Raw genomic sequence first — 144179 nt, 5'->3', positions numbered from 1 at the left:
TGTGCGTCTCTTAGCCCATAATGTACACATTATCCTATGTATTACAGTGGCATTTAGGAGGTAAAGGTACCCCTGAGACCAATAGTAGCACCTCCTCCTTCTGCAGCACGATGCTGTGAAAAACATTTTCCTCATGAACATTAAATAAGCCTTCGTACCAAAAACACCAATCATCAAATGACTGTCTGTTTGTTTACTTGGTTTTATGGACTTGCTCTCACTGGCAATAAAAAGCTTCTACAGCTTAATACAGACAGATATTCTCATGTCACAGTGGATATTTTCAATGTGTCATTTGTATGGAAAGTATTCACTGAGCTTTCTAACACACAGAGGAAGAAGTGGTGACACTGAACTTTATTTCCCCCTATTTAGCATTTATAAGCAGTATTTAAACTTATGCAAATAAGTTATAATGAATGTAATTGTCAACTATAACTCTTGTGTGCACCCATAACTGGATGCTGGTATATGATAAACAGATAATGAACAACAATGTAATATATTACAGTTATAATAATATAGATAATACACAATGTATATAAAAGTATTCATGAGAAGTTATTAGAGTTGACAACTATGCATATATCTGCTTGTGTGTAGTATGTTATAAACCATTTATGTTAGTTTATGTACTGCTTATGAATACTAAAGGCGGGCCTAAAGAAGGTTTTGGTGAAGAGGGTTATTTGAAGGTCTTGTTGGTCTAAGGAGCATTCTTTAAAGTTGTGAAAATCATTGAAAATAATTTGATTTGGTGCTAGTGAAAACCTGCATGAAGTCAGCAGATGACAACTTGATTCTACCATAAAAGTCTATGTTTTCTATCAAACATTCAACCCTTTGAAGCTTGAAAGGTGTCTGTCAAACATGTCATCATTGCCTTCTGAAAGCTAAAGCCCTATGACCTAAGAATAATAAGTTCACAAGATAGGCTCTTAAGTCTGCCCCAAATGGGGACTGAAACATGCTTTTCTTGCTGTAATCATTCCTCCTGTTCATACTGACCATTAGAAGACTCCATCATAATACACTTACAATGGAAGTGATGGAGGCCAAAGCTTCAGTCTAGTCTTTTTAGTACAAAGAGTCCCTCTTTGTGTCTCGATGGACATAGTTTTCCTCTTCAGCTGCAGGATCATAACAAAAATTGGGAATTTGGCACATTTTGGCATAAAACAATAACCTTTTACATTTTTGTAGAGAGGGAGGACTGTGGATTTTGTCCCCTATCACTTAACTGAAACTGCATTATGAAGGGATGTGCTAATGGACTGTATGAACAAGAGAAATGATTACAGCAAGACATTACATTACAATTGGGTATCTGACTGTTAATTTAATACAGGCTTGAAACATGTTAAACCCCTCCTATAATGCAGGTGTTGTTAGGAGACAGTAATATCTAGTGTCAAGATATGTTCCACAGCCCATAAATACCAACACCAAACTCCTCCATACTTCTACTTCCACCTTTGCTTTCTAAAGACACAAGATAGATGCAACAAGTCGCTTCAAGTGTCTCTTCTCAAAAGTTCATAGCCTGCTCATATGTTACAACTAGAGCCCGACCAATAAGAGATTTTTTTAAGGGCCAATGCTGATACCGATGTTAGGGGGTAAAACAATCTTGATATCAATACATCGGCTGATATATACTTACAGAGTATATACAGTACATGAACATATTTTTTACAATTGTCCATCAAATGTGGTTATCATTTGTGACAAAGATATGTAATGGATATATTTTACAGTTTAGGAATAAAAAGTGACATCAGTAAAAAAAAAAAAAAAGAATAAACTTCACTAAATTCAATAATTATCAATAACTATGAACAAAAAACAGTAAAAAAAAAAAAACAACAAACTTGAATTAAGAAAAAGAATCATATTAAGAATTATTTTAAAAATAGACAGATATCTGCCAACATATATGCTAATACCGATATATCTGTGATGGACCAATATCGGTCAATAATATCGGTGGACCAATATTTCTGTCATGGCTCTAGTTAAAACATTATAATGCATTTCAATGGTGAGCCGGTTTTGTGTCAAAAAATACAACAAAAATCTTCACAATAAATTTCCTGGAGCATAATCCACTATTGTGCTGTTCATTCATACACTCCTTCTATTCAGAACACTGACATTTGGCTGGATACATTTTTTTTTTATTTGGATCTCCAGCTGTCAAGACATGTTCTCTATATGTGTTTATCTCTGTCTCTGTTCCCCTGTTTCAATTAGACTGAGGCAAGTGTCTTCATGATTTGTCCTCTCTGTTTGATGTGCAGTAAGCTTGCAGTTCAGATTTGGATGTTTGGGCTTCTTTTGAGGAGAACATACTCTGTGGAAGTAAGCCCCTTTTATAGATTTATGTGTTTGGTGGTAAGAAACAGATAAAGGTGCACATATAAAGCACAAATAGCATATTGATACCTTCTTTGTCTGCCTCTGTTCCTTCTCAATGTGATGTGAGCTGGTGAAGCACAGAGATTCTACAAAGAGCTGTCAACAGGGTGTCCAGACTATAATAATATCTTACAGACTGTTTCTCTGCTGCAGACTTTTTTATCTTTTCAGTGCGAGGCCCACACACACACACACACACACACACACACACACAGTCACATAAAGCCCTCCTTTCTGTAAGGGCACATTAAAAGGTCTTGTCTCTGTGATCAATACAGGTCAGCGTTAGTCATTGGATGTGATCATCCATGGGTTCCCTCAGGAGGAAACTAAACCGCTTCACTTCTCCCCTGGACAGAGAACATGGATCCATGTATTGCTGCTGATGTCAGGAGAAGCCAGGCAGCACAAAGAAACATGAAAAAATAAATCTGACAGGGGGGAAGCATAAGGCACAGAAGGCTTTTAAGTGACATAAAACATTGTCTAAAAGTGAAATTCAGGTTCCCCTCCGGTATCCAAGACGTCTCCTAACGATCACTAGTTTTATTCCACCATTGGGTCAACCCTTTTAGGGGATATTTAAAAGACCATTTGTATGGCCCTTTTCATAAAAATTGATTTTTTAAAATGAACTAAATACGAGGCAGAATGTTGCTCAACTTAAACAGCAGCATTTGTTTTACTGAGGTTACAGTGAAGTGGATCTTCTACTGTTTTTGTTGTGTCAAATTAGAGTAGAAATACTTTTGAAGCAACAATTCACCCAAATCATTTTACAACATTTATTTGTGACACGTTTAAAAAAGGCAGTTACAAGTTCAGCACTTCAAATACATGTAAATCACAGGTCAATAAAGTACTTTTCATCAAGTATATACGTACAGTTTTGAAGTACTTGTACTTCATATTTGAACTGTATGCTACTTTAACCTCTACTCCACTAAATATTACACTTTTTACTCCACTACATTGCCTCTACAGACTGAAGACATACAAAATATATGATATATATCTCATATCTCATTCAACATGGTGAATTGTTACAGTTTAACCCTCATATACTGTTCATATTCTACACCCTCATAGTAGGTTTGGTGTAAGAATCTCCTCATAAAAAGTGTCTATACCAAATGTTGAAGCACAGATGTTTAAAAAGCATCAATAGTTGATCTGACTGATCAATAAATGTGATTAAACTTTGATTCATGTTTCAGAGAGCAGAGATAATGTATTTTTGAGCTTTTACACCACTCAGCTCCTATCACACAATATCATGTCCTATTTGACCTAAGACATGAAAATATAACATAGACATAATGATGGAAATGTATTTTATTGAAACTGAAAATTAAAGGAGCTTTATGGAACTGTGGAGTTTATTATGGAGCCACCAGAAATCATCATAACTGCTATCTTATTAAAACATTTATTTATTTAACAAAAAGACTTGTCAATAGTTACGGGTCAAATTTGACCCAGAACAGCCCCAATGAACAAACATTTATAGCATTTATACAAAACATTTTGAAATATTTTCATTTTTGTGCATTTTGGGCCACTTTAGGAAAAGTCATTAACTTTCAGAGTAAAAGACATTTGGGGTGTTTTTACAGCTGTCAAATGTCAAAACAGGTCAAATTTGACCCACAATATACAAAGAACTTTAACTTTGGATACTTTTTAAACATTTTGAATGCAGGCTTTTACTTGCTACATTTACTCCAGAAAAGGATGTGAGAAACAGTGAGAAATCACTGTTTTTTAAATCTTATAACAAGAAGGAAGAACCAACACTAGCCAATTGAAATAAATGGGTGATAACAGCCTCCTGAACCTACCAGTAGGCTCTATAGGCTGCTAATAGCCCATATATGTGGGACAGATATGTGAGGATAACACCTATTGAATATTCAATTCAATATTCAGCCATCATTGCAACAATGTTAACTTATCTCATCTCAAAACATTAGTTATGTAATTAATTCCATCTGAAGAAAAACAGATTGTTATTTTAGGAAAGTTAGTTAATTTGCACCAAAATATAAACTTTTAAGACAAATTGCAGCTTTTATCCCAAATCCAATCTGAGTGCCCCACCCTCCCAGATAGTGTCAATACTTTGAATATGAACTCAATAAACAGTTCCATCTATTAAAACTTCATAGGCAGAATCGGGCGCTTTTGAACTGGGGTCCCCAAGTACTCCAAAACATGGGTGTGTTTAAAAAGCATGAGTTAAACAGAAACATAAAGAGATGATATGAAGTCATTAATAACACACTGATTGAGAAACTCGTGAAAGATTGGAATGACAGAATAAAGAACCTAGGAGATATGACAAAGTGATACCATTTTAGAGTTTCCTACTAGACTGAGACAAACAAATGTCTGAGATTGAGATGAAAAAGAAAGAGTGGCTTCAGATGACTCAAGGTATACGTCTACAGTCCTCAGGGAGAAAGAAAACTGTACATCCTTACATCCATCTCGTCTTTCCATCAGTCCATTTGACTCAATCAATCCTGACAGCCGGCCTCTCCTTTCCCTTTCATCTCCCACTCTCTCTTTCTTTTTTTTCCCTCCCCCTTTAAAGCCGTCAGCATCCATCTCATTCGTTACGGCTCTATTATGCAGAGCTGCCTCAATAAAATAACAAACGCATGAATAAATCATACCCAACCCCAATCTCTCTGATTCATAGAGTTTGGATAATTATTCAGTTTTTCATGAGAGTGTACTCATTGATTCGATGTGACCCTAAACAGTTTCCAAGGTTATGGGATGGGGAAATTGATCGTCGGCGAGCGATGATGGAGAGAGGAACGAACTTGCCGAGCAGCGGAGGAAACGGGGGAATATCCAAATATTCAAATCTCTCTCCTTCTCTCCTCTCTTTCTCTCGCTCCTCAAATATCCGTGACCAAATGGATTTATAATTGGAAGTCAGGGGGCCCAGAAATACTCCTCACCTTCTTTCTGAGTCATCTAGATATTAGTTCTGGTGAGTTACAGGGTTGATATGAGCACATGGGGAGAAGATGAGGGAAAGAAAAAGTCATTAGGAGGAGCTCGTTGCTGGTATTTGTAAGGGACTTTCTCCCTCCTCTCATTTTTTTTCTCTCTCTCTCTCTTTTCTTTTTTCCTCACTCGTAATTTCACTTTTTCTCATGCACACACAGACACATTCAGTCGTCCATAGTTTCCTCTCCTCCAACAATGTTTCTCATTATAGTCTGTCCCAACACATTTGTCATATTGTGCAGTCACCCATGATGATGGCATAGGGTACGGGGGCACTCTGTGTGTGTACGTGTGTGTGTGTGCGTGTTCAATGGGTTGCAGCGGTGACTTGGCTTTTCAGAACACCCCTGTGATTCCTTACACATATGTCCACACACACACACACACACACACACACACACACACACACACACACACACACACTCACACTGACAGGGAGTCAGAAAGGTCTATTTGCTACAGAGTCCTTATTTCTTCCTGGTGGGAGTTGAGAGTCCCCCATTGTCTGAATTGAGTAGGACATGTCTCTGGATCTATGAATCCTATTATGAAGGGAGTGAAAAGAAGGGAAGAGGGGGGGGGTGGAGGAAGATGGGAAGATGGACTTTAAATGCAATAATGAAATGCTGAGTCTGTCCTCACTAAAAGGACAATAAGCATAGGTCATGTGTTATAATGTTCTCATGTCCTCATCCTGTCTCCTACCTACAGTTGGTTTCTTTGAAATTTAACTAAATTGTTTACCCAATTACATTGCCTTGGTAAACTTCATTGCTACCTGGATTATGTTCACAGGCCATCCATCCATCCATCCATCCATTTGACCCATTTTGACTTTCGTAAGCAGTAAAAACATCTTAAATGACATTCTGTTTGCCAGAAATTACTTTTACTAAAGTGGCTGAGAATAAACAGAAATGGAAACAAAAGTTGTGCAGCTGGTATAAATATTTGTACATATTATTCAAAGGGAATTTTAATATCACTGAAAGTAGTCAAATCAAGGTGAACAGAGGTTATGTGGAATCTTGAAAGAGTAAAAATAAAGATTGCTTAATCTCTGTTTGTATTTTATCATTTGGACAGTGAGGACTGAGTTCAAAAGGGACATGGAGAACCTCCTGAGCTCCCAACATATTACATTTACATATATATACACATATATATACACATTTACCAGAGTTCCCAGCCAGGTGGGCGTCTGCAACTCTAAACAAGCCTACACAGTAACAAATTACACCCGCAATTAGCAGGGAATCAATATAGTGGTTGCCTAACATAGTCCTGTCTGCAGAAGAAGACAGCTTTTATAGGACTATAAAAAGAACCTGATGGCCTATTTCATTTTGGCTGATTAGCTCTCCCTGAGATCATAATATAGTGTGTGATTGTGAGTGTTCTTTCTCCATGAACAAATAGTGCCAGACCTAAAGAAAACACACTCTCTGCTCTCTGAAAGATTATTGAAGGATTAATCAGCCATGTATTAATAATTTTAGACATCTATGACTGCAAAATACATCTGTGGTTGAAAAGTTACCGCCTCCATACTATAAAGGTCAGAATGTGAACATTACTGTATGTAAAGGTTAATACAAACACAGTAGAACAGCATGTCTGGAAAAGCTCCAATAATCCGACTCCATGCGAGTCGAGGAGGTGGATGAACAAGCAAGCCAACTGTCTATCAACACCCACACGGCTGACATCAAAACTACAATAAGCCTTAAAATGATCACCAGCACACTTATTAAAGGGGCCAAATTTAGAGATGAGACCATAATGATTCGCCTAATGCCTAAACTTATGACTTTACTTGACTGTGAATCCAACCAAAGTCATAACTTGTGGTGGATTGCTGGGAGGTTTCGGCTGGGGAAAGGCTTATAATATAAAAAATGTTAACATTCACCTTCCAGATGTTATTTAACTTCAGTCATGGGCTTTGTGATGCACCTTCAATGCAGAATTATGTCTTCTATGGACAGATTTCAAAGAATAAAAGTTTCATTCTGATAACCTCATGTCTGTCAGATCAGACCATTATTAGATAGGGTTGGGGTTGGGGTTAGGATTAGGGTTGGGGTTAGGATTAGGATTGTGTATAGTGAATGGAGGAAAACTCGAGTTATTTTTGGATTCTGTTGACTTATGCAAGAATGACATAGAAATGTCATCATGATGGACTCAAAACAGGAATAAGAGATGACAGACATGCTAACACTGAGGCAGTTCAATGCTGAGATTATGGCTCTTTGCTTTTCTGTAGTTGTGTCTTTTTCTTTGGTTTTTGACTGTTGTGTGCTTTTGTCTTCAGTGAAAGCTTGTGTGTGCTGTGTGTGTGAATGACAGAGAGAGAAAGGTCCTATATGTTATCTTTGATGATTCTATAGTAGCACAAGTTAAAGAAACAAAATGAAACAACCCAGATGCTTTACAGACACTGTGCAGACTCTGACACAGACACAGCCATAAAGAATAGATAAGTCAAAGTGATTATATTTTATACCAATGCTTTATCTCTGAGATCAGACAGAAATGTGGAGCATGAGGCCACATAAGACCTACTGTAGATGTGTGAACACTGACACTGGAGATGTAGTGTAACAACTAAAGTGAATGATTTAAGGAAAATATTATACTTTTGCAAAATTCTGGCACTGTTTGGTCAATTCAGTGATAAAGATGTTTTTGCTTTTTGGTTATTTTTCGGTATATTCGGTTATAATTACACATTGAGGAAATTGTAATATTTGTGGTAATAACTAAAAGCTATCATTAAACAGACTTAAGTGTATTCCACTAATTTAGCATTGCACTCAATTTACTTTTGAATTAGAGATATTATCTATTTTATTCCCAGGGGGTGTGTCCCACAGACGGACATGCCACCACATTCTGGCTCCAAATGAAGCCACACAAGCAAGAGGGCTGCTCCCGGAAAGAAGATCGTTTGGCTTCACTTTTGTATAGCAGCCAGAAGTAAGATATTCAAGGTCCATATTTATATACAGTCAGTTGTGGATATTTATTTGTGTTATGCTAGTTGCAGCTAATATACCCTCAAGCAGAGATGAGGAGGTTACAGAGGTCTTGTGGACACTTCTTTCTAATTCCACACTGCAGATTTTTTCTCCCCCTTTTCTAATCTGTAGTCTTCAGCCCTAACTTGCACTGCCTCAAGTGACATCCCTTAAGACAGTTTATGAGACTGTCTTCCCAAGAAACCACACCATTTCAGACCCTCAAAAATGTGGAATTTGAGTGACAGATGCCATCTAACAGGCATAGTATTAATGACCTGGAACAGTGGTGTAGTCAACAAATTTCTACCTTCAGGGTAGATAAGCCTTTACTACTGGAGACTGTCATTTATGTTCCGTTTCCAGCCATGAGTATCACATTTCCAAACACAAGTCAGTCCACTAAACAGAAAACCAAAACTTAAATACTAACAGAACTAACAAGGGAAGTGGGAACAGGTGAGGAGACATAAGTGTAGGCTGGGAGTGATTGGCTGGGAAGACATGAGGAGCAGGGCTAACGAAGCAGATGTAGGCAGGTGTGGAGAGAACAACGGGCTGGGGAGGTCAAGAACATGGACGGGAAACAAAGACCAAACCCAGAAAACACCAACACAACCCAAATATAAAGAAGCAAAACCAAAAATGCACCACAAAGAAAACAAAACCTCAAGCATGAGTCCATGACAGACAGTAGCAATGTATTTGGTCATTAAACAATTAAACAGACAGTTCTCCTTTAAACGTCACTTCAACAGAAAAAAACTCCCAAAACAAACAAACAGTCACATATTTTTATGAATTTGAATTTCCATATCCGACAGGAAAAATGTGATTCAGAGGGGTTTACATTTGAATATATTTTCATTACATTAAGTGATACTGAAAACATCCTTGGTTGGGTAATCTGATGTATTTCTCCACAGATATACACAAAGTGAACTTTCTTTCAGTTTGGTGTTTGTCTGGTGTCTGCTGAGGTAAACATTTATCCGTTTATCCACCTTCATGTCTGGAATGAAACCTCTGTGCAGCATGCATTGCTACGGTCAAACACACACACACACACACACACACACACACACACACACACACACACACACACACACACAAATGGACATGTGTACACAGAGCTCCCAGTGGGCTAAGTGTCAGGAAATGAGATCTGGATCAGAAGGGGAGGAAGTTATTTCTAAAATAAGAAAAACAAATCAGCACCACTGAAACAATCTGGCCTCTGTGTGTGTGTGTGTGTGTGTGTGTGTGTGTGTGTGTGTGTGTGTGTGTGTGTGTGTGTGTGTGTGTGTGTGTGGAAGGAACGAGTGTAAATTAAATGATCTGCACACTTTGCTTACTTTAATTGCTTTCTACCAAGGAAGTATGCTATTCTCATGACAGAGGGTGAGAGCGATGGACAAAAATGACAAAGACAAAGACGAATGAAGGGAAAATTCACTGAGACATAGTAGTGAACATGCCTGTAAATTAAGGCTTATTATTCTGGGAGCGCTTCAGTTGAGGTGCTTTCATCACTTTCAAGTGACTGAACCATTTCTCAGGGTGGAAAAGACCTAAATAGCATGTGATGATGTGAATGATGCAACTCTACCATCAGAGTTCCTATCAATAATAATAATTCCTTGTTTAAAGGTTTTTAAAGGTCTTATGAACCAGATCTGCTGATAAAAATACCAATTCAAGCACTACATATGATTATTACAGCTATTCAAACAAATATTACATGTTTAAATAGAACTGTGTCTGATAGATTGACATCTGTGCACATGCTGATGCAGTTCAGTATGACAACATGTGTTCTGACGCAAGTTTCCACGGAGCTAAATGTCACGGCTGAAGAGAAACATGTTTTACAAATGTGTGACACAAAGATGATGAAGCCAGTTGAAATATGCTGTGTATAAAAGCAGACAGGAGGCTTTTTCAGGTAGTCTGTTACCACTATCCCAAATATGTAAAATATGTCTGCACACACTTTGTGTTCCTCTGCTGTTAACAAGGGAATTTTGGGAAAATCAGTCTGATCAGTTATTAAAAGATGTGTTTATTTTAGGGATTTGTCATTCCATGAGAATTTCCTGAAACTATAATTATATTATAGGTAATAATTCTGGGAAATGTTCCTTAATGAATACTAATTTGTTCATAATTTATGATTGAAAACTTTCAGTAGACTCTAGTTTACACTTTTAGAATTAACCACAAATTCACTAATTGTGTGTTGTCTGTATTTCTCCTATAATTAGAAGCTAATTACATAGTTATTTTAGATTGATATTTGTTGTTTACATCATTATTTTTGTACTGTGTGAAATTTGCCATTAACATATCAAAATTCTGTTTCAGTTGTCAACATGAAGTAAAAGACTTTGTTCCTCAGCAACAAGCGAGCTTTACACTGCATGTGACAGCAGCACAAAAAGCATGTCATTTTCTCCTGTTTGTCAAATAACAGTTACGGTTGTATATTTAAGATATAAAACTTCAGTTAAAGTTGTGGTTAAGGTAGACATTTAAACAACACTGTGGTTAAGGTCTGGTTGAATTCTGGAACAAATATTACTTAGGTTTAACATGCTATTTGTTATTTTCAGTTGGTCCAAATTCTAAAAGTATTCAGTTGGGTTGAGATCTGGTGACTATGAAGGGCATAGTATATGATTCACATCATTTTAATACTCATCAAACCAGTGATCCCTCATGTCCTTTGGATGGGGGCAGTGTTTGGGTAATATACTAGTGTCAGCCACTTGGTGGCGCTGTTCAGGCAGCAAGTGATTTTTGAAAATAGGAAAATAAGAATGGGTCGAAATGGATAATGGAAATGGATAGAAGGGGAATTGCGAAAAATTAAGAAAAATTAAGAAAGGATGAAGTGCGATGACTTGCTCGAGCTGTCCTCGAACCTGACTAAAGTTATGAGGAAAACCCAGAAAGTATTGAGCTGCTGTATTCCTCACACACACCCACGTTGCTTACATTACCATGTCATTTGTCCTCCTCAGACTTTGTGTACTATCAGGATGATTATTTCTTTACCCTGTGTAAGAAGTGAACATTATTTATTCAAAAAGTGTAGCTCGTGGCTCTTTCTGTGAGTTTTGTGGGCGGACTGTTTTATCTTCAGCTGAGACATCACAGTTGGACAGAAATATTCTGCTATTCTGATATTCTCAGTTATGTGGCTTTCAGGTGCACATAAATACCCTCACCTGAGTAACATCTTATTACCAGGAGGCGCTTCTCCTCGTGCTTGTAAACATTTATACAATCCCTATAAGGTTTTAATGCAGAATTGAATGGTTTGGAGAAAGTGAATCTATTCTTCAAAATGTTTTACAGATGCTGTGAATTTGCCAACAAGGTCAGAGCGACCAAGAGGGGTTGATGACATACACGAGAAAGAAAGAACCAGGTGAGGAGATAAAGAGAGACAAAGATAACAGACTTACCTTTTCAACCTTTACAGACAGTTACACTGTCAGCACTCCCTCTTCAGCGACAGTCTGAGAACAGCAACCCCGACGGGAAGGTGACATTTACCTTTTTTCTGGCCTACAAAGAGCCCTTGACTTCTCAATAGGCACCGACCCACACACACAAACTGCACATTATGGCTCCTGACAGGTTCAATGTTTCCATTAAGCACTGAATTTGTGCCAATTTGAATGTCTCTGAAGAGCAGACCAGCTCTTTTCACAAGCGAGGCTGAGAGTGTGCAGGTGTAGAGATAAGATGAAATTTTGAGATGAATGCTTGGTTGCATAAGTGTTCTGAACACATGTATTGAATTTTTTTAAAAAAAAGGATGACAACATACATTGAGATATCAAGGTAGAAAATGTGAAAGCGAATGGTTTAATCAGGGATGAAAACTTAAGAACGTATGCCATGTTTGCACTATGTTGGATAAATGGAAGGAACAGAAGGATTCTCATATTAAGGATATCTGTTAATAGGCTATAAGGTGAAACAATACCACTTTCAGATCAAGGACCAGGGTTGAACCAGGGTTAGTTATCCATGGTTCGACCCTTCTTTGGGAAATTCACAACAAGTCAGTCAAGCCTGGATTTTTGGTCAGGGCAATTCAGACAGAACCTGACTGACAGCCCAGGTCAGATGCAGTTGCACTGGATTTGCTAAAGCGCTGTCTCCAAAAAAGCTATTGCAGGGATTGTAACACGGCCAGTCCATGCATCCAACACCACTCCTGTTTTTATAGTGATCATGGACCTTGACATTTTGTGTCTTCAAGGCCTTGAGTTTCTTGGTATTTGTTTTTGGGAATGGTGAACGCCTTTCTCATTTAGCAGCGGGGTAATGTTAACATATATACGGTATTGTCCCTGACCGTCCCAGTCATGTCCCTCTGAACCTCCTTCACCACACATGGCAAAGATCTCCCATACCGCCATATCTCGATGGATTTTCATGCTTGATAAATTGACGTTCACATTCACAGTCATATTTGAAAATATTCCTGCTTGACAACGCAACTTTTGCTTAAATGCAATGGTCGCCTGTAATTGCCTCACTATCGTGTGCCTCTATTTGTGGCCAATGAGATTAATTTGTCTCGCCCACAGTTGTTAGCAAACCAGGTGCGCCATTCACATTGAAATCGACCCTGGTCCGACCCACCTCTTGACCAGGGTCGCCAAGGAGGTTCAGTCAACCAGGATTGACCCTTTCAGACACGAAATCAACCACAGAATAACCCTGGTTAGAGCTTGGTCTGGGAGGGATATAAGAACATTTGGGTAGAAAGTTATTTTTATACCCACACCTGGTAACTACTTTGTAAAAGTGTTTTTGCATAGACAACACCTTGTGAGACAGGTGGATTAGCAAAGATCACGACATCACAATACCTTGCAAGAATCCTTCTTGTCAGGTCTCACATCATGCTCCGCTGTCCGATCAACAAATCAGCATCATGAATCAAGTGGCCTCGCAAGTTAAGACGGTGATAGGTGGTGATAGACAGATGGTTCATTCCATCACAGTCAGTTGAGGTTCATTCCATCACCTGTCAAGTTTTTTTGCCAAGTGTCTGCTCTTTTCCAAACATGGTTCTGTGTAACAAAACATCTGGTACATCTAAGACAACATTCTCTGGGACTTTGTGTTAAAAGTTTTCTGCAAAATGTCCTGCAGTTTCATTTAAATATACTTATTCTTCTGTCCCATAGACCTCCGCTGTTGTCCCAAAACCTTTAAAAACATGTCAATGAGCCACACGATTGCACTAAGTGACATGCTCGATGCATCGGCTTGGAACTGAATGCTACAAACAGGGAAGTCATAAAGTAATGAGAAACAGTCAAACACAGTGTTGGTTTTGGTCTTTCCTTGGAATTTGTTGATAGTAAGAAAATATAGAATAATGCCAGCCTTATCTTTTACTTTACGCTTCATGTGGTCTCCTTTTATTTGAGCCATTATTACTGCTATAAGTGACACTATTTATTGTCTAACTGATTAAAGCCAATAAGTGGTTCAAATCAATATCACGGTAATCATAAAAAGTATAACTATATACACATGTGTGTGTGTGCACATGTATGTTAGAGTAGTTGAGCTCTACAAATGAAAAGCACTCCCATGACTAAAAAACTTTATTTTGGCATATTTCCTGCAAAGTGGAAGAAAATGTATATATCTATTGCAGGTAACACACTCATCTGTCACACAGGGGTGCCAAAGAAGAAACACACTTCACCTCTGACACATGCACACAAACCAACACACACACACACACACACGCAGGAAACTCATCTTAAATCTCCTCATCTTTTGTCAGTTTCAATTTCACCGTACATCTCCTGCACTGCTGAGCAGAAGAAAGAAAGAGAGAGAACTGCAGCTCAATGAAAGAACAAAGAAAAGTGTCACTGTTAAGCCCGACTGAAACCTTCCAAATTGAATAGAGGTCTCCCAAATTTCTTTTTACCTCAAACAGGAGCCTCCTTTTCTGCCTCCATTTCCTGTGGGAGCAGTCTGTCTCAGGTAACTTATTCTTCAAGGTGTGAGGGGTTTACTGCTTTATGGAAGTGAATACAACTTCTTAATCTGTTCCATCACAGCCTTAGATTACCATGTCACTACTTGATTAAGGTTTAGAAATGATTGTGGATATAAGAAGACTTATTGGTGAGAGACAAATGGGGGCAAAAACACAGTCAGTAGAAAACAGGATGCCAACAACAGTTTCCCAAATCAAAGTCCCTGAGTAGTCTAACAATGTCACACTACTTGTGCCTTTGTTCCTTACAGAAAGAGTCATAATCCACATGGCCCCTACAGGTCCCTTTCAGGGAAATGAGACAATCAAAAGTCATTTTAAGTATTTGAACAAACAAAAAAGGTTTTGCACCCCAATGCTCCCTTAACGCCTCAAATCAGTGTAAGCTATAATTTACCCATGTTCCCTATTGGAAGACATTACAAATTACCAATGCTCCCTAACATGTGTTTTTTCTATCTTGCCATTGGTTTTATTTTATAACTTTAATTATATAACTCTTACACTTCTTTTTCACTGTCTTTTTATTGTCTGTTGTTTGTTGTTTTATTACTTTTCATTCTTACATTGAGCTGCTGGACCCCTACATTTTCCATTGGGATCAATAAAGTGGCTATCTATCTATCTATCTATCTATCTATCTATCCATCTATCCATCTATCTATCTATCTATCTATCTATCTATCTATCTATCTATCTATCTATCTATCTATCTATCTATCTATCTATCTATCTGCCTTATACACAGAGCTGAAGTTAATTGGATGAACCTTAGTGCTTATGAGGTATTTTTATGTATTTCTTAAGAACCGCTCATTCAAATAACTTCACACATCCACATTGCACTTCCTTGATTCCTTGACAATTTACCTGCTACGTATGAAGGAGACAAGACGAACGGTTCTTGAGACATGCGAAGGACATACATACATACATACAGAGATTCCTTGCTTTATCTAAAGAGATACTACTAAATTGTTTTTCCTATTATGTTGCGTTAGCAGACTGCTGGATTATATTCACAGGCAACATTTTATCTAATGAATTCAGCGTTACATTTATATATTGCTCTGAGGTTGAAGAGAGGATCTCAGGGTGGACAGCAGATGTACAAGATGCAGGACTCTGACACCAGAGACCTGAGTTCACATGTTGGGTCACACATGTGTTTAGGCTTAGACAACAAAACTACGAGGTTAAGATTAGTGAAAGATTGTGGTTTTGCTTAAATGTTAAATAAAAATGTCAAGTCATTTCAAACTTTTTCCTGTGTTACACCAAGGCCATGATCTTCTCCTAACCTCACCAATTACTACCAGTGTCTAAACACAACCATAAAAAGTTTAATATTGCTGCAGTTACAGCCACCAATCTGCTGCAGATGGCTCCAGCTACAACCATCTGCAAAAGCACATGTTTTGGTGGGGGAAAAAGAACTACATTATATTTAGTATCTACAATTTTGCAACTTGCCGAATACATTTTAATTAACATTATGTTGAGAGAAAACGTGATTCGGCCAGCAAAACATGTACACTGTTGCAATTTAGTGGCATATGAATGTAATTTCTAGGAGACAGGGTTGGTCGTTTTACGCTGACCATCTGCTGTTTGGATGGGAAATGGACTGCACTTATTAGTGCTTTACCACTTTACGAAACACAGCACTTTACAAGTTGCCTCATTTACACACACACACAGTCAGACAACATTGGTTGCCATGCAAGGCCATTGGGATAATTTTGGGTTCAGTGTCTTGTTCATTGACACTTGCACATGTGGAGTTGGGGATTTGACCACCACCCCTGTGGTCAATGGATGAGCTGCTCCTCCGATCTAGCACATAAAACTCTAAGAGGTTAATTTTGTGTTTGTGCACTTTTTAATTCTGATGCACATTTTGACTATTTCTGTTTTGAACTACATTTTATGGAAACATAAACTACTTAGTAATTGACTACTTTTCTTAACACCAACCCCAACACTGCACCATTTTATCTCTAAAGTTAGCTATGAAATTATATTACAATTACATTACAATAACCTGACATGCCAGACAGTTTGTTACACAAAACCATCTGACAAGACGTCCATGGAAACTGTCGGGAAAACAATGGGCACTTTCAAAAAGTACGTGGCAGGTGATTGGATGAAAAATGTGTCTATCACCATTTTACATTGCGAGGCAGCTGGATTCACAAGATAAAGAAATCACGTGAGAATTCTTGTAGAATGCTGATTGGTCCAAATATAATTTGCATAAGTTGAAGCCCAACAAGATGGATTCGCCAGTCCAGCTGCCTTGCGAGGTAAATACAACAGTAAATCCAGAGACTTTGCCCTTAATGAGCTGCCTCTCCTGCTTTACCTCCACTCCCCTCCTTACAACCTTTGTTCATTTATTTTCATTTGTGTTTTTCCCCACTTTAATTTTTCATCTGTGATCCCAGGACAACTGAATGGGGAACAATCTCAGATGTACAGCACGATACCAGGCAGCCAATTATTCCGGCCGCCTTTCATGCATTCATACATTCATACATACTTGTAGAAGATGTGAAATTCTTTTTATTCTGTGTTATGGTCAATTGAAGCTCCAAATGATGTTCATTAACATCAGTAAAGCAGCATTAGGATGGTAATGATTATGAAGGTGATATTCACTCTTGCTAACAAAAGCTGATGACATATTGGTATTCAAACAAGGCACCAGGAGCTTTAGTTTTGATTGAAGTGCTGTGACTACATACACACACACATACACACATACACACACACTCAAGATACATGGTGGGTGACAACTAAAAGCAACAGGGGAATTTAATCAGTTTTTAAATTGAAAAGAATTGGACTGTCATCACAGTATAATTTGGATTGTAAACTGTGTCTTTTCGGTGCCCCTTGGTGTGTGTGTTTATGTATGGGTGTGTGTTTCTGACACTGATGAGACAGGTTCCTCTCCAGTGTTGTCCCACAGCTTTCAATTTGAGGGTCATTTGTTTGCATTATCCAGTTTATGACAGGCGGGGAGGGAGAATGCCACTGTTGTATCGGATTCTAATTATTTAGCAGCTGTAAAACACTTGTCGCTGCCTCTCCTGTTTGCCCCCAACTCATTTGTCTGCTGTCGTCTTTTTTTTTCTTGTTTTCGTCCTCCTTTCCTCCTCGTGCTTTTAAAATCTTGATGTCACCTGTATTTACTGGTAGTAGTGCCTTGTAAAGGAATACTCCAGACATTTTTGGGGAAATTTGTGTATTTTCAATGAATACCAGGGAATTAGGTGAGAATATCAGTGGGTTATGAGTGCAAAAATGAGGTCGCTCTGTGTGACATGTTTAGCTCAGCTTTGCTTTAAAAGTGACTTAAAGGCCAATTCATGCTGGTTGGGTACTCATCTGCCCATCAGCCCAAAATTTGAGGCAAGAGTCCACATGCAAATGGACATGGGACATCAAAACCATGAATTAGCCCCAACAGCAGTTAACAGCACACCATGACATCACTTCTGGGTGTAGTCACAGGTGCAACAGAGCACCCTTCTGACTTGAAAGTGTAACACTAGGTACATACCTAATCCCTTTTACATTACATCCACAGCATTTTGAAGCAGCTGCAGGTGAGATAAAGATGATACTAATACATACATAAAAAATAGAATTGTCAATGCAGGAGGAGATAAAAGCATGTACTACTGTGTCCACATCCTTAACAGATGAACAGTTTTAAACCAGAATCAAGGATAATGTGGAGATTTACTGCATGGTAATTAACATTCAATTGTAGGGTCCTTCCCTCTGAACCACCATGTGAAGTGACATCTATCCCTGATGATGGTAACAAAGCTGGATCACCTGTCAGTCAGCATTAACAGCTCTGTGGTGACTTCTGACGGACTTTGTATCTGTACATACACTCACAGAGCACTTTATTAGGTACACCTGTGCAATCTAATTCTTAAAATCGACTTTTACGAAGCTCAAACTGTTTCAGTTTATGTCAGAAAGGTGATAATTCTACTTTATGTTTATCATTGAGCTCTTAGTGAGTGGTGAACTGGACTGTATACTGAAAAGTGTTCCTAATATTGTGCTGCCCCAGTTCCTTTGTAAGTATTCCAGGCACATCCAATGAGGAGGACACACTGGGGCAGACCCAGAACACACTGGAAGAATTATACATCCCATCTGGTATCTGGGAACACCTTGGTATTCTCCAGGGAGTGCTGAAGAATGACAGGGTAGAAGGATGTCAGGGTGACTCTGCTTAGCCTGCTGCCACCAATGAGATTACGCTTCTGGGTCAAGCTCAGCCACCTTGCTGCATCCTAAGGACACACACAGAGTCAGTTTATGCCACGCAAACATACACGCCCAACGGAAACGACGGAATCGACAGTCTCCGCCACGGATGCCACCCTCTCCCCTTCGCACCATCCCTGTCTCTCTTGTTCCCCCTTTTCAGAAATTAATCAGGCGACGTGTACTTGGGAAATGAGGTGACATTTTCCTATAATGAGAGCGATGGGTGGAAGCCAAGGAATCACTGCGTTTCCAAGGCCCGCCATCGACAGAGATTGACATTTTCCATTACAGAGTCAAAATGTACATGTGTGGCTCCATCTGAGTTGCTGAGTTGCTGTGTTTGTGTGTGTCTGTGAGTGTGTGTGTGTGTAGTTTAAGGTTGGTTTTGGCAGCAGACGGCAAGGAGGTCATCCATCTTGTTAGAACCATATCCAGAAGTCTATGTGTGTGTACATTATGCGTATATATGCGCTGTGGTGTTTGTGCATGTGTGTGGCGCCTGTGTATGCCTGGGTGCAGAAAGTGTGTGTGTGTGTGTGTGTGTGTGTGTGTGTGTGTGGAGAGAGAGTGGTGGTAAGGTGAAAAAGCATGATTTATGGAAGGGAGTGGTGCTGGAAAGCTCTAGGTACAGCGACGCCTGTAAATCCTGATAAAAAACCTGGATAGAAGCAATTTAATACCATCAATCTTCCTACCTAGGGGCTGTGATATATTGGCAGGTAGAAAGGAGTCTGTGTGTGTGTGTGTGTGTGCGTGTGTGTGCGTGTGTGTGTGTGTGTGTGTGTGTGTGTGTGTGTGTGTGTGTGTGTGTGTGTGTGTGTGTGCGTGTGTGTGTGTGTAGGAATTAAAGAGGTAAGCTAAACCCATTCCTCTGGTAGACAAACCTGCTTTGAAGAATTAGTTCAAATGTAAGCTGGTGGCTATTTTTTGGATGTTCACATGACTACACAGCGGACACAACAACGGTAATTTTGGAATACTCTACTGTTTAAATGTAAAGTTTCTTAAATGGAACGTTTAAAAAAGGCAACTAGCTACTCACCACCAGCATGCATTCTATCCCTGAAAAGTCTCATTTTTACGTCCACTAATTTGTCTGCAATATTCACTTTTTATGTAACATTTTGTGGAACAGAAAAATGCTGCCTGTTAACAGAATCCAGGCAACAAATTGAATGTATTGCTTTCAAGACACAGAAATCCTGTGTCTCTGTGCATCAATCAAATTCAGTTAGATTTATGGAGTCAGAAAGTCAACACGAATGAAGCTCTGACAAATGTCACAATTCAAGATATTGTATCATATTCAAATGTCATCAGAGTTCATTCAGGTTACTCTGTAGGTTCACATCACTGAACACAATTTCAATCCAATTAACTTAATTTGTTTTGAATAAAATTGTGGAATGGAGCTTGGTCAATTTGGACCATGAAGTAACCAGTTAAGATGCTTTGATCTGGATCAGTGTTTAAAAAAAAACAAAAAAAAACAAAGACAGAGATGTAGACTAACCAACATCTCCATAATGAAACAAAAACAGAATTGTGGAAAAAACTAAAGGGACCATATACAGTGGTGTGATGCATTTATTGAAAGGTTGGACCAATTGATTGGGGTCAGCTTGTGCATTTGGGGACAAAAGTCGAGTCCCTAAGTGGTAAAATGCAGATTTTTGGGTCAATAGTTGAAGTTAATGTAAAGGTTAAGTTTAGGTAAGAAGTGATTATGGTTAGTCTGCAGAAAATGAATGTAACTCTGTGTGTGTGTGTGTGTGTGTGTGTGTGTGTGTGTGTGTGTGTGTGTGTGTGTGTGTGTGTGTGTGTGTGTGTGAGAGTGTTCTAAAATATGCTAATGAGCTGGCTTGTATGTAAATGAGTTTTATGACATCACAGTACAATGCATGACATCATAGAATCTTGGAACTTTCAGTAAGCAGATGACAGATTGTTCATTCCAGTTATTGAAGCACAGAAGACAGTCAGGTTTGTGTTCAGTAGCAGTGAGTTAAAAGCTAAAAAGACTAACTTTAGAGAGTTAAACATCTATCTTGAGACTTCAGCAGCAGCTATCAGTAGTAAGTATTTCTTTCTTTCTTTCTTTATGTAAAATAATCAGAAAATAATGATATTAATGATAAATAACGTAAATAACTGAACAAATGTAATTACGCTCAAATCAAATGTAATACTTTAACTCCTACGATTTCAGACATTTTTAGACTTTCAATATCAAAAACTAAACTTCAAACATTTTCAGACTTTTTAAGGTTTCATCCTTTCAAATTGTCTCATGTAACTTTTACAGTCTTTCATTTTTAACTGCTGCTTAAAACAGTAATAATGATCCTGATTGTAAATTCTTCCATCCTTCCATCAGTCTCAGTGAAAATGAACGCAGTAACAGAGTTCAGCGATAGCGGTCTGCTCCAGGCTTCGTATGCTTTAAAGTTCATTCAGAGGCAGCTAGTGGACCTCTCAATGCTTTGTGAGTCCACCGTCCAGAGACAACTGATCTGTCCTCAGTTCTTCATCCAGCTCCAGGACAAGCTTGAGAAAGTCCTCCATGAAGTAGGTGTTTCAATTTCAACCATGTTTCTTTTTTCCAAACTGATTTTAAGAAACACACACACCCCTTTGTTTATAGTGTATACTTTATTGTGTTTAGTTGACTCATTTATAACTTTTGTGTGTTTGATTTAGACCCGCTCAGTGTGTTGCCCTCCACCCAGAAGACCAGAGGAGGGTGACTTTGAGATCATCAAGCAGTTCAGCAGTGGCAGCTTTGGGTGAGTAAGACTTCTTTACATTCTAACAGACTGTTTGGACTCCACACAGAGTTCAGTCCAAACACAGAGAAACATCATACATGTTTTAGTTTCTTGTTAAATCAGAGCTGATGTTCAGTAGTAGAAGCTGATCATGTTTCCTTTTCCTTCTTGTGCAGATCTGTGAACCTTGTGCGCCACAGAGCAACCAGGAAAGCATTTGCTATGAAAATCATCAACTGGAGGAACCTGAAGAGAGAGCAAGACATTAGGCAGGTGTTGGTGGAGAGAGCCATCCTCTCTTACACAGAAAACGAGTACATTGTCTCAATGTTTTGCGCGTTTGAGACCAACAGAGACCTCCGTATAGTGATGGAGTATGTAGCAGGTAAGAAGGTTGTTTGTTTAGACAGGGATAGAACAGATAAATGAGCTTTAAACTGACTTTCCTCTATTATCTATGGAGCCCATCCATGCTACCCACCCAACACACACTGAGAACATGTCTCCTGTCCTTCTAGGTGGGGATTGTGCCTCCTTGCTGGAGGAACGGAAGCGCTTTTCCACAAAGATGAGCCGGATCTACGTAGCAGAGACCACCATGGCCCTAGAATATCTCCACAGCTATGGGATCATTCACAGAGACCTGAAACCTGCAAAGTGAGTCATCAATCTGTCCCATCAATCTGACATGTAGAGTTAGAGTTTGGTATGTAATCTAACATGAGACATGCTTCTGCTTTTCTCTGTTATAGCATGTTGATCACTTCAACCGGCCACATCAAGGTGGCTGATTTTGGCCTCTCAAAGATAGGTCGACTCAACATAGCGCAAGATGTTGAGCAAGCACCAATTATGAGGATCGTGCAGGAAATCACGGACGAAGAAGTAAGTCTTTGATTTTTCTCTTCTGTGCTATTTGAGCTGAAACCTGGATCCTTGTTCTAATCATTTTGTGTTTCCTCCCTTCAGACAGCGGGCACTCCTTGTTATATGGCCCCAGAGGCCATACTAGAGGTGGGGTACGGGAAACCTGTGGACTGGTGGGCCCTAGGGATCATCCTGTATGAGTTTCTGGTGGGTGAAACTCCATTTGACGGGACTGACGTTGATGACCTTTGTGACCACGTGGTTCAAGGTAAGAATCTTTACTTCAGTTCATCTCTTTCTGGCTCAGTGACAAATAAGGGTTGTCAAGATGTTCAAAAATGTCTTCAACATAGTTTTAAAAGCAGCATCAGATTTGTTCAAATGTACATTTAATATTTTTGTTGGTTTTATGTCATTTGAAATGACATTTGCACATTTTTTACCAAAAGTAAGACTGAATGCTCCTGAAAATGAGACATATTCAATATTTGATCCACCTACAGTGTATTTCAGTGGACTTATACTAATAATTACTTCATTTAAAAAAAGTAAATGGTTCCTGATTGACATGATACCTCCGATTAAATGTAATATTTAGAACAATTGTATTCCATTACCTTTATTTAATATAAAAAGGTATCATGTTAGATCATGCCTAAAAGAATGTGTGCAAGTTATTCATGTTTATTTTCACATTTTAGCCACTTTAAATTTGACTAAACCACATGGAAGGTGGAAAGGTCATTGACCCTTCTATATTTAAGTCATGCTAGCAGATCTAAATGAATCTTTCTTTATTTTAAAAAATGATCAAAAATGTACATTATCCTACTTTGTGATTTTCATGAAAATCTAGCAACATGTGGTTGAAATTCTTTTTTCTTTTACTTTAAACTTGTTTTAAGATTCAGTGTTTTTGTTGTTGTTGTTTTTTATGATGAAGTTAAACTTTTAATTCTGTTATTGGATTACTGATATGTGCTTTTTGTTTTTTCTCAGATGACATCATCTGGCCGGAGGGGGAAGCAGCCCAAGGAACTGTTGCACAGGACCTAATCAGCCTTCTCCTGGAGAAAAATGCCAAAAGATGTCTGGGGACAGGTTAGTGTCACATTCACTAATGATGAAGACGTGGATAGAGACAGGATGGGAGCTCATTCATAATTTTGTTTGTCTCACTTATTCTCCAGGAGGATCCGGAGAGGTGAAAGCTCACCCGTTTTTTAAAGGTGTCTACTGGAGATTCCTCATGGATGAAGAGCCTCCATTCATCCCCCAGCTGAGGACTGAGGAGGACACCAGTCATTTTAATTGTAAGTGCCAACACACACACACACACACACACACACACACACACACACACACACACACTATTTTCTCTTTTCTTTAACTTAATGCATGATGGTTGTTGCTGTGGTTTCTACAGCCAGCATAGCCCAGCAGTGCCAGGAGGACCGGGAGAACCAGGAGAACCAGGAGAACCAGGATAACCAGGGTGACAAGGAGAACCAAGAGAACCAGGAGAACCAGGAGAACCAGGGTGACCAGGAGAACCAGGTGAACCAGGAACCAACCGTAAAGCTGCCGTACCTCTGCTCAGTGGCCCACCGATTCACTGAGGTACACTTTTTAAATCCAACTGCTGTTTGACATTGTAAATCCATTTCTCACTATCAAATACAAACAAGAAAATCATCATTTTGACGCTTTTCTTTTGAAACTGCAGGTTTACGGCAGCCCGGAACATCTGTCGGCTCCAATCCCCTTCAACCAGATCGTTGTAACAAGACTGGTGGAGGAGTACGAGGAGGAAGAGGACGATGACGAGTTTAACTATGAAGGTAAGTTTAGTGATTATTATTATGAACAGGAGCCAGATGACGGCTTTGGGGACCAAGAGTCCAGTGAGGAGAAGGAGGACCACAGACCACCGAGGAGGAGGAGCGAGAGAAAGAAGTGGAGGATGAAGAAAAGAAGGCGGTGTATGTGGAAGAAGAGGACTTGCCTGAAGAGGAGGAGAGGACCAAATAGAAGACAGAGAAGAACATTAGACACTGTTCGATCACCATCCCTTCATCGTGTCCCACAAAAGATTGACACTGGTCTCCTTGAAAATAGAGACATAAAGGAACAGAGGCCAGATGTTGAAGAGAAAGACTTGACTTCTTCTCTTCCTCCTCCTGCTGCTGCCAACAACAACATGTGTGGGGAAGTTTTTAGGAGGTGTATGAGAACTTTAAGACGCGTCATGTGCTGTCCTGTGAGGAGGAGGAGGAGAGTGTAGAGTAGGTCGTGGACAAGCAAGAGGAGGAAGAGGAAGAGGAGGAGGAGGAGTGTGTGGAGGAGGTCGGAGACGAGCAGCAACAACAGCTCGCTCAAAGAGGCCGAGAGACAATGAGGAGGAGGAGGAGGAGAAGTTGCAGTTTTTGTATGTTGTCTTTACTTTTTCTAGTTTATTTTTCTGTTTCTATGGAAACATATTGCTGCCACGCCAGAAAAAGAAAAACAGATCAGCATTAAAGAGATGAATATTATATTGTTATAATAATACTGATAATGATAATAATAATGATAATAATATGTATAATAATAATGATTTACTGATACTGATTTTTCTTTTTCTGGCGTGGCAGCAATATACTTCCATAGCTTGCTTTGTCTTGTCTGTTCATTATCTTATTTTCCTTTTTCTTTACTGTCCTTGCAACTTTAAAAAAATAAAATAAAAAAATAAAAAAACACTGGTTGTAGATCAGCTTTGTGAACTGAAATAAAGCACACAACAAAACTATATCAGTGATGTAAAGCTGGGGGGGGGCAGCTATGTAATAACATAACTTTCATATAACAGTTGAATAAAATGTGAAGAGTTTGTGAATGTGTCCTCATCACTGTGTAGAGACCTCCATGATCATCTACAGCATGTGTCTAATAAAACTACAGACACAAAACACTTATTACAAGACTGAGAACTCACACACTCTTTGATTGAAATAATAAGTTCATCTACAGAAACATGTGTCAGTTGAATGCTAGTATGTACAGAACAGAAGTATTTTCAGGAAAGTGTGTGATAATATCTAAACATGATTCATAGAGAAAAGAAGATGTGATACTGACCCCTGAAGACATTAATGACATTAAAACATATGATTTCCCTCCACTCCATATTTCCTCCAGTTAAATGAAGTTTACAGTCTTCACTGTACTGTAGGACATTTTCATCACATCACAAAGTAACATAACATGTCAATTATTCAACATAAAATCTAATATTACATCTATCATATTTTATCTCATAACTTTAAAAAAAATCTGTGGGTCTATCACAGCACTGTGTTTCCACGGAGCATCAAAATCTACACAAAATAACAATAACAACAACAACAATAATAATAAAGCATTCATACAAAGGATGAAGTATTCAAAGTTTATTTTTAAGGCACATTCTGGCCACTAACGGGTTTTGGCGCTGTAACCGCCTCAACTCCGTCTCTCTTCCTCAACTCATTTAGTGTCAGTGACTGGAGAAGATGAACTCTAGTTCATATAAGAACAGAGAAACGGTAAATAAATACAACTAAGGTTCCATCTATCTAACCACAGCTTGTGTCACCTCTCAGATTTGCAGTTCTCCAGTAAATGCTAAACACTTCAGCAGCATCTCAAGTAAGAAGATGTACTGGTTGGGCTGTTTTTGGGAACTTGTTCATGCAATGAAAAGCAATTCAAATTACTTTATCACTCATCATCAAGTCAGTCTACCAAATAATCAGTGAATTCATTCACTCCTAATGTTTCTGCTTATGGCATCAGGGTGTTTATTGAATGCTGATAGAAGGTTTCCATTTTTTCACACAGGAGGATGTGTGTTATATTATGCAGACACTTTGATATGATGAGTCATATCATATATCACATATCATAATCAATCAACATACACTTCTAGTAATAACTAATTATTTAAAGATATAATGTGTACAAATTGGCCAGAACTTTAGTTTAAAACATTCCCGAATTAACTAAAATCAGAATGTGAAAAAATAAGAGATATTTGATATAGTCCACATGTCAATGTGTCCTTGGGCAAGATACTTAAACCCAGGGGGAAAGGTGCCAGACGAGGTACCAAATGAGAGGGTCCCCTCCTTGCAACTTTGCGTTGCTGGGGGGAAGGCTCTGACTGTTGTTTGTGCATATGCACCAAAGAGCAGTTCGGAACACCCAGCCTTCTTGGACTCGCTGGGAGGTGCCCTGGAAGGGCTATGGCCCGGTGAGTCCATAGTTCTGCTGGGAGACTTCAATACTCACATGGGCAATGATGGAGGGAGGGATGATTCCCAGGTATGATTGATGGGGAGGTTGAGGACATAGAGTCTAAGTGGACCATATTCAAGACCTCAGTTGCGGAGGCGGTGTCTCACAGTTGCAGCCTGAAGGACGTTGGGGCGACAACCGGAGAACCCATTGGTGGACATCAGCAATAAAGGAGGCTGTCAAGCCTTTAGGGCCAGGCTCGCCCAGGGGTCTCCAGAATCAGCAAATAGGTACTGGATGGCCAAGAAGGTGGCTGAAGCAAAAACCAGGGTGTGGGAGGAGTACTGTGAGACCATGGAGAGGGACTATCAGATGGCCTCGAAGAGGTTCTGGCAAACCGTCAGGTAACTCAGGAGGGGGAAACGGGGCTTAGCCCAGGATGTTTTTGGCAGGGGTGGGGAACTGCTGACCTCGACTGGGGGTATTGTTGGGCAGTGGAAGGAACACTTCAAAGAACTCCTAAACACAGCCACGTCCTCTGTGGAGGAGGCACAGCTGGATGATCCGGGTAATTGATTATTAATTGTTTATTAAGTTTTGATGTTTTTTCAGGCAAGAAACTTACCATGTAGACTCCTAATATGTCATCAGTATATCCAAATAATGCCAATTTGGAAAGATGCACAAAGAGAGCAGCCAGCTTCAGACAGGGAGACATCAGCTGGTCATATCAGCTGATCTGATGTACCAGCTCTGTGAAAGCTGATGTGAGCCATTTGGCATTGGTAGTAAGCTTGAGCCAAAGAAATGTGTTGAAACATATCAATAAATTAGGTCCCTATTGCCTGCTGGATTAATGTGCTGTAGAAATGCATATAGTCAATGAAAAAATAATGCTGGTTGGCAGAAAAAGTGCTGTTTTACCGTTAGTGAGTTCTGTAACATTATATGATGAACACCTTCCCTGGGGCCCTGTGTGTAAATATTTAGTTGTTACTTAGAGTTATGTTGTAACTAATCTCTGTGGTGCAACCATTTTTTGATCTGTGCAGCTCTTTTGTAATTTACCGCTGGCTCTAATGGCTCTATAGCATTTTGACATGTTGACAACACCATAGCCATAGATTCACTGTTAACAGTAAGCTTTACACTATATACAGTGAGTGATAATGGTGATGGGGTGGCCTGTGTATGTGGGGACAGGGTGATATGTTGCCCCATATTTGTTTGGATTACATGGCCTATTCTTCCACATTATACCTTTAAAATGTATCATCAGAGCCCTGAGACTGTGGTACTGAGATCCAAATACCTGTAATTTACCAACATTGTTTATTATTTGTTTTTTTAACCACTGATATAGGTCTATCTGGATTACCAGGACATAATCTTAATGTACATGTGTAGATATGTCAATTTGATCAGGATCACTGAGTATTATGGCCACTGTTGAAGTAACATATGACATTATGAGAATAAAGCAGTTTGATACAATTAGAAGTTACTTATTTCTTGAAATTAAAACTTTATTCTCAAAACATTGTAATTTTCTCTAAATATAACAACTTTATCAATGAAATCCCTTTCCTTCACCCCAAGCATGATCCTAATACTCACCGTGTTAGTATTTAGTAGCTTGATAAGCTTTGACTGCCATTTGATTACTGAGTTAGGTGTTACTTTAAACATTTTTTTAAAAAACGTAATATTTTATTGAGGTTATTTGACTGAGAACAGAGCAAACAGCATTTATTCATTCTAAACATTCACCAGGGAATTATTTTTGTTTTGGGGTGCCCAGAAATGTATGAAAGAATTTAAAGCTGTTCAAGAAATCATTTACATGTTATGTTTAATTGCTCAATTTTGTCCCAAACTAGTTACTGTGGATCCTCCCTGGTCTGCTCCGACAGTGTTTTGTGTGAAGATGAGGCTGCATCGACAGCGTTATCTCTCTATGTGAAAGACTTGACTGGAGAGGCCTTGAGAAATGATTTAATTTACCCCTACAGGCACTAAATCACACCCAGTAACAACATCTACTTCACAAACACACACACACACACACACACACACACACACAATCAAGTATCCCTGCTAGTAAACAGACATAAACATGCACAGACACACACATTGTCAAGGCAGTACATCAAACCATGAGCCTGTCCACACTGCTGTACCGCTGATTTGGAAAATTCACACCTCTCGTCTTCTCTCTCTCACAACAGATTTCTACCAGTTATACTCATCAAGTGACACCATCGAGCTGGACAAGAGTGTTCTAACACAAATATGATGCTGCAGCTTGTGATTCAAGAGACAGCACAGTTTCGTAATAGCACCCAACACCTCCCCCCAAATACTCATTTCCTCCCAGCTCACTGTTGATGTTCTGGAAGTCAGTGTAGTTCACAGCTGTTCACAGTTTCACATCAACAGTGAGCAGGTAAGAACATTAGGTATGCTATTTGGGGCAAATGACCAAATTGTTGCCTTAATGTCATATCAACGTTACTATAAGGTTACTACCAGTCCAGTACCTTCAATCACATTATTATTTGTCCTGCCCTGATTGCCCAGCTAGTCTATTTTTCCAGAGAAATCTACAAACACTGATATAGTTCCAACACTTTTTTTGATATCTTTACATTCTGATATCCAAATATCTTGTACTTCATTCATGAATGTCAATTCTGCTGTTCCACTACTGGAGCACGCGGTAGCAGTCCATGATATGAGCGAATTGGCGGGATTTTGTCATGACTCATGAGGAGTGGCACAAGTTTAAAAAAAAATTCTATCTATTATTTGCACGTCAAGTCAGTCACTGTATACCAGGGAATTGGCAAATTGGCACCCCCCTCTGATGGGATTGAACTGAACTAACAAACATGAAATATAATTTCACCATAATAATGTGTGCAACAAAACTGTGCTACAAGTTCAGTTATTAGTTATTTTGATCATTTGAGATAACTTTGGGTCCTGTCCTGTAATTAGCTAACAGAATTTGCAATGCTGTTAAGTAGTTTCAAAGACGAACATTTGCTAATTACTAAAGCTCTATTTTGTGACAAAGGTATACTAGCTTAACAAGTCATAACTGAAAGTGTGCCATGCAAAGAAGTAGGCAGTAACCGAGGAGCTAATTGTTCCTCCCTGAAAGTTAGATTAATAGCGTGTAATGTTCAATTCATGGATGTTGTGTATCAGAGATTCAGAGTTATATTGTACTCTGTCTTTTGGTCAATTTCAGGGGCACCTCTAAAATATTTTGCCATCTACCTCCTCAGCCACACAGGCCTCTTCTGGAATGGTCTCAGTGTCTCCTTGCACACATTTTGACCAGACAATTGTGATTTTATGTGATTTTAATATTTCTGATCATTTCTGAGTAGGCCTATGTGTTAGTTCCACTGTTATGTGCTTTGAGTAATGTGCCAATATGCTGTCCGATAGAAATGCCTGGAGCTGAACCCCCACTGAGTCACACTGCTGAGCATGAGCCTCTGTCAACCGACCCTGCTAATTGGCCCTCACCTCTGACTGACAGGATTCGGACAGAGTTGGTTCACAGAGGACCAAGTAAGGTACCACCTGACTTCCAGAGGAATGAGAGTGATGGGAGAAGTTGCCACCACCAATATTTCAAGAAGACATTAATTAGTGGTGAAAAGATGGCTAGAAGTTGGTTGATATATTCAAAGAAGAACAACAGCCTTTTTTGCTTCTGCTGCAAATTGTTTTCAAAGAGGATCATTCATTTGACACATGACAATAGCACAGAACACCTCAATTGCATGAAAGCATGGAAGGAACTGGCAGTGAGGTTAAAAAGTGGGGAAAGTATTGATAAGCAGGAGATGGCACTTCTGGAGGCTGAGAGGGGGAGATGGAGAGCAGTGCTGACTCGTGTCACTGCTATTGTGAAGTCACTGGCCGTTCGGAATTTGGCTTTGAGGGGACACACTGAAACACTGTTCTCACCGTCTAATGGGAATTTTCTTAAAGAGGTCGAACTTGGCCAGGTTTGATTCCATTGTGAAAGATCACCTTTGCCGTGTCCAAAGAGGAACAGCCAGTCACACAAGCTACCTAGGCCATCATGTGCAAAATGAACTGATTGATTTGTTGAGTAGCAAAATCATTTCTGCTATAGTGAATGACATCAAGCAGGCAACGATTTTCTCCATAATTCTGGACTGCACTCCTGATATAAGCCACACAGAACAGCTGTCAATTGTGATTAGAGTAGTGTCACTGGTGGACAAGCCCAATATCAGGGAACACTTTATGGGATTTTTGGAGGCAGAGGAGTCCACAGGCCAGCACCTGGCATCCCTGATATTGAACAGACAGTCATGTGACAACGGGGACAACACGAGAGGGAAAAATAAGGGAGAGAACAATTCAAGAGCTCTATGTGGGGGCACACACATTGAATTTGGTGGTGTGTGATGCTGCTAAGGGATCTGTTGATGCTAAAAGTTATTTTTGGTATCCTTCATTTTGTTTTCAGCCTCCACCCAAATATGGACCATACTGAAGAAACATGTCAGCATCACCTTGAAGATGTGGTCAGAAACAAGATCAAGAGTGTCGAGAGGTACTAGGGAGCTGCTGTGAGAGAGGCTTTAATCGAGGTGAGAGACCACACCAAGGACCCTGCTATAAAGGCCCAGTCTTTGTGTGAGGAGGTGGGTTCTTACCGCTTCAACATTTGCACTGTTGTTTGGCATCCTATCTGCAATACAGCATGTCAGCAAACTCGTGCAGTCTCCCACCATGCATGTGGACTTAGCTGTGAGTCTTTTGAAAAAGACAGAGCGAGGTCTCAATGACAACTCAATGACTGGGAGAGAAATTCGGGGTGTTGACACATTTCCCAACCCTTTCAAATGAGGAGCTGGCAGAGCAATGCAAGGCACAGGGCAAAACACTGCACTTCCAGGGGCACTTTGATTTGGATAGTACAGAGCTTGTGCAGGAAATTAAGAACTTCCCCAACCTGCCACCAAAGACCATGAGCCTCCTTGAGCTTATTACATCCATGCATGAGAAGGATCTATCGGAGATCTACCCTTACTTATGGACTGCTCTCAGTCACTGTGGCTCTAGCAGAGAGGAGCTTTTCAAAGCAAACCTGAGTCCCAGTCACTGACACAAGTCCCAGAAATATATATAATATCTAACTGGCCATGGCATCATTAGTATCAATCATGAAATAGGGGAGCGGATTTCATTCATATGATGACATCATTGGGGGGGGGGGGGGGGGGGGGGGGGGGGGGGGGGGGGGGGGGGGCTCACCCAGAGCGTCATTCAAGCTAAAACCGCCACTGAGAGCATAAAAAATAAAGTCTTGTCTGTTAAGAAGTTTTCTGTTGATCCATCATTTCATGAGCATGTGCGCTGTTCTCCAATAGTTTGTGTTTTATGTTGTTTCTACACTGGTTCCCTATTTTATGGTTCTTTAACTTTAAAATCCTCTGGATAATAGTCATAATCCAACTACTGTAGCTTCCTACAACCCCAGATGACAATGACTTGATAAAAGTCAGCTGTGTTCTCCAGTAAATGGCACTTGTTGCAAAACTCTTACCAGGATGTGCCAACAATACTCCAATGTAGTGGTTCACAAGCCCATTATTATGGTCATTATGGTTGACTCTGGAACACTGTAGTCGAGTGTGACACTATGAAGAGAGGGGATCTGTCAAATTACACCCAAATGTCATGGATGTGGTCAACCTTCCAACTCTGCAGTCATACAACATTCTTGAATTGTTCAGTTATGCAAATTCACGTCTAACTATTGGAATCTATTCAAGCTGTACCATCTGTTTTTTATATGATGTTAACACAACTTGATCACTGCATTATGTAACACAGCTGTTTTAAAACAACATCCAGGTGTGCATATGAACATTGAAAGAGGTTTTCCTCGCTGTAATGATTCCTCCTGTTCATACTGACTATTAAAATATCTCCTTCAAATGGTCTTTCAATGTAAAGTGATGGAGGACAAAATACACAGTGTGTCCACACAGTCATTTCAAAGTAGATATAAAGATATTAAGCTTCAGCGGTCTGAGTTAGTCATATCAAGTGGATATCTGACACATTTACAGTCTTTTTAGAATCAAATATGCTCTTTGTGTTTCAGAGAGTGTTTCCATGTTGAGTTATGATGGAAGAATAGTAACAAACAGAGGGACTTTCGCACTAAAAGACTAACATTGATCCCCAGCGGGTGGATTTTGTCCCCCATCACTTATATTGTAAGTGCTTATAAAGACATTATGGGGGATTATGAACAGGAGGAATGATCATGGTAAGAAAAACCTACAGTATTTCAATATTATTCTGGTCTCCTAACTCTTGTTTTAAGATAGATTTATAGACTAATTAACTGACATGACTTTTGGGGATTTCAGGTTTCAGTATAAATTGAAAAATGTGTGGTTAGCCAACCATTCACTTACTTAAATATGGGTGTCTTTGACAAAACTAGTCTGATTTTGTGGAATTTACAAGCCGTGCTACATTTCATTTGATTTTTGGCACTTTTCTCTGGTATTTAGGGCCACACATTGATTAGTATAATGTACATGTACATCATTTATATTTTTAATCAGCTTTTTAATGTCTACTTATTCGTATCTCATTATCATGCAGTATTCAACTCATATGTTATGTTTTCCTGGCATTTTTTAAAGTATAATTTTGTTATAATTGTATGTATACCTTTCCCCAGCACATAAACAGACACTTCATCCCTTCCTTGACAGCATATAGAGCTGAAGAGAAGGTCCTGTGTAGGAGAATAAAGTGTCAGCTGGAAATGTCTGGTGATGGGCATCGGCTATCCAAATGACATCAGTCCAACATCCCGCCAACTTTAAGCCCAGCGTCCACACACCTCATGACAGATAGATTAAGATTTTGACAGCTTTAAGCCTTCAAAGCTCATGCCTCGACACATTCTTCTTTGAACTTTTACTTTGCTGCTCTCTCTCTTGACCAGCACTCGCTCTCTCGCTGAGAATGACAGACCTGTTCGTCACAACAGACCGACTGTCAGACAGACACAACGTTTCTTTTTCCAAACTAACCTTCCCTGCCTGTCAGTCTTTCCACACAGACACTCGGGACTGAGGTGACCAATTAAAAATGATTCCTGCTAATGTCTGCATATGTTTATAGCCTCTATCAGAATAGAAATGATTTGGCTTTTCAATAGAAATGCAGGAATCATGTTTTAAGGTTAAATAAAGCACTAATAGCATGCTACTTCATTGTAATGTAACACCTTCAATTATGGCGGTATACAGCTTTGCTATGCATTTATATACATTAAAATGTTGCTGATGGGATTAAAGCTATTATTATTTTTCAGCATCATGAATAACGAGTGTAGTGTAGTAGAATATTAGCTAAATGCATTGAGAATAAATACCCATTGGACAAAATCAACATTTATAGCCAGGGTCAATGACAATTAAAGCCACTATATGTATCATTTCCATGCAATAATCTCAGTGCTTTTCCTGCACAAAAAAATAAAAGCAGTCACATCTCCCAAAACCAGATGGTAATGATACATTGGCCAGTGGTTTGACATAAACAGTAGTAGCAGGATTTCACTTCTTTTTCTCATTCTTTACTGAGTATGGAAACTTGTCAAATACATTTGTACGCTTGAGTCAGAATCTGGCTACACAATAGACAGCTGTCTGTTGGCATGTGCGAACAGTCTGATGTCATCATGAGGAGGAAGTAGAGGGGGCATTGCCAACAAAGCATTCAGAGCAGGTTGAAGTCCTGGCTTCACCTCAAGTTTTGGAAATGTGACTATGTTTAATTTAGACATCCATCATCGTCATATAAAAATAACAGAAAACTAGACTTTGGTAGCTTGTACATATCACAACCTCTTGACTACTACTAGACTGTAAGTCAAGAAGTTGTGATATGTAGCACAACAAGCTAGTGAAGCTTTGTAAATGAATGCGCAATTTCATCTGCTGAACTACTCTCTGGAGTCTGAAAACATGATTACTGTTATTAGCTTTTGAAGTCATTTCTGAACATACTAGCGTGACCAAACTCTTAATGAATAATTATTTAATAAAGGACAGAGGCCTACAGCACAGAGGAATAGCATATATCAGCCTTCACTTGTAAGTAGATCAATTCGCTGTTGGTTTCAATAAAATATAAAAACAATCACCTGCCATCTCCTGTAAGTAACTATTAAATTCCAAATTGAGATAATGAAGCGTTGGGAATTCACCATTGCTCTAACTCTGGTTGGAGTCACCATAGCAACAGCTGCTGAGTCTTATGGGTACCTCAATATTTAGTGCCATTACTAACAATAAAAAAATGTGATTTCACGAGAAAGTTGGAATAGGATGACTATAACTTAAACCTTTAGTACAAGTTTATTTAATTATCCAGAAGACATTGATGTTGCTGTGATGAGAAACCGTAATTATCCTCAAAAAGTAAAACTTTCAAATTCCAATTTACAGTGGGAAAAATATGTCTCTAGCCACTATCTTTTACCTTACAACTTAACACACCCTTATCCTGATGTGTGGGGGTGGGGGAGGGGTTATCTTTATGAACAAGCATCCTGTTGTTTCTACTATTATAAAGGTTTTCTTGTGAGTTTCTCCTTGTCTTTAAGGGTTTCAGCAGGGTGAGGAAACCTCTCCTCTTCTCTCCTCTGCAGTAGGGAGGGCAGGCGGCTTTGTGATAACCTTGCCCTGTCATTGCGTTCTTAGAACAAATCTGCTCTTATCAGGATCTTGTAGCAGGCAGCAAATGCAATTTCCCAGCTCCCCCGGCGGGTGCCTGCCTCAAATCCTCCACGGGCAATCTGCCTGTGTGATCTGACGTCTTTAAGAGGGACTTGAACCGAGGCGGCATTAGCCCATCTGACAACTAGCTCTGCCTCTGACAAAGTGTCAGCCTCACAGTGCGCTCCCTCAGTCTTTCTCTTTGGTTTTCACACTGATTGCTTTCTGTCTCTTTCATCCTTTCTGTGTATTAGCATCTCTCCCTTTTTCCTCTCTTACTGTCTTCCCTTCTTGGTGGTGCCACTTGTCAGTTCTCAGGCCACAGATCACAGGAACGCATTAGCGACTCCTCTTGTCCATCATGCCCCCCCCCCCCCCCCCTCCCTCTTTGCATGCCACTTCTCTATTCTCACAAAGTCCCATTCTTCCACATGTAGCAGATGTGTTCAGACAGGCTGCTGCTGAGGTGAGGGTGTGTGCGTGTGTGTGTGTGTGTGTGTGTTTGTCTGCCTGGGTTTGGGTTTTGTGTCTGAGTTATGTTTCATGCTGTGAGCCTTATTCTTCAAATAAACTACCTCTACACTTTATGTCGGGGCAATGAAGCAAAAACGGGCACTGTCATCATTTTTGTTCTTGATTGTACCAATTTATTCTGTGATTGGTCTCCCAACAGTCTAACTTACAGACCTGCTAAAGAGAAAAGAGCTATTAAATTACATCTTAGAGACCTTAAAGCTAATTGCTATACTAAATTATAACATGAATAAGACTTATGTTGACGTAAAACTACACAGTGAGGCTGCATGAATCACATCAAAAGCTTCTATTTTGTTGCCATCTTTGTTGCTTAGTGTGCATCTGATTGTGTTTCTTTGATTTTCACTCGGGTTGGGTGGATGATGCACTTCCCTTTGTGTATTTCAACAGGCTGGCTATGCTAACTTTTATGTATGTAATTAAAAGTTGGGCAGAGTTAGAGCCAATGTTGTTTTTTATGAGAATGATAGAAAGGTTAATGTTGTCATGGCTTTTGTAAGATTTTATGATATTATTCTATTCGTCCTGTGGGGAAAATCAATGTACCAAATTTAATGACAATTAAATAGTTGAGACATTTCACTCTGAACTAAAAATATCTGTTGGCACTAGAGGAAAAAACAGAGGATTAACAAAGAGTAGAATCTGTAGCCTGGAAACCATGGATACATGTACCAAATTTCATAGATATCCATCCAATAGTTTTCAAGAAATTCCACTGTTGGTCATAGTTTCCAGACCAAATTACAATGCCACCTCCACCATCACATTGGTACGATGGCTAAAAACATATAAGATGCTACAGTACATGTGTGCAAGATGATTTATTCCCAGGGCAGCCTCAAAATATACATCATTTCACAGAGTTTAACTTTGTGAGCATATCTCTGTTTTGTATCCATGCATTTATATCTATACCTTTCATGGAGGAAAAAAAAACTGATGAAGTCCACAGGAATAAAGCAAACCCGTCATCTCTCAACTCTCTGGTCCTGGCAATAGCATCACCGCAGGAGCCCGACAGGAGCCAGATGAAAGCTGGTGTGACTGAGAGTCACACAGCCCTCAGAGAGATCATGTGGTGCCATTGATGAGATGCCGCTCCATCACTTTACTCCCTTGGTGGTAACGTGTTGTTCTCTGATATGGAACCAAGAAAGAAAACTAGAGAATGAATCTAAATATTTTATAGAAGGGTTTCCAGCACATCCTCAACCTACCCCGAAATATTTCTTTAAGTGGTTGTGCTGTACGTTGTTAGAGGAAACAAATCATAGCTTCAGGTAATTAATAATAGGAACTAAGCATTTCTACAATCTACAGTCATCTACAGATATAAGTGATGAAATTTATTAAAGAAATGGGAAATGTGTTTTAGTTACTTTCTTCCGAGAACTGGATGAAAGATCAATGCCACTCAGGGCTCAAAGGTCCAGTGTGTAGTCTGTTAGTGGCATCTAGCGGAATGGACTTGGCTGAAATGGTTACCTTAGAATGAGCCCTTTATATCTACTTAGGGAGCAGTTCTTCTTTCAAGGAGCCTACATGATGCACTGCCATGTTTCTACAAACCAAACACTGGCTCCGGAGAGGGTCTTTCACATTAATTCGTGGCCACCATAGGTTATCTTACACACTTGGAAGGGGAGGTTGAAGAGAGGGGTATTCAGTTAGTTGCAATCTGTAACCTCACTGCTAGATGCCACTAAATGTTACACACTTTATCTGTAAATATGGAGCTACACCAAGTGGGTAGCTCCAAGTCTGAAAAGTGAAGGCAATGTGGAAGTGCCTTAAACCTGCATTGTCTCAAATGGTCAGTACAGGGCGACTCCACTGGCTCCAAAAAGAAGTCTGTTTGTAAGTAGTCTTGGGGAAATTACCCTACTTTTACCTCAGTAAGCATTTTCCCATTTAGTTTATGTTCTCAATTGCTAGTTTCAAGTCTTCTCCAATTCAGCATGATGTTCATTTAGTCAATTACGCCCTCATTTAGAGTAAAATAGACGATAAAGCACTGTTTGCTTTAGGGCTGCCTTGTGATTGACAAGACCTTACCATGGCAGTGTATGAGGTGCTGTAGTTGTAGGGCCATGTAGGGCTCCTCCTCTGCTCCACACTCTGGTCCAAATATGATCACTTCTTGTCACGTTTGGCTCCAAAAAAACAAGATGGTGACAGTCAAAATGCCAAAAATGAAAAAGAATAGACATATCTACATTTTATTTTTTGCTTCTCCCAGGTTTTCTCCAAGTAATTAGCTCATTTATATGTTTTATATGTGAACAGCCAACTCAGTATTTGTGCATCATCCATACAGTAAAGTACAGACAAAATCAATATCTACTTTCATCTTCAAAACACAGTATTTCATAGTTCCCAGTAAAAAGGACACTAGACAACATCATGTAGACAGCACATTAAATAAATGTGCTGTTCGTCTTCTGGATTAACAAACCCTCCATTTCCAACAGTAAGTGGTATAATACCAGATCTCAGCTGGGCATATAGAGATCTTTGCTTTTTAGTCAAATTATATACAACATAATTACCATTACCATATTCATTTTTTATCATTCTAAATAACAGTTTTCATCCTAAAATGCTGTTTTGGTTGAGTCAGAATATCATTAGCCTGCTGTGAATTACTTTGAGCAAACACAGATTCACTGAACAAATATATATATATATCTATTTCTTTAAATGTTGGAATATTATGACTTATTTTATAACATGTTTTATGTTGGATTTTGATACAAGCACGTTCTGCACTGATGTGGTTAGTCCTGATTAAAGGGATGATACATTCTCATCTATGACTGATTAGAAATAATATTTCAGAAAGACATGATTTCATACAAATTGACTAACAGGTGAATGTGGTAGAAGTGGTGGAAGAAGTATTCAGATCCTTAACTTATATAAGTTAAGCTGTCAAATAAATAGAGTAGAGTAGAAAGTACAATATTTCCCTCTGAAATATAGAAGAGTACCTCAAACTTTTCTGAGGTTTTGAGGCTTTGGACTCAAAAAGCAAAACTCTGAAATGAAGTATAACAGAAACAGTTTATTGCAGAGTTGGGGGAGGGAGGTTACAATTTCGTGGAGAAAAGGGGTCCAGGTCTGGTGGAGCTGGGCAGACTGAGGAGGCTGGAAGGCTGGGGGCAGGATGGCACTGGGGCTGGGGCTGGGCAGACACAACAAAACCAGGGATGCAGGTGGACCTGGGGCACAGAGGAACACAGGTACAAATTGGAAAGCCTGTGCATGACACAAACTTGAGAGAAACGGAAAACTTGGCCAAAGTGCTGCAGACTGAACAATCTGACAAAGACTGAAGAGGATAGGCGGGGTATACTGCAGAGGAGCTTGATTAGTGGATTGGTTGTTGGTGTGCAGGTTGACTGACGGCAGAATGGCAGCACATTGATTGATAGTCAGGAGAATGCAGCACCACACCCAGACAGAGAACAAACTAGGGACCAACAATAATACAAGCGGGAGGGGGTAGAACTACTAGGATTGCAGGTGAGAGACCCCCGGACCATAACAGTACAGAGATAGATTTATCTGACGACAATAACATTACATGCAGGAGGGCATGCACTCAGTACTGACATACAATCAAATTACTGAGGATAAAAACACAATTCAGCTAAAAGCTTATTTCCATTGTGGTCCGCTAAGGGGAAAGGTAATATGGCACATATTCAATTCAGGTTAAAACAAAGACAAAACTAGAAGAATCATACAAAAAGCAAAACAAACTCATAATTGGCTTTCCATTAACCATTTCACATAACACCATCATAATTTCTATCAGCCATTGCCATCAGAGGAGGAAAAAGGTCAATTAGAGGGACAATCTAACATTATGGAGTAACTGAAAGAGCTCATTACTAGTTTTTGCTATTCTTCTAACACTTGATACAGTTTTAGAAGAGTATGTGCCTGCAAGTACTGTATGGAGCCAATTGAAGAAAAATGTGTAGGACTAATTGGGACAGATACGTACAGATCTGCTTGGCTGCTTGCTTTTAAATGATTAAAAGTGTCCATTTCAGTGGCTGTCGTGACAGAATGTGAACCTCCTGTGGTGAAACAAGCTGGTAATGGGGAAAGGACCAAATTATTAAAATTTGTTGAACATCCAGCGTGTTCTACTGGCATATCTTTGACAGCAAATTTTGACAGGTGCATATCGCAGGCAGATGTGTGCACTCCACTAAGCACCATTTTATGTTGTTAATATCATATTCAGAGTTTTTTATGACAATTGCGCAAATTAAAACCTCTCCAGTGCATTCCTTTTGTTTGTTTTGTGCTGTGTGTCAAGTGTCAAGTTTCTGTTAATCACGCTACATTACAGTTGTTACATACTGAAGTGTAACTTATAGTGAGATTTTTGTTTAATTAAAGTGAGTGGTTTTTGTCACCTACTGTTTACATCAACAATGATTTCAGTCTCAACATTGGAGAGAAAATGGACTAGAAGTATTTAAAAAGCATAAAAAAAACTTAAATCTGAAAATCTATTAATCCATGTTGAGGAAAATCATAATATATGATCAAAATCTCCAGCTTTTGTAAAATCATTACCTTTCTCACACACACAAACCTTTTTATTATGTACAGACAAAATCAATATCCACTTCTTGTGGGATTTTTGAGTTGGTTTCGTCTATATAACAAAACGAAGAGTCTACAGCCAATCTAGTGGCTCTTTGATGTACTAATCTCAATGCTTTAATGTCAGAAATGCTCCAATGGCTATTCTAACATACCGACATTTAGCAGAAGTAATATTTAGTAATATTACTAGTATAGTAATAATACCATGGTCACCAAACTATGATCTTTCCCGAAATGTAACCAAGTGGTTGCAGTCATTCTGTGTCATTGTGCATGGTCAAACAACATACTTGGTCATTGTATTTGGAGGACTTGTTGAATTCAATTTTCAGGGCAAAAATGAAATTGTGGCTCTAGATGAAAAGTTAAGGATCATCATGGTGAGTGCTATATATTCTGAGGTTGCCAGTTGTCAAAATGTTTCGGTCTGGACTAGAGCGATGGACCAATTGATCAACCCACTGACAGTCCCATAGAGCCACAACATTGTTAAGACACATTTTACCTCTACACAGCTTTTAGAGAGCTGTTATATGAAATAAGATGTCACAAATCTGACAAATCCAACAAGAAAAGTCAACTTTTTCTGGTGACTTATGAGGGCAAAAAGTGACCTTTTAAAGTAGATTCTTTACTGGTCTACAACGTACGGATAAAACAGTCTAACAAACATGAAACTGTACAATATATTCACAAGCTGTTCTGCACTGTCCTCTTAAGGAGCTCTCCTGATGGAAGCAAAGTTAACGATCAATTCAGTCATAATTATAGAAGTTATTTTGGCCCCAGAGAGCACTCGCAATGTGGAGAGAGAGAGGAAGTTTGCCCATCCTGTCATTTTAATTAGATCCAGATTTACCTTTCACAATCTTAAAAGGCCCCACGGAGGACTACAGAAGTTCATTTGGCTTTTTGTTCTGTTTCTGAACCACCACAACAAGGTAACCGACAGGATGTTGGCTGGGAAGTACAGCTCAGACCTGAGGTTTCATACTACCGCTATTACGTCATGCCTGTAACCTTCCAGGTGCTGTTGTGGATTTAACTCCAAACACAAATGTCATATTAGAGTGTGTTTGAATTCTTCAGTATATACACTAGATAAGAGATGGTTGTACTATTTCTTTTTTCAGTAATGATTAAAATGTCATGTTACTGGAGAACATAGCAAGGCCGAGAAAGGTCAACAATGTCAGCTTATTGTCGCTGTCAGCAAAACTCTTTTTGCTGATTTATAAAGATCAGCAGAAGCAATTTCCTCTCTGTGACTAACAACCCTTAAATAAATAAAATATTCCTCTAATAGAAAGATTAGAAAAAAACATAATCAACCACATCGTACTTCCCACTCCCAGCTGCTGCTATTTTCCCCAAAAGCCTAAGCCGGAATTAGCCAGGATTTATATTTTATTCTGTTAAATGAACATTTTTAATTGGTTAACTGCGGAGTCTAGAAGTCAAAGGATAGCTTTTACATGTGTTTGTGATATGTGATATGATGTTCAGGATGTATCTCAGGTGAAATTGAAAATAATCAAATTACCTGCAATTCCAATTGTGACCACTAGGCCAAAATAACAGCACGGTTGTTTCTTTCTGCTCTCATCCTCATTATGAGATCTCATTTGTAATTTTACCTGCCTTTGTTTTGTTGTATAGTTTTATAAAGGGTTGTGATTGATTGTCTGTGTTGCTGAATGTATGTATTATGTATGTATGTATGTATGTATGTATGTCTCTACTGACAATAAAGGCATCTTATTTGTACAACAGTGACAGAAAACTCACTTGTGTGTTTTTTCATGTCAATATCTATCATAAAAATTGATACTGTCTTGTCTTACAGATAGTCATAAAGTTGGAGGTAGTACTCAAATGATACACAAATCAATACACAAAAAGATGAAATGAACAAACAAGTTATACTATGTTGATCACAGAGTTTTAGAGTTGCTCATAGGAAGATTTCATTTTTTTTAAAGAGCTATCAAATAAATGTTCTGTAGTACAAAGAGAAAAATGACTTCTGAAATGTAGTGGAGTGGAAGAATAATTATCTCCTTGAAATATGGTTTGTCTGTTCTTGCTTTCCTACATTGAGAAGGTTTTTACTCATCAAATGGTTTTTATTTTGTTCTCTTTTAAAAAGTAATTATTTTATTATTTGTGTATTTTGCTGCCTTGTGAAGCACTCTGTAATTGTAATTTTGAAAAGTGCTCTATAAATAAAGTTTACTATAAAGTATCAAGGATAAAAATGGAAAAACTCAAGTACAAGTACCTCAAGTGTAATACCTCAGTAAATGTATTTTCCACCACTGGAAAACAGCTTGCCAAACTTTTTCTTCCCATTTCTAATCATACAGTTATAAAGATGTACCGCGCGCAATACTCAACAAATTCTGTAGTCTTCCTCCAAACACTAATAAAATAAAAAAAACATACTAAAATATAAAAAGTAGCGGAAAACAGACAGATGTGTTTACCTGGACCTGTTCCATTTTTCTGTGAATAAAAAAAAAGTTATGTTCCAAAAATCTTGATTTAAGTAACAAACCTTGATCTACAAAGGATGTTCCACTACAAACACATTTTGCTCACTCGCTTGCTCACTCCCACACAAACACACACACAAACACACACACACACACACACTCACGCTACTTCAATTAGATTCTATTGGATTTTATTAAATCTTCCTTGAGCTTTCACTTCATGGCAGCATCTATCAGAGGATTATTATTTATCTTGCTGTCAAGAACTGGCAGCTTGTAGAATCCCACAGAGACACAGAGGAATATTTGTGTGTTTGTATGTAGAAGCACTCCGGTGTGCAGATGTTTGTATGTGTTTGTATGTGTGTGTATGTTGGAGTTGAAAGAATGGGAAATCATATTAATTGCAGACATTAGCAGAGTATATTAGATCCCTGCATGTCTGCATTGTGTAAATATAGTTAGAAATGTAAATGTTTTCATTCACCACTAATCACTGATCTTAGAGGAATAGACAGAAAGAAATAGAAAATAGAACATTAACTGGTTAAAGCCAACAGTGTAATTATATCACTTAACATTTGCTCTAAGTATCTCATTTGTGGCGACAGTTGGATCCTTTTAAATATGTTTAAATATGCAAATAACCATATGACACCCCAGATGCTGTTGACAGAATGTATGTTAATATTCCTGCTAATTTTAGTACTTTGAGGTGAGGTAAAAAAACTGTGAAAAAGCTCATTCATATAAGTCAAGCCAATTCCACAGAGTCACCATGTAATACACTCTCCAGAATCTGCCAAAAAATAATGTAATTTTTATCTGTGTGTTTGATGTGGAAATATATATGTTATTTCCTATTTGAAGATTACGTTTGAATCAGAATTAGAATTAGAAACAGGTTTATTGCTAAGCAGTTTTTATATATATATAAGACATTTGCCTGGGTGTTAAAGATAACTGCCCTTTCATGCTGCAACATAACCTCCCACTTCACCAGTATACGCACAACTATAATTGCTGCTCACACCGTCTAAAACTATGCATTACATGAAATAACAGTCGTCTTATGAAACATTTTGATGCTACCTTATGTCAACAAATGGTCCCGACTGACCCACCATTTGTCAGGATTAAATAACATGTGGTTACGCTGGGGCTTGAAGCACATAACGATGCTGGGACTTCAAGTATGCCTGAGAAAAATAACAGGTAAAATTATATATAATATTTTTGAAGAAAAAAAAAACACACTAAAGCTGAGTGTTTTGAGACACTTTCTCTTTCAGCTGTCTACCGTCCAGACCTTTTAGAGGTATTTTAGGCTGTAATGTGCAATTTGTTTCAAACTGCTGGAAAAATGTTGAATTCTTCTGTCACTTACGGATGATATTTGATTCCAGTTTCTGAGGTCTGAAAAGTCTCACACCTATCAAGATGGGCTCTCGGAGCACCTTTTTTCTTCTTTAAACTTGTCAATAAAGAAGGACATGAGTGGTTTCAGGATGAGAACACTTAGAGCAAAGATGATTTTTGTGATAAGAATCCTCAAATATAGTCAGACTTCAGCCTCTTTATGTAGGAACCCTTTCAATGTGTAGTAATTAGGATCTCCTGAACTCTCCTGAGGCGTCTTTGGCAGTCCCAGGTTCAACTTTGAGTGCTGCTCCCCCTACTGTATGTAAATGCCTCCGCCTCCAGCACAGTGCTGATAAACGGGATCTGCTGGAGCAAATGAGCTAAATCCATCAAGCAACCATTACCTAAGGTTAACTGCTAAAACATTATACACCAGGGTCCCTTTTCTTTCAATCAATTCCCTACATATGGACCTTCCACAAACCCCTCTGGGGCATAACACCAGGCCAGTGTGTACTCAGTCACACTTATGAGTGCACACACAGACAGAAAGTAAAAGACTAACACAGACCAGACTGGAAATAACAAAACTAAACACGAGCTAGTGCACCTCCGGTCATAAAACAGTAACTGTTGTTGGTGTTGTTGTTTCCCAGCGGCTGCCACAGGTCAGAAGGCAGCTGATGAGAGTGCTGTTCTCCTTTAATTGTGTGTATGTGCGTGCGTGAGCGTGTGCGTGTGCTCCCCTTCAATAGAGCTTGTCATAATGTAGCAGATAAAGTGCTGATCCGGCTGTGGCTGACACTATTATACACTACCACCAGGGAGACGGATATGGATGGAGAGAAACAGAAAGCAGGAGGAGGGGATGCATGGATGGATGGATGGATGGATGGATGGATGGACGGACTTGAGCGTATAAGCAATTTACCATGGCAACTTTGGATGAACCTATAATTTGTCAGAGACTGAGTGAGTATGAGAGAAAGGGCAATATGGATGGAAAGTGGTGGATTTGGTGGCAGCAGTCTCTTACTCAGCAGCATGAGCCACAAAACATGATGAAGAATGCTGCTGTGATAGGATGTGTGTGTGCAAGTGTGTGTGCGAGTGTGTGTGTGCACATTAACAGTCTGCCATGAACTGAGAGGCTTACAGCGAGACAAGTCTGACACCTAGAGGCTGCTCATATTTACTGTTCTCTTACTGCACTAAGAGAAAACTACAGTACTCTCTATAAACTATATTAATATACTGTATGTCTAGTTCTGTGTGTTGCACCATTGCATTGAACCCATCTGTTATTTCTGGTCTTCTTATGCCAATTACCATACTATTACCACTGCACTACCTTTAGTCCCACTGCTACTACTGATAGGAAGGGGGGTCCAAACTTTTGACTGGTACTGCATACTTGAGGAGGAATAATGGTTCAACAAACAGTAGATAAATGAAGTCAATATTTGGTGTGACCACCCTTTGCCGTAGTTAAAACAGCAGCAGTTCTCTTCGGGAGACCCGCTCACAGTTTTTCAGGTACTTGGCAGGTCCAATGTTCCTACATCTTGAAGAAGTTGCCATGGTTCTTCTGTGGATGTCTGTGTCCTAGCTGTTTCTGTCTCTTCATGTAATCAAAGACTGACTCCATGTTCTTGAGATCAGGACTCTGTGGTGGCTGAACTATCTGTTGAAGGACTCCTGGTTCTTCTTGTTGCTACTGATAGTTCTTCATGACTCTTGTTGTATGTTTGGGGTTGTTGTCATGCTGTAGAGTACATTTGAGACCAATCATATGCTTCCATGATGGTGTTGCATAATGGACAAGGATCAAAACATCTTAAGTGCCTAAAACCGTTGCACAGTACTGTAGTTAGTTACTGTAGGTAATGTGTGATGCAAATATAAGTGTCCAGCCCACATGGACTTACAAGACGACACAATACCGTCAAACATAGAACTAACAGTCTTACACTATATTGCAACTAAATAACTTTGTCTTCTGTACCAGACTGTACAAATAACATCAACTATTAATCAGCACAAAAGGTTCCTGGAACACATAATCATTCATCCAGAAAATAAATGACTACAGTGTAGCCTTTAAAACATTATATAATAAGCAATAAAACATAAAATGGACTGCATCTTCTGTCTCACCTAAATCAAATAGCAAACAAAGTGTACTTTACAGGAAGACCAGTAAACTGGGCAGTTTATATAGCTAATGGTAATTTGCCTGGAGTGTAAATGAGGCATCACTGTTATTCATTGAGGAATCCAGTATTGAATAATGACAATAAAACTGAATCTTGACACTTAAGATTGATTATCGGTCAGTTATTTCAGTTTGGGAACACAACAAGCAAACACATGACTTAGAATATTAGTTCCTGTACTTAGGTCCAGATCCTTCAAGACATCCAAAATATAAGTGTTAGGTTTCCTTTTTTCTCCTTAAGACATTGGACACTTTCACTTTGTCAGACCTTTACAAAAATCCTGTTAATAAAACTGTGCAAGTAACTGCTCACAACTCAGACATGCAACATGTCACAAAGGGTCACAAGTATTGTTTTATTTCACAGGGTCATGGCCAAAACATCTGAAAACCACTGATGCAGAGACCACCATATTGTACCCATTATGAGAAACGTTCTTGAACTCTAGATTCCATAAAACCATTGTTTCAACTGACTTTCAATGACTATATTTCAATGTATTACTTTCTTTATACTTACATATAGTCAACTAGATATTGAGACAATGGTTAAATGGAGACTAGATCTTTTTTTAATATATTATTTTACAATATTTGGCTTGATGGTTTCCCTAAATATCAGGTTTATTTAGGGATGAGAGTCAATCTCCCAGACTATCTCTGTCTGAAGTGGATTTAAATCTCATTCCAAGACCATCAGGACCAGTGTGAAGTATGTGAATTGATACCTCAGCTGATCAGTTCCAACACCAGCACAGAGAAATACTAAGAAAGTCTCAACCTAAAGAGACAAACTGTCAACTTAAAACTTTGAAATCTCTATTTTTCTCTCAGTAAACACAGCATGATTAAAACTGACCATTTTAAGTTGTTCATAAAAAAATTATCAAAGACTTTCTGTCAGCTGCTGGAGTCACAAGAGGTCTAACTATCAAGCATTTGATATTAGAAGATGACGGAATGAATTTTAATCAGATTGTACATCTTGACCCAAAAAAAGAGACACCATCTGGGATGTGCTTTGTATTTCAAAATGCTTTATTAACATGCTCTTGTACTTCATCAGCCTGTACATTCAGTACTAAAAGGCCTCACCCAACATACACACTTAAACATGGTTATAATGATAAATGCAAACACACACACACACACACACACACACACACACACACACACACACACACACACACACACACACACACACATACACACACATACACACACATACAAAGACACATTAGGTGTAATATAAAAGCTATTATTTTTGGGGAGGAAAAGAAACAGTTCAACCACAAAAACACTCACACTGACAATTTGCACTTTGGATGGTGTGTGTGTTGACATGCAGATTGTAGTTATCTATGATGCAGAGCTGCTTTGTTATTGGTTGAGTTGACCTCAGTGAGAGAAGCCTGAAGAACTAACCAAAAAACAGATGTTGTCCCACTGATGGAGCTCCAATGTGTCAAACTACTGCAAAACAAATGTTTTAAAGCTCAAAGAAGTGGAGTGTTTTTAATGCATCCTGTAATGCTCCAATTCAAACTTGTCATTGGTTGTGACAGACGCTAGCTAATCCCATGTGAATGCTGCCTTGTGACTGAAACTGGAGCTACGATATGTTCCTGTAGTGAAAATGAAGGTACAGTCCAGTTGAAATGGGATTTTTCTCACAGAACTTTCAGTCTGATGAGTCCATGAGGTGAAACTCAACCAATGAGGTTTCTGCTTTCAAAGCAGCTCTGCCTGTATTTGTAAAAGAACTACAATCTGATGTTGACACCGGACTGGATTTCAAGGTAACAGGATTGCACTGCTAGTTAACTACCAAATAAATAGCTTCAAAATAAGGATTCTTTACTATTCTAGTCTTAGATTGGAAACTTTGTTAAAAAAAAAAAAAGAAGAAATACACACTTCTGAACAACGCGTCAGCTAAGTGGGTAATCCTGAGTCATCAAATCACCCGTTGGCCTGTTACTCCTTGAGCTCCTTGGCTTGTTATACTATGCTATACCTATCATCAGAGCTTCTGTGTTCAAGTTACTGCTCATATTTTCCTTTATTCCTTTGTAACAAAAATGATATTAAATGTCTGCTGCTTCTGTGAATATAAATAAACTAACTAAATAACTGCATATTAAACAACTTCATGATGTCCTGACTTGAAAATGATCTTCAACCTTGACAAAGAATAAGCGTTGTATATTCCTTTGGTATAGCTGGTAGTGATTCAGTCAAACTAACTAATTTCATCAGGAGTTTGGCAATAATGAGTCATTGGCATTTGACTTGTAGCATTATCTCCACTGTGTAAACAAAGATGAATGCACTGCTTGTCCGTGTAGCTCGGAGTGTTGGCAAAAGGGGCCTTAAGAAAGGTCCGCAATCAAAGTTGGCTTCAACCCAAAAACTCAACCTGGCAAAACTACTTTAGAAGTAGGCCTTGGAATCGTGGCAGGTTCAACTCAAATATATAAAGTTTTTAGTTCACACAGAACAATAGAAAATCTTCTTCTTCTTTTTTTACCAAAAGCTAAAATATGCAACTTCCCAAATTTTTCATCCACCCATTTTTAGCAACTTTTGTTCCACAAAAACACACAAACATACACAGAGAAAAGTGAAGACAGTGATTCAAAAGAGTTATAGGTTATAGGTCCACACCACATTGCATGAAGGAATTCATTAAAGTGCTGAAAAAAACCATAGCGTGAGTAAGAAACACTAACAGCAAACAACAAACAGAGACAGACTGAGGCTGATATGAAAGCGCAGAGTTAAAATAACAAAGAAAAGCCACACTGAGTGTTAGAGGATTCAAATCAAATAAGTTCATGGAGAGAATGGCCGCTATCCTGAGTGGTGTTGGCACATTCGTAACAGAAAGTCAGTAACGCACAATGAGACAAAGAGATAAGCGGATACACCTTCAAAAAGGCCTTACTCATCATCAGGCTTCATTTAGGCAGTAGAAAAAGGGTTTGAATAAAAGTGTATTCAAAAAAGAGAAAAGGCATTTGGAGAGGAAAGGAAGAAATGATAGAAAAAGAAAGTAAAAAGAGGTTGTCTGCAGATGGCACCTCTTCTGTTGCTTATAGAAAGCAGGTTCGGACTGCCTCTGTGAGGCCGACTCGTACTGTACCACGCTGAGGCGAGCGGAGAAATCGTCTTGTTTTTGCATACGCAGGTACAAACATTCCACTCTTCTCACTTCCTCTTTTGGCAAACGAGATTGGCGAATTAGAGTCGGGCGACGGCGGCTTTTTGAGTCGGGAGTTTTCCTCCTACAAAAACACAGATTTGATTTTTAGGCCTTTATAGAACAAAAACACCATTTATTCCTGTTTGTAATATTAAGGCTCCAACTGGCAGCTTGTGTCTTACCTAGAGTGTCTTCCAATGAGTTCACCATCACCTGGTTGACCTTTAAAGTCGCCTGCTCCGCTCTGAAGTGAGAACATTGAAATGAATGGCTATTTTCAGAGCAAAACAAGTCTCTGCTCACACTCACTGCAGAGTCATAGCTCATGCAGGCAATATTTCTCTGATTTAAAGCAGTTCCAACATAATTCAGAGTACGACAGACACCATTTCTTGAAATATGTTGCAGCTCCTTTCACCTCTGTTGTATTGGGGGTGTGAGTAGAGTTCACAAAGTTCTCTCTTTGGGTTTAGTGTTGTTATAATTTGCACAGGTAACTTCGTAGTTGATATGCAATTGAAGGGTTGTTTTTGGGAGACTTTACCTGATTCAAGGGTTTTAATATAGAGGTTATTATATAATGTAAATCCCTTTGAGGCAAATTTGTGATTTGGAATTTTGGCTAAATAAATATAACTAAATTAATTAAACTGACTTGAGTGGATACAAATGTACAATAAGGCTACAACTCCCCCATCATGTCCAATACACCAATTTCTCAACTAAAAGGGAAAAAATGGAACAAAAGGAGCTTAAACTGTCATATCACTCAGAAATAAGAAAAAAGAAATAAGGTATAAAAAAGTCCAGTGATAAAGTGAATATGACCACTACATGATCTCACTGACTAAAGTCATTAAATAAGCTAATACAAATAAAAAAACATCTACATCACCACCCCCGCTTCACATACTGTGTAATACGTGTGTTGTTCTATTATTCAAGGTTCTGGTAGTTTCCAGAGAATTCATTTCCTCATTGATATGCTGCAGAACTATTATTGGAGTGTTGTGTTCTCAGTTGTTGCTTCAGGCTATCAAATCAACCAGGAACACAAGGATGATCTAAGCAAACATTACCCTTTGATTTTCCGTACAGCGCCCAGTCTCAGCAAAGCTGCCAGTGAGTTCTTCTGAAGGTCAGAGGATAGTACCTCAGTGTATCTCAGTCTGCCTGAAAACACACACACACACACACACACACACAAAACAGAAAATCAGTGTATTTTGTGGAAGGTTGAGGTTAAAAAAGAACCCACACAAAGAAAACAATTTGACAAAGACAGAAAACCTGCGAGCAGATGTTTGATGATGAACTTCCGGACTGCAGGGACAAACTGTTTTTCTGTCAGAGCTTCAGTGGCCTCTTCACACAGGAACCGACACACCACCTGGACACAACACACACACACACACACACACACACACACACACACACACACACACACACACACACACACACACACACACATATATTAAGGTCAAAGACATATTGGCGACATCCTCTATACATCTGATATTAAGAGTTCCTTTGCTTAAACATCCACTTCTTAATGAAAAAAGGCTTGATGTTTGAATGCACTTTTACTCCTGTTTAGTGTGTTAATGAGTCTTAAGTTACATTAAACGGGACCTGAAATTACATGTAAGACCAATTAAAAATTACATCTGTAAAACTGAAAAATACTGTTTGGTGCTGCAGATGAAGAAACTTGTTACATTGTGAGAAAAAAACTGAAAAAAAACTAAGACTTCACATTTAAGCCTTTAAAAAAATCTATAAAGACTCAAAAATGTCCTACATATTTGATGAAAACATTCAAACAATGCCTGATAAAGTTTAATACATTTCAGAAACTTACCTAAAGCATGCAAATACTTTTTCTTTATTTTATTCATTACCCTTCACCTGACCCAAATAAATGATGTACATAACAAGCCTTCTCTATACAAAACCAACACTACTCCCGTTCACAAAGCTACACTGTGTGTCTCTTTCTCACCTGGTATCCTTGTAGAAAGGGGTCTAGCATACTGGTGAGGAAGGTCAGGGTTCTATGGCCTCTTTCTGTTACAACCACTTCCTGCTGGGTGACTTGCAGAGCTCCAGTCTTTACCAGCAGGAAACAGGCCTCCTCAAAATCCTATAAGACATATGATGAGTGAAAAATGAAAAGTCTAAAAGGGTCATTCTGTACTATTTATTTCAAGTATAACAGTATAGAAATGTTTTTACTCACCTCTACTGTAGCTCCAGGACAGAGGATGAATTCATTGGAGAACATGTTTCTCAGGAAGCTGAAACTGTTATAGATGTCCTCTGCAAAACACACAATGATTTACATGCAGGAGAAGCAGCACATTTAAAAAAAACAAAAAAACAAAAAAAGAAATCCACCTGTACCACCTGTGCCTTGAGTTGTCATATCGTGGAGCAGCTATCTGCTACACATCAAGTGTTAAAATATAAAAGAGGCTTATACAAGTCAGGTTAGGATTTTTTTTTTTATGTTATGTTTTTTAACAAGGAAACGGATCTACAGTGAGATCCGAAATGAAATAGTTTTGGTTGTCATTGTCTCTCTGATGTGAGGGTTATTTGTATTTATTATTTGGTAATTGATTTGGTGTGTTATTCACTCTTCTAGGATAACATTTAGTTTAGTTTGTCATGCTGAATGTTTGTGCTTCTTTGTGTTTTCTTTCTCTTCTAACATCTTGGAACCATGTTGGAAATAAGTGTTTTCATTTTCACGTTATCCCTTGGATTCATTTGTCTCTGTCTAATTATCTATAAATTAAAAAAAAAATCAACCAATCACATAGCTTTCTGTTATAAATATGCTAAACTATTAAAGAGTGGAAATAGGTGTGATCAGACAGCACAAAACTCCTTTAAAGTGATTTATATCTATTGTATGTTGTGGAATTGTCCATCCATCCATCCTGACACCCTTTTACACAAATCTATACATAGAAAGCTACTTGTTATAGAGTAGCTAAGAAAGGTTGAAAATATCTTTATTCAGGTACATGTTCCACAAAAATGACATCTCAATGATTGTTCCTTTTACTTGATAACAGATGCATCAAATTTATTTGACCTTAGTTATATTTATTTTTATCCTTCACCAACCGTTTGTTTTTTGATCTGTTTTTGACATGTAACATATTAGATGTTGTTTGTGTGATGGTGGACGAGGTTAAGCTGCAAATGAATTGTCCTCTTTGGGATCAATAGTTCCCAAAAATTCTCTGAATCTGAATCAACAAAAGAAATTTAGTTTACATTACTTTTCCCCTGTATTTCTTTGTTATATCACATTTCAACACACAGAGAGGAAGCTGGGAGTCTCTCACTTACGTTTATTGTTGGAGGAGGCAGCATGGATGGCTGAGGCCAGCAGGGCCGGTCGGAGGAAGACGTGCAGCGCTTGGTTCCTGTAGGAGGCGCAGGAGAGCACGACGACCGCCTGGTTCAAGAGATGCTCTTCTGGAGTAACAGTGCTGTGAGGCTCCTCCGGCTTCGCTTGTCCTCCTGCTACAAGATGAGGTTTTAAAAGTAGGTGAAGGCAAAACATAGAGAGAGATTATTTGCCAGATATATTTCTTTCAGAAGTTACAGACTGTCTGGTGGATGTCTGGTTCTAAGTGCACCTACATATTATAAAGAGCAAAAAAAGTGGCTCAATAGAAGGGTGTGGATGCAAATTGCTAGCCTTTCATCCACACAGAGGATCTTTTCTTTCATTTTTTGCCTTAAATCAGACAGTCTCAAGAGAGCCATTTTTGTACACCAGCTCAACTTTGTGACACATTTCCAACTAAGAACTCTTTCTTATCACATCTGAAGTGTATTACTGACTTAATTTACACATTTAACATCCTGCAAGTGAAAGTAAGATACCTAAAATACACACTGTAACCAGGAATGAAGAAGAAAGAAAGAAAGATAGAAAGAAGGAAGAAAAAGAAATCAATAAAAAGAGAAACAAATGAATGAATAAACAGCAAACCTTGTTCCAATGCCAGCTGGACTCTTCCCTCAGAGATCCTCACTAGACCTTGATGCAGGGAGAGACTGGAGGCAACCACCTCTGATGGAGGCATGTGGTCTGAAAGAGAAAGTTAAAAAACTGTATTGATAAAAAGGGAGGAGCGGGAAAGAGAGAAAGGATGTGATGTCCTGCCATAATAAGCTTGGGACCCAATATGCAACTGTATCTATCAAGATGGTCTTAATGTGAATATAATCAGATAATCTACTTTATAGTTTTATGGATAAAGTCTCAAATAAAATCACAGCATCAGTTTCATCTAGATTACTTAATGTCACTTCAGCTCCCACCAATAAGCTCTTTTCAACCCCCCCGCATCTGAACTTCCAACAAAAGGCCTCTTTGTTCATTAGCTTGCTCGAGCACAGAGTCAACAGTATCATTGTGACAACACTGCATCAGCCTGAGAGGGAGGAAACCCGCTTCATACTGTACCGGGCCAGTGGAGGAAGGCTCCGTACTGCCTGGAAAGCTCCCGGAGCCACACAGCGCTTTCAGTCAGCTCGTCCAGTGTGATCCCCCGTTTCTGCCCCTCCGCCTGGTTCTGGTGGTGGTTCTGGAGCAGCAGGGAGGCCAGAAGGACCCACGGCTTCAGGACCATGTTCTCTTCCTGGGCCCTCACCAACCTGTAGGCAGAGTCATTCACAAAGCTGTGGATATCCTCGCCGGGCTTTCTGGGAATGTGTCTGGAAAAGAGGCAAACTAAGAGTCAGGCCATGTTTTTATAATTGCAGAAAAAATGGTATACCTAATATATGTAAATGTCATATTAAAAAAAATACAATCTTTATTTTAAAAGAAAGATTTTGTAGATTTGTATAATAGGACATCCACATATTATTCAAACATTACTTTAACCTACGTATACTCAGTTATGCATGAATTCAAAGTGAACAAACACTAGGAAGCTAAAAGGTTACACAAAAATCTCCCCTAAGGACTCCAGACAAGATCAACTGAATTACATTTGATAAGATTAATGAGGGCTGGAAAATATGCTACAAAATAATGTTTTTGAAGAAATTAAATATCAGACCCAGTTCATAGAAATACAGAGCATAAAGTTTAGTTTAGTTTCAGATACAGACAACCAGAAACAGGACACACATCTTTATAAGAAGAGGCAGCTGGGTGAAATCCAGTTCATATATGAGTAGGTTCAGAACAAGGATGACAGATGACAGATTTACTGACAGGTCTCGAGTAAACGTCATAATGTTGCCACATTTTTCAGGTGTTTACTCTTGATAGATCAATCCTGACTAGATAAAGTCAAGATATCAAATATATATGAATGTCAGCTGTAGGTAAGGAATGTGTGTGGAGCTTGAAAATGATCATAATACACAATGAAAGCTGAAACATAATAGTTAAAAGACAGAGATTTAGCTAGTTGATGCCTGCTCAGCCTTATTCTCCTGAAAAGAGATAACAGCTTCACTGATGAAGAACATTCAAGAACTATTAATGTAGTAAGAATGATGAAACAGCAGTAATCACACTGGATGCTGAGCATTCCTTTCGTTTTTATATAGATAGTTTAATGCTTGAACATCATACCTTGGTTTCAGGTTGAACTGACAGCGGTTAACTCTGCCCTGAGCTAAACTTCTGACGGACACAGGCTGACCGAAGTACACGTGGATACTGCCGTAGTCTTCACTGAGGACCTTTCTGGCTTTAAACAGACCCTGCAAGGGAGAGATGAAGATGTAGTGATGAGCCATGAAGATCAGGTGTGCCATAATATTCACCTTCTGTTAGCAGCTCTCCTGTTAGTTCATTTACACCTTTTTTTAGCATACTGTAATATTAACATGTTTAATCTGTGAGGTGAGCAAACAACAGACTGAAGTTGGTTTCCCAATTTTACAGTGGTGTAAAAAAAGACATCGGTGACAAACAATTAGTCACATGAGCCACTTTAAAACTCTCCTGTATGCATCACTCAGAGTCATTGTTTCATTTTTACACTGCTTTGTAATTCCTTCCAAATCCGATGTTTAAGTGACTCACTGAAGTTGACTCCTTGGGTTTGGGCACTCCCAGCAGCTCCCTGGCGTAGAGCGACTCCTCCAGGATCCTCTCATAGCTGATACTGACTGGAACCAAGTTAACATCGTACACCTCCCCTTTGAGGAATGGATCCATCACTATGTTCAGCAGACCTGGATGAAGACACAAAGACAGAATAATATTGCTTATAGAATAAAAAAGGGGAAAATGGATTTTACCACTAATAAAAATTTACAAAACTATATTGAAACATGCTGGAAAATATAATTTATGATCACTGCTTTTTATGACATATACAGTATGTTTTAAGAAGACAGAAAAACAAGGTATCTATTCAAACATCCAACAGGAAATATTGAACAGATGACGTGCAGATTATGAATTCTAGTTTTCCATTATTCTTGCTTTTTCATGTGACTTACCTAACTTTGGGGTCAAAGACTTGCATGTTCGGCTTCTGGTCCCCTCTAGGAAGAATTCAACTGGTGCATATCCGTTCTGGAGTTAAAAAAAGGAGTATACACTTAAATCTGACAGTATTTACTCTTTCCAAGGTTGTGCATTCATAAGCTGTAAATTGTATGGACGGTGTTTACTCTGGCTGGGCTCTGTGTACCGAAAACAGTAAGAACAAATGTCCTTTAACTTTAAACACAAAAGTCTGTGAGAATAAATAACAGTATCTTCACCTTGAGCATGGTCTTAACGTACTCGGAGAAAACAGCCCAGTACAGTTTGTCTCCTCCAAATGATCGCCGGATAAAGAAAGCTCCAGACATGCGCAGCATCTCCCCGACGAATTTCATCCCCATGAAGTCTACAAGGAAATACTGACTGTGAGTTTATGTGCAAATACTTTGAAACACCTACAAATATAAATCAATCTCCATAAAGTAGAATTAACGTCTCTTGGCAGGATGAGTACATGTGTATGAACTTGTACACTTTTCCCATGCTTACCCATGCCGGCAGCAATGACAGGCAGGGCCAGGTCGTAGGTGTACAGGAGGTATGACATCAGCAGGAAGTCCATGTAACTACGGTGACTTGGCAGCAGAACGACTGGGTGTTCCTGAATGGCCTGCTGGAGCTGACAACAATGCAAAAGACACATATTAGCTGTGTCCTTGTCAGTGTAAAGTGTTTCTAACTTTTCACTGACAGCCTGTGTTTACACTCACTCTCTGGATGCCCTCTTCATTGACACAGATGCTCCTGAATAAAGTTTTAAAGACTTTGCTGAGTGTGAAGGCGAAGAAACGAACGGTGCTGAGTTGCAGACGCTGAGCCATCTCCTCCAAGATGGCAGACGCCTCCTCCTGGAGTTCATCGACAGCTTTGCCCATCTCTTTGGAAACCTTGGACAATCAAAATAACAATTTCCAGTTCAGTTTTCATGAGCTGAAAACCTCCCTTTGCTGAGTAACTGCTAAAGCACATACATGTACTTAAGAACGGTACTACTATGGTGATATATTCCTACGAGTTACAAAATGAACAGCATTAACTACCTCAAATACTACATATGTATGAATTAAAAAACGAATATTTACAGAGAATAATAGAGTTTACAGTATAGCTTGCACAGAGCTTTTGACATAAGTACATGTATACAAACGTAAAAATAAAGCTTAAAAATAGGAATCATCTTCACTAGTCTGCCTTCTATTGAGTGTTATCTTTGCACCACTTCACACACTGACCAGTTTTCCTTAGAAGAACATCTGTCCTGTATAACCGGTATAACCAGATCAATGCAAGATTTGGGACTGATATTGAAATTTGATGAGCTGATATTTACATGTACATTATATATTTATATGATATTAATCTTCTTTGCACAATCCCTCACATAAATCAACATGTTTTTATAAAGTTCCAATATATTTTTCTTTGCTTTGTGACCAAGAAATGTTTGTTTTACAGTTGAAAAATAGTCAAATAAAAAGCAAAATAAGCTTATACTATTCTATTAGATGTTTACATGAGTTTATTATTTTGTTCTAATCAAGTTTATATAATGTAAAATGATGTAATTCTATTTAACTTGTAATACTTTTGAGGTGTGTATTTTGTATGATAGGCTATTGTTGTGTCCTTTAACACACTCATTTCAATTGTGATTATTGGTCACGTGACCTATGCGTCTTTATCACACCTATTTCACCATTTCTATTTGTTGTCATTCATCAGCCTAAATATCCTCCAATACCGATATATCTGCAACAAGCTGATCTGCTGATATACTGGCCTGGCTCCAATCAGCTGTGACTCACCTGATTGATGACATAATGTATCTGTTCAGACTGAAGCACCATATTCTTCAGCTGGTCGGCTTTACAGGGAGCCAGTCCTTTGTAAACCACAGGTGTGTAACATCTGAGGGCGTATCTGAGATCACTGGAGTTCCTCCTTTCCTCCAACATGTCTTCAAAATCATCTCTTTTCTTCAGCATAGGATCTCTATGCTGGATAAAAATAAAACAAACGCACTGTGTTAGAGACAGGTATTGTTTCTAGAATAGAAGTGTGTCTTAAAACAAAATTTAGGTGTGCGTATGGTATGAACAGTGAAACAGGTTTTCCTTCTCAGCTACAGAGACTCGCACTGACGCTACATACATGTTGCTTAACATTGTTGGCATGTAGTATAATATGTAGTAATAGCTAAGTAATTCAATTAACTGCTTCAATAATGTCCGTAACATTTTCACCTACAGTACAAGATATTGTGTGTCGAAGCTCTGTTCTTATATATATGCAAACACACACACACACATATATATGAACGTGTTATTCACTTGTTTGAATGAAATGTCAAATGTCAAAGAGTGAGAGCTAAGTTAGCTTAGCTTTCCGGCTAAAATACATACCGAACAAACAGCGCTGGACGTCATATTCCGTCACTTTTCACACACACATACACGCTGCTTGCAGAGACGTTATACGTGCATGTAGGTGTTTACGGCCCTGCTTCTTGGTTTAAACACGTTTGTAGTTGATGACAGAATCAGAACAACTTCTCATGGGCGTGTTACTATTAGCTTTCCGTGTATTGGTGAGTCCACGCAAAACCTACGGTGGCCGTGAAGGACCACCCCCACGTGCTTTCACCGTTTGTTTTCATTCATGCTGTCGACTTGCTATCAGTAAGTGAGCTTTAGCGAGTTAGCATCTGTTTTTGTGCTCTTTTTTTTTGCTAACCTGCTTGTACAGTTGCGTTAAAATGAGCTCCAAAGCTAACGGAGAAGAAGACGACGACTGTCTGTTTCTTGAACATGTTCTGGACAAACTGTATGACTTTGGTAAGTGGAGTGAACAAGCTAGCCGGCTAGCTTACAGGCCGTCAGAAACCTACTATATCTTACTTCTTCTTATTATTTCCTACTTGTTTTACCTCAGTGAAATGAATAAATACATAATGTAGAGTCAAGTCGGTGCAGCAGGGGTAAAAATCTATTATATGCATGTTTTATTAATGCAGGGTGAATGAATAAACCTCTGCCATACAGTTTTATTAACTATTAGTTATCATGATGGTATAGACTCTATACCATCATGATAACTAATAGTTAATACACTCTACACTGTATACTATAGAGTGACATACAGACATGCTGTATAACCCACAACAACAACAATGTGTGTGTGTTGTTTCAGTTGCAGGCTTTTGTCCACCCGTTAAGAAATACATACTATCTTAATAAATGATTTAATATAAAGTAATAACTGACCTGTCCAAGTTCAGGTCTTGTACATTAGTGGTCTGTACTCAGTGATCTGTTTATTTACAGTTAAATAAGTTATTATTGGTGAATATTGTCATGTAATTAGTTCAAATAAATAAACATAAATGTTTAATTACAGATGCAGATGTTGAACTTTACTGCCCATCTCCTCTATGCTTCATATATCACATTTCATCATGCTTTTGTATGGCTTCAGTAGCTTGTGTGGTTAATTTTCATATTTTTTTGCATTTCTATTAATGTATTTACGTATTTATTTAATTCCATACATTGTTTTTTTTAACCTAACAGTCTTTTGTTGGTTTTCAGCTTTGTTATAAGTAGTTGTTCATTCATTTTTTTCACTATTTATTGCTTTCAGGATTGCAGTAATAAAGTGATGAAGTTGTATTGAACTGAATAGAATCTAACAGCCAGCAGTTATTTATGCTAGGAGTCATAGCAAATTGATACTACATGCTTTTAAAATGAATCATGAATGAATCAGATTTGATGCTTTCTGTAACTGTGTTGTTGACTGATGGTGCAGGTAACAGACCAGCAACCAAGAAGAAGTCGAAGAAGGGAAAACGAAAGAGATGTGAGGAAGAGGAGGAAGAAGACGTTCCTTCGGCTGACAACGAAGACAACTCAGCAGATCCTTTCAGTGTCACACACCGTCAGAAACTATCAAAATCAAACAACAACACTACTCCACAGCAAACAGGTCAGGTCACACCATCCTGTAGTCCAGCACAGTGTTCTCTATGTCTCTTTTTCTAACTTGTTAATGATGTCATGTCTTACTCATGTTTAGCCGTCCAGCAGAAGAGTCAGGTGGAGGTGGTGACCTTTCAGGACCCCTCAAAGAAACAGAAGACCAAGCAGACACCAGCACCTGATAAAATATCTGTAAGTCTATCATTGTTTTTAACTTTTTGTGTATGAATCAAAGCACAGCTGAGGCTCACAAGGTCCAGCTCTGACTTGTTTTCCTCTGATGCCACCTGCAGTTCAGTAATACATTTATGTGCCTTTTGATCTAAGAATATAAGCTACGGACACATTACAGATTGTTGTATTCTAGGATGTTATATCAGATTAGACCACATGTGTCTGTACTCCCCTGCTCTTAATGCTGTTAAAAACATTATTTACAGATGATTTCCTCCTCAGATTCTGCTTGTTGATCACACCCCATTTCATTTATCCTGTTTTCTTGCCTTGTTCACATTATCTCCTGTTCATTCAGGTTGTGAAAAATGAAAAAAAAAAAAAAAGTAAGTTAGTTCAGGACACAAACTCAACTTCACAAAGCTGCAGTGAGTTCAGTCAGTCTTGGTATTGTCATAAATATTCATACTGTAATGAGGCTGTGAGGCTTATAGAGCTGCTTTCTGTCAGAAGCTTAGTGGAAGATTTGCTCCAATCTGAGTCATAAAAAACAAATCAGAAACAACAAATCAATAAACAAATTAGAAGCTCCGAGAGCTCACTTTTACTTGTTTGACATGTCCTTATTGGATTGCCTTTTCATAAAAATCTAATTAGACAGGAACCAATGTGACAGCTGAGGTAACTCAGTTTTTTTAGGCTTTTAGCAGATTTCTTTTTTTTCCTACTCAAACTTCTATCAGCTGCATGAAAATGTAAATTTAACATCTCTGTATTGAACCTAAAAAATTCAGTATCTAGCTGCACTGTGAAATCCTTCAGCTTTTACCAGCTTATGGTCAGATTTAGTAATGGATCTACTGATATTTTATACAGCACAGAGGAAATTAGTTTCATTGCACAAAGAGAAAGTATATTTCCTCACAGCATAAAGGAGGAGAAACTGATCATTTCTGTGATCAAGGAAGAGACGATGATGAGATGTAGATATGACAACATCCTATAGGTGGCATGAAGCAACAGGGCTAAAGGGGAAAGTAGATTTGACATTATAATGGACGCCAGCACATGCAGTTAGAGTACTGTGAGGCAGCTACTAAAATCATCTCATATAGGATTAATCACTCTTTACAGCAGCTTTACTTTAAGGAGCTGAATCACAGTTAATATCACAAGTCAGCTGTGTGAACTAATGCAGCACCTTCTTATTAAAAGTAGCTTGTTTTCTTCCTAGAAGTTAGTTTTTAATTTACTATTTGTACACTCACGGTTAACCTTCTCTGTCTATGCTCATCTACTCACTTTATTCTCCTTCTTCTCTTGTGTTTGTTGCTTGTGTGCGTGTGATGTCATCACTTCCAGCCCCTTCAGACAACAGAGAAGAAGCAAAGTGACCAGCTAGAAGAACTCAATTTGGAAAAGGTGACTATTTTTATCCCACTTTTTTAAAATATATTTTTTCTTGTAGCGTTTATACTGATGTGGCTCAAGAGCTGATTTACTAAATTGAAACATCTGCTTTAATTGAAGATTTAAGTCAAAGGCAAAATTGTGGCCTCACTATGTGAATGTAGTTATGATTTCTGCATGTTTTAAAATGATATTACGTTTATTTGTATGTGTGTGTGTGTGTGCTGTATTAGGCTCGTCTGGAGGTGCATCGGTTTGGAATCACTGGCTATAAAAAGGAGCAGCAGCGTGTTTTTGAACAGGACAGAGCCGTCATGCTGGGAGCCAGAGTAAACACAACTTTCCTCCTATTTCCTCTGAAACTGGAAAACCTCATGACTTTATTACTGTTAGTGTTTTTCCAAATTGCTTGACATATTTTCTTCTCTCCTGATCAGCCTCCTAAGAAGGAGTATTTAAACTACAAGATGCTACAGCAGCAGGTCAAAGAGAAGAAGCAGAAAGCAAAGGAGGAAGTTCAACCGGTAAGACCTGCACCTCCAGTTAGTCTGACATGTTAAACAGGAAACTGGTTGCCACACTTTTACATATAAGTGGACGTATATATATCACTAGATTGTTAGCTATACTTATGGAGATGACAACCTCAGACCTGTGGTTATTATCTGTTGAATAATACATGAATGAATAAAATGGTAATTAAATGAAATGTATGAAATTCAGATTCTAAGCATGTGTCCTTGCTCTGTAGGAGCTGAAGAAGAAAAAGAAGAAGCAGAATAATCAAAGGTGGGTGGACTATAAACATTTCTCTCATTACACATCTTCAAGGATCACAGAGCAGCAGCAGGGCGGCGTCAAGTGAGAGTCAAAGGCTCAGACTTCCACCCTGGCAAACATTTTCTCTCCCTAAGTGTCCTTGAAGCTGTGTAGTATATAATTATGTTAAATAAGTAGTAGTCTAAATCATCAGAATCTGTGGATAGAAACACAGCAGCAGTAATTTGCTTCTTTTCCATCTTTCTTCATATTTGGCATCGTTTGAGCTTTTCAGAGAGTAAAAAGCTCACACTGACAGATGTTCACACAGCCTGTCTGGTTACGTCTCAGCCATTTGAAAAAGCTGCATTTCCATATGTCGCACATCTCAAAGCAGGGACAAGACGAAGAAGGCGTCCTCCGGTCTGGGCTCGGCCTCGGGTCAGGTGGGGCGCTTCAAGAACGGCGTGCTGATCCTCAGCTCCAAGGAGATCCAGAAAATCAAAGGCAAAAGGAGAAGTAAATAGGTGTGTGTTCTTCTTCTACAAATGACTGAAGAGGGATTAAAAGATGAGGAGTTCTGCTTATTAGTAGGGCCTGACCAATACTGGAGTTTTGGGGCCAGTGCCAATACTGATGTTTTCGATATATTGGCCGATAATATTATATGTCATAAACTTTTTTTTTTTTTGCAGTGATCACTCAAATGTGGTGATCAAACGCTTGTGACTAGCTCTGTCACAGTAACTACTTTTGTTGGATGTATTGTGTCAGAAATGATCGTGATAAACAATATTATAATTTGAAGATCATTTTATACCACTGATATAATAATAATATAATAGCATAATAATAGCAAAACGAATCAATAGCAAGCAAAGTGATGTATAAAATGACATCAGTGCACTGAAACAGTGGGGAATTTAATCATTATAATTAGCTATGAAAAAAAATATTGGCACATATCTGACAACGTATTCACTGATACCAATATATCTGTTATAGCTCAATATCGGCCAATAATATCAGCTGGCCGATATATCAGTTGGCTTTTAGGCTAATGAGACTAGTGCAAGTTAAGGATTAAGGGGAGTGCATATGGTCTCTGAGCTCTGTGTGTGTGTGTTTGCAGGTGACTGATTAAATCTTTAGGCTGGGGAGAATATCAGCAGACCAGAACTCCATCAGTGACTCTGCAGCCAAACACATGAGGAGGAAATGGACACGACCTGATGATGAAAAGCAGTTCTGAGGACATGTCACCACTCTGCTGTAAATTATGAGACAGTGTTACAGCTCAAAGACTGCTGAGTCAGGAATCCAATCGATCAATCCTCAGACTGGACCCTGATTTTGCTGCAGCAGGCAGGACATTAAATGCACAGAACCGGAGCCTCTGTCCAATCATATTCCATCACAGTTAATTTATTTTGTTTTATAAACGACCCAAAAAAAAAGAAAAAAGAAGAAGACAGTTTCAGTTTCTGGTGTTTTTTTTAACACTGTAAAGGCTTTTAAAATGAACGCAGTTACAATGCATTTTTCCTCATATACAAACCATGTAGTCGTACAAAACATTTACAAGTTGGCAGGAAGGGACGGGGATCAAGGGGGATGTCAAGGAGACAGACGATGGTAATTATTACAAAAAAAACTGACATTTTCATGAAGAAACACACACACAAACACCGCACGGTCTCGCCCTTTAAAAAAAAAAAACGCTATTTACATCACCTCTCAGAAGCATCGAGAAGCCAAACTCTAGATCTTAACATCGTAAGTCTTCACAGAAACCAGATCTATCCGTTTCGTTAAAGGGAAAAACATAAAAAGTGGACGATTGAATGATGATAATGGCGAAACAAAGACCCGTGTGATCTGGCAGTGTGCGGCTGGGTGAGGTCACAAATTCTCACACAGTTTTCTCTGAAGCAGCTTTTTGTATTATATATATATTTCTATATATTTAAGAAAAAGAGCATGAGGAAATATGAAGCTTATCTGCAGCACGTCACACATGTTTGAAGCTAAAAGTGTCACATTGAGGAGATTGTGTTTTTTTTTACCTGCAACCCTTTTCAATCAACCATATACAGTATATGTACACATATATATAATCAGTAGCCATTCCACTTTTATACTTGAAATTGAAAGAGGGTGATATAGAAAATAAAATAAATATATTATTAAATATATTCATACTTAATACAGTAAATAAATGACTTTTTTTGTCCCTGTGCTGTTTTTTATTTAGTTTTTTAGAAGTAGCTAGCCGCGTTGACATGCTTTTTTCCCCCAGCACCATATCTCCAAGTTAAATATCTCACATTCATGGGTGGGTGGGTGAGTGTGGGGGTAAAGGGTCATGCCATAAAAGCACTCTTACAATAGCGCATCTACACAGGAGTGAGTACAATGTGAATCATGTAAAATAACGTGCTATGATGGTTCCTATCAGCCACATTAAGCGTTGGTTTGAAGAATTTGGCCTGACCCCATTTTACCTGACTGGCTTCCCAAACCTCTGCTGCAATACTCTGAGGCAAAACTGCCTAGAGACATGTAACCACTCCCCCCCCCCCCTAATCCTTCCCAAAAAATCATCCAGACTTGCAGAAGAACATGATAGATGTCTCACTTTCCTCCAGGGTTCCAAATCTCATACCCGGGTTATATGAAAGTCTACCTTGGGGCACATTTCTCTCCTCTGGTGTATGGAGGTTAGCAGTCAGGATAAGCCTAGCATGATGCAAATGTTACCCTTAGGCGGTAGCTGGCAGTCTGGGGGAATGTTGAAAGTAAGTCCCCTATGGCAGATAGTCAGATGTTTGGTTTCTGGGTCAAGGGAGTTGGGAGTGGGAGTTGGGAGCAGGGGTGGGGAGGGGGGTGAACCAGTTCAAATCCTGACATTTACACTAATGCTGCGGTCATGTCACGAGGTGAAAGGTTGGAAATATGCCACTGGAAAGCATTGCTCAGGTCAACAAGGTCGTAAATACCATTAGAGTGTAGTGTTTTCCCTCCAGTGGGTCACCTCTCTGACCTGTAGTCCAGCACAGAGGATGTTACACAGCAGGTACATTATATATGGGTGCAGTAGAGATTTCAACTTTAATCAAATGACTTATTATGGGCTTATTTTCTTGATCTAATGTCAGCACTGTAATGAAATACTTTCTCACTCATTCTCTCACCTTCACACTGGGCAGCAGACCTGGTAAGACAGAGGTGTCCAAACTATACCATAAAGGTTCATGTGGCTGCAGGTTTTCATTCCAACCAAGCAGCAGGAGCTCACCAGGCTTGACTCATTTAATCAGCTGATCTCAGTCTTTAGACAGTTGATTGGTTGGAAGAAAAACCTGCAGGCACATTATAGCCCTTTATGGAAGAATTTGGACACTGATGTAAACTAAAGAGTAAGATCAAACCTCTTACCAGAGGCATGTCCAGACTATTCCATAAAGGGCTGTGTGCCTGCAGGTCTTTCTTCCAACCAATCAAGAGCACACATGATTTGACCAATCATCTGTCTGAAGACTGAGATCAGTTGATTAGAAGAGGCAAGTCTGAAAACCTGCAGCCACATGGCCCTTTATGGAATAGCTTGGATATGACTGGGCATTGCATGTGCATTTAACCTTATTTTAAGACATGGGATGATTAGATTTATGGTGTAAATTTAGTCTTGTATTTGTCTCTTTCAGACTTGGAGACCCATGTGTGGGTTTTTTTTGTGCCTCCATTTATAGTTGCACCAGTACAATTCCTGATTAATTGAAATATGCTTTTAAGAGTGATGTTTCATGGCCTTCCTTCCCATGCATCCTGATCAATGCCCATGATGAACCTCCTACTTTACACTAACAATGACCCCTGTTCTATTCAAGTGTCTCGGTAAGTAAGCCATCACAGTGAGTGTAACATCAGAATGTCTTCTATGAAAAACATCTATGCTGACCAGGTGAAACCAAACGGAGAACCTGAATCACAGCTTCTTCACAACCTCATACCAGCTTCCCCACATAATCTGAACGCAGCATTCACTACAGAAAACCAGGTGAGTCGGTCAGGCTTGTTGTAGACTCGCTCTGTGGCGTAACACACCATCTGTTTGCTTATTCTAGGACGGACATGTCTTGAACCTGTCATTCTGGATTAAAAATTACATATATAACCCCATCTCCAGCTCCCAAAAAGGTTCAATCAATATTCTTGAGTAGAATTTCTCCATTCATTAAAGAAAGAACCCAAATTTGGAAGCAGAACAGAACTGAAAGATATCATACCACTCTAGTTCTTTACAGTTAAGTAAATCATTTTAAAATAAGCATTAACGAATGTATAATATTTCTGTTATATTATTGAAAATAGACCTTTCTAATTTTTAGTAAGAAATACCTGCTTCACCTGGCATATGTAAAGTTTGTGTTGAAGTGGATATTAGAAGAATAAGGGTGTGATACAGTAAGTCTTATCAACATATATAAAGTAAAAACATGTAAAACAAAAGAAAAAGACTGTTTTATGTCCCTGATTGACTGTTGGAATATCATGAGATAGATAAATGACACCTTATCAGACAAAAATGTTAAAGGTATGAAAACACATATGACCAATATGTCACAACAGAATCACTTTCCAAATGCATGAATCCTGTCATGCCTCCATCTCACCAGCAGAGGGCGAGCTGTCGTAGCGGTTGGCTTTTAACGTCACTCGTTGCAATGAACAATGATACAGTCGACTATTTACAATACAGCTTTCAGATATCTTGTAAACTTGTTTGACGCGTGTAATCCATGCTTAATATCACACACCATTATCACAAGTCCACTATTTACAGTTGGTGGATTACCATACACACATACACACACATACATACATGACCCTGAACATTTGTATGGCAGGTCTTTCTACACTTCTAATCACTTCTCTCTCTCTCACACATTATAGGGAATAGAAATATGTCAATATCGTAATAAAGATTAAATAACCTTAAATTCATTTAAAAACTCTCCATTCTCTGCTGCATTGAGTTAAGTGGCTTTGATAAAATATACATGGGTAACGCCTGTTTTAAACATTGTTAAATCCTTAGTCACAGTGGTCTGGTTGGATTTTGGAGCTACTGTCCTCTACAGGCTGCCGTACCCGACCTGCCTGAGTGGACGTCGGCGAAACGTAGCTTTACCTGATGTGACTTTCTCAAGATCATTAAAGGTACCTGCTAAAGATTCTACAGAGAGACTGGAAGATGAAGACACAATCAAATGACCACGAGACAACCGCTTTTAGAAAGAAAGGTTAGGCTCGGGGTCCATGTTTTTAACATTCCTCCCTCAGGGTGAAAACTTGAGTCGCCTCTTCCAGGCCTCTGTAGATCTATCACGTCACTCAACAATGAAACAGAACCTGGCTTTGAGCTCGCTGTGCGTGTGTAAACCTTTGACAACAGCACCAAAGCCATCTTTAGGCCACTTTTGTATGACGCAGAGAGTTTGATGGCTGTCAGATATTCCTACCTTACAGACAGGAAGTCAGTTCTCTATTAAAAACTGAGAGGGAGGGCAGAAAGTGGGGTGGGGTGAAAAAGAAACAGAAAACAGAGAGGGGAAGTGCTGTTGGAGCTGCAACTGAGATAAAAGTTGAGCTTTTTGAATATTTCATGAGCGAAACAACCCGTGGTGCCATTTTAACTCCTAAAAAATAAGACTGGTTCCATCTGTTGTTTTTTTTTATCTGTACACACACCTGAGAGAGAAGCAGAGCAACACAGAGCATCGCTGAGTCATTTCTCCCTCCCTGTTTTTTCTTTTTTTCCCGCCTTCTGAAAGCACCCTATAACTATGAACTTCTAACAAAGACTGTAGTGATGTTTTCTGATTGTATATCTTAACATTAAACAGATCAGGTATCAGTTAGCACAACGAAAAGCAAAAGATAACTTGAGTCTTGAGTCACTGTTGATAGTGTGAGAGCCTCTAGGAGACATTTTAGGCCATTTTGTCCTTTTTTTTGTTTTTCACAACAGTACAAAGCTGGAATAATAACATAAGTGCTGTTATTATTCTAGTGTTCATATGGCAAAGACTGGGATATGAAAAAAAAGTATGGCAATCCGCAGTAACTCTGTAGTGACGTCCACAAGCTTCAATCCATATATTTATAGCCAATCATAACTCAGATTTATTCCTTCATGGCAAATGATGGAGCAGGGTTTCACACACTTCCCAAAGTGTATCCAAGACAAAGGGGTCGGGAGAGGGGCGAATCCCATCTGACAGGATTTAAAAAGATCCACGTGGGAGTGAAGTGAGGCTGCATATGACACTGTAGGTTTTGTATCCGGGGACGGGGACCGGGGGGGGGGGCACGCTCATCTTCTACTGTTTGATATTCTTTGGCACCTCCAGGCCCGTCAGTAAAGTCACCTGCAGTGGGTGGAAAAAAAAGAGGGAACACAATGAGATCGTTGCTACTGAGGATGAGGACAGACTATGACGAGATGTGACATCATCTTTATTGAGGCTATGTAGTAAAAACACAGCTGGATCTGGAGATGACATACACACACACACACACACACATATTTGACATCTAGTATGATTTAAGGCATGTTTGACCATCAACTGAGATCACAGTTTCACTGCCAGCTGGGTTGACACATACTCACTTAACACCTTGGATGTGGAACATATTTGGAGTTGTACACAAATAACTTAAGACTACATCAGACATTAAGGTCATTTCAATAAACAGTGAAGCCTTTAAATTAGCATATAATGAATAATAACATATCTTCAGTGTCACATTAATCACACAGCGAGAGTCTTACTTGCTAGTTTCTAAAGCTAATGCTAATCTACCTGAACATACACATGGGGCTCCACACTGTATAGATCTTACCAAGGGGGACCAGGCCTTCTCTGTCCAGGCCCCTCAGTTATAGTATCTCACATTTCATCTTTTAAATCACTTCTTAAAACTCATCTTCATATAGTTTTACTGACTGTATTCCTCATCCTTTTTATGTTTTTAATACTATATTTTATCTCTATTTCATTTCTTTCAACTACTGTTAATTTTACTCTTTTATGATTTGAAATTTTATAATCTTAACTGCCTGAACCTTTATCAGAACTATCAATTTTGCTCTTTCTGTTTAACTTGACTTTATGGAAAGCACATTGTTTTGAAATGTGCTATTTATATAAAGTTATTATTATTATTATTATTATTATTAATATCAATTATATTATATCATGCACCATACTGAGTGTAAAACTCTGTAAGAAAATGATGTTTTTTGTCTACATAATTAAACATAACTTGACTAGTTATCAGGTTCTAATGTAAGATGACTTAGTCCAGATGTGTCAGCAGTGGTACAACAATGTAGCAGCTGTAACAATATTTCTACATTTATGGTTTAAGTTACTCATTCAAATATTCATTTTTTGTGGGAGAAAACAAAAAGAAAAAATTATGATTGCTGACATGTCTGTGGTTGTAAAAATTAAATGAATTGCTATTTTGAGTGAAAACTGAGAAGTCATGAATGCAACTTGTGGTTTCATTCAAGAGTTTTGAGTTTTCAACAATAGTAGTTGCTATTATTATGATAGTTGTTTTGTGCTGCTGTAGTAGCAGGCTAAAAATCTAAATGCTACAAGGATATACAAGACTGGTTGCTCCATTTTCTGCTGCTGAATGTGGACTCTGATGTCAATGTAAAGTCCCACCAGCTTCTTGACACACACACACACACACACACACACACACACACACACACACACACACACACACACACACACACACACACACACACACACACACACACACACTGACCTGTACGTTTCTGTTGAGGCTAACTGCAGGCATGAAAACCCCTTCCAGGTTCTCAAAGGCAGTTGGTCCGTGCTGTTCCTTGTTGATGAAGAAAGTCACTGTGTGTTTGGTCAGATCCAGCAGCACGCCTACGGTCGAGCCCTTAGTGATGCCTCCCTCCGCCCTGCATGCACGCACACACACACACAGATAAATAAAAAAAAGGTCAATCTGGGGCATATGTTAAGTGAAAATGAGAGAAAATGTATGCAGTATCTAACCAAATGTGAATTTTAATTGAGAATTTAAAATGTGTCCTCTCTGATAAATGATAAACTTCCAGCTAAACTGATTTGACTCGGTGCATGAAGATGAAAAAATTTCACTTTCATCTTTGTTCTGAGTGACTCAGTTCAAATAGCAGTTACTGACTGTGTAAAACAACAGCATAAAGCCCCAAAATTCAATCAACATGATAAATCTAACAGGCAGCTTGTATTCATAAGTAGACTAAAACACCACATCTGCTCCAGATGTTTCAAAGCTTGTTTTATTCTACAGATGAACACAAAACGACATTCAATTCCCGTTTATAGTGATATACATTTTTATATAGTCCTAGTTCATAGTTCAGTCTTTGGCCATATTTGTCATTCCAAGCATATTCAGGACACACTTAAGCTTGAGAATTCATAATGCATCTGTTCAGTGGAGTCTATGCAGTAGAGGGTGAAAGAAATGAACCTTACAGAATATAAAAATGAGATACTTTCCTTCTGAAATTACATTTTAAATGTAAAATCTGTGAAAAGCTAAGGAGTGAAACCACATTTCTACATGCAAAACAGCCACATTTCTCTGAGCTGTCGACACATTACGCCTGCCTCATGCCTGGACTGAGCCAGAGTCAGCACTTTGAGGTGGAGACAGATGAAGAAAATCAATATGTGGCACGTAAAAAAAAAAGAGCGCAGGCATGGGATGATTATTGACATGAAAGTAAATGGCACTGTGATATATGTATATACCTGTAGTCTGGCTGGACCGCGATAAGAGAAGACAGGCAGTTTTAAATATTCCTGTGAAGTGTCGCCTTTTCTCTTGTGAAGAATAGACACTTTTCTTCAGAATAAATGTTTAATGAGAGTTTGATAGCTTCCTCGTGACACTGAGAGAAATGGTGCAGAGACGTGTTTTTGATGTCTTGTGCAGCCCGCAGTCTTCTTCTACTGCTCCCCGGTGTGTTTGTTAGTGGGTTATTGTATGAGCCCCGCGGTTCCCTCTGTCATCCTGTGTATATATCATTATCCTGTGTATGTGTGTGTGTTTGTGTGCGTTTGTGTGCATTTGCTCGGTTGTCGGGTGGGATTTAACAGCAGAAGACGTAATGATGAATGGATGAAGAGGAGAGCTGCCTCCTGCTGTTCTTGTTGACGTACGGATGTTGTTCATGAATTCAAATGATAGTTGCGTCTTTCTAATGAGGCATACTTTATTTAGAGTTTACAGGTTGTAACTAATTAATGGTTCATACATGATTTAAACAAGAAGATCTTATTACGTAATCACATGACACACTGTCATTTCATCACAATATCAGTTGTCGCCACTTTAAACAAATGGAGGCACTATGAATAACTATTTTAATAATCGGTAGTACACCCTGTGACCTGTAACCATGAACCTCTCTACTAGAATTTTGGACCATTTTTCTTTTGCAAACTGTTCCAGGTGTTTCACATTGAAAGCTCCCAGCTGCTGTTTTCAGAGCTCTGCACAGGTGTCCTCTGGGATTCACATCTGGACTCATTGTTGGCCATTTCAGAACCCTCCAGTGCTTTGTCTTTAACCATTTCTGAGTGCTTTTTGATGTGTGTTTTGGGTAATGGTCCTGCTGGAAGACCTCTGACCTCTGGTAGAGTCGCTGCTTTCTGACACTGGGTACTAAATTGCACCCCCAAAATTCTTTAGTAGTCATCAGATTTCATGATGCCATTTACACAACACATCCAAAGCAGCTATGGCTCAGGTGGTAGAGCTGCTGTCCTCCAATTGGAAGATTGGCGGTTCGATTCCCGGCTCCTCCAGTTCACATCTCGATGTGACCTTGGGCAAGACACTTAACCCCAAATTGCTCCCCTTGCTGCACCAAAGATGTGTGAATGAGCATGAATGGCTAAATTCCCCCTGATGAGCAGGTTGGCACCCTGAGCACTGATGGCTCCTGTATGAATGTGTGTGAATGAGATGTAATGTAAAGCGCTTTGAGTGGTCTTATATATATATAGCTATATAAGTACAGTCCATTTGCCAGAAGCAGCAAAGAAACCCCAAAATATCTGTGAACCTCCACCATATTTGACTGAAGGGACCATGTTCTTTTCCTCGAAGGCCTCATTTTGTTTTCTCTAAACAGTACCATGATGTACTCATCTGTCCACACTACGTTCTACCAGAAGGTCATCGTCATGTAAGTTTTGGCAAACTCCAGTCTGGTTGTTTTATGCCTTTGTGTCAGCAGTGGTCTCCTACCGTAGTGTTAAGTGCAGGGGTGCCAATATTTTTGGCCATGACTGTATAAGAGAATTATGGCAAAAATGTCCCAGTGGTGTAACCATAAAAATGTTCTACCAAATAATTCAACTTAACATTGAACACTCCTGGAAGAAGATACTGCAAAACCGTGGAGTAAATATACTTTGTTTTATCTTTTTTACATCGGAGTCCTGTATAGAAGTTTTTTCCTGCTCAAGTGAATGTGCACAAGTCAAGCTAAAGAAACTGATGATCTTCACCTTCCACAGTCACTGAGCCATACACGTACCTGTTGGTGTGGGAGTTGTTGTGCATGAACCAGGAGCGGTTGTTGTCCACGTACATGGCCCAGGCCTTGTCATCCTTCCCCAGCATCATGTCTTTCATGGTGTTGATCCTCGCTATGCCGAACGCTGGGTCCGGGTGGTTGTCATAGCGATCGATGCTGACCTCCCAGTAGTGGACGCCCTGAGATTTAAAAGAGTCAGTATAGGAGTAGAGACTAGTAGAAGCCTGATCCTACTGTAAAATAATAATCACTAGTTTGTCACCTTAGAGAAAGCAGCAGTCCCCAGCACCACGCGGTCATCGTAGCTGTTACAGGACACTGTCTGGTTTTCATTGGTCAGGACGATGTCGCGGTGGGCTGAGGTGGGGTCAAAGGTGAACCAAGCCACTGTAGGAAAGATACAACAACAGTCATTCATGATGCTACAATAAGAAACTGATTGGATGAGTGGAACTTTGAGGTTGAACACTGTGGATTTTTTCCCCTTAAAATCACATTAGATTTGTTCACTTTCTCATTATATCATCAAAAGTTTATATTATAACAGCATCTCTTTCTTACTATCATGTTATAATAAATATATTTTCTTGTTAATATACTACTAATTTAGTTTGTATAAGATTAGACTTTCATACTATTAAAACAAGAATATCAAGTCAAAGCCTCAAGAATCTGAGCAGCTTTTGTCCATGTGCTATTTTAATTTAATTCAAGTTATGATGCAAAAAAAAAGTAAATATAAAGTTTTATTTGATACATTTTGATAAACATGTCACAGATCAGCTACAGTTGAATTAATATAATTTGGCATTTTCCAGTGTTGTATTTTGAACATATTGATATTGAAAATAAAATAAAGTACCATCTTGATCAATTATAATAAGCTTTTAATTCAATTCTTATTTCTTGTAATGTAATCTCATAGAAACATCTAATTACAGCTGCAACGATTGGTCAACTTGATTAGCTGATCCATAGAAAATTAATCAGCAACTATTTTGATCACTGAATATTGATTTTTGCCATTTTTATGCTGGCTGTAGCTTCTCATTATTGAGGATTTGAAGCTTTTGTGTGTCATACTTGATGTAAACTCAATATCTTTAGATTTTAGACTGAAAACAAGACAACTGGAGATGTCATCATGAGACATTATAACAGACATTTATCACTATTTTTGGCATTTTATCGACAAAACAATGAATAGAGAAAATAACCAATAAATGAATTGATAATGAAAAGTATTGTTAGTTGCAGAACAATATCTGAGTTATTTGTTGTATTTAGTATAATTCACATTTTATATTTAGACAGTTTAGTTATGGAGTATGGAAATCAGTGTCTGAGAATATTACAATACAATGGGGAGTCTGGCAGTCCAGAATGTGAGTGAGCTTTACTGCAGGGTTAACACACACACACACACACACACACACACACACACACACACACACACACACACACAGCCGCAGTCTTTGTCGCCACCTCTTTTTTTTCTGGTCAAGCCAACAACAGTCACATCCCATCATTTCCTTTTTCTACTGTAGCTGCAAGAAGCCTCGCAGTCACAGAGAGAGAGGCAGGAGGAAGAGAAAGATGAGTGAGGGATGAGACAGAAAAGAAAGAGAAGAAGAAAGGGAGAGTAGGCAGGAAGCAAGATGACAGAAAGACAGAGAAAGAGGGTGGGAGGGTTATGAGTCACAAAACAGGCTATTGTTACTGTGGCTGTGAGAGACTGTGCGTGTGTGCATGCGTGCGTGCGTGCGTGCGTGCGTGCGTGCGTGCGTGCGTGTGGATCCACCTACCCCTTCTCCCTCTGTCTTTTCTTCTCCACTCCTCACCTTTCCTTCTTTCTTTCCTTTCCTTCCCTTTCTTTCCTGTCCACTCTTCTGCTTTTGCTTTTCTGTTCTTCTCCTTTCCTTTCCCTTTCTTTAACTTCATTCCCTTTCTTTATTCCTTTCCATTTGATCCCAACATCTGCTTTTGTCTCTTATTCACCCCTTTCCCTTTCCTTTCCTTTTTCTTACCATTTTCTCCTTTCCCTTATTACTACACCTTCCTCTTCCCTGCTCTCTTTTTCATTCTTCACCTCGCTACTCCTTTCATCCTTTATCCTGGAATATTAAGTTATTAAACGTGTCTAATTCTCTTCCCTTTAAGAAAATCCCCACTCTCATCTTCTTAGAAAACGTATAAAACTCAGCTTTACAGAATTTAAATAATTTCAACTTTATTAACATAAAATAGAATCAGTTTAACGAAAATCACACACACACACACACACACACACACACACATATACACGCTCCACCTACCATCAGAGGTCTTGAGCACCACCGTCTTGCTATATGGCCCCACACCAACAGCATTGTAGGCTTTCACTCTGGCGTTGTAAGAGCTGTTAAAGTGGAGGCCATCCACTGTACACACTGTTTCCTTCCCCACATAAACCTCCTGGTAACACACACACACACACACACACACACACACATATGCTTGTCAGTAATATCATTTTAGCAAATACAAATACAGATCAAGTAATCATGTTTGATGACACACATATTACATTTTACTACACACACAAATACACACACACACAAACTACCATCTGGCTTTTTTCAGAGTTGAGCAGCATATGGATTATTAATAATGAAAAGAGAGTCACAGAAAAGCTTGTATGACAGAATTTACTGCATTTTGGATCAGATTACAGTCATATTAGTGTTAAGCTTAGTTCTCTGTATGTATGACTGTGTGCGTGTGTGTGTGTGTGTGTGTGTGTGTGTGTGTTACACTAACCCTGTACTGGCCTCCGTTGCCATCATCCAGCTCCAGGATGTATCCCTCCATGAGGTTGCTTTGGGGAGCGATTACCCTCCAGGCCAGGGTGGCGCTGTTGTTCCTGGTGCAGCATTTCTCCAACTGCAGGAGCGGAGCCGGTGGCACAGAGGGTCCAGACTCCACTGTGGGGTTGGAGGGGAAAGAGATGAATCAATTTAATGTAATGATTTTTTTTTTACTGGAGAACAGTCCAATGGGGATATCGGGATGAAGAAGAATTGTAGAAAGAGGGATGAGAGAGATGAGGGGGGGGGGGGGGGGGGGGGGGGAAGACAGACGGGGCAATGTTGTCTGCTGGCTGGTTGCCTTTAAACACACTGAAGGGAGAGAAACAGGAGCTTTAATGTGGATGTAGTGGGACATAAAAAGAGCCTTAAGGTGAAGGTTCATTCAGTGGACAGGGCAACAGCTGGGAATCAGTGGAGGCTTAAACTAGGACACGTGAGGACATTATACCCACATTAAAGGGAGCAGTGCTTGTGGTGCATTGGGTTAAACCAATATGAGCAATATATATTTCAACTGAAGCTTCTGGAAACCATTATTTGAACACTATCTGACTAATTTGTTGTATTTAGTATAGATTATGTTCTTAGTAAAACCTCTCAGTTTAACCCATCATGAGACACTAACTCTCCATCAAACACCAGACTGATGATATATTTTTTTAAATGACTTAATAGCTTAAAGCTGTCTTAAGACTGTGCGACAACAGCAGTAGTGTAGGTTTATTGCATGACACACTGTGCTAGACGCCTGTGGTAAAATCTTAGTCACAATCTGTGCCAGATTGTATAATAGGCTATAAATCTGAGGCTGTCAGTTGGTGTGCTAAATGGGTGGTAAATCATAGCACTACCATGTAAACAGAAAGAAGGATATGAAGTCAGAGGTATGCCATCAGCCCCCATCATCCATCTGCACCACTCTGATGTGTTAAAAATTCTCTGAAGTCACACAAACTATTGTTACACCTCCATCGTCGTGTATACCAAGGTTAAGGAAAAAGTTCACTTATGAAATGTCAATTCTGTGTCATTTCATGCCTTATTATGATTGGTTTCATTGTAGAGATGGGTCATAGCAAAAATGACATTGTAAGAAGTTGGTCTTAAATTTCTGGGACTGCCAGAATTTTGCATCAGGCTGTCTTTGGTCGCCAAGGTTCAAAATCAGAGCACCACAGTAAGATTCCGTTGTTTTGGACTGTTGACCAAAGATTTTACCCAATTTCTCTCACAATTGTAAATGTTCATCTCAGACACTCTAAATCACACAGTGTAAAGGGCCTTTAGGGAGAGCATACTCCCTGAGGGCATATCCCTTACAAGGGCAGGACCCAGCATCATAGCAAAGGCTTGTATATTTGTCTAACACTTGTGGTGGTAAAACACATACTAACACATTGTACTCCCAAAGGAGCTGAAACAGACACACAAACCACAAAATAGGGTAAAAAATAACCAGTGAACACAGAAGTGGAGATTTTGGTTAACACAGTTCTCAGGGTGATAAAGTCACATCATGTTTTTATAAGCCGGGACTTAAGTGATCTTTCTAAAACAAGAAAAGTGGAGACACAGGGGGAAGGCAGCAGTCAGGACAGAGGGAACCGTGTTGTAGGATTTATGAGTCAATATCAACACCAATATGTATATTCTATAACATTTACAGCATTTATAGCTGAAGTAGTTCTTTGAATCATGGACATATAGATATTCTCTCATATGTTATATTTACTTCCTGTAGTTGCATTACAATACAACACAACAATAAGATATTTTCTTTGGTTAAACAATTGAAAATCTCATTGACTGAATCGCAAAATGATTATGTAGTCTCCATAAAACTCATTTTAAAAGTCAGTAGACTAGCAAGGAAACAGAAAACTACTTCATGCTACAAATTTCATTAACTCTGGATGTTTTGGAAACGTTGCGTTCCAGTGAAGGCCGCGCTAGTCTATACAGGCGGCATTCATTGGAGAGGAGCTGGAAAAACAGAAACCATGCAGAGGAAGGAGACCAGATAGACGCTGTGGGACAAAAAGACCAGTGAGTTTCCAACCAGAGTGGCCATGAAGGCTACCAGGACTGAGGGTGGAGGAGGAACGAGGGACAAAATAAATTCAAGGTAGGAAAACAAGAGGTTTACTGTGGAAAGTAATGTCTCTTAAATACCTCCTGGTCTCTCTGTCTCCATCTCAGCCTCACCACTGTCTGCTGCCTGCATTTGTTTCAATAATGGTATCTCCTGCACATCTGGAAATACGACGTCGGTTCGGGAGTTTTAATACAATAGCACATGTACAGAAGATGGCAAACAAAGCAGCTGGTAATGACAGAAAGTCGTGCTATGTAATAACCAAACACAATTTTTTTTAAGTATTTCTAAAAGGATTAAGTTTCATGGTCAGTCATATGCATATAATATGTAAATCTCACAACTTTCACCATATAATATTTATTTGTAGGTGAGGCTATAAATATTATATAAGAGATAAATATTTTAGAAGACATGCATATTTTACAAAGTATCAATATAAAATACAGCGTCATCAGCATATTAAGAGGTTTTAGGGTTTTTCGCCACATAGTCAATAATGATTCGAAAACCCTTCAACCACATATCTATTTCAGAGCACAAAGATGCAGGTTTGGTATGCTTAGTGCTCTTTATAAGTATGAGATGGCATGGGGCTCCTCAGTAGCCTAGAAGTTTAGACGCTGACCATGAAACAAAGTGTCCTCATTTCAAGTCTGGCCTGCAATCTTTGGTTTCATACCATACCATACCCCATCTCCTCTCATTTTCTGTCATCTATCTACTGTCAAGTCACTAACAAAGGCACAAAAAGCCCCCAAAATAACTTGGAATAAGTATGGGACGGCATCTCGGCTTGATTTGCATATATGAATTAGTCATTATGAGAAAAAAAAACACTCTGACCTCAAGTAAGTAGGACAAAAACAGAATTTAACAATCACATTTGAAACATTTTTGTCATTAGAGTAGTTATTTAACAACCTGGGAATCTTTTCATTTTGGTTTTTGGTCTTTTTTATGTTTCGTTTGGAAATTGTTCTTATCCTACAGCTGAATTTTGTTAATTGCAACCTCACTCATCACATAGTATGAAAAAGAAAGGACACATTTTTTCCACTTAGCTCTGCAGCATGGAAATATTAGAATGGAATAGCATCAATAATGTAAACACATGCATTCAGTGCAATTAAGAGAAGATGAATCAGATGCATCATGCTGGAATAAAGGTTTTTAACTTTCCTGTATTTTTCATGCAGTTTCATGTAATGCAGTGAGTAAGCACTTAATTACATCAAGTACTTACTCAGAAACATCTAACACTGAGCAGTATATTCAGCTCAGATGGCAAAAAAAGAACTTATAATGATGGAGAATAATTTCATGGGCAATTCTAAACCAAAAAAAACTCCTACAGTGTGTCATTGCTCAGGATGTCAAAGCTTAAGTTCAAAGATGCTGGTCTATCTTTAAACTCTATCGCTTTGTTCTGGCTGAGGCAGTGAGATGTGAAGGAGGGGAAACGTACAGATGGGTTTCATGTCACCGGCCTTAAAAGAACAAAGGGGGGACGATCAAAGCCTCTCCCCGATTTGCTTGACTGGAGCTCAAATTAGAGAAAGCCTCATTCAAATACAACTCCGGGTAATGTCTCCACCTGGGACGTTACCAGCAGATCTGGGTCATATTTTTATTAACTACCTTTAAATTTGTCTCACTCTTGAGGAATTCCTTGTTGGAGTTAAACATTTCTTTAGATTTAAACAACTGACATGAACTGGCCCCAATAGGACAGCGTAGGAAATTATAAGCTTATTATAAACTCATTAAGGGTGCATAATTACTATAATTACACCATATGATAATTATTAGTTACACAGCACCACAATGAATGTCATTTTCATTATCTGATGGTTATGTTGCGTAAGCTTTTGGCAGGTTTGTAATAACTGTAATGGATGACATTATAAACTGAATAATGGAGAATAATAAAAAAAATGTAGACAAGGGACTGTGTTGACTCTCTATCTGCAAAGGAAAGAGCTTCATCTTTTCTGCTTAAGTGGAGCAATATAGAAATAAAATATGCACACTGCTGATTACATATTTAATGTACAAGAACAATACATCTGGGTAATCTGTGTGACTGCACTGGAATGAATATAAAGGCAGCTGAGTTTATTCATGCACGCCAACCGGTTGCCGGGTAGCATCAGCCAATGAATAGCTAATTAGCTGTGTACATTGTTGTGCATCTTGACGAAAAATGTTGTTTATTGTTTAGCAAATATAGGGCTCATCAGGGGATATCTTTGGGCTTCAGATCAAGGATGTTGTGTATGTTGATTTATTTATAGAGATCATTTAAAGTGGAACTCCACAGATTTTGCCCATTGAGTTCAGTTTACTGGTCATAAGGTCTACTGCACAGCCTTGGATAACCTTTGAAAAAACTACAACTAATGATGTCAGGTTGGGCTTTGAGGCATTAGATTTTTAATAGCAAGCCTGTGTTACAAACTGGGGCATGGAGTTTGATAGACATGGGCGAGCACCAATCAGGGAGGGTCAAAATGCTGCATTTGAATGGGAAGAATACTCCAAGATGGTTCCTCCTGATGCTAGTCTTGTAGTCATATCATGTATCTTAAATTAACTAATTTTCCACTGTTATATATTCATTAACAAGTAAAATCAGATAAACAAGCTACTTAAAATGCCATTTTGAAAACAATTCATTGACGCTTATGAAGTCCTTCTAAACAAATAAGAGATATCATTACTGAGTGAAATATACATTTATGACCTGATTTTTCCCCAATTTATTTGTTCATAATTACAGTTGTAAAGATATGAAGAAGAACGTGAACACAGCATGATGAGACATGAATTGGGAAATCTAATGTTTGTGGCGTTTGACCCATAGTAGACAATAAAAGTCAGGTTATATCAGCCTCTGTTGCTTCTTTCTTCTAAGTCTTCAGCTTTATAAAAGTGCAATAGTCAAACAATGGAATACTCCTTTAAAACACCAAATGTTAACCACAGTGCTAATGCCGAGGTCTTAAAAACACAATGAGATAATGAAAAAAATAGAGTGCAAATTATTATAAGAGGCTTATAAGAGAAAAACATGAAATAATCTTTATTTATTCCAAAATGTAGCTGTAAGATGAGTCTTATAAAGGGATTTTAAAACATTTAAGTGTGGGTTTTTGTGTGTTTACCTTTGCCCTGGCAGAAGTCCAGCTGCAGGATGGTCTGGAGCAGCGAGTCGGTGTTGAGGGTGAGGTCAAACTCGGGGCCGACCTTCGGCTCAAGGGCCCCTTTCACCCACTGGTCTTGAGATGACGTCACCCGCTTGATCAAGGCATCTGAGATCTACACACACACACACACACACACACACACACACACACACACACAAACAAACAAACAAAGGTAAAGATAGACACATGTAGAACATAATCAAATGTGTATACAATGAAGAACGATAAGCACAAGACACACACAGGAAATGAGAGCATCTGCATTGAATATCTACAATCAAATATGCTTGCATGCTCTGATACCCTCAGTGCATACAGAGCAGCTTCTCTGTTATGGGGATGTGTTCCATTAGCCTGGCTTCATTACATTGTGTGTGACAAGTGAAATGAGGCACACATTAGTGCAGTTCAAATATTTAAGGATATGAATTAGACCCCTCAACTGCTGGTAGGAACTACACCGCCTCGAGAAAGAAGGAAAAAAGCTAAGTGAATATATTAAACTACACTAAAGTGCAAATAAAGAAATGTGATCACTATCTTCTGCTGAGCTGCAGGTTTGTAAATTCATCCTCCAGCAGTAAAATGTAGATTCTTTCCATTTAGCTTTTTGTCCCCACTTAAAATGATTTTGAATTCATAAATGCTCTTGAACTTACATGTAACGGGAATATCCACCTATCCTCTAGTTAGCAGTTAGCTGCTGGTAACCATAAAGCACTACATAATCAATACATCATAAAATATTCAGATCACATGGAGGCGAGAGGGTGTGTGTGTGTGTGTGTGTGTGTGTGTGTGTGTGTGTGTGTGTGTGTGTGTGTGTGTGTGTGTGTGTGTGTGTGTGTGTGTGCGTGTCCCACAGGAGTGTCTTTGATCTCTATTTCATCTCTCCCTTCCTTTTCACCTTACTCCATGTCTCTCTTGCTACCGTATCTCTCTCCAGGAAGAGAAATCTTTCATCTCATATCATTCAATAGAAATCGAGAGTTGAATTGACTGAATCCAATAGCCATAAATGCAGCTACTGTAAGGGGTTGGAGAGTTTAAAAGCCCAAATGCTCATCTGACTATCACCTCCACACTGATGCACTACTGAACTTCTTTAAAAGTGTATTTTACTTGATTTTATATATTGCATTTATCCTACTTTTACTATCTACTATTTGTTTTACAATGTTTTAAATATTGCTACAGTATTTGTATTTTCCATCTTATATTACATTAATGTTTCTTTTTCTTTCCTCTTTCTTTTTTTGTTCTTTTTAAAATATTGCTCTATGCTCCTTTGACGTCTTTTTGATGTGAAGCACTGTATTTTGTTGAAAAGCACTTTGAGCTGCATTTCTTTTATTAAAAGTGATTATTATCTTTTGTTCTTTAAATATTTTTTTCTCTTCTTCTGACCTCATTAAAACTGCATATGTAGAAAAGTTATGAAGTGGTAGCCTTCACTTTGCCACAAACTGGAATTTGAAGATGCCTGAATGATCATAAAACATTAGGAAATACATTTTGTTCACAGTAGCATCATTCACAGACAAAGACATGTATATTATTCTATATTATGATGTTCCTCTAGATTTTTTGTAGGGGTTCCTTATTTGGATTGAGGGTAGATTGATTTATTTAAGAAGACATTGACAATGTATATTAATCAAAAACATTAACATGTAAATACGCAAGATTATAACCAGTGGCTAGAAAGGGAAAATACAGAATGTGAGTGCAGAGGATGCTGTATAGCTGCACAGATTGTAAAGCCCCCTGAGGCAAATTTGTGATGTTGGACAAAACAAATAATATTGACTGGGAGTGACTTGCCTCGTGTTTAGGGTCAATTATACCCCAGAGATGTATAAAAATCCAACAAATTTAAATAAACGTATTAGGGGTTTGGGAGGGGCAGTGATGTATAAAAAGTAGTGTCAAACCAATTACAGGAAATCTTTTGTATTAAATCATATTTTACAGTTGAGTTCTCTCAAACCCCTAACACACATAATGTGTTCTTTTCTTTACCAAAATATGAGAGCAGTTCAAGCTATTCAGAGAAAGTTAAGACAACTTGTGTCACAATGCTAAGTATGTCTTTGAGCTATCAAACAGGGTGTAGATCAGAACTAAATGAATGAAACTACAGTTCTACTTCTTTCTTCTAAGCAGGTGCACATTTGACCTTTCTCAGTTTGACCCCAACATGCACGGATCAATGACTATTGATCAGCTGATCGAGCATCTGAGCCAGCTGATAACTTGTACGGTCATTTAAAAATAGATCAGCTGCAGTGTTAGTGGAGAAAATCAGTCACATCCTGTGTTGTGTGGGGGGCACATGGCAGGCGTACTGTATATATATATATATATATATATATATAAATAAATATATCTACAGTAGGATTTTTATTCTCACATCAGTGATGAAGTCTTCAGACTGTGCAGTGTTTATACCTTCAGAAACATCAAAGGCTCCCTGCAAAGCTGGTTTCTACCTTTAAGCAGCTCAAAGGAACAAAGTTCCAGACTTCCCTATTCCTTTCAACTTTCACATTTACACTTTTGGTTGTAAATACTTCAGAAAAATGTTGATTTAAGTTGATTTTTTTTTAAAGTGAGACCCCATGCTGTGTTTGTCTTGTGTATGATCTTAGAAACATAAGTCATAACTGTGTCAGTTTTTAAGTGTGCTGGTGTTATTTTGTTTTCATGAAGAGACAAAATAATAATGATGTTCTACTTATAACAATATATTATAACAATAACAGGATAAATGAATGTAATCTCTAAAGGGACAGTGTTCAACAATAGAACAGTGCCAGTCTTATACTTTAATATCTTGCGTGCAGCTTTCCATACCTGCAAGCAGAGGAAGAAACTCATGCATGACCACCTCTGACCACCTCTGACCACCTCAGGTCTTTTTCCTTTACCCAGTTATCATGTGAAGACTAGACTAGACACTAGGAGGCATATACACAGTGAGGCTCTCTTAAAGGGTCAGGATGCTTCTGTGACTGTCAAACACTGTCTGAAGGTTTGGCTATTCCAAACACTTAATAAACTTTACTTATACAGCACTTTTTAAAAACAGTACATGGTCAAAACATTTAAGTTCTACAATGAGGCAGTATAATCACACAATGACAATGAAGTTAAATAAAACCAAAATACTTCTGGTATAAGATAAGATTTTAAAATAAAAATACACACATTGACACAGTCACATAAACACACACAGAGGGTCTCCTACCTGGAGGAAGCCGCTGGGATCGTTCTCCTTGAGGACCTCCAGACAGTACTCCATCATGCCGGTGGTCTGACGTAGCTTCATGGTGCAGTGGGTGATCTGGTCGCGTACCACCTGGCAGACACACAAACAGCAAGTCACATTAGTTTTTATTAAAAGTAGTATTACAGAGCAGGGCTTCTGTATTGTTTTGTCATTACATTTGTAGATAAGATGAATTATTTAAACTAGGTCACAAGAACTGTCAAACAAGCTGTTTTAATATATTTGTGCAAGATGTGAATTTTCCTGCTATTCCCTGACTTCAGAGCATGTATTCATTTCCCATATGTAACAGCCAGTTATATATGGGCTGCTGCACAGAGTTTGCAACGGATAAGCAATGAAAACAGGAAGTAAATCCAAAGGGGAAGAAGCTAGAGAGCTATAAACCAGAACAGTTCAAACACTTTGGTTAGGATTGCTCAAGAGTTTAGTTTAAGATAAGTTAAGTTACACCAAGTTAAGGTACATTATGTTACGTTACCTTAAGTTACGTTATGTTACGTTATGTTACGTTACGTTATTTTAGGTTACCATAAGTTACGTTACCTTAAGTTACGTTACATTAAGTAACATTATGTTAAGTTACATTAAGTAATGCTACATTAAGTTACATTGTTACATGAAGTTACGTTAAGTTACATTATGTTATGTTACGTTATGTTAAGTTACAATAAGTTACGCTATGTTAAATTATGTTGAGTTACGTTAGGCTAAGTTACATTAAATTAGATTACGTTAAGTTAAGTTATGTTACGTTACGTTGTGTTAAGTACACTTATTAGGGATTACATTATGTTACAATGCATTTAGGAAAGCTTATCCTTCTAGAAATGTCTTATGTGTCCATGCTGATTACCAAAACAACAACAAAGGACAGTACAATTGAAGACATCAAACAGTATAGTGGTCTATAATATCATGGAGTGTAATACCCCACCACCACATACACAAAAATCAAAATCAACTACTACAACACACAACTTTCATATCACAATCATTTGTTGAACATAACTAAACTGGTATGAAAGGTTTCCGAGCAACCCACAAAGATGGTGGCCTGTACCTCCATCCTGATGGTAACAGCTCATATTCACCATAGATGAACAATGTATAGCTGGAAATGGGCTTATTAGAAAAGCAGCTCAGACTGGCAGCTACTCTAGATTGCACAGAGCTTGGTGATTGTTAGAAGAGAGTAATCAGGGAAAAGGGAACAGGTGCGTAGGTAAGTGTGGAGACCAGGTGACTGGAACTGGCAGGAAAAGAGTAGAGGCGAACTGCAGGTGGGCTGAAGGATGAAAGGAACAATAGGTGGGACAGGTGCTGGCAGGCAAAATACGACAGTAGAAAAGGTAGAAAAATTAAGAAGCGGCTGACAGCATGATATCTTCATTTCACAGATGGGTCACATCTGTCAAGAGTCCCATAATCATCTGAGCATCAATGGAAAGAATAGAAGGAAAAAGTGAAAGATTTAGTAGAGGCGAGTATTTTACAGAGAAATCAGCCTTGTATAGACTTTTTTCTTACGCTCTAGCTCTTTCAGCATCTCACACACACACACACACACACACACACACACACACACACACACACACACACACACACACACACACACTCATCACATGCTATCTGCTGGCTGAACTCCCAGCAGAAGGAAAGTGAGATTTGAACGGGTGTCAGAGCCAGACATTGAGGGCTAATTGAAACTCAGCAAAGTGTCTCCATCTTTTTAGCCATTATTTATGTTTAATAATATCTGCACTACTGTACATTTCAACTAATGAGTGATCTCTAATTATCTGCTCATACTACAGCTGATCAGTATGTATATAATATGTACACGATCAAGACAAATACATCAACTTTTTAGAGGTTAAGCAGGAGATTAGACAGAAAACGTCCTGCTATGTTGGCGAATCCAGGACAATTAATTATACCGTTAACCAATGGCTGCTGAGTTTAATCAGGAAGTTAATTAGATGGAGCCTTGGTAATTAGTCGCCCCTCGTTTAATTGATGGTTAATGGGATTAAGGTTAATTATTCACCTGTCAACCGCTGTCTCAACTCAAATATGAAGACCATGAAGAGTCGATTGAAAGAGGACCGAAACAATCCTCAATCTGAGCTGAAGAGTTGGAGTTTGTTAATTTTCTTTTTCTTTTTCTTTTTTCTTTTTTGCTTTAATTGCTTATACTATTTGAGCATTTAATGAGTTTGTCTTCCTACATGAATTATGTTTAGAAGAAATATCAAAAGTCAGTAAAAGGCAAATAAAAGGAAAGATTTGATAGAATTGTATTGCTATGTACCATCACATAGCTGGAATTCACCTATACAGCAAAATATACACACACAGGATGCACACACACACACACACACACACTCACTCAATTAATTAACCAGGACCAAATTTGCTTTTCGATTCCACTTGACAAACTCGACTCTTATCTCCCGTGTAAACAACGTGGAGCATAAGGCGTGAAGCCCGAGTAAATCTCAAGATTTATTTCAATTTCTTTCTGTCGTGCCAAGATGTGCCGTCGGCTCCCTCCCACACGTTCCTGCCGGCCTGGTTGAAGGGATTTTTTTTTTCAATATGTTCCACATGCATCTGAAATGAGTTTGAGGGTATGGATATGGAAACATGTTAATGCAAGCCCAGATCGGAGTTTTGTCACCTAACTGAATATGTATCCGGCAACATGACTCACAGCCTCACTCATCACACTCCAGAACCACAGTTTGGCTCGAGATGCAAGATCGTTTGATGCTGAAAATGACAGTTTCACATTAGTGTTCTATAATGGAGAAAAGCTCTATATATGAGTTTTTTTATTTAGTAGTGCAGAGGGGTAATAAAATATTCTATTTATAAACCCTTCAAGAAGTTGAATTTGATATGTAACAACATACAGTATTGCTTTGAAACATGTTGTTTAAGATACAATTCATGTCTTAATCAAACCCCTCGGTTTACAGTTTAAAGGCTAAACTTAAGTCAAATTTAAAGGGGACCTATCATGAACATTTACAGGTTTTATTCTGGAGCTCTACTGGAATATTTCTGCATGATTTACAGTTTTGAAAAGTCCTAATTTATCTCATACTGGCTCTTTATTCAGACCCTCAGTTCAGCCTCTGTCTGAAACAGTCCATTTAGCTCCTGTCTCTTTAAGGGCCCCCTCCTGGTGAACCCACTTTGTTTAATCAATCAATAAATCAATCAATTCCTATTTATATAGCGCCAAATCACAACACAAATTGTCAAAGCACATATCACACATAGCAGGTCTAGACCGTACTCTGTAATTTTATTTACAGTGTTCTGATTGAACAGCTCCAGGAAGCTACCTCTCTGCTATGTAAAATAACAGTAGTACATTTCACTTCTTCTCCTCGTTCTTTACTTGAAACAGAAACTTTTCAAATATATCCATACATGGATAAGGCTGAAGCCCTTTCTGAAGACTTTTGACTTTCAGGGAGCACTTTTAAGTATGTTCCCCTCAAGTTTTAAAACTTTGACCATGTTTACTATAGACAGCCAACATTGTAGCATAAAACCACAAAAATAGCATTAAATGGGCCCAAAAAAGATACTGGACATCATAAACCTATCAGGTTAGATTTAAAAAAAATATTTTGGCTTTTAAATTCAATTTACGAGATCGGATGACCCCTAATCTCATCCAAAAACAGACTCAGACACACTCATCTGTACAAGCGGCAGAAGTGAATACTAATCCAATGCTCCCAGGATAGAAAATGACCAATGAATGACCTGGGGAATACAAATATTTCACCCACAGCCAGCTGCTGGATTACAGCTAAGACTATGTGTGTGTGTGTGTGTGTGTGTGTGTGTTTGTGTGTGTGTGTGTGTGTGTGTGTGTGTGTGTGTGTGTGTGTGTGTGTGTGCGTGTGTGCGTGTGTGCGTGTGTGTGTGTTCTTGACTATCTATCTTTTTGGGGACAAAGTTATGAGCCTGTAGAGTGAGGACAATATTGAAAGTGAGAAATGTTGCCAGTTCGGCACTTCTTGTTGTTTGAGGGTTAAGATTTAGCTTTAAAGTTATTCTGTCTGTCTTTAAATTAGGGTTATAGATGAATCTGCTGATTATTTTCTCAATTTAAGTTGAGTTCAAAATGATTTCTTGGATGCCATGGTGATGTCTTGATTTGTCTGATCAACTGTCCAAATTCCAAAGAACTTTAGTTTACCATCATGTATGACACAAAAAACCTCCAGTCCTCACATTTGAGAAGCCGTAATGAGCAATTCTTTGTCATTTCTGCATTTTAAAAAATGACTAACACAAGAATCAATTATCACAATAGTTGTAATTTTCTGTCGACTAATTGTTGCAAGTCTAATGTAATCAAATGAGCTCTAAAATTCTAGTTTAAATATTCTGAACCAACTGAACGTTTTCAGTTTTAGATATTGACTGTGTCACTGTAAAACTACACAATACACAGTTTCACACAAATGGACAAACTAACATACTGAGTATCTTTGGCTGTTCTTTGAAAGACGAAATCAAAATATGTTGCTTTTAAGGGATTAAGCTTTGGTGAATTTTCGAAACATCTGCCTTTCTTGGTGTAGACACAGTCTTTAGATTCTTTTTTTTCTGTCCTTTGATTTTGTGTGTGGTCCGAGCTATATCTACCAAAGCAGATTAAAAAGGCTTGTAAGTGCGTCAGACAAAAATGGAAAGGGCAAAAGGTGATTTCATAGTCGGAAAACATGACAATCCACTGAAATAGATCATATTTTACTGCTTGATAGTTGCATTTGTGAATCAAAAAAGCATTATTCTGTCTTGGAACAGCAGTTACAACTTACACTTTGCCCTTAGTTGTCCAAAAACAAACATAAACTGTGTCCAGACCGATAATACATTTATGGAAAGGCTGTATTGTGTTTTTTCTTGATAAGGTGTAAAGATTCCTTCATTTAGAAACAATATATGAGCTTTAGCACCTTGAATAAAAAGATATGTCCAATTAAAGGTGAAGTGTGTAGAACCGAACAGACTTGACTTGGTTGCAGTGTGAAATCTCACCACTAGATGCCACTAAATCCGACACACTGGTCGTTTAAGAGATTATGTACAAATTATAAATGATTATCTTAAAACACCTACTTGAGAATAACTTGTGTCCTATTTATATGACCTTGTCATGGAAAATGAGCTATCTGGTAATACTTTGTCATACACGTGTCTCAAAGATGACAGCGCATCCTCATATCTGTTGATGTTCTGGACTTAAATGTGCTCAGGATAAGAGGATGCCCGCCGGACACTTAATCTTGTTGTTTGACGTTTGCTGACAAATATCAGTGGGGTGCTGGAAGAAGGCGATGATTCAGGATGAAGCCGGAGAGAGAGAGTGAGTGAGTGAGTGAGAGAGAGAGAGAGAGAGAGAGAGAGAGAGAGAGAGAGAGAGAGAGAGAGAGAGAGAGAGAGAGAGAGAGAGTAACTGACAGATCACAGAGTGTTCAGAGCTCTCTGTGCCAGGCGTGGCTACCACTATAAGTGTTTGGCTGTATTTGGGGCTCTTTGTCCAACACACTGAGTCCGTGTGCATTTGTGTGTGATTCCAGAATAAACTCCGAAAGACAATCCCTCTCTTTCTGTGTGAAATCCGCTTAAACAGAAACTTCCATGACAACCTCCTGCTAAGAGAGAGAGAGCTTTAGACTGAAATGGGAAGAAGAAATCTGTACCACTATCCCTCATAAATACACACAATCTAAAACAATAGACACTCTTTATTTAATTCAAGATACAACACAGACTCCACTACACTAGAATAAAATTACACAAAAACTATCCAGATGTTTCTCCCACATGTGACAGATGCCAATTCAATGACGCAACCTTAAGCCACAGTTTTTTCACATGTTCTGAGATTCAACACTTTCTATCTATCTAATATTACCTCTAAGGACTTACTGTATCATCCTCTACGCATCTGGAAAAGAAAGACAGTAAATCCTTCTACATAGGAATAAAACTGATGTCCTAAACATTAAGATTGACTGGGTGACTTAAAGAGGACATTTTTTGCTTTTTCTTTCGTTTATATGCTGTCATGATGTCAGATTTATACACTTAACATGGTCAAAGTTCCACAACTTGAGGTTAATGTATATAGAAATGCTCTCTGTAAGTCAAAGTCCAAGGCTGCTCTGAATGAATTCTTCTTTTTTTCTGTCTTGCTGACAGGTTGACATCAAATCGTCATGCATGCCCAATAAACGACTCTCTTCAATAGCATTGGTTGCTAAGGTTGTTGCTAAGGTTTATCCATGTATTTATGTTGTCCATTCTCATATTTCAAATTGGATTCCAGCTAAAACGCGTACAGATGTATTTGAGAAGTTGACATTTTGAGTAAAGACACCGTCCAAGAGCTGGCCAATCAGAATAGAGGGGGGGGGGGCACCTTAAAGAAACAGGAGCTAAAACGGCCTGTTTCAGACAGAGGCTGAACTGAAGGGCAGTTTAGAATTTAAGTCACACAGACATTGAGCACCATTTCAAGTGATTTCCAGTCAACTGTCTTAAACTTTGAAGAACCTGTTTTTGTTTATGGAGTTTAAACAGTTTTTGATGTTATTTCTTATGCAGAGTTCAACCAAGCTGCAACATACAGACTACATTTCAGGTAGGATTTCAGGAAGCCCTAATACGGAGATACAGGAAATACACACATCCTGTCCTGACACAACATTTTTAAGCACCTTTAATTGTTGTAAGTCAGCTCACGAATTCTGCTTTTGAGGTCGAGCCTTCAAGATGCTGCTTTTTTACTTTTATCTCCATGTGAAAGTGAGCCAGCAGAATGTGAGCCAGCAGTTAAATCATTAAATCGGTTAGAGATACGCAGCAAATTAATATTTATTCATGTAAAAAATAATATTGTTTTGCTTATTAGTCGTCTATAAGCAGTTATTCTTCACGGCTTCGTCGCAGCCTGCAGCTCTTTGCCCTCTGGCTAAATCTCAGCCTGCAGATAATGACAACAGCTGTCCTTGGGGCTTCCGTCCAAACATACCCTCTCATCCCTCATCCTCCCTTCCTTCTCCGCCATCAGCCAGACGGTCAGTCGGTCGGTGAGCACGTTGAGGCTGGGCAAGCGTCCATGTGATACACTAAGACTTAGGAAACCCCCGGCGCTGGATTAACAGAGCGGATAGAAACTCAACTGCCAGACAGACAGAAATCATCTGAGCTGAGAAATGAAAAATGAATCTGTAGAAGTATTCAACGCCCTGAAAATACATTTTCCTAATCAGTTAATTAGGTTCTACATGCGCACGTTATTATCTGCCATGCTGAGAGCGGTGCCGGTTCTTTTACATGACAGATATCTGTATTTGTGTCTAGTTTGTGCTCTTATTTGAAGCGGGTGTGACTGTGATGGAGAAGGCTCATGTTAGGGATTTCCAGTCTAAAAATCAGGTAGGTAACAAGTAGGCCTGTCATTACAACTACTTTTGAGGGACGATATATTGTCTCAGAAATAATCGCGATAAACGATATTATTGTCATCTGAAGACCATTTTATACCACTGACATAATGATAATATAATAGTATAATAATCCAGGAGGCTTTAATTCCATATAAGCAGTGCTGATCGCTTCTGCAGTCTCCATTCAGAACATGCACAAAGTCTTTAGGTCAGGTGAGTTGGATCATAAACTTTTACTTTGAAAGGGGCGATCACACTGTTGATCGCTTGCACTCACTTTATTAACAATATTTCAATGCTCAGACGTTCAGGCAAGATTCATAAAGTTTTGTTTCTTTGGTCCTTTCACTGCGTAAAACTCAGAAGTCAAATCTAATCAGACCAAATCCACATAATCTTGATAAAGCTGTTTTTTTCTGCCTCATTTTAACGTTGGTCATTACTTATTTAGTCACAGTTTTACTTCTTATTCCTTCAGTTGGATGTTTGGGCTTCACTGTGCAGAATGATGTATGTGCAGTTTGACACTAGAAGGCTTTTTTTACATTTATCTGCTGAAAGTGGAAATCTGAGTTTAAAGGGTATGCCTCTGAGTATGCCATAACAAATAGATTGGAGCCAATCATGATCCAGTATTTAATTTACACAGGGGTGATGTGGAGAGTTGAAGCCTCCAGTGCACTGATAATGGAATATTAGATAGATTCTCTATTTGTGAATTTTTAATGAGGTCGAAGGAGAAGATTTAATTTTAATGATTTTAACAAGATAATTTGACTTTTTTTGTGGAAAAACCACATCAGATACAATTTATTATTAAAACCAGAGTATTTTTTATATTTCTTAAAACATGTATGGAGGGCATCTTTAACATTTAAAACCTAGTTTCCAGAAGCTTCACCAAATCTAATCTACCCAAACTTTTGCTGATACTGTAGACTGAGATATATATATATAACAATAGATGCTTGCATACAAACCTAAGAACAGGTACTGCAGGTTATTCTGGTCATGTTTGGTGGGAAAAGATAGACGGATGGATGAAGGAGAGAAACAGACTAGAAGACAGGTAGGGAACCACATACCTCAAATATCCTGCTTGCTTCAGGCAGGACAGACAGTTCATGACTTTACTTAGTAATTAATTAGAGAAATTAAGAGCGTGGGAAGGTATTTACAGTTTTAAAATGTGCCTTTGGAAATGTTTAAAGGCTCCCTGCAGAGTATCACTGCACAGAAAGGTCAGGTGTTAAAGGTACTTATGAGGAAATCAATGAAGCATTACTGAAAGGCCTGTTCTCTTCTTCTTCTTCTTCTTCTTCTTCTTCTTCATGGACGTGCCGCTGACTTCTCAGCTTCAAGCCATATAACAGAACCAGCAGCAGCAGTCTCACCTTTAGTTTGTACTCCTTCTCCTTGGTGACTTTGGTGAGCAGTTTGGCTTTCTGTCTAGTCAGCGCCTCGATCAGAGAATCACACTGAGCCACGAGGCAGGCTTCGAACTCCACGCCGCTCTCCTGAACACACACACACACACACACACACACACACACACACACAGGGACAAAAAAACAAAGTTAAAAAAGGAAAGTCAACACTGCGTTTCTGACAACACTTTCTGCGTCAAATAAAGTTACTACTTCTTTAAGGTGCTCCGGAGCTAGGAGTCTAAAATAGATCTGTTGGTGTGTTTTTCTTCATTTTAGAAATCAAGTAGCACAGAGCAGCTTTGTGTTTGTTACTGATATGTTAATTTTTTTTTCAGCCGGATCTATTTTTGGATCGTCCGCACAAACATTAGAGAACAGTCTTAATTATTCCAAAAAAATAGACCGCAGACCACAACATAAGCAACATCCCATTTACCATCTATACAACTCTCTCTATCATCCTCTTGAACAAAGACAGATACTAAATATATATTATCACACATATAACTGATATAGTTGTGGTGGTCATGTGCTATAATTATAAAGGAGTCATTTATATGCACATCACATAAAAGACAGCACCAATGATAAAAGAGTAACGCCGGCACACTCAAAGATATATTTAATATATTTTGATGTGCTGATATGATGCTGGATCATTTTTCTGTGTGTTTTCTACTCTTAGAGATGAGATCTTTTTTTAATAATGGTTGATTAATATGAGATGTTTATGACTCTGGGCAGGCTGATTGATTAACCACACCTGCTACCATACAGCGTGCCAGCCAGTGTGTGTGTGTGTGTGTGTGTGTGTGTGTGTGTGTGTGTGTGTGTGTGTGTGTGTGTGTGTGTTCATTTTTTAATACATTTATAAGTTCTTTTTAATCTATTTTAACCTAGTTTTTACTCTAAGTTTTTTTCTCTTATTCTCTCTTATTTTTACTTATTTATTATGTATTTTTATTTTCTCTCTTTATTTCCATTTTTTATCAATGTGCTCTCTGTTTTTGTTCCTTTATCGTTTTGAATATCTTTTCTTTAAGATGTCCTCAGTCTCTACTTGCTCTGTCTTATTATCAGCTTGTCAATCAACTGTGAGGCATTTTAAATTACATTAATCTTTATGAAAGGGGCTGTATAATAAAGTTTGATTGATTGTGTCAAAACATTGTCAAATTGAATTAAATTTAAATTGTTATATATATATATATGGATACATATATATATATATATATATGACAGAATTGTGCACATTCTGTCATATATAACAGAATATGCCAAAATCCTAAAGTAGGGAGCAGAGAAACCAAGTCAAACCTGTGAGTTTTCTACAAGATCTTAAAACATGAATAAAGCTTGATGCTTTGATTTGTGGTTTACTGCATGTCTCTGCAGTCTCTCGGGGTTAGTCCATCTCCACTGCAGCTACTTACAGTCTCCTCTCTACAACAGCAGAGGGAAAGCCTCTCTGCTCTGTAGGTCTGTATGCAGTCACTGGCAGTTAATGAGAGAAGGATCCACTGGGGCATCTGATCTGAGCACACAGCAACACGATGAGGAGATGAGGTCTTAGATATAGTGATTTCCAATCAAGCATCCTCCACTGAGTTTAAAATCTGTAAGAGGATGAGCGCTGGAGATTCTCTCTCTTTATTCCTCGTTTTTCTTTCTCTTTATCCATCCATCTCTCCCTCTCTGAGATGCTGTAAAGTACTGCTGAGAGGTTGTTTTTCTAACTTAAATGCAATCCTCTTCATTTTGCTATAAGATTCTTAATGCCTGCTCACAGTGCTGTGGTTGACAAAATATGACAGCGCGGACAGTGTGTGTGTGTGTGTGTGTGTGTGTGTGTGTGTGTGTGTGTGTGTATGTGTATTGTGTGTGTGAGCGAGTGGTTGCATGACTGGCAGATGCTGCGGGAGAGATCAGCTGCACAGCAATGCTGTCCACAGGGAGAACACACACACGCACAAATACACACACCCACACACACACATGAATACACACATCCACACACACGAATACACACACCCCCACACACACACATGAATACACACCCACACACACGTCACCTTTGGCAGACATGGTTTGTTTTAGTATTTGGTGCCAGACTAAAAATAAAGTTATGATTCAGTAGATTTTTGCCTCCCTGCAGCAAAAGGTTAGTCCAAATGTTTCCATGTTACTGATTCATATGAAACTTATTGTCCATTTGTTAAAGCCAGAGTCTTATTTAACCCTCAAACATCAGTAGTGATATGTAGTTGTACATATGGAGGTAACCCTGACTCCATTAAATCCTGAGGCAGCTCCTTGATTGGCTGCGAGCTGAAAAATGTTTGCCTCTCAACCTCTTAAGGAAGTTCTCCTCATATCATTATGTCATCTATCACTGCATTCCAACACAAGTGAACATTTTCTGACTTGCCACCTCCATAAATAACTTCATTATACATCCTGCAGTTACAAAGCAGCATCATCATTCAATTGGAGTTGTGTGTCTGTCAATGTGATGAATGTAAGTCCAATATTCACTCTCTTTTAGCTCGGTTCTTACTCTCTACTAACCCCTGAGGGAAATATCTGGCTCTTTAGGCTCTTTAGCTGCTAAATGCTCCACAATGTTTACCAGCATTACATTACTCTTTTGTAAAATACTAAACCAAACATAACCATTCATTTTAAAGAAAGAAAGAATATGTATAAAAAAATATATATATTCCTTTGTAAAAATTACCTATTACTGTAGTTTAAATGCGGAAAAATCATATACAAAAAGCAATACAATGCAGTTTAAACAACATTATAAAGAGTATTATATTATAACATTATTTGTCAGGTAGATTTTTGAGGGGAATTTATAGAAAAAGTCAGTCTTATAATGATATACAGTATAAGAACTTTTTTAGTTAAATAATGTTTGTTTTGTGTATTTCAGTGTAATTGAAAGCTATTCTATATACAATAAAAAACAACTGGATGTAACTCATACTGAAAGAATTGGTTTAATAGCATAATGGTCGTGCTAATTTAGCAGAAATCCAATGGTGTCGTAACTTAAAGGACTTTACCTTTGACCTCAGAGATTTTACAATGCTACAATAACACTGAGCTGCTTCTGCCTTTTGCATATAGACTATTGTATTAATTCACACCAGAAGCAACAAGAGCTTACTGGTGAAGAATACCTAAACAGAGGTTGCTCTGAATGTTTCTGATAACAATCTCATTCTCCCGTGTGTATTTTCATTGAGCTGTTTTATAGCAGCAACATGTTCCTGCTTCAGTATCGAGCCTGGCTCCAAACCTTTGACACCAACACCCACATGGACTGGTTCAGTCTGTGGATTATCTTCAGACTCTCCTGAGCTTAAAAGGTTTCAGTGTCATGACAAATTCACTTGTATTGTGTAGTTGCACTGCATGCTGGGCCACTGAGACTACTGTAGAAATAGATATCTGCATCTTCAAAGTAAAATTCCACCTATTACAGTACACTGATTGTATGTGATTGTTAAAGATATTTAAAACATTTCATCCATCAAACTCTACACTACATTATCTGAACATCACGTGACATGCTGTAATCTACAGCTGGAAAGATGGATGATTATCAAATGAAATAAGAGAAGTATATAATCATTGTGAGGTCTCAGTGATAGAAGCTTACCTGTATCTGTTGGAGCATGTTCTTCAGCTGAACCAGGAACTCTTTGGCGTCTTTAGCTTTGTCAGAGACACCGTTGAGGGCCTGAGAGATCTGGCACTGTAGGGACACACAGAAAGAACGTATATATTAAAAAAACATCCAAAAACTGTCACTTATAAGTCATATCAGTCATCTTACATACTTTGCTGAGTGTTTTATTTGCCCTGTAACAACATTTTCATTCTAGTCAAATTCACACAGAGCAGTTTCTTCCATGTGATAAAGGTTAAGACATTTTTTAACACTTTGTTGAAAGAAATAATCCATTGACAGTATTGGAAGACGGCAACAAAGAGAAACATTTCCAACAAGTATGTTTAATTAATAAAGCTTTGTAGAGTGAATAGAGTGTCTGCGTTTGTATTTGTGTGTGTGTGTGTGTGTGTGTGTGTGTGTGTGTGTGTGTGTATGTGTGTGTATCTATGTGTTGGGTTTAGGGCTTAAAAATGTTGTATTCAATATGTTTTTACTTTTTTAAAATTAAAAAAAAAACATGCTATGAAAACTAAATTGCAAAAATTCCAGATGTGTACAAAAGAAAACTCACATATGCAAAGTGTTATTTAATTCATTTTTAAAAAATTGTTAAGGTCTGATAAACACTGCAGTTTCAAAGCTGATTCAAAAATAAGAATTATTTGATGTTTCGGGCTTTACAGGGTTAAAAAAAAAAGAAGAAAAGCAATAATAATCTTTTTTTAATCAAGAAGATAGCAATCATATTCCCAAAAGAAAATAAATCCATCTTCCAAAAGCAAAAGCTGTAATTACAGACAACAAAATACAACTACTGACATCACTTCCAAGCAATAATTTACACATCACCGCTGCCAAAGCCTACTATGATGAAGCTTGAATGGCAAAACTGCTCAACCAGTGTAACCATTGAGGGGTTGAAGCTTTCCTTACACATCAGTTATGTAATCATTTAACCCAACACACCATTCCCCATGGATGCTCAGATGATGCCTGATCCCAGCCTACAGCAAAGTCCCCAATACCCCCTTCTCATAGGCTGAGGATGTATTTTCTTAATAATGGGGGTTGTCTCTATTAAAAACTAGAAAAGCCTGAGTTCAGAAACACTTGTTAGACATTTGGTCCTCCAGCAAAACCATCACAGTGAAGAACTCCAAATCCATTACAGCACTGGAAAATGTTTGAATGCAAACACGATTTAGCAGCTTTGAATGGAAAAATATATATATAGTATAAGTGATACTAATACTGTAAAAATTAGTTGTCAAAAATATCATTTCAGCATGAGTCAATGAATATTTGGCTTTCAGAGCAGCAAATATTTGCCAGCATGCTGAGTACTGAGACTAATGGGCCTAACTGTGTTTGATCCTCACTAAATAGTTTCTATATATTCTCTCCTAAATGGAGCACTCCCCCTTCATTTTCTATCTAATTTCCATAGAACAGCCATAGGGGATGCATATTTTTAATGTTTAATATTCTCTATATCAACAGCTGTAGCACTGAAATACAGCATCTTGTTACAACTGAACTAGGACTTGAACCCAAACGCACGACTCCGAGACAAAGTACCAAAATAACAATATCTTAATAACAAAGTAGCAAAGAAAAATCACTCTTAAAGAGGAATATATATTCAAACAACACAAATAAGAATCACTCACAGAGAGGAAAAACAGTAGGACAAAAAAATCACTCTTTCGAGGAAAACCAACAAAGGTTCAGGACAAAGTATGAAAATAATGTTAAGAAAGACTATGGCAAAAACGTAACAGGATTCAAAACCTGACTTGGGATAGCAGACTATATATACACACACAAGGTCATGGGAAACAGGTGGAAACAATCAGACCAGTGGGAAACACACAAGGGGAAGGAGGAAATTACCTGAAATGACAGGAGGGTATGATTTCAAAATAAAACAGGAAGTCACAAGACAGACAAAAGTAAACATAACTTAACGTGTCTTCTTGGACATGACACATCTATCTGCTACTGATCTGATGAACTTGATGAAATTGAAGTCGGAGAGCACAAATAACTAAAGACTAGTTTAATGACCATATTATCTTTAAAAATGTTGCTAGTAGCAAGTTTGCTTCCAGAAATGAAAAGTAAGCAGTGGGGACACTTTATATTTGGTATTCACACACTTTACATTTTCAATAATAATTTTCTTTTAATAACACAAGAAAATGGAATTAATTTGCATCTTGAAAGCTGAGGGAATAAAGTGACAGTGAACAGACAGCTTAATGTAAAGCCTATCTTGGTCCCACAGCTGCTAAAATGGTTAAAATAGTGACGGCAGCAGTTACTGCTATAAACACAAGTTAATTAATATGTTTACCCTCCTGCAGCCCTGCTCCCCCTCTGCTTATCTGAAAGGCCTCGTTTAAGTCTGGCAGACATAAAATGCTCCGTATACAGACTAGAAGACCATCAACAAAAAATAAATGGTTGTGCTCACATCAGCCAGTCATTTGAATAATGATCCTCATATTTTTCAAACGTATTATAAAATGTTTATGGTGATATGCTGTAGTTTTATTTTTCTTGTGGCATATATAATGTGTCCCTGAATGTAACTTTTACAACATATTTTAAATGAGAGGGATGAAAAGTTTTGGTGGGAGATGATTTTAAATCTCTGCAATATGTTCAGTTTGATTGAACTGAGATTAAACAAGTGAGTGTGGCAAAGAACACATATTTAACATGCAGGCTGAATTTTAAAACTGAAGTGGTAGCATGCAGGAAAAGGAAGAGGAAACTGTATGAACTAAGCCACAAAAAATCACACTGAAGTCTATGGGATGATCCAGATGGTTAAAACAGGGAGTGTAAAGGAAAGATAAGCATACTCTATATATCTTTATATCTCTCTTTATTCCAGTCAAATACATAGCTCACAGCTTAGGGAGATGGTCTGCTTGTGTGTGTGTGCCTGTGTGTTTGTGTGTTTGTGTGTGTGTGTGTGTGTGCGTGCGTGTGTGTGTGTGTGTGTGTGTGTGTGTGTGTGTGCCCATCAGTCACTGCTAAATCAGAGAAGACAGGACAAAGGAAGCACACACTGTTACACACATGCCAAGCTGTGATGAATCTGCTCCACTCTCTACACACCCACAAGTCCCACCTGCTCCCCCTCCTCCTCTGAATACACACACACACTCTCTCTCTCTCTCACACACACACACACACACACACACACACACACACACACACACACACACACACATACACACAGATAACCAGAGGGCAGTCTGCAGGAGGACAAGTTAAAGCGTTGCCTCCTTTCTTTTTGTTAGTAGACATCATGAATAACAGCTGTATTTGGCGCCTGGAGCAAAGGTCAGACTCATTGTGATCATCCTATTGTTTGGAATTCTTTGCATTATTACATTTGCAAATTACATGCAGTGTTTATACGCTGAGCATTTGCATATTCTCAGTCAATATTTAATATCCACAATGTTTCACACTCTAACAGATATTTCAACTAAGAATACATTTTTTACTTCTTCTTTATTCTAAAATGTCATTTGTAGTTCTCTTCTTCTACTACATGAAGGCAGATTCCTTATATATGCAAACCTACTTGACAATAAACCTGTTTCTGATTTCTGATTCTGATTCAAAACTTATCTTACTTAATTTTTCAATCTTAAAATGTGATGCTGAAAAGTATCATCACTAGCAGATACCTCACATATAAGATTCCAACAGTCACTAGCTCGTCTCCTGTCTTAAAACTGCATGAAAGTGCTGAACATGTAAATACAGGGTAACAGATGAATCGTTATGTAATCACATAATCATTATTTATGAATGGTTGAGTAGCACTGGTAGCAGTAAATCTAAAAAAAATCATAAAATATCATCAAAGCTTTTATTGATTAGTAGGATTTGATCATTTATAGTATCTCACATGCAAATAACTAAATGTTTATGTATATGATTGAAGAAATTAGGATTGTGTGAATTACTAATATTGAATTAGTGTTGATCATTATAAAATTATTTCCTTCATCTCAAACTCAAATCTATTATAATATTAAATATAATCTCTCAATGCAAACAGTCACTGCACTGTATATATAATCCTCTCTCCACATCTCCATAATACACACTCCACCCCCACACCACACACACCCACACACATACGTACACACACTGATCTTATCACTGTCCATCCCTCTCCTGGTGCACGTGCTGTCCGGAGTCAGGAGGAGGGATGTGTGGAGGTCATGGTTCACAAATCAAGCCAACCCCTTCTGTGGAGCTTCTCACTGTTCCTCACCAAGAGGCCATCTGGCCCAGCAAGCTGTCTGGCCTATGTGTGTGTGTGTGTGTGTGTGTGTGTGTGTGTGTGTGTGTGTGTGTGTGTGTGTGTGTGTGTGTGTGTGTGTGTGTGTGTGTGCCAAGATGCTAACAAGGGGGATGACGGATGTTCCATACGAAGGTTGTCCTCACACATCCTCCTCCTCTCTTAATTGTTCATTGTGATTTATTTAACTACGCCGCTGTTCTTCGGGTCAAAGTTCTGAGCGCCACACCTCCTTCATTTGCTCATTGATTGTTTTGACCCAGTAGTTCCTTTTCAGAGTTGGATGTAGAGCTGGAGCATGTCCCAGCATGCATTGGGCGGAAGGCACATAGACACAAAGAAGAGGTCGCTGCTCAGCTTCCACGAGCAGCTCCATGCTGTGTGGTGGTTTTCAGTGCAGCAGGCAAATTACAGGTTATTTTCTTCTTCCTTTATTTAAGTAAGCGTCACATTGAGATTAAAATATCTGCTCCATGAGAGACTTGGCCAAGCATTTAGCTTTTAGTTACAACAATACATAGAATAAATACAACAGGCACACACACTACAAAGGAGCAGACATAATCCACAGTTGGCCAGGCTACATGTATGAGTTTTAAAAGCAGCCAAATGAATAAAAAAGCAACAAAATGGAAACGAAGAACAAGGGTGCTATTTATTTTTTGATCCTTTAAAGCTGACTTGAATTCAACAAGACTAATTCACTCTGACAATTTCAAGTCCTTCTGTATATAAAAACAGAATAGTAGGAGTGCAACCTGGAACTATTGAATCCATTGTAAAGATGTTGCTCTTTGGCTAAGGGCTGAAACAACATTGAGCATAGGAAAACACCAAGGTACTCATCTTGAAAAAAAAAAATCTTTCTGTACATAATTATAAATGGAAAAGGCTGAATGTTAACTCTAAAAGTTATGTTTGTCCAACTGTGCCATTACTTGAGGACTCAACTTTTTAGCCCTCCTGTTGTCTTCCTGGGTCAAAATTGACCTAAGGACAACAAGTGTTAATTCAAAAATGAGCTATAATTTCATTTAAATGAGGCCTATTGACCATGTTTTAAAAAAAGTGTAAAACGTGGTAAATTGGAATGCAGTTGGCTAAAATGTTCTTACAAAAGAATTGGGTGACCATTCATACCTTATGCTTTATAACAGTCCAACCAACCTTGGTCAATTTGACCTTGGAGGACAAATGTTGCACATTCGACGGTAAGGCAACAGGATGATTAAGAAAATCATGATAGTCATATAGTTTTAGTTTTTGGACCAGAATTACTTTTTTTATATAAATCATTGCAGTAGAAACAATGAAAATAAGTATGTGGATCACACACATTTAGACTCTTCAAAATATTAAAGAGACTGTTCTATTCATACATGTCAGCATGGCAGAGTCAGCTGGCTCTGCCATGAATCACATATTCATTGGGTCCAAAATTGCAGAAGACTGACCAACTTTTTTCAGCATATTTGCTCAGTGACCGGTGTACTGTTGACCTGTAGTACATTCATTCTGAGCTTGAATACTGTAGTAGTCTCGTAGCTTTTATACCAGACTTGTAACATGTAACATATTGTAATGTCGAGTGCATCAGTTGCCTTCAGTTTCATATTTAACATTTGCGTTTCTAGCTGAAATAACAAATTCATCAAGAAGATCTATATATGTATATTACAAACATCTGTTCTGGAAGATTCCTTTACAGATGCTTTATTTTGACATGAAAAACAGGATATTTTGTTATGAAGTAATTCAATTTCAAATTATTCAATGTCAAGTAGCATAGCCCAGCAGCTAGGCACACTGTCCTGTAGCCAAAACAGCCACATGCCTTCACTGAGGCACCAAACTCATTAAGTCTGGTGGTCTAATTAATGAACTCTAAGTGAGCAGCTGTTTAACTAGATTACAGCACTGATCAGTATGTTGCAGACATCAACAGATTGATGCTTTTTATATGTGAATTTGTTAACCTTAAAGACCATCACATAACAGCTGTTGTGTTTGCAGAAAGATTGGTTTTTACTTGACCCACAAAACAGTGCTGTGAATTTACATCTTTATCTAAGACATGGATTGTTGTTGTCTTGGTGTTTCTGTTGTTCAGGCTGGTTAAGGAGTCATGGGAATTCAACATAGCTTGTTTTGGATGGTTTCCTATTTGGCATTATTGAGACAAAACAATGTTCATGTTGAGATACCGCTTTATAAAAGCCCGAGTACACTGCCAGCACAATATCCATGTCTAAATTTGGCCACAGTCTCAATGTGTCAACCTACAGTAGAGTCTAGTAAAACTGTATGTAGTGGTGTTGAAATGTGACAAGTCTACCCTGAAGGGAAAAGGACCAGTGGTCAGCGAGCCACTGAAAAGATTTGGAACAACAGAGAAGCACGGAAACATGACAAAACCAAGAGAAACAGGCAATGGAAAGCGAAAAATCAAAAGATGATAAGACACACAATTCACCTCAACCGGGTTTGACGCACCTGCAGAGCAGAAAACGAACATTCAGACATCCAATTTCTCCAGTCCTTTTGTTTCTTTTGTTCTCTTCCCCTTGACCTTTTTCATTCTTTATTACTCCTCCAAACGGGAGTGTCATTTTTCTCTTTTCCCGCTGTCAGCACCCTTCAGAGACAAGTGCTATTATCTCATTATCTTATTATGGGAGCGATGGAGGAGCATTTATTCAGTCTGTGACATTCAGGGAGACCAGTGACATTCATGGAGGGACAACTGTGTTGGTTCACTGGTGCGTTTCAACTCAACAAATAGCAGGATGCCGGGGAGGAGGCAGGGAAACAAATGCAGGAGGTGAACTGCTCGCGGGCACCAGTGTTTGAACATCCAAAGAAGTGGGAATTAAATGTAGTTTCTTGGTCTTTTCGGACACTTTGTTGTGGAGTCACAGTTACCTTGCATGGCAGCTGGATTAAAAAGATCACTACATCATGTACCATCGGTGATTCGGACCAATCAGCATCAGAATCTAGCTTCCATGCAAGGTAGATGATAATAGATGGTGGCAGACAGATCCACCTACCAAGTCACTTATCACCTACCAAGTATATTTTTAAAGTGTCTGCCCTTTTCCAAACAGTTCCCATGGATGAATTCTCAGATGGTTCAGCGTCACAAACCATCTGGTGCGTCTGGTTCAAGCAACAGTGGTGTGAGTAATCACAGAGAGACTATGGGGGTTACTGTGAGCCACAGGAAAACAATAGGCCAGTTTGTGTGTTTGGCTGTCAGCGTGTGTTAGGCATCAGCCCAGGTTGATGGTGGTGTTGACCTTGTCAAAATGATACCCAGGGGACACCCAGAGGAGCAGGAGGAGGCGCCAGACCAACTCATTTACCTCCCCTTTTTATTTCCTCTCATTTGCATTTATAAGCCTTCACATCCTCTTCAATCTCTGTTTCATTTTCCGTAGACCCTTCTTACCCTCTTATCTGTTTGACCTCCTCAGTTCTGGTTTTAACTTGGATCTGCTATGTTTTTGAATGGATAATATACAGCAGTTGATTTTTCAGCATTTTAAATACTAATTGCAAATAAAAATCTCCTAAATATGAGAGTAGGGCACTACTTTTTCCTTTAAATATCCTGCACAATGGCACTGGAGAAAGCAAAATAACTGACATCCTTGTGCACAGGCGCAGAACCTCCATCGAGGTTCCAAGTGAGCATAGCCGATACTAAAGAGCATGTAAAAACACTGTAGATCACTGATTGGTCACAGTCACAGAGAATCATCGCTTAAACATGACACATCCTACAGTGGAAAATGAATAAAGGAAAAGGAGAAACTATAACTGTTTCCACAGTAAATCATCTGTTGAGTGTTTGATGGTTATTTATTTGTGCTTTAGAAAGTCACCACCATGAAACAATCAGATAATAACAGGTCATTTCTCCCATTCACTAGCTGTTCTCTCGACTGAAATCCAGGAATCAAAGCGAATAAGGTCAAGTAAAGTAGAGTTGAGTTGAGCCAGTACCATATAGTGGAAACACAGCTTTAATATGTCACCTTTGAGCTGTTACCACGGTAACCACCAGTATGTGGAAACTTTCAATGGCATCTTGGTTACATTTTTGCTCTGGTCATTCAATATGTGAGAAACCGTTGTATCATACCACATAAGAGCCAAAGAGAATCTGTAGCAGACTGCAGGGTTACAACTAGCAGACAGGCAGCTGCCTCCACAATCTGTACTCTGTACATCACTTGGTATATTTATAGTTGGTATACTCAACGTTTTCTGTCAGATGCCAATCATTTACACCATATCCATGTTTAAAAATATTAGTATTTTCTACAGCGTTATCCATAAAAACAAATGGTATACTCTGGTCTAATCTAAATTCACCACACTACCACATGCACTTGTGTTGCAAATGCATTTTTTCTCTTAAAACTGATATATGCTAATAAAATATAACTTTAGTCACAAGATATGCACCATAACAATCTGCCTCTTCCTTCCTCAGTGTAGTCAGTCAGCTTTGTTACAGTGGCTCACATCTGGTGGAGGTCAAAACCAATCTCCTTTTCCCTTCCTCCTCTTCATCCTCTCACCCACCAGCGCCCAGCCCCCCAATCCTATGCTGCTCTACTACACAGCCACTTAGAGGCTAAATGTAACCAGAACGAACTACCACCTAGCAACTACTGTGGCTACACTAGATGCACCTGTTCAAGCATAAACTAAAAATAAATGCCACATTTAGCTTTAGCTGCACTGAAACAAAACAGGAATATATCAGCAAAGCCTAAGTGAGTGAAAAAGCAGGAATGAAAAAATGACTTCGAAGATTGGTCACGTTTGGTCATAGCCCTTATATTTACTCTTTTCATAATTGAACAAACGCAAAGAAATGTGCTTGCTGGTATATAATGACATGCAAATGGTCATATAATTAACAATGTAGCTACTTTATTTGCACAAAGACTGGAGGAAGGTGGAAACTGTTAGCTTAGCACCACCAGAGCAACAAGACAAAAAGTCAATGCTAGCAGCTCCATGACAGTGCTCTGAGCTAAATGCTAACCTCAGCATGCTAACGCGTTCACAATGGTAATGTTAACATGCTGTTGTCTAGCAGGCAGTCTATAATGTTTACCATGTTCACCATAGTTTACTTTGTTAGCCAGCTATCATGTGCTAATTACCGATAAACATAGTGTACAGTTGATGCTAATTATAGGTTTTTTTCTCATAAACCAAGAGTAGTTGTAATTCTGACCTGATGGTAGTACTGGATGAAAAGTCAGGGGATCATCATAGTTCTTACAATTCATCCTAAGAGGACAAGGAATGTTTGTACCACAGATAGGAGATACATCCAATAATTTACTACAACCCAAACCATGCCAATGCCACCTTCAGAGGTTAAAACAGGGGACTAAAGCCATCCTCTAGGATCTATGGTTGTTGCCACAAATAGGTTTTGAGATATTTCAGTGAAGATTTGACCTGCCGTCGGCCCTAGACAACAAGTCAGGGGATTACCACAATGACTGGGATTCATCCTTTGTGGACCATGAATGTCTGTATAAAACGTTATGATAATCTATCCAATAGTTGTTGGTATATTTCAGTCTGACCAACAGCAGTACAATGAATGTGGCCATCCCTTGAGCCACACCACTACTGTGACTCCAGAAAGCTAATATGCAGAGGAAAAATTCTCCAGAGCAAAAGGCGCTGATGCATCAAGCCTGCTCTGCAAAGCTTTTCAGCCATCTATGTATAAACCATCAATATTTATGTCATAAGATTCAGCGCTAACACATGTGCTGCTGTGCATAAAGGAAGTGTTAAATTACTATTCCTCTGGTATTGTTTTGTAAAACTACTTTATATACATGAGGCGGCACATATTACATATTCACGAACATCGCAATTGAGTGTGCATGTTATTAATGAACCATATTACTAATATATTACATTAAAATGTGAACTTCAAGTTCAACTTTGGGTTTGTTTCATTATCAATAAGTCGCAAAGTCCCAGATGTCTCTGCACAGTCAGTAAAAAACTTCAGACACCTCTTCTGCTGCTCGCCTTGATGAGACCTTTCTCAGTTTGCCACCCAACCAGAATACAACACTGTCACATCTTCCCCAGAGAAATGAATTCCTCCCCAGTCGACTTAGATAAAGCGTAGCAGGGATCAGTGGTTGCAGCCAGAACTGCCTGAATGAACTCCAGTAGAAAAGGAAGCATTGTTTTATCACTGTGAGTATTCTGCATAGGGGTTTGCTTCTGAGTGGAGAGAGCCTAGGCAACAAAAGTGCTGTGGAGCAAAGAACGGCCGCTCTAATCAATAATTGATCAGGGCATCTTCCATATTAATACATGCAGAGGGTAGGTAGATTGCCGAGGGCGTGGATGTCATAAAACAAGTGCAAATTAGGTTTTTAGAGGATGATAAATCTATTACGGAGTATCATGGGATTTACTGTACATTTTTTCACTGTTAAGACTTCAAACTGTTACCAGTTTCTTCACTGTTAGTGCTACAAAAGCTGGCATGCTGCTGGACATTCACACATACAACTTATCTATATTATAAGTATGTGATCTACTGTTTCATTTATTGGTCTTCCTTATGAATTACCCCCAACATCACTATCAAAATAATTGTAATAGTTGTTCCACTATAGGATGTGCACACTCTCCTCAGAGGTCTGGCATCACTATCACTGAAAATAGATCACAAATACTCCTGCACACACACACACACACACACACACACACACACACACACACACACACACACACACACACACACACACACACACACACACAAACACACATACACATGCACTCACACACTCACACACACATTGTACTATATCGGGTCTTTTTCTGCAGAGCATGCCCGCTGTGTTATGGCCAGCGGAGAGGAAGTGCAATAAAGTGTGCATTAACCTACATTCAACACACAAGTCTGGCAGCACAGCCTTGAGTTACGGTGCCACGGTGTGAGAGTGTGTGTGTGTGTGTGCGCTCCTGACATTGTGGGGACATACTTTCTCAAAGTCACATTTTGGGACTCACTTCCCATGTGGCACCTAAAAGCAGTCCCCACGATGTCAACCATTTACTTTAAGGTTAAAATTGAGTTTAATGGTCAAGTTTAGAATTTGGACCATTTTCTTAAAGCAGCATTAACTGAAATGAATTAAAGAATGATTGAATGAAATTCTAAATATTGTGTCATGTCTGACCTACATGGGCTTAAACAGCACCACATCTACTGATTTGGTCACGAAGACTTTTCATTTCCTTTAAAAAAATTCTTCACCATAAAAGTCTCCCATTATTTAGTTATTTAAAACCTTTTAATATGAAGCAGTAAAAGAGTAAATGTTGGGTTTGCATCGGCGGTAACTTAACATGATTCTGATATAGCTGCCCCTCAGTGGGCTTCTTGAAGCAGAACAGAGCAGAGTGGGTTCTTAAGAAGCTTAAAGACATACATCATAAGATAAATAAGAAGTTTTTTGAACTGTGAATCATACAAAGCTAATCTAGTGGAGTCCCAAAATAAAACTATAGAACAAGAAATGAGCATAATAGGTCCCCTTTAAAGTTAGGGTAAGCCTCCAAGGGATTCAAGTAAGTCAACAGAATGTCCTCATAAGTACAGCAATACAGATTAGTGAGTGCTTCTGTGTGTGTGTGGGCCTGAAGGTATGAGGCAAGTAGGGCTGACCTGTCATGGCCAGTGCCATCCAGACTGGGGTTAGTCAGCCCTGGCAAGTCAGCACAGTCCTGCAATCGTTCTAAATTACCTCGCAAAAAGCGTCTCAGAGAGATGAAAGCACGTATTTTTGCAGATAAAATTGTAGTAATTCGTTGTAATACGTCCTGAGGCGCTGAATTCAATTTCAAGAGACATACAGCACCTGTCAAAAGTTTGGACACATCTTCTCATTCACTTGAATGAGAGAGTGTATTAGACATTCAAAGACACCCCATATTACACTGGGAAAATTAGTACAGTGTTTCAGTCATGTGGTCTTACTAAGACCTGACATGAGGTTACATGGTAATTCTAATGTACCTGTAATCATTCAAATTAATGTGTTTAAGGTTTACAGGAGATGATTCTTCTGTTGTCTGAACGAGATCAAAAGTTGCTTCTCAATTTTTACATAACAATCTTATTCATGCTGTTTATTAAAAAAGAAGAGAGAGCATGATTTACGACTCTCGTGCTAACCAAAAGATCCCGGATCATCATACAGAAATACATACAGCACCATCGAGACATACTGAAGATCTGGCAGATGTTCAATATTTCAGTATCGCTGTAAAATCAAAGAGTTTCTGATCCACATGAAAGCAGCATGAACAGATATTAGAGATCAAATCAAAAAGCAGCGGCACCAGCTATCTGGCAGCTCAATAGTAACATACTTGTCAAAATGTTTTGTCAGCGTCCTCACGGACAAGAAACAAGGAAGACAAAATGTTGACTGTCAATATTAAATGACACAACATGCGAGAAACTGACTACTCTAGAGAGGGAACGAGATCTAATTTCAGTCTATATTCTGGAGTTTAAACCAGTAAATGTTTTTTCTATATCTAAACATGACACATGCAATTGTGAAAAGATGATATTCTGTATGATTAGTCTTCATTATATGTCCTCATGTGTCACAGGTCTCAATTCAATGAGTCTGATTTCTGCCAATAAATGGCACAGAGTAAAAAGCAGGCAAAATGACATGGCCCTCGTTATCATATGGCAAACATCCACCAATATAAATGCAAATTAATTATATTTTCAGAAGAGTGTTTATGATTTTCTGCTGTTGGAGATAAGCTTCAGGCCTGTAATGTGATACAATTTAGTGCAGATGTTGCTAAGGAGTGTCTGCATTTCCCAGAATAAACAAAGGTTGGTGTAACCATCCATCCTGCAACTCTAACTATGCTGAGAGTACTCATGTTACCACACCGGAATGAATCTACATCATCTGCCATGGTAATACCAGTCAGTGGCTGTGGCTCAGGAGGTGGGGCAGGTCTTCCACCAATCGGAAATTTGGTGGTTCAATCCCCAGCTCCTCTAGTCCGCATGTTGAAGTGAGATACTGAGCTCCAAGTGTGTAAATGGTTGAGTGAGCATTAGAAACACTGTGAAGCGCTTTGGATAAAAAGCTCTATATTGCTCCTGATGTGCAGGTTGGCATCAGTGTATAAATGTGTATGTGTATGTGTTGTAGAGTGCTTTGAGTGGTCAGTAGACTAGAAAAGCACTATATAAATGCACTCCATTTGCCATTTACACCCACTGACCATCTGGTTTACTCTCCTTTTCACTACCACACTTAGTAATGCTACATTAAAATTTGACTTTGATTAAGATTTAATGCTAATTTGATACTTATATAGCATTTTTTTCTCCATCTTTGTCAGTAAGAGCCACTGACATCTATCTTGAACCCCTATAAGCTGATATTTCTCTTAATAACTCTCTGAAATATCTAGAGCCCGACCAATGCTGGACTTTTGGGGCTGATGCTGATACTGATATTAGGAAGTAAAAAAATTCCAATATTGATATATTGGCGATAAACTTATATGTTCAGAATATATAGATAAACACACGTTTTGTAATGATTCCTCAGATATAAGGAAGGTAGGATATTTTACAGTTTTACAATGAACATTATTGTATAAAATGACATCGGTGCACTGAAACAGTAAACTTGGAATTTAATAATTATAATAAGCTATGAATAAAAAAAGATGAACAGACAAAAAACAACAACATATGTATATTAATCTTAAATTATGAAAAAATCATACATAAAATGCTGCCTGTATAACTTTAAAAAATAAAAATTATATATTGGCACATATCGGACTACATATACCGATATATCTGTGATACAGCAAGTCAATATCGGCTGATAGATATATCAGTCGGGCTCTGGAAAAAATAATTCTACTAATGCTTTACCTAAAATCTCATTGTACAAAAAGGTTAATGAAAAGGGTTGAACATTAGCCTACTAGCCAAACAAATCTTGTGAGCTCAACAGTCACAGTTTTCATTTCTGGTTGATTTTCTTAACAAAATCTCTCTGAATTCTGTCCAACGTCTGTCTAGCTGCCAGAATCCAGATGAAAGAAGGCAGGAGTTGTTCAAAAAGTAAGAACGCTTGATCTCTGAGTCTTTTGCATGCCATGGTGCATCTAACCCACCCAAAAAAACCTAAACTTACCTTTCTTACCCTTTCTAGATCACCACTAAGGAAGACGTGTCACCTTCAATGGCAAATGACAGTCTCTGCTGATTAGTGGCAAAGACATTAATCAACAGTCCTTACAATGATTCCAAATATGAGAGAAGATGACAGCAATCCATTGAAGATCAGAGGCACTCACTGGAGATGAAACACATGTTTTCTGAAGGTGCAAACAGACTTAAAACATGTGGAGGAACATATGGGAAGCTGAACACACATTTTGGAAAAGAGAGAACTGACTACACCATCAACAGCAGCTTTGTTTCACCATCTAACATGGTGAGCAGCAGCAGCAGGAGATGACTAAATAAGGTTCTGAAACTTGAGAACAAATCCCAGCAGAGCAACACTAAGATAAAACCAAGCAGCAGAAGGAAGTGTCAGGAGAGACAATACGATTTTCTAAGTAACTGAAAATACCAAGGGAGCAATTAAATATTGGTGCTGCATACAGATCCCACAGCATTTCATGGTCAGTATGTGGTCCCATTTTTGAGGTAACATACAAAAAACCCCTCTAAAAAACCACCCAGACAATGGAGAGGATAAGTTATCATCTTGGGAAAAGGGGGGGATTTATTTCGAACAGGACTTATCTGCTAACATACAGACACAAGGGTACACTTGCCAAAAAAAGAAAGCGATTACAGGTAGGCAGGTGCATCAATCCGCATTTTGTTTCAGCAGCCAGGTTGAGGGTGTTTGGAATTGAAATCTGTAGTTCCCAAAAGGAGGGAATAAAAGATCTCTGTACACCTGTACTTGCTGGAGCTAACAGAGAGGGGGAGGGGGGGGGGGGGGTCATTGAACTCAAGCTGCAATCAAAGTCACTGAGGATAAAAATGACTAAAGCTGAAGTTTAAAGGTGATATTTTCCAACCCTGTCTCCTTGTATGTAAGTGTATTCATGTGTATTAACATCTTATCCTGCTGTAGACTGCAGCAGAAATCAGCATGGAAGTCAATCATTTATTTGTGGATGTTTATTTATGTTTTGGTTCAGTCACGTGCTTGAAATTGCAAGCTCACGGGATATGGTGGTGGAAGGGCTGGTGGGGGAGGGGGGGGGTTACCTAGCAACAGAACTGGTAAATGTTGTCTACCTGTCAATGTTGTCTTTTGCTTCTAAGTATATCTGTTAAAGGGGAAAGAACATGCATATCTCCAGGTCTATATTTGTATTCAGAGGCTCTACTTGAATATTTTTGCATGATTTACAACTTTTTAAAACATTTTTATCAATCTCATACTGGCTCTGTATGCAGCTCCTCAGTTCAGCCTCTGTTGGAAACAGGCTGTTTTAGGTTCCTTTCTCTTTAAGACCTGTTATGATTGGCCAGCTTTCATGAAGCCTGTCAGAATCATGTTGAGTTACCGCTGATGCAAACCCAACATTTCCTGTAGGATTTTACTACTTTTTCTCTTTTTAGAAATGGGCTAACTTTTCAAATACATCCATACATGTTCAAGCCACAACAACCCATATAGAACAACCTTAGCAACAACCTTAGCAACAAAGACTACAGAGCAGATGTGCGCACAATCTGACATCATTATGAGTAGATAGAGGTAACATTGCAAATGAGGCGTTATAAGGAAGACTGCAGCCCTAGATTTTGACTTGCAGGTAACATTTTTTACATACGTTCACCTCAAGCTTTGGACCTTTCACCATCTTCAACAAATACATTAAAAATCATAACAGTATGAAAATAACAGTAGATCACAAAAAGCATGATGTGTCCCCTTTAAATATCTGGTGCATACTTCAAGATTAATCCTGACAGTCAGTGCTAGAGAGTTTTTAGAGTCTTGTCTAAATGCAGTTTTAAAGGCTGCTCTGCTTTGGTGAGAATAATACCTACAAGAAACATTTAATATGTTTTCACATAGTCACTGCACACAACAAAAGCTTAAAGATTTATTTTCTCAGCCGTTAAAAGTCTAAAACAATCTTCAGATGACACTGCGAAAAACTGGAGCACACACAGCAGCTCTGCCTATGTGGTTTTTAATATTTAACTTGGAAAGCAGTGCCAGGGCTGGCTGCTCTTTACTGGACTGAGCTAGGTCACACACACACACATACGCACGTGTGGACACATACAGAACGAGTCAAAAGTTTGGACACATCTTCCCATTCACTTGAATGAGAGAGTGTGTCTAAACTTATGACTGGTGCTCTGTGTGTATGTGCGCATGCTTTAAATAGACAGTGTGTCTTCTGCTTGACTGATCATAGGAAATTGGATCAGTGTGTCTTCCTGTGCTTTCCCTCTGCAAAAGTTCATCCGCTTCACTTATGCATATTTATGCCCTCCAATAGTATGTGTGTGTGTGTGTGTGTGTGTGTGTGTGTGTGTGTGTGTGTGTGTGTGTGTGTGTGTGTGTGTGTGTATATATATGCATAGTTACCCCTGAGGCTGCTCCGTGATGTACTTAATGTTTGATTTACAACAAATACAATAATGATCCAACTGTCTTTCCTTGATATCTCTTTGTATTTGTGAATTCTCAAATGCAGGATTCGTAAAGCGTAAAACACACACATTTATACGCCCAAAAAAGCATCAAATACGGCAGCACATACACATTTACACATAAGCAAAAAGCACAAATAAACACACAAGGACACACTCATGCAGCTGCTTCACGTTCGCTCCCTGAGGAATTCGATTGACAACTGGAGGTCTGTTCAAACAACATGAGACATACCGTAACTCACTGTCTACCACCCCAAGTAACACACATACACACACACACACACACACACACACACACACAGTATAAGAGCCATCCTTCGCTGAATCATGGCAACCATGCTTGAGTATGATTCGGAGGTACAGCGCACCAGATGTGCACCCTGCAGTCAAAAGTCAAATATCTTAATACTATTTACATCTATGACAGCTTTTTAGCGACATGGCAGCAAAACAGTAAACACTTAGCAACCACACATAGATTAATATTAATGTGGCGCTTCATTCATTTGAAAAATCATTGCCTTTGGGAATAATCCAGGCAGTTTTATAGAAAAGCAATTTCTAGGAGACGATGTGGTAAAACCTACTACTGAATCATGATTTAGCCTCTTTTTAATTGGTGAAAGCTCTTTTAGCGCCCACTATCCTGAGAAAAAGCATTTCGGAACCAAGCATGAGGAGTGGAATGACGATGGCAGGATGCTGCAACACCCACTAAAAACTGAGTAGACAACAAAGGAGAAGAGTGCTACCCACTGAAAACAAAAATCCAGCCCTCCGGTATTGATCTCACTGAATGACACTTCAAAAAAAACTCAACAGCAATTTCTGCTCTGCAACAAAGATACACTCTATGTTTGGCTGCCTGCCTCAAGTGCAGGCTCAAGAGAGAGGAGAAGACAGCCAATCATCGACCCCCTCAACCCCCCCCCCCCCCCGACATGAAGGACACCATATTAACTAAGTGGCGGCCATCTCTTACTCATACGCTGCTCATTACTTATCAACGCCCTCTCACTCCTGTACTCTGATGGGATTTTCACGGTCCATTTATGGGACAGGACGATAGCGAGGAAGATGGAGGAAGGGCGGGAGGAAAAAGGGGGGAGGTAAATTAGGGGGGAGGGGAGAGAGAGTGTAAATAAGAGATGGAGATGGAGAGGTTAAAGGAGAATGGCGTAGAGAAGGTGAGTGATGAGCGAAAAGCCAGAAAGAAGGAGAAAGAGACAAAAACGTGTGAGTGCCTAAATGATGAATGGATGACTGGAGGCTTACAATCACACACAAAAAACCGAGAGACAGGCAGAGAGATTAGTCCCAATGACCCATTTAGCAGGAGACAGACAAAAATTGCATTTAATTTGCACTTAGGAAGTGTGGGTGTGATGATGACGATGATGATGGCCTTATGAAAAGCTGAATTAAACACTGATTGTCCAAAATCGTACACCAGTCCTGCATAATTTTCTTTCCCTTTTTAACATATAAAAACAGTAATGGTTGTCAAAATGTTAAAATAATGTCAAATTCTGCATATATCAGGAGTTTCTTCAGAATAAAACTGATTGCTGAAAGAGGAAATACAGAAAAACAATCACTATCTTCTATTTTCATCTTCTATCCTTTGACTTAACAGCAAAAGTCGGGTCAAGGCCAAACCCCTGAGGAGTGAACTTGAATTGACCCCAACTCTGCAGCAGACTCCTCTTTTAAATTAATGAAAGAGTTATTAAAAAGTGAATTAAAGCATAAATCACTTTAATCTGCCTTTCATGAAATATGCGGGTGATTTTAGGCGTGTGGGGGTAGAGCGGCAGAGGGATGGAGTCGAACGGCGGAACACGATGCTATCACCAGGTTTTACTCCAAATCTTCTCCACTTGAGTGTTAAATGAATGAATGAATTAAAGTTGTATTACTGTCATGCATAAGATGCAAATAATGCATGACAGTATGCACTCCAAGCCACATACAGAATGCTCCGTATGCATTTTCAAAGAAGGTTACTTGTCCAAAATTAAGGAAAACCATTTTAAAATGATCACTTGTACTGATTCATATCAGAATAAATACTAATTAAATTATTCATCTTGTCTTTTCAGGCTTTTGAGACAAAGTTAACAAATAAAAAGACAAAATTAAACACCCATTCCCATTTTTTGATCATCCATACACCAGAATATTTCATGGTTTTTTTCCAAGCCATTTCATGAAACATTTACTATTAATAGTCTAATATGAACAATATTCAAGCTGCAATGGTTAGTTGATTAATCAATTAGTCATTCAACAGAACATTAATCACTTCAGGCTTCTTACATGTGAGAATTTTATGCTTTTCTGTGCCATATATGATCAACTAAAGTAAACTAAATACCTCAGGGTTTTCAACTGTTGGATGAATAAAATGAGCAATTTGAGTAAGTTATGGTATTTCATAAATCTACATTAAACCCTTATGCCTCGAAAGCTGCAATGATTTGCCAATTCAATGACTGACAAAAAATTGAATGCATTGTATATAATAGTTATAGTAATTTTTAAGGAAAAATGAAAAAACGTTTACTAGTTTTATCCTTTCAAATGTGAACATGTGATATATTTATCTATATACTTTCTTTAATCTCTTTTCCTAGAGAGACCTGAGAACAAGAACCATTCATAAGACAAGAACATAATCAGCAGACAGAAACAACACAACTGCACAAGGAATTCATTTTAAAAGTTTATGAAGAGAATTCTGAAAAACATCACATAATAAAGCTTTAAAATCTCCAATCTGAATGTAAGACTCGAGTTAAAGGCAGTTCCTTATAAAAAGGTGTGAACATGGAGGATATCTAAGGTTACTAGATTGAAATGAAAGAAGAGATGTGAGCTTCAACAGCAGAGCTTTACAGATGAATAACATGAGATGTTTTTGCCTTCCTGACTGTAAGGAAGTCCAATCAACCATGACATACAGAGAACAATGATGAGAACGAAAACTGACATTTGTGATACGCAGGGTTTAACTGCTGAAGTGTTGATGGAGCAGCAAGACAATACAGAATATTTCCATAGTCAAGAACAGACATGAAGGTTGACTGCACAATAATCTGACTGTGGAAAGAAGATAGACAACCTTTAATTCTACATGAGAAACCTCGTTTGATTTTAAACTTCTGAGTCAAACGTTGAATATGAATCTTGAATCATGTCAAGTCAAATTTCTGAGAATTTGTATGACTCAGCAAGAGTTACATGGATGGCATTTAAAGTTTTAATAATGGGATGGTCAGTGGCACTGGTCTATACATTTAAAACTAGTCTATGATAAAGGTGTGACAATTAGAAAGCATCAAAGGCAGACTAAAGACAGGCGTGTGCTGGGGTAGAGCCTGGTGTGTATAAAACTGTATCATTTGCAAAGAAAAGGACATTGAAGTATTAATTAATGTAATCAGCAGTGGACCAAGGATGGACCCTTGTGGCACCCCGTTTCTGATAAAAAGACGGCTTGACTGAGTACCATCAGCAACAACAGTCTCAATTCTCTCTGTAAGTTTGGAACCAACTAAGCATTTGTCTTGGCTTTGTCTTAACCTAGAGTCTGTAGTTTATGAGGTAGGGTTGTATGATCAGCAAATGCTCATGTATCAAATGCTTTTGAGAGGTCAATGAAAAGAGCAACACAAAATACTTTTTTTTTTATCCAGACAATGTTATCAATGACTGAAACTGCAGCTATAACTGTGCTGTGATCATACTTTTGAAGCTGTAGTAAATTTAGGGGATGAATAATTGACCAATGATTCTAGGATTTTTGCTAAGAAAGGGTGTTTAGATATTGGACGGTAGATGTTAAAGCGCTTTTCTACAAGGCTGGAATCATGCCTGTTAAAAAGGTTTGGTTAAAAATATACTAAATGTGGACAGATTAAGGGGGCAGTTAGATGAAGAAGATACAGGTCAAGATTATCTGCCCCAGTGTTTTTGAATGCTTTTAACCTAAGCAGAGCTTTGTGAACATCTGCACTGCTTACCAAGCAAAGCAGTAAAAGAAAATGTTCCATCAGAAGAAGCTGAGGCACTGGGGACCCTCTATTGGACGGATATTCTCTACAGTTGTTTGATTATGGTGGGAGTTGTGACCATGATGAATTCTTCAGATATGCTATAATGTTCAAAAATGTAGTCGAACTATCACAGGCAGAGCGAGCTGACTGATAATAGTTTGATTTAGGCTTCCTAATCCTGCTAGTGCAGATGTTTCTTTGTTGCCTAAAGGTTAACCAGTTCTCATGGGTGCCATCGGATCTAGCCTTGGACCAGGCTTTGTCTCTGTTGTGGATGGCATTGGAGAGTTGTGGGGAGAGTCAAGTAATGTGCCATGACAGGATTAGTAATAGAGAAAGTGGAAGCATACATAACAATAAACTGACTCTTTTGATTTTGAAATGCTGACCAGGCAACCTCAGCCTTGTTTAATTTACATATGTAAATTTGAGTTTGACATGTTTTTAAAACCATTTTTCTTCTAATTTGAATACAGGCTTACTTTTAATGGTTTATCATCTAGAAAAAAGACACATGATTATACAGTACATCCTCTATGCAGTTTGTGACCAGACACCAGGAAAAGGTTGCAATCATTACTTCAGCTTACATCCTCCTCATCCTGCCTGAGGAACTCCACTGACCTCCTCCTCCAACACAGTCACTATTCACATTACACACACTTACATACAGATGTGGGCCACTAACATAAAAACGCCAAGACAACACTACATGACCTATTCAGGTGATGACTCACATATGCAGGGGCACACACAACTACACACACACACACACACACATACATTACTCTGGGGGTTTTACCCTTACAGTAATTATTTTACGAGTGAATACTGATGAATCAGGCAGCGTTTTCTCATTTACAATTTGCCCCACAAAACAGTAAACTCAACACAGGATAGCAAAGGTGTTCTCTTTACTGTGACTAACATTTCATTGTCGCATCCTCGCGCTTTACAGTGGCTTGAAGCAAATCCTGACAAAGCAGTCTGCTAAATTTCCAGCAACAAGCAAACAGATGGTGAAGGATTTGGTTTGAAAGCATGTGGACTGATAGCTAATACACATGAATATAATATTATAAAAACACTTTGGAATGAAGACAGTGGTTGGCAGGTGTGACTGTGTGGGTGTCTGTTTCCGCTCATAACAAAACGCAAATATATAAATGGATTGAAGCCTTTGGGAGGGGGAGGGGGGTTATGAGTCTCTGCCAGTGTGTGTGTGTGTGTGTGTGTGTGTGTGTGTGTGTGTGTGTGTGTGTGTGTGTGTGTGTGTGTGTGTGAGAGTGTGTGTGTGTGTGTGTGTGTGTGTAAGAGACAGAGAGAGAGACTGTAGGCAATAGTGTATAAGCCCTACAGCTCATTAGTACTCAACAAGTAGTACTAGTAGCCTAATTATTACTGTAATAGGCTTAAAGTAGGTAGCATATTTAATAGGAATTGGGGGGGGGGGGGATCAATACAGCATAGTATCTCGATAATTTGGATGCCAAGTATCGATCTTTTATTATAGAAATGAAAATGAAAGTTTTATTTCCTATGCATGGGGGCATAATTTGCAGGTGAATTGCAATATATTGCAGCATATCGCATTATATTTAAAATCGCAAGTATCGTGATGACATCATATAGTGGAGCCACTGGTGACCACTGGTGATTCCAACCCCTAATACTTAAGTGACTGTGTGTGTGTGTGTGTGTGTGTGTGTGTGTGTGTGTGTGTGTGTGTGTGTGTGTGTGTGTGTGTGTGTGTGTGTGTGTTAGTGCGTGTTTGCGCGTGTGTGTGTCCCTTCATCACTCACCTTGTGTTGCTTCCACATCACAGCCAGAGGTTTAACGTCGTGCTTGGCGTGTTTTCCCTCCTCCATACACTTCATGCATACCGGAGCCTTGCAGCTGCAGCAGAACATGCTGAAGTTTTCGGCTTCGTGGTCCACACAGGTCGCCGGTTTCCGGGCGGTAGCTGGCGGCTGCTGACCGCTGCCTCCTCCTGCACCTTTATTCCGCGGTGGTACCAGACGGTGCTTGGCCAGCGGACCGCGGGACGGGTGGCACCTCTGCTGGCAGGCGTTACAGTAGTAGACATCGCACTGCTCGCACATCACAGTAGCGTCCACCGGGTTGCGATCGCACAGCTGGCACTTCACCGAGGTGGATGAGGAGGAAGAGGATGAGGTGGCACGGTTCTGCTGGTACCGTGACACGATGGCTTCCAGCAGTCGGTTCCGAGGGAAACCCCGGAGCCCCCGCTCATCCAGGGAGACGCTCCGGTGACACAGCGGGCAGGTGAGGGAGCAGTGACGGTGGGCGATGGCCGGAGGAAACACCCGCACCCCGTTTGGAGACTTGAGCTGGCACGGCGTGTAGGAGCCGTATCCGCTGTCCGTCTCGCTGTACAGACTCATCTTGTCCATGTCCAGGTAGTCGTAGTCAGAGCTGCCCGAAGCCCGGCTCTGCACCGGGGTCTCTCCCTCCGGGGTCTGCACGGTGATGTTTCGAGCACAAGCCAGGCAGACATTGTGGGAGCACGGCAGCAGGATGGGGTCCTTGAAGAGGGAACCGCAAACGGGGCATTTTAACTCTTCCTCCATCGCTCCCTTCGGTTTTGAGCGCACCGGGGAGAGAAGCTGCTTCAATGAAAACACTTCAGCACCGACTGACACGAACAGCTCCCTGCGCTGCTCTGCGCAGGCGCATAGAGGGGGCGGGGAGTGTGGGACTTGTGGTTCGAGTTGATTGATCTGGTTAATTAGGTTGCAGACTCTGATCCTCAGGTCCCCTTTTCTGTCATATCATGGGTGAACATTTGGGTATGGACGGTTGGAAAATGTCCCAACCAACCTATCAAGGAGTTGCGGGATTGTCACCCACTCATATTTTACTACATATTTTCACATTACCTACATATTCATCTTCCAAATATATATCTTATATTGTATTATTATTTTATCTGTGTTTTTATCTGTATTGCAATTGTGTTGTAAAGGTGACTGTACAATGACAATAAAGACTATCTTATATTATCATGACAGTCTAAGTTCAAATCAAAACTACATCCTTGTAACATAGCATGTCGAGAAAGAAGACAATAATGTAATGTAAATATTAGAACAATTCTATTTATCAAGGTTGTGTAATTTGGTATAATACCAAAGGAAATGTGTTCATTGTAGAGTTTTTAGGAAACAACCTAATATGTTAATATGTAGTTTCACACACAAAACTACACATGGAAAACAGCTAGAGAAGGTTCATGAAGAAGCTAATTTAATCCATGTCCAACTTTTTTTTTTTAATTTTTAAATAATTTAGACCGCCTTGTAGAATATTCTGAAATGTTCCATTAAAATCTGCAATTACTCAGGACATTTGTATAAAATTAAAGGTCCTGTAAAATGAAGTGTTACCAATCAGTGAATAGCAAATTGTACCAGTCTAATATCTTGTTAATCATTTGTTGTGGCTCTAAGTTCATCATTTCTTGATTCTTTCTTTCACAAAATAGTCATTTCAGTATGAGGGAGAAATATAGTCTGCAAGAAAAATACTGTATTTGAAATCAGATGTGGAGGAAGTAGTCACATCTTTTCCTGTTGTGTATTTCCTGCTGCTCTGTTGTTATTGTGGTTATGTGTAACTTCACATCGTCAGTTCTTTAATAAAGCATCTTTTAGTGCCTTTAACAGTAACAGTATAAATAAAATGTATTATGTCCTTTAGCTAAAGCCAAGGGTTAAAGTAGGAAAACTACAAAATACTCAGTTACAAGTAAAATAAATTGCATTGTCAGCAAAATGTACTTAAATACACTTATATTATTAATATTATTGATGCACTAACATATAAGCATCATTTTAATGTTACAGCTGATCGTCAAAGAGCTCATTTGAACAACTTCATGCTGTATGTAGCCTATACACATGATGTCATTTTAGCTGACGTATGCCCTCGTCATTGTTTGTATTATACAGTATATAAAGGAGTAGGTTTCTTATGATATAGTGTAGTCTAATAAATGTAGTAGAATAGAAAATGCAATATTTCCCTCTGAAATGTAAAAGTATAACATAAACAAATGAAAACACTCAAGTAGAACAGGCTGACAATCTCAAAAATGTACTAAACTGCATTTATGTATTATTAACAACTGTTTTTAATATAATAATTCATTTAATAATATTTCTAGGACTTTAAAAAGGCCATCAATTACTAATATTACAGACTTACAACCATTAACTAACCCTTCTGGCCAGCTGCTCAGCATCAAAATGAAAGTATTTCATATCTTAAAGAGCCAAAGTGCTTTTCTATCAGACCTCCTAGATGTTGCTACAGAGAACAGAAAGGCCAGGACTGTCAATCATGATGTCAACAGTAATGGTGGCGATTATGTTGATAATGATGATCCTTCATTATGACTTCCTCATACTGTGCATTTGTTCTGCCTGTCAGTGTGAGACAGATGGAACATGATGATCACAGTGGTGAAATTAAGCGATACCGTATTAAAAAAATCCATGATAAAGTGTCAGATGTTGAGGATCCTAAAGGACAGATTCCTCTTAAGGAATGGAGACCAAATGAGTTTGATCCAGTAACCTTTATGCTGCTTGACATTAGTCCTCTGTGTTGGCTTAACATTTAATTGACCAGACATCAGCCGTGACTGAAGCCCCTGAGGGGGGCAACATTAATCCCACCCGCAGGGACAGCTTTCCATTTATAGGCTCTGTTAGCATCCCATTACCTGCAGTTCATATCAGCTCTTGGGTGTAATGAAGATGAACATGTGTACACCTAAAACACAAATGGACTCACATGCAAACCTACCACATACTCACATGCAGATTATTACATCCACTTTGCCATAAAGTTAGACTTTTCCTCCTTTTTTTCTATTATTGTCTCATAAAATATTTAATGACAGGATTGAAAATGTCAGGCCACGTAGTGTCATAGCTAGAGACGAGCGCTCATGTTGAATTGTCACTTTGACATTGAAGGACATTGAAAGTGCATCTTTGTGGGATGCTCTAAGCTCTGCAAATACCCAAGAGCATTATCCTCTTCAAAATCCCTGTAAAAGAAGGCGTACTTTGGTTCATTTTAAATAAGCTGGCTACATTTTGGGCAATATTTTCTGTACTTCTTCCATTTCACATCAATAGATAGATGGATGGTCTTCAGTGACCCCACAGTCTTTTCTCAACTTCTCTACAAAAACTGTATTTTTCATACCTAACAGCCTGAGTTTGCAACTTACACTTCATTTAGAAACGTTGCCCTCATATCAGACACTCAAGCTCACCATACTAAACATATAGAGTGTAGCTGTTAAAAATAGCTTTCCTGCCTTTCATCTTATCTCACTCTGCTACTGTATATGTGAATGTTGTACTGTACCCTGATCTACTTTTCTTTCATCAGTTTAGCTGTTCTCTATCAGGCAACGGGAGGAAATGTATTAACAATGTCTTCCATATGTTTTATTTTAGTTTGAGGTTAGAGCAAATTAACCCTGTCACGCTGAGTGAATCATATTTCATACATGAGTTTTAGAGACCTCTACATCATCAAAGTGATCTTTTTTTTCATGAAAAGCCTGATGTATACAATCAGATACATGTAATACACAGATAAACCAGCAGGGGGCAGAACACATGCAACAGGGGACCTTTAATTTGAGGCATCCAAGACATATGTTGTTATTCACTGAGACAAAATTTTGAGGCCTGGATATTTTAGATATTTTAGTTTTGAAAAAGTTAAGGTAAGAAAAACTTTTTAATAGTTAGTTATACTTATATAGGAATAGTTACTGGATTGATGCAATGTTGAATGACTAAATATTTTGTAGATTATTTTATGGGTTGAGAATGTATCAAATTAGATACATCAGGTCATTGATCTGTAAATCTGTCAGTTGTCAGAAGGTCCAATTTCAAATAATTAGAATTTCCTGGAAATTGTTTGATGGTTCAGACTTGACAGGGTCAAAAGATTAAATATATTAAAAATGGTTGAAGTTAGCTGTCAATACTGAATTTCACATTCATAAAACTATTCATTTTACCAGAGTGAATATGCCCCTTTTTCCCTCTAAAATAATAATAGGTCTTTTGTTTGGCTGGAAATAATGTGATGGGCAAGGTTGCATTAGGTTGGACATCGGTTTCTGACAGTGACCATATTAATCAATGTCAAGAGACCTGTGTTGTATTTCTGTAGAGTCTGACATCATTGAGGGCCCCTCTGTGCAAGAGGGCCCCTGAGCATTTGCCCAGATTGTCCGTATGGTAGATCGGGCCATGGTGATGGAATGGATAAAACAGTATGAATGTGAAGCAGGATGAGGAAATAAATATTATAGCTGTCCTCAGATGGAGATGGTTAGATGAAGTATATAAGATCAGCACCTTTACTAGAGTCTCAATGTTAGCTAATGCTTGATAGAATCAAACTACTATCTTTTCATCACGTGAACTATTTACTGTACAGTCCAGGGTGAATTCCCACTGGAATAATCCCACCAGCCCGATGCTTCTACTCTGAGGTTAAGCTGATAACTTCACCCGAAGGCTTTCCTCCAGTCCTTGATCACATCACTGATTATAATGAGATGAGCTTTGAAGCAGAGAGAACAATCATGTCAACTCATGAAGAGCGTCTAAAAATAATCTGTCTGCCATCAGGCCTGACACTGCCGGGAAATATTTTCACACAGAGAGGAGGAAATGTTTTCTATGTTATAATCATAGAATCCAAACTGGCTGCTTTACACTGGGTTTTACTGTAGGAACAACTGCAGAAACTGGTGGAAGGATTGCATGATGATATCTAATTTTGCTGGTGCCTTCAGAAAAATCAATCAATCAATCAATCAATCAATCCAACTTTCTTTTTATAACTTTCATACAGGTTAATGTAGTTCAAAATGATTCACAGTTGATTGACAATCTGATAATAGGACAGAATATGTGTAGACCAAGGACAACATAAAGAAAAGAAATAAAGACAATGAATGAATAAAAACAAAGAACAAATTACAAAGAAAAAGAAAAAATTGAGACCAATGCACAAAAGAAATGCAAAAAATTTAATAAAAAAAGTCAAATATGTAAATGAATAAATAAAAATGAGAGAAAATAAGAAAAACATGTATTAAAAGTTAGAGTAAAAAAAACAAGGAGAATAAATAAATAAATAAATATATTAAATTAAATAAATAAGAAAAAATAAATACATGAATAAATAGATAATATAGAATAAGAAAAAATGTGTATGTATTAAAAGTTAAAGTAAAAAAAGTAGGGGAATAAAAAGGATGTTTTCCTTTAAACCTACATTATAGAAGATACATTTCTTAATTTTTTTATTGATTGTTTTGCAGAAAATTACACACACTTAAAATAATAAAAAGTAATTATTGAAGCCAGAAATTGACCAAAATGAATGGTTATACTGGTAAGACATTTATTGATAGTATCATTCAACATTCTGCACTCAAAGAGTAAAATGACTGCCTTTAAATCTGTACACTTGGCAGCATTTCATTCCATATTTACATATTTTGAGCCGCCACAAGAGGGCACTGTTGCCATGAAACTCGGTGCACAGGCTTCCATTCTTCTTTGCATCCATAAAAGATTTTGAAAATGATTTTTAATTTGATTTTTATGAAAATGAATCAAATGTGATGCTATTTTCTGTTTTGACAGTGTATCTAATAAGCTGGGTGGGTTTATCCACTAAAATGAACAAACAAAGCAGGAATAGTCAATACAATTGAGTGTATGTTGCCTCATGCTTTCTTCACTATTACTCTTAATAGCATATTAGCTGCACATGGCCGGGCTGTGAAATGTAGAACTGAATCAACCTTTATCATTGCAAACATTATGACTTGTCACACAGGTGTTTCTAATAGCTTATAACTGCAAATAATCATGAGTTGCCACATTTAATTACAGTAATTACTAGGAGGGAGCCATCATTAATGTAATTAGTCGCACCTGTGCCTTTTAATGCTACGACTAGTTGATGAGTCAGCTGAAAACAAAAAGCTCTATGGATCTGATTTATGTGGGAATGATAAAATAAAGAGTGTGCTGATGCAGGTCAGAAAATCAGTGATGCTCATCACATAAGTCAAATCCAATATGTGAGGAAGCATATGTCTTAAGTTTAGTCAGTATAATAGAAAAGCTGTGTTTCTTTTTTTATTTTGGCGGTTCAGGCAAGGTTTAACTTGGATTTTTCACTCCATAAACAACATAAATTATGAAATACTGCCTGAAAAGGGACATGCATCTTTAATCATCATCATCTTTAATCATTTTTGTTTCAATAAACATCCACATGTAGTCTCAATTTAGAGGTTGATAAAAAAGCTATCATTGTATGTACCCAAAATCAATCAATTAATCTAACTTTATTAGTATATCATAAATGGTTATATAACAAAGTGTTTTACTTTTCTTTTTTTAAAGCAACGCTGTCATAACTCAGGAATCTGCAGTGAGGAAACACCAGAGGTAGGATAAAAATGTAAACATGAAGAATACCCAAATATAATAAAAGATTAATACTTTAAAAAAAAACTATAAATACTATAAAACATTTATCATCGAAAGAAGGATATGACTAAAAAGTTTGAGCAATGCTGATTTTTATGCTGGAAATTATACACATTAATTTATATAGTAGCAACTCAGACTTTAGGACATGTAAAAAAATATATAAATGATGCTCTACAGTTCCATCTTTTGAGAAACAAAAGAGACATAAAGATTATGTTTGTGCAAGTTGATCTTTATTCATTTTCATGTGCAGTGCATTTTTCGTCTCGGTCATCCCTTTTAAATCAGTCCCAACGCACTGGAACACTATTTAGTGTACAATAAAGGTCCAGTGGAAAGAAAAGCTGGGGGAAGTTTGAATCAAACATCATATCATATTACTTCAAAACAGCATAATCGTAAGCTTTTCATGGACAGCACACACATATTCCAAAAACATCAGATTTTGGCCAAGGTCTAGAATTAGCTGTGTCATGACATTTCAGAATAAAACCTGTACACAGTATTACAAGTCTGGCTACACACATATATTTATCAGCTGTTTGTGCTGTTTGAAATGAGTCATGAACGAACAGGTATTCATTGCACATATGACACAAATTTAAGGAACAGTGGACTTCTTGGTTATCACTGCATCCTGACATGAAAAAAAAACAACACAGTTCAATGTGTCTAGCATTATGTTTAATTAAACTGTCAATGTGAGATTTTTCACTGACAAATGAAACAAGTTTAATGTGCAAAAATACATATTTGAAGAGGCTTTTTCAGAGCAATGATAATTGTCCACCTATATCCGCCAATATTAAGACATTTTGTTAAGTTTTCATACAAATTCAGGTGTTTGTAATTCATACCTATCTTAAGGTAACTTATTATGCTGCTCTCAGTCATATCATGTGACCTCCTAGAAAAAAAGATCACAAAATGCTGAGTCCCTAATCCCAAACTTAGGTAGGCAACTAATATTAGACCACTAATGATGTTTATTTTTGAGGTGCACGGTATCATTTCCTGTTTTGCGCTGTCAAAACAACCAATATCTAGCAGTTTTTCTACAATGTGAGCCACAAAAGTCGGTAAAACAATGTTTAGGTGTGTGTGTTTGGCCATTTTGCAGTCTCACGCTTTGCTTTTCGTCACGTGACTTAAAAGTAGTTCCCATCAGTCTCAGACCACAGAAGTGGTGCTTTCTGGGTTGATCCGGACCGGCCTGGTGCTTTTCCTCAGGTCCTGCAGCTGTTTGGCCGGCTTCCCCACGCCCTCCTCGAACCTGCGCTCCACCACGGGCAGCACGGTGTCGTGGAGGAAGGACGCATTCTGCAAGATGAAGGATTTCTTCTCGGTGTCCTGCTCGCAGCGGAGGCTGTAGTCCACATGCTGCACGGCCACCAGGATGATCTCCCTCAGGCTCTCCAGCAGCACCATGTGCAGCTCGGGGAAGTAGAGCTTCAGGCCTTCCTCCAAGAAGCTCATCATCTGCTTGGTGAAGGCCACGATGGTGTAGCTCAGGTTCACCCAGCAGTCGTCGCCGGTGTACTGCTCGAAGCTGCCCATGCCACAGGTACGCATCTCGTCCTGAAGACAAAAACAGAGATGAAAGCTTCAACAAAACCCAATGTCTGCTGATTGGTTTGTATAAAAAGTCCCCTGCACATTGGTAGAAACCACTATGTAATAAGAATAATACAATTTATTTATTTAATATAGCACCTTTCATAGAAATTTAATTCAGAAAGTGCTTAACAAGAATAAAACTTGAAAAGACCATAAAACACAATCAATGAGGTAGAAGCAAGAAAAACAATAAAGTCCAGATTAAAGCAGAAAAAACACAGGCAGAGGACCTTAAAGGGAAACACACAACAGAACCAAGCACTAAAACTGTTTAAGATAAAAGAAAGGACAACTTAAATAAGTGAATCTTCAGTTGCTTTTTAGAAACTTCTACAGAGGCTGCAGATCATAAACCTAAAGGTAGTGAGTTCCGTAGTGTTGGCACCACAACTTCAAAGGCCTATCACCTTTTGTTTTCAGGTGGGATAACCAGTAGGCCCTGATAAGCTCAATGACCTACTGGGTATATATGGAAGGCGAAAGTGCCTGATTGTGGAGGGCTCTCTAAGTGATTACGAGAACCTTAAAATAAATTCTGAACCTGATGGGGAGCCAATGTAATGAACATAAAAAAGTGTAATGTGTGACCTCTGTCTGGACCTGGCAAACAGCCTGGCAGCAGCATTCTGGACCAACTGTGGAGATGTTTTGCTGACACGGGTAAAGAGGGCATTGCAATAGTCAAGCCAGGACAACACAAAAAGCATGGATGATGATCCCCAGCTCAGGTCGAGACAACTACAGATCTGAGATTTGTGATGTTTCTTAAGTGGAAGAAACATGCACCAGTCAACGTCCTGATTGAAGATAAGAGATTTTTTAAGTTGGATTGTAAAGCAGATGAAAGAGAATCAATGCTCTGAGCAACCTTGGGAGTTATACATTGAGGGGAAATAATGAGGACCTCTGTCTTGTCTGTATTTAAAATGTACCATCAGACAGTCGTGCAAGATAAACAACTTGTGGGTGTTTTCAGGTTTAAAGCAGATGTGCAGCTGATGTGTATAAACTAAAATTGAAGGTAAACATATTCACTGTACTACTAAAACACCCTTAGACTTGTATTAAAGTAGCAACACAAACCTTAAGAGACAAGAGAACAAAAGAAGATGTAAAAACAGACCTTGAGTTTAGCCAGAGCCTCGGGGGTCATGAGGTTCATCCTCCTCCACATCTCCTCTGAGTTCCGGTGCTTGGTGGCTTCGATGATGATGTCCTTGTAGCTCAGCAGTCCTGCCTTGATGTCTTTGACCAGCAGGGACTGTAGGGTGAAGGTCAGGTCCAGGCCAATCTCCGTCAGCTGCTGGCAGTGTTCCTTCGCCACTTTGACGCACTCCGCCGCCGTGGACAGGCTCTCTTTACTGTCAAACACCTGATGAAGACCAAAACTCACTTTATTAATCTATGTTTTAAAATTTCACTGAAATAAACAGATGTTTTAAGGCATTTAGATTAAATACTGCACCCTCTGGTGGCCATGTATGAGAATTACGCCTCAACTACTGATTTCATTGTGTGCATATGTTTCATCTTTCCTAACCTTCTTAATCAATAACTTTGCAGGTTCTTATTTTTCTGATTCTCTCTCTACCTGCTTGCTGAAGGCATCCACAAACATCCTCATGGTTGATCTGGACCAGACAACGAAGGCGGAGTAGCAGCCCGTGTTCCCTGCAAAGTCCATCTCAAACTCCTTGGCCGTCTCCAGCAGGCAGGTGAAGAAGATGTTGCAGAGTTTGTGGATGTAGAGCAGCGTGGCCCCTTCGATGCGGAGCTGGCGTATGGCCGTCTGGACTGCAGCGGCACGGTTCTTCAGAAACAGCTCGCAGGCCTTGGTGGACTGGCCTGAAACATAGATGGAAAACAGTTCAGCTTTAGTGCAAATGTAGGAGCTAATATAGAAAGACAGTATCTTGGTTCATTTTTGATCTTATTCTCATACTGTAAAGTTTCATGAACTTAAGCAAACATGGTCTAATAATGAACTTCTATATTATTAATATTAATATATATATATTCATTATATTAATAATATTAATATAATTTATGCACAAGCATCAAGAAAAAATGCATCCAAGCTGACTTTGACGTAATTATCATCTCAACCAAACCAAATTCCACAATTTCATCAAGTTTGGCAATTTATCAAAGCTTTCACACCCAAATCTATAATTACATGACTAGGTCTGCCAATAATCTCCACCCTACCTTTACAACTTTTTCTAAATGTTCAATTAGATTAAGAGCTCCTATCTGTTGGAAACGTTTACTAGATCATATTAGAAATTCCACCAGTCTAAAAGCATTTAAGAAATTAACCAACTGTTCTTTCTGGATCAATTAAGTAATGCAACATCATACCTATCATGTTCTATGCATCGGTAATTGTTACACTTGTAACACCTTTAGTTTTTTTTGTTTTTGTTCAGCTTTTGTCTGTATTTGTCAGTATTATCCAAATAACAGCTAAAAACCTCAAAGATATCCTGTTGATTATCATAGAACACTATGATAGAAGTATTTCTGCTATAAAAATGATACACATACAAAATTAAATGATTAATTCATCAAAATCATTGAAGATTAATTTTCAATTAAATAAATGACTATTATTATTTCAACTCCGAAAGTAGGAGAATAAAAGTATTATGACAGTATAATAAATCAATTAAAGGGTGAGTGAGGATATGAAAGGTTGTATTTATACCTCCAAAAAACAAGACAGAACCCTTAACCTACAAATGCTCTACAACTGCGAAGTTTAAGAAGCTGCATCAAGAATCAAGGATTGGGGAAAAATACAGATCTAAATATATGTCTGTGGGTGAACAGCTGCACACACTGATTATAGATCTAATTATATGCACTTTAACAGCCCTGAGGGGCAAAATCAGACAGTAAATGATTTGTATGCCTAGTCCAAATACGGATTCAACAACATGAAAAATAACTGCAACAAAGTGAATGAGTAACCCCCATGATATTTCCTGCCTGATAGTATGTGCTACCTATGATTTTAGCACAATATAATGGGTAGTAGGTCATTCTGATGGACCATTCATGTTGGACTGTGTGAGGTGTGAGGTGTTATTAAAGAGAAAATAAAAGGACCTAGTCTGATCAGCTGGGACACGGCTCTCCTGGTCGCTTTCGGTCCACCACGAAGTGACCGATCTGGAGATAACTCGAAGACAAGGACCTCTGTCAGCTGCCGTACACGCTCATCCACCTTGGACCTCAGCTCTTTCACCCTTTGAGTGACCGGCTGGTCTTTGAGATACTCGTTGAGCTTGTCCAGCAGGTCCACTGCGCCCTCAAAGTCTCTCTGAGCGATGCACACGTCCAGATCTTCGGGAAGCTCCTGGATCCACTCAAGGCTGAGATCCACGTTCTCTTCAGCGCCTGCCTGGTCCTCATCATCCTCCATGTCGAAGGGGTTGGTGGACACCTCGGCCCTGACCGGAGAAGTGGGGACCTCCTCCTCTTTCTTGTGCCTGTCCTTGGTGACTCTGCTCTTCTTGGTTTCGTCTAAAATCTCCAACCACTCCTTCTTGACTTTGCTGTTCTCGGCCTGGAAGATGCGGCTGTCGGGGAACATGAGGATCTTGAACATGTCCTTCATGGGCGGGTTGTCTTTCACATTGACCACGGCGAAGCTCTCCAGATCGTACAGGGCGTTGTACTTGTACTTGACCGTGCCTCGGCGGTTCGGCAGCCAGGTGGCGATCAACAGGCAGTCGTTCATCAGGAAGGCGTGGACCTTCTGGATGGGTGACATGTTGTCTACATCAAACTCAACAAGGTCTCCATTGTAAACCAAGTGCCTCCCAGGGGTGTCCATGATGTTTTTACCCCCTTCCACCTTCTCCAGCAGGGAGGTCAGCGTCCTCTGCTTCACCTCCTCTGTTTCTTTGGGGAAAGCAGCCTGCATTTCCTTGGAGGTTTCATCTTTGTCAGTAGACAGCAAGGACTGGGTGATGCTCTCCATGATGCTCTTCTGCTCGGTCAGGATGTGACTGAGCTGGTACATCTCACTCTCCAGGTAGGAGATCTCTTTAGCCGTCTCGATGAACTGTCTGTAGTTCTTGTAGACATTTTTCTTCAGGTTTTGAGCCGTCTCATCGGCCAACGTTTGGATTTTCTGACGGTGTTCCTGAAGGTCTCTGTCGCCATCGGATTGTTGGGACAGCTGCTTCACGTAGTTTTGAGGGTCGAAATTGGGAGATTCGAGAAGCTTCCGTAGTCGGTTACCCGTTTCGGACATCTCGCGTCGTGTTTATTCGACTTATTTAGTGTTTATAAACAGACACACACATAGGAAGAGCTCATCCAGAAGACGTCTCTTGCAACCCAAACAGGAAGTAATACACCCTAAAACGTCACGGGATTCAGAGAAAAAGGGCTGGCCAACAAAATCGAATAACAACAAAAATGTTAGATTAAATTTAGTCATAAATTTGAGTTTTATTCAGATTTTTAATCGTCACACCACTTGAAATATAATCAATGTTTAATATAAAAATGGCATAATACACATTCACGTTGATTTAATCAACAAATTACAGCCGAAATGGCTCAAGAGAGCATTTTTGGTTGGCCAACTCCCTGTAGAGAAGACTACACATCCCAGAATTCATTCCGTTGAGTGCAAACCAGGGGGAGTCAAGTTCCCGAGTTACTCAGCTCTAAATCGGAAACAAGGCGCTCAACTGTGTCACAACAAAAATAAAGTATTGCAGCTGTTAAAAAAAGCATTTATGTAGCAACAGTGCAGCAGACACTTGTTCTTATGTAAATAAACAATAAACAAAAAAATCTATTATTTGAACCACCCTTTTTCTCTTCATTGACAAAATGATCCAAATATTTATCTTGCAATTTGCAGAAGAAAAGAAACAAACAAAACAAAACAAAAAACAACTCTGAGCTAGAGGGAGTTACAGCATGTAAACAAAAATAGGTGTCAATAGTTTGTCACAGCCTTTGGATGACTGGAAATGAATCAATATTTTGACCTTCTTTGTGCAAACCAAGTTAGGCTTTTTCCCTGTAAATTTGCTTTTAAGAACATAAAGTTTAGCTAGTAAAATTAAAAGTTGTGTCATATATAGCTGATAATTTATTGTTGGTGTTATCGTCTAGTATTCCAAAAAGTACATGAACTAAATCATATACTGTAACACTTTGAGTTTCACAATGAATGAAGGTACTTTTTAGTATTATTGTGCTCTTCTTTCTCTTTACTATTATTATTAGTTGTAGTAGCAGTAGTAGTAGCCTGGTAGTAGAGCAGAATTGTGTTATTCACAAAATCTCAAAATCACAATATGACAGTACCAGAACAAGTGAACGGCAGTTTCAATTGAACTACACCTTAAAGTACATCGGATATCAACATCAATCTGATTTAAAAAAAAAAAAAAAAAAAAAAAAAAAAAAAACATAGCTCGGCTCTTCTAAATACAGATGTAGTTTTATTTTGAAGTCCTTAACGGAAATTACTCTGTATTGTTATGCACTTGACAGATGTACTGTTGGCGCTAGCTTTGGACTGACAGCTAGCAAACATCATCGTCCAACATGAAGATATGAATGTTTTTACTGATTTTATTGATTTTATTTGCGTTTGGTGGTGATGTCAGTTGTTGTGTTAGAGATATGTACAAGCTACATTAGTTAGTTAGTTGGTTTTAGCAAGCTAACATACACATTAACCAAGGCTACGTGGCTAACTTCAGGTAGCTCCCAGCACCTCTTCTCTTCTTTTATCATGGATGATGATTTTCTGCTCGCTATCCAGCTTCAGGAGCAGTTTGACGCTGAATATGAGTCGTCAGTATTTCCATCAAACAGCTCTGGGGATAATGACTTCGGACACAGCAGTAAGAAACGAAGAGTGGAGGTAGCAGGGGGCGGCAGCAGCAGCAGTGATGTTGTCCCCTACTGGAAGCCGACCCCGCAGCCCGAGAGGCCGCTGTCCATCGTGGATGAGTCCTGGGAGACGCTGGACCCCAACCCCGATGTCAGAGCCATGTTCCTGGAGTTCAACGACACGTTCTTCTGGGGGAAACTCAGCGGAGTGGAGGTGAAGTGGAGCCCCAGGATGACACTGTAAGTCACTTCTTATGGCTGTCATTTGTTGTTAGGCTACAATGTCACTGACCTCTGATATCTCTTCTCATGTCTCATCTTGTAGGTGTGCTGGTGTGTGTTCATATGAGGGTCGAGGTGGACTGTGTTCGATCAGACTCAGTGAACCTCTGCTGAAGCTCAGACCTCGAAGAGACTTGGTGCAGGTGACACAGATCTTGATTCTCTTGTAACATTTTATAGAAGTACATCACAATATGCACCAAATACAACTAACCGGTCAAAGTGAATGACCAGAAAGACATTTACAGTAGGCCCAAAAATGTCTACATAAAAAAATGTCACACAGCTCATAATAGACTTACATTTTATAAAAACAGTTTAAATATAGCGGACATAGGGTTGAAAATGTATAGCCTCTTATAATATAAATACTGGTAAAGTTGTAAGTCAGATAACATTAGGGCCCGATCAATACTGGGGGGAAAAATCTAATATTGATATTGTTATATATTCAGTATAAACATAAACACACTTTTTTTTTAGCAGTCATCCCGCAAATGTGTTTATCAAACACTTGTGACAAAGATATGTAATGAAGGTGTGATATTTTACACTTACAACAATAAACATTATTGTGTACAATGGCATCAGTGCACTGAAAGTATAAACTTCGGTGGGAATTTAATAACTATATGTTAAACTTAAAGTAAGAAAAATGATAAAATATATGCTGCTTATGTAACTTCAAAAAAATTGGCACATATCGGACAACATACCGATATATCTGTGATAGGTCAATATCGGCCGAAAATATCATTTGATTGATGTATGGGTTGGGCTTCAGATAAAATCCATCAAAAATGATTCGTATACACAATAGTTACTCTTACTGTCAATTTAATTGAATTTGTCCTTAGTTTATTTGTCCTTCAGCTCCCAAACCTCAAGTGTGTCAGTATAGGAGATGAAAAAATGTTATGAAGACGTAACCAGAAAGATTTTCCTAGTTTGATTTTTGTGGTTTGTGTGTGTGTTTGGTTTCTGCAGACTCTTCTCCATGAAATGATCCACGCGCTCCTGTTTGTGACCCAGAACAACCGAGACCGTGACGGTCATGGACCCGAGTTCTGCAAACACATGAACCGTATCAACGACGCCACTGGGACAAAGATTTCTGTAGGTGTATTGTACAGTATTAAGCATTTAGTTAATATCTTATCAGCGATCTTATCAATAGAACCTCTCAACCTTCTGTCCTGGTCAGGTTTACCACAGCTTCCACGATGAGGTGGATGTGTACCGGCAGCACTGGTGGCGATGCAACGGGCCCTGTCAGAACCGCAAACCCTACTTTGGCTATGTGAAGAGGGCTATGAATCGAGCGCCTTCTTCTCAGGATCCATGGTGGGAGGATCATCGGAGGACGTGTGGCGGGACGTACACCAAGATCAAGGAGCCTGAAGGATATGGAAAAAAAGGAAAGAAGAATGGAAAAAGTGATGGGAAAACCTCAGAGAAGAAACCCTCTGGAACTGGAAAGCCTTCAAGTACAACTACAGGTAAAATACCAGGACCTCCTCTGTGTATTTACTGGCAATAGCTGGCCTTTTTTTTCAAATATTGTCAGCTATGTGCTACTGAATACAGAACACAGTCTCTTCTACCCTTCACCCTACCCTTAGTGACAAATACAGTACATTGGGTACTCTGTAAATGCTTCACAATAAGGCTGTATTCAGACTAAATCAGGCATTGCTGCAAAAACACCAGTCCTCCCACTCATTTAAACAGGGCTAGTGTGTTCAGGCAGCTGGGGTGTTGGCCACAAAGAGAAAGTTGATCCAGAGTCAACATTCTGCAGTGACCAATCACAGCCAGCAATCACACTGACCAGAACTGAAAAACCCTGCCATTAGGGAGGATGAAGACATTACTAGGACGAGGGGAGGACATTTCTTTTTGTTGTTGTCAGCTTATTGATTCATTTTAAAGAAGACAAGTGATAAACAGAGGGGGGGGGGGCTGTGGTCAAGCAGGCTAGAGAGTGACTGAAGAGAGGGAGTGGTGGAAGGGAGAAAGACAGTGAATCAGATCAATAAAATGTTATTTTTGGGTTGTTCCACAGCACTTGTTTAAAACCTCACACAACCCTTTGCGACAATTTGCCACAATGCCTAATTTGGTTTGAACTCGGCCTAAAAGCCACTTCATCTTTCACTAGTTGGCTCCTTTTAATAGATACTAGCAGCAGAAGTAACTGTTTGCATTGGCAGTGACGTCATACAGCTCTGATACCACTGTAGGAGAGAACAGTAAACAGTGAGGCTGGACTACAGGTTTCACTTCTCACATCTCAAAGAAAATCTCATTTCTATCCTTTCCCTCTCTCAGGTTCTGGATCTCAGGATATAAGAAACATCATCCCGTTTAGTGGAAAAGGCTTCTCACTAGGAGGGAAGTCCACCACGTCTTCCTCACTGTTTAACAAGCCTCCAGTGCCTGTTGGGAAAACAGCTCCATCCAGCTCCATCTCCTCTCCCAGGAAACCCCTCACCCCTTCATCTCCAGTTAAAGGTCTTAATACTCCTGTTGGCTCAAGCCTGAACAAGCCAACCACAGGAATCTCCAGCACCTTTCCTTCAATTAGACCGGTAGCCTCTGGGGGGCAGAAGCCGCCCATAAAGAGGTCTGTCAGTAACACAAGGGTGTTTGTCAGCGTCAACGGGTCACCGGTGAGACTCCCAAAACCCCACAGCACCCTGAGCAGCAGCCAAGGAGCAGATAGAATCAAACAGAAGTCCATCGAAGGCCTTTTCAACAATACAGGCCTCAGGAAGTCCACGAGTCAATCCTCAACCACAGACACTAAAAGAGATTCACTGACATCACCAAAAGGTACTATGGGTGCTACCTCTACCTCTTCCTTCTTCCCTAAACAATCTAACAACCATTCATCTTCCACCTCCAGCATATCCAAGCCTAGTCCCAACAAATCCAACCATTCCAAATATCCACCCGTCATTCCAAGCAAAGGCAGCCCCGCCAAACCAACACAGTCCAAGTATTTCCACGATTCTACCAGAGACAGTACACCAGGAGCTTCCGGCGGGGGTCAGGTATCGAGGAAGAGGCCGCTGGACGATAGCGGCGGCTCATCCAGCATCTTAAACTTCTTCCATAAAACATTAAACAGCGATTCAGATACCTCAAGGGAGTCGGTAAAGATAGAAGCACCTGCAATGCAGCAAAGAACTGCCACCGCTACCTCCTCCCCCTCCACCTCCTCCTCCTCCTCCTCCTCTTCGGTGATGATGGTCAGCTGCCCCGTGTGCCAAGCAAAGGTGCAGGAGTCGAAGATCAACGCACATCTTGATTCCTGCCTCTCCTGATTGAGGACTGATAGAAGGGAGGTTGCAATAAGAAGGTTCCAAAAGGAGACAAGATTCAGGGAGTTTGCAGTGTTGAGTTTTAGTGCTTGAACTAAATCTCCTTTTTAGACCCTCGCCTTAAGTTTTTAATGCGTTTGGATATTTAGAAAAAATGACATCACTGTTGGTTTGAAAAGAATTTGCCTCTTTTAAGTCTTACTACCAGGTTGGTTTGTTTTCTTTAAGGTTTTTCATATCACTTAACAGCAATAAGGATCATTGTTTTCTCACTGGTGCCTGTTGGACAGTTTGTGCCTTTTACTGATAATGTAAGCCAACAAGATCAGTTCAGTTCAAAACCTCCTCCACTCTTTTACCACCAATTATGGTTTAAATTTAGAAGTTGCTGTGTTGTTAAGTTATTTTCGCCTCCTGTGGGGGGGCGGATGGATCGTACAGTTCCTGCAGTCAGATGTATCCTACACCTCAGATCCGCCTCCGCCTCCCTTCAGACAGCAGGAGACAGCCACTGACCTCTGCTGATCTGCAGGAATCAGATTTCAGACTTGGCAGCTATTTATTTCTGCAGGTCTTCACATTTACACTGCACCCGAAAGCCAGGCAGGGTCAGGCAGTGCAAGGGTATCTTATATTACGTTTTAAGTAATTCAGAACTACACAGGTATTACTAATTTCATCAATCAGATCTACAGAAGATTATTTGACATGCTTTTATTTAGGAGGGTGGTGTGGAAATGTTCAATTTTATATGTGTGTTTTCCATTTTTATGTGTTGTTTCTAAAGCAAGCTGCTAAATATGTGAAGGTTTTATTACTAAATAAAATATTTTACAATTATGTTTTCTTAATTATTTAGTTTGAAGCTGAATTCATGCCATCATCTAACAATTAATCATCACATCTACTGAGAGAAACTATGATATAATAAATGACCACAAGAAGTTAAACTTACAAATAATTAATGCTGTCAATAAAAGCAGTACTAACTAACAAAATAAAACACAATTTAGTGACATCTTCATCAAGTGTTGCTATTAGAAGTTGTTAACACACATCCATTAATCAAAGTAGTTGGTTGTTATCAGATGTGTTCAAATTATGTTATTGACTTGGGGCTTGAAATAAGGTTTATGTTGCTTCAAACAGCTTCAACCACTTCCTCTCATCACAGGGTAAAAAAAGACCATTGTGAACCTCTGTTCACTTTATAGTGAACAGAGGCACCCTGCAGACAGCGGGGGTAGATCCGGCTGATGGTGGGCGTAACGGGGCCCGTGGGGGAGCAGAAAGAGGGTGATGAGGGGAGAGGGCAGAGGTCAGACAGCGCAAAGCCAGCTGCCGATCAGGACTACGCCCTCCCGTCCCCGCAGGACAGATTGGAGCGAGGCCAGGGGCAGTGACACAGCGTGTCAGCATACACCCGTTTCATTTTAATGACCCGAGTCTGCTGCTGCCCCACAAATCCTTGATTACCATCTGGCTGCATGCTCATCACCCTTTGAAGTGGAAAAATAGATCTCGAGAGAAAGAAGATGCTTCAGGTGCTGAAATGTGATGGTTAAAGAAAAAGAAAGGGGGAAACAGTTCTTACATGTTCAGATTTATTATTAACAACCATGAGTGTCTGAATGACAGTGTACTTACTTCAAGATTCAAGATTCATACTATGACACTAGAAGTAACTACTATGGCAAATCATGTTTCCTACTTCTTCACAAATCAGAAAAACAGTTAACATTCACTTGACGCAACCCAAAAGTTCAGTCAGGAGTTTTTGACCTAAGAGTAAATGGTGTATGAAGACTGTTTTGAGGTTGAAGGTTATGACTACGAAGGACACTTGAAGGTTGTGAGGAATTATAGTGCATTCCATTTGTACTCAAAAGACAGATTTTCAGAGTTCCCAGTCGGAAATTTCAACTGGAACGCCCCCTGGAGTCGGATTTCCGACTCGGAAGGTCGGACGAACCTCACCAGCCTGACTTCAAAATCCACCCAGATAGCAAATTTACTGTAGCCCAGATGCAGTCCACACCCAACACTTTCGGCACTTTCATCTGGCCCACATACAGCATTGAATGATGGCACTTGGGCGGTCAGATCTGGGCCACAAGCAATGCCGTATGTCAACCAAGAAGAAACATAAACCAGAAGTGGCCAACATCCTGAATACACATACCTAACAGCACTGCATCTTTACCAGAAAAGGTCCACATTTGATATTGGATATTTAGGCCTTATTTGCTGTTTTACATGTGTCCATTTTGTCTGGGTCATAGGAAGGCCAACAGTGCTGCATCATTGTCTGAAGTGGCCCACTTCCATATTCTTTCTAGGCAAGATGGTAGCCATCAACAGTGTGAAAGTTGTAGTAATATCCTGTTTATTAGAACTTCAGTTTTGTTTGTGTATCATTAAATCAGTCATTCAGTCAAAATGCGTTTTTAAGACGGATATTGCTATCAATGGTTAGCCTGACTGGTTTTCTGACTTGAACTGGAACAATTCAAACTGACTTCCAACTTCCGAGGTAAATGGAACAAAGCATTACTCGTTGTTTCCTGTCATAGAGAGGAAACTGTTTTACCCTCATCGTAGCTCCAGAACAGGAACCTGTGTTTTTATTGTATTTCCAATGTAGATATACATTCCACATATCTACATTGATTTGTAGTGGTTTGAATCATATCAATATCCAGCCATTACAATAACTACACCTCAGCATGACTCCTTTCCCCGTGTTTGACTCAGGAATCTGTCATCCTCATCCGCTTCCGAGGCCTCTGAGCAGAAGGAAACCCCATGTCATTGACAGCAGCTGTTGTTAGCAGCTATTCCACATCCATGACCTGCTGCATGCTGACACGCTATAGGAAGCTGACCTCCTCCAAACACACACACATATTATACACCCCCTCCCTTCTTCCTTTCAGGGCCTATTGTCTCTCTTTGACAATGATGTGTCCCAGAAAAGCTCCAAGTTCAATGTGCCGTTGTTCTGTTGGCTGTCGCGGCAGCTCGATGAGACTGAAAGCACACTTTCTGATAGAGGTTCCAGTCCTTTCTCTGCAAAGATCATTAAAATATGTTTTTATATATATTGTATTCAGCTGCTTTCACCATTTATATGCCAAGTGACTTTCAACTGCATTCCTTTATTTCTCTTAGACTGAACTTGCACTTCAAACCCTTTCCAGTCTCAGATCTTCACCTTTGAGTAACACTTCAGCGACATTGTACATTTGAACTTGAACAGCAGTTCAAATGTTAATAATCTACAGACACTGTCATGTTTTCTTGTTCAAATATGTTTCTATCCATAGTAGTGGCCTTCAGTCACATTGGTTCAAACTGAAATATCTTGACAGCTGTTATGTGTATTTACATTAAAGTTTTTACATTCATTCGTGGTCCTCAGAGGATGAATTGTACTGACATTTATATTGACTTTACCTTCTTGCACCATCATGAGGTTGACCTGGTTGGTCCCGATTGAAATATCTCAACAACTTTCTAATGGACTGCCATGAAATTTGAGATAGCTACCCTGGAGGCTCAGTTCTAATGAAGTGATGATCGTCTAGCTTTTCATGCAGCACCACCAGCAGGTCAAAGTTTCTACTCATTCAGCCATGAAATACTGTACAGATATTCATGTTCCCCAGAGGATAAAATCTATTGACTGTGGTGATCTTTGAACTTTTCCTGGTGCACCAATACAAGGTTGAGATTTTTGTTATTTTACTGAATTTTCCCAACATTTTTTGGATGGTTTGCTGTGAAATTTGATACTGAGATTCATGGTCCCCAAAGGATGTATTGTAAAAACTTTGATCCCCTGATCATACATCATCAGTTCAGAATTTTAAATTGCCCCTCATTGGTTCATGACCAATGAATCTCAATCTCATTATACCTGTAAAGATTCAGAGTAATAAGTAAGGTTAGACTCTTAGTTTTGTGTAATATATGCTTTAATTTATGCAATGTTAAAAGTGTCAGTCACCAAACTACCATGGTGTAAATCCATGTTATTGTAAATATGTACGTATATTGTGTGTGTGGCTCTCAATAAGAGAAAATAATTGTTAATATTCTATGGCATTACATGTTTTTTTCCTATCTCTTGTAATTCAAATAAAACATACAGCATTGAGGTAGGCTACTAAATGGTACCATGTTAATGTCAATAAAGTATCTGTTGACTGGTTTATCATTTTTGTGTTGTTTGACAGCCACACATTTGATATTTGAAGTGCTTAAGATAAGGCTTAAAACAACATGTAAAAGGACAATAAGAAGGAAAATTGAATAATGAAATAAAAAATAATAATAATAATTGGTAATAATAAAAATAATGTAGCAGACAAAGTAAAAGAAGTGATTAAAGTTTATGATGAGAAGGTCTTTTCCTTTTACGGTCTTTATTTTGGTCTCTAGCGAGGTAGCACTTTCCAGCAGAGATATAAGCGGATATCCTTAGACCATTATTAGCCGGCCTTTCGACTAAGTGATACAAACTCTTTGTGCTTTTTATCAAGGCCGATTAACACGGGACTGCTATGTTTACATGCATCCCCAGGGGGTGCCATCATATGCCTAATCCTTTGATCTTAGGGAGCAGTGATGATGGTGGTGGTGAAAGCTTATAGTGGGGTATTTCTGCTTATAAAACCTCTAAACAAAACAGATTGTCCTTGGTCAGGCTCTTTAAACTGTGCAGCTGTGGACTGTCAGCTGATGGCTAATTGTTTTAAGCGCAGGATTAGGCTGTACAGAGGGGATGGGATGCTTTTCAAGGGTGAATAAAGCAATATGATAGTGTGTTGACTGATAGCATGGTGACACATCAAAAGCAATTAACAGTTTGAGGCACAAACCCTGTTAGTTCATAACACTATTTAGCTGTAAATACAAGAGTTTTATTTGCTAAATCAACATGTAACGGATTTAAATAGAAATGTTAACATGATACAGTAGTTAATGCATTTTAGCTAGTAGACTAGCTAGCTAACACAACTTGGTAATATTGTTTTATTATGTTTATAACATTATTTAAGTCTTCAAGTCTTGTTCTTTGTAGATATGTGTAATTTATTGTCTCCTTTTTCATTATGTCAAACAAACACAAGCTAGAGTTAGCTGTAGCTAACACTGTTAGCATTTGTAAGTTTGTTTGTTTCTAAATAACATTAGCTTTTGACTTTGTTATATTTCTTTTAAATTAGATTTTAATCAATCAACAAACTATTTATGTATTAAGTTATATTTTGACATATCTGATTTATTTTACTAGTCTACATTTTGTCAGTTTTAGGGCTTTAGGGTAACACTGAAAACTGTTTCATATAAGATGCTGTTACCGTTGTTTTTGCTGAAACATATAAACCGCTAACATGAGATTGATACTAATGTGCTTTCAATAAAATCGATTAAGCAACTTTCCCAAAAATGTTGAACTATATCTTTAAATAATCCATAATATTTTACAGCTCGATAAAGCATATATAACTTTTTTTTAAGTCTTTCTTTCAGTTTTTTAAACAATTATTTATTTTATGAAAGCAAAATATCATCAAATCATTATTTCTTAATGAACAAAATAATAGTGGTAAAAATGTGTATAGCACCTTTAAAAAAACATTTATTTTTTTTTATGCTGAGACCTCACCTGCCTGTAATAGGGTCTTTTGCACTTTCATTGTTGAGTATAACTAGCACATGACAAGAATGATGAGCTTTGATGTCTCAACTGTAAGAGAGAAGTCAGTCAAATGTAATTCATTTCAGCAGAGTGATTAGAAATACCACG

At 38.8% G+C, this 144179-nt stretch overlaps 5 protein-coding genes across 9 annotated transcripts; 2 read left to right on the top strand and 3 right to left on the bottom strand.

Moving 5' to 3' along the window:
• Positions 1-49856: 49856 nt before the first annotated feature.
• gnpat (glyceronephosphate O-acyltransferase) lies at positions 49857-59074 on the bottom strand. Of its 2 annotated transcripts, XM_053336619.1 has the most exons (17): positions 58908-59074; positions 58311-58502; positions 57216-57392; positions 56995-57124; positions 56724-56851; positions 56457-56532; positions 56035-56186; positions 55579-55709; positions 54454-54704; positions 53977-54075; positions 53325-53498; positions 52201-52280; positions 51964-52104; positions 51252-51351; positions 51041-51134; positions 50144-50205; positions 49857-50043 (listed from the first exon to the last, which is right to left on the bottom strand). In XM_053336619.1, the coding sequence occupies exons 1-17, from the start codon at positions 58929-58931 to the stop codon at positions 50000-50002; spliced, it is 2055 nt and encodes a 684-aa protein (XP_053192594.1). In that variant the 5' UTR covers positions 58932-59074; the 3' UTR covers positions 49857-49999. The 2 variants fall into 2 exon arrangements, with proteins under 2 accessions (XP_053192594.1, XP_053192592.1); XM_053336617.1 differs by lacking the exons at positions 49857-50043; positions 50144-50205; positions 51041-51134 and having other exon boundaries at positions 51147-51351; positions 53325-53501.
• A 147-nt stretch (positions 59075-59221) lies between these two features.
• Positions 59222-64272, top strand: c17h1orf131 (chromosome 17 C1orf131 homolog). The gene is made up of 9 exons (XM_053337123.1): positions 59222-59339; positions 60313-60510; positions 60580-60674; positions 62019-62078; positions 62300-62395; positions 62504-62590; positions 62818-62855; positions 63220-63352; positions 63958-64272. The coding sequence occupies exons 1-8, from the start codon at positions 59261-59263 to the stop codon at positions 63350-63352; spliced, it is 786 nt and encodes a 261-aa protein (XP_053193098.1). The 5' UTR covers positions 59222-59260; the 3' UTR covers positions 63958-64272.
• A 4939-nt stretch (positions 64273-69211) lies between these two features.
• LOC128377579 (E3 ubiquitin-protein ligase TRIM9) lies at positions 69212-121280 on the bottom strand. Of its 4 annotated transcripts, none has more exons than XM_053337540.1 (11): positions 120492-121280; positions 97515-97610; positions 93809-93931; positions 84883-84993; positions 81591-81744; positions 76279-76442; positions 75795-75933; positions 73742-73866; positions 73480-73658; positions 70677-70839; positions 69212-69259 (listed from the first exon to the last, which is right to left on the bottom strand). In XM_053337540.1, exons 1-11 carry the CDS (start codon positions 121278-121280, stop codon positions 69212-69214), a joined length of 2091 nt encoding a protein of 696 aa, XP_053193515.1. The 4 variants fall into 4 exon arrangements, with proteins under 4 accessions (XP_053193515.1, XP_053193516.1, XP_053193518.1 ...); XM_053337541.1 differs by having other exon boundaries at positions 81597-81744; XM_053337543.1 differs by having other exon boundaries at positions 81603-81744.
• Positions 121281-127492: 6212 nt separating this feature from the next.
• exoc8 (exocyst complex component 8) lies at positions 127493-133227 on the bottom strand. Its single transcript, XM_053337539.1, has 4 exons — positions 131997-133227; positions 130477-130730; positions 130009-130257; positions 127493-128846 (listed from the first exon to the last, which is right to left on the bottom strand). Exons 1-4 carry the CDS (start codon positions 133147-133149, stop codon positions 128439-128441), a joined length of 2064 nt encoding a protein of 687 aa, XP_053193514.1. The 5' UTR covers positions 133150-133227; the 3' UTR covers positions 127493-128438.
• Positions 133228-134431: 1204 nt separating this feature from the next.
• On the top strand, positions 134432-138972 carry sprtn (SprT-like N-terminal domain). The gene is made up of 5 exons (XM_053337544.1): positions 134432-134996; positions 135082-135181; positions 136026-136154; positions 136243-136537; positions 137370-138972. Exons 1-5 carry the CDS (start codon positions 134656-134658, stop codon positions 138365-138367), a joined length of 1863 nt encoding a protein of 620 aa, XP_053193519.1. The 5' UTR covers positions 134432-134655; the 3' UTR covers positions 138368-138972.
• Positions 138973-144179: the final 5207 nt, after the last annotated feature.

This window comes from Scomber japonicus, chromosome 17 (genome assembly GCF_027409825.1).
Source record: "Scomber japonicus isolate fScoJap1 chromosome 17, fScoJap1.pri, whole genome shotgun sequence".
Classification (NCBI taxonomy): domain Eukaryota; kingdom Metazoa; phylum Chordata; class Actinopteri; order Scombriformes; family Scombridae; genus Scomber; species Scomber japonicus.
Note: the sequence above shows the minus strand (reverse complement) of the source record. Positions and strands in the feature narration are given on the sequence as shown.

Excerpts from the sequence above, each read along its gene's own strand:
- LOC128377579 (XM_053337540.1), bottom strand. The coding sequence starts at position 121,280 with ATGGAGGAAGAGTTAAAATGCCCCGTTTGCGGTTCCCTCTTCAAGGAC. Across the intron at positions 73,659-73,741 it reads GGACTGCTGCTTTCTCTAAG|GGCGTCCACTACTGGGAGGT; the intron begins GTGACAAACTAG and ends TTTAAATCTCAG. Across the intron at positions 70,840-73,479 it reads AACAACTCCCACACCAACAG|GGCGGAGGGAGGCATCACTA; the intron begins GTACGTGTATGG and ends GCGTGCATGCAG.
- sprtn (XM_053337544.1), top strand. The coding sequence starts at position 134,656 with ATGGATGATGATTTTCTGCTCGCTATCCAGCTTCAGGAGCAGTTTGAC. Across the intron at positions 134,997-135,081 it reads TGGAGCCCCAGGATGACACT|GTGTGCTGGTGTGTGTTCAT; the intron begins GTAAGTCACTTC and ends CTCATCTTGTAG. Across the intron at positions 135,182-136,025 it reads CTCGAAGAGACTTGGTGCAG|ACTCTTCTCCATGAAATGAT; the intron begins GTGACACAGATC and ends TGGTTTCTGCAG.
- gnpat (XM_053336619.1), bottom strand. The coding sequence starts at position 58,931 with ATGACGTCCAGCGCTGTTTGTTCG. Across the intron at positions 57,393-58,310 it reads TACATTATGTCATCAATCAG|GTTTCCAAAGAGATGGGCAA; the intron begins GTGAGTCACAGC and ends TGATTGTCCAAG. Across the intron at positions 51,352-51,963 it reads CCTTTCTACAAGGATACCAG|GTGGTGTGTCGGTTCCTGTG; the intron begins GTGAGAAAGAGA and ends TGTTGTGTCCAG.
- c17h1orf131 (XM_053337123.1), top strand. The coding sequence starts at position 59,261 with ATGAGCTCCAAAGCTAACGGAGAAGAAGACGACGACTGTCTGTTTCTT. Across the intron at positions 59,340-60,312 it reads GGACAAACTGTATGACTTTG|GTAACAGACCAGCAACCAAG; the intron begins GTAAGTGGAGTG and ends CTGATGGTGCAG. Across the intron at positions 60,511-60,579 it reads TCAGGTCACACCATCCTGTA|CCGTCCAGCAGAAGAGTCAG; the intron begins GTCCAGCACAGT and ends ACTCATGTTTAG.
- exoc8 (XM_053337539.1), bottom strand. The coding sequence starts at position 133,149 with ATGTCCGAAACGGGTAACCGACTACGGAAGCTTCTCGAATCTCCCAAT. Across the intron at positions 130,731-131,996 it reads GTCCCAGCTGATCAGACTAG|GCCAGTCCACCAAGGCCTGC; the intron begins GTCCTTTTATTT and ends TCTATGTTTCAG. Across the intron at positions 130,258-130,476 it reads TGGATGCCTTCAGCAAGCAG|GTGTTTGACAGTAAAGAGAG; the intron begins GTAGAGAGAGAA and ends GGTCTTCATCAG.